Source organism: Phocoena sinus, chromosome 5, assembly GCF_008692025.1.
Source record: "Phocoena sinus isolate mPhoSin1 chromosome 5, mPhoSin1.pri, whole genome shotgun sequence".
Taxonomy (NCBI): domain Eukaryota; kingdom Metazoa; phylum Chordata; class Mammalia; order Artiodactyla; family Phocoenidae; genus Phocoena; species Phocoena sinus.
This window is the reverse complement of record NC_045767.1, coordinates 112,755,276-112,899,454: the sequence shown is the minus strand read 5'-3', so window position 1 is coordinate 112,899,454 and position 144,179 is coordinate 112,755,276. Positions and strand designations below refer to the sequence as shown.

General features: G+C 40.0%; 3 protein-coding genes and 1 non-coding gene across 7 annotated transcripts; 3 read left to right on the top strand and 1 right to left on the bottom strand.

Annotated features, from left to right (window-relative positions):
- The first annotated feature begins 43,865 nt into the window (after positions 1–43,865).
- Positions 43,866–44,545, top strand: LOC116754333 (ribulose-phosphate 3-epimerase-like). Its single transcript, XM_032632867.1, is given in 2 exon segments — positions 43,866–44,427; positions 44,430–44,545. Coding segments are annotated over 2 exon segments (678 nt in total).
- Positions 44,546–50,141: 5,596 nt separating this feature from the next.
- On the top strand, positions 50,142–81,951 carry TMEM184C (transmembrane protein 184C). Of its 2 annotated transcripts, XM_032632296.1 has the most exons (11): positions 50,700–50,830; positions 52,743–52,995; positions 59,343–59,473; positions 59,572–59,608; positions 60,252–60,457; positions 75,646–75,720; positions 76,824–76,917; positions 78,762–78,874; positions 80,231–80,330; positions 80,858–81,029; positions 81,203–81,941. In XM_032632296.1, exons 2-11 carry the CDS (start codon positions 52,990–52,992, stop codon positions 81,466–81,468), a joined length of 1,200 nt encoding a protein of 399 aa, XP_032488187.1. In that variant the 5' UTR covers positions 50,700–50,830; positions 52,743–52,989; the 3' UTR covers positions 81,469–81,941. The 2 variants fall into 2 exon arrangements, with proteins under 2 accessions (XP_032488186.1, XP_032488187.1); XM_032632295.1 differs by lacking the exon at positions 52,743–52,995 and having other exon boundaries at positions 50,142–50,830; positions 81,203–81,951.
- Positions 80,200–113,324, bottom strand: PRMT9 (protein arginine methyltransferase 9). Of its 3 annotated transcripts, none has more exons than XM_032632294.1 (12): positions 112,944–113,324; positions 110,356–110,504; positions 107,861–108,097; positions 107,172–107,339; positions 104,758–104,840; positions 103,264–103,370; positions 101,584–101,776; positions 99,356–99,539; positions 95,897–96,614; positions 88,316–88,469; positions 84,062–84,184; positions 80,200–83,770 (listed from the first exon to the last, which is right to left on the bottom strand). In XM_032632294.1, the coding sequence occupies exons 6-12, from the start codon at positions 103,299–103,301 to the stop codon at positions 83,555–83,557; spliced, it is 1,626 nt and encodes a 541-aa protein (XP_032488185.1). In that variant the 5' UTR covers positions 103,302–103,370; positions 104,758–104,840; positions 107,172–107,339; positions 107,861–108,097; positions 110,356–110,504; positions 112,944–113,324; the 3' UTR covers positions 80,200–83,554. The 3 variants fall into 3 exon arrangements, with proteins under 3 accessions (XP_032488185.1, XP_032488183.1, XP_032488184.1); XM_032632292.1 differs by having other exon boundaries at positions 104,758–104,860; positions 112,944–113,322; XM_032632293.1 differs by having other exon boundaries at positions 99,356–99,543; positions 101,588–101,776; positions 104,758–104,860; positions 112,944–113,281.
- Positions 89,006–89,078, top strand: TRNAG-UCC. The gene has a single exon. It is a non-coding gene; the product is annotated as a tRNA-Gly (tRNA).
- Positions 113,325–144,179: the final 30,855 nt, after the last annotated feature.

Here is a 144,179-nt window from a genome sequence, read left to right as displayed (position 1 = left end):
AGTCTATGGCCAGATCATACAGGGCTGTGTGCCTTTCTGCAGAGTTTGAAGTTTCTTCCTCCACTCAGGGGGATCCAATGAAGAAGAGCTTTGCTTAGGGTGAACATGTGTTCCACTTTGACCAAGACTATTCACATTTATGCCTGTTGCCCCAGGGTCATTCTTAATTAATAGTGCTCGTTTTCACATTCAAATGTGTCCTGGTTAAGAATGATAACCCTAGTTATCACTCTAGGTATCATAGATCTACTTCCAATGGTACTCAGGTCATTGGAAATCTGCTTAAGTGAAAAATAGCAGAAAAGGTAGGAAGGAAGGAAGGAAGGAAGGGAGGAAGGGAAGAAGGAAGGGAGGGAGGGAGGGAGGGAGGGAGGGAGGGAGGAGGGAGGAGGGAGGAAGAGAGACAGAGCAAAAGAAATGAACTAGTTTGCATCCTGCAGAGAGTTTGATAAATGCTAAATTAAATAGCGGTGAAAGATCAGATGCAAAGTTTTCATCCAAAACAAACAGTAGCAATTTTTATGAAGTCTTTTGCATTGGGAAACCCAAAAATATGGATTCTACAACCTTTTTCTTTGCTTTCTTTTGCAAGATTATCTTTTTTCTTGAAATGATACTTGTTGGTTTATAAAAGGAATACATGAACATGATAATAATTATAAAAGGAAAAATTAAAGTCTATCTTTCCTCCCCAACCCAGGTCCACGACTCAAACAACACCATATGAATTCATCAGTTTACTAAACAGGATGAACCTAATTGGGTAAAATAAAAGAGGTTTTTTATTCTCCTCCTACTGCCTCTCTTAGCATTAGCTAATTCCTAAAATAGCAAACAACTGGCCTGCAAAGCACACCTTTCATATGCGAGCCAACTAATCCCAAGCCCACACTCCACCACCACCTTTATCTGGTTCTGGAACTCAGGGACCCTAACTCCTTGCCCTAATTACCCCAGAGCCAAGTACCAAACCGCCTGGGACAGCCCCTAAGCCCCAGAGCTCTCCAAAATTATTCAAACTAGGAATGACATCGGCAAGATGGCCAAACAACCCATCCCCCACTCTTAGTGCCTACTCCAACAACAATGTAGCACTCATCCTCAGACAAAGGTGCCTTTGTGGGAGCTGTGGGATTCAGCACCATAGGCCAAGGGACCCAGGAACACTCTTGCCTCACCTCCCACCACTTTGCATTGGGTAATAGGCATGTAGATCTTGGTCCCAGCTGTGGACCCTGAAGTGGCCCATGAACCAGCTCCAGCTACTCTCAGACACAGTCTGGGAGCCCCTGGAGAACACTGCCTTAGACAGCCACCCACAGATGGGAGAGTCTTCGTGGAAGTCCAAGTTTTCATTAGAGAAGCGCCAGCACACCACTGAAGCCAAAAAAAAAAAAAAAATCCGAGTTTGGACATATTGGAGAGGGTAAGAGGAACAGCCTCACTTTATCTGCACCACCCCTCCTGAAAAATAGCACAGCCTAAGGCCCTGAGAGCCCTCGGCTGTGACTCCTCCCACAAGGGGTGGGGGAGGGGTGGGAGGGGACGGTGCAGGGAGAGGGAATGTGTGGGTGAGCACCTGGCTTCTCCAGCTGTGCAGGATGCTGCCAAAGAGGCCCATTTCCTGCTCACACCAAAGGAGTACTGAATCGTGAGATGTACGACTGGGGGCAGTGAGGAGTGACAGAAAGAGAGGCAGATAAGACTCTCAGAGGGCATGAAAGGGAAGCAGATCCTACCACCCGTGTCACAGATTCCTTCAGGAAGCCCGCCCACAAGCACCTGGGGACACCTTGCCTCAGATGTCCCCAAGTGGCCCTCAGACACCCCCGCATGCCTCATGCCTCACGCCACACACCTCACCCACACACGCACCTTCCACCCCATGGCCAGCTCCCTGTGCGTGCTCACAACAGCAGTGAGAGTGAGCTTTGGCAGATTCAAGTAGATAACATCAGAAATGAAAGAGGAGAGACTTCACTGGCGGTCCAGTGGTTAAGAATCCATGCTTCCACTGCAGGGGACACAGGTTCGATCCCCGGTCAGGGAACTAAGATCCTGAATGCCTTGCAGTGTGGCCAAAAAAAAAAAAGAAAAAGAAATGAAAGAGGAGACATTACAACCGATACAACAGAAATGTGAAGGATCATTACAGATGACTATGAATAATTATATACCAACAAACTGGATAACCTAGGAGAAGTGAAAAAATTCTTAGAAACATACACCTACCAGAACGAATCATGAAGAAATAGAAAATCTGAACAGATCACTACTAAGTAAGGAGCTTGAATCAATCATCAAAACCCTGCTAACAAAAGAAAGCTCAGGATCAGCTGGTTTCACTGGTGAAATTCTATCACACATTTAAAGAATCAACACCATTCTCTCAAACTCTTCTAAAAAATTGAAGAGAAGGGAACACTTCCAAACTCATTTTCTGAGGCCAGCAAAACCTGATATCAAAGCCAGACAAGGACATTACAAGAAAAGAAAGCTACAGGCCAATATTCCTGATGAACATAGACGCAAAATTTTTCAACAAAATATTAGCAAAATGAATTCACTCAGGCCATGAACCGAGGAGCATTCGCCATTCATCATCACTGACTATCCAGTTGCAATAATGCTCATCAACCTTTGGAGACTTTAATACTTTTTCGGATGACAGTAACATAATGAGAAAGCCTCATCTTCCAGCCAAGATGGGACCAGGCAGAACTATCTAGAAATTGCCCTACAAGCCAAAAGAGGAGTAAAATTTGCTTCGGTATATATTTGGACTATGTATGGGATAAAGCATTTGACCTTCTAATTGTCTTTTATTATTTTGACAGCTGAAGAGAAATATGCTTTCATGATATTAAGATGCTCTGTGTTTTTCATAACACCCGTTGTGGTTAGAAATAGTTTTCTTCTTAAAGATGTTCTTTACAGAGCCTCTGTCTTCCTGTTCTGTTATGGATTATTGCTTTCTAAGCCTCTATACAAGTGCCATCCTGCAATCACTTATCATTGAACTCCTGGCTTCTACTGCTTCTGTATCTTCCTCTTGTTTTTTTTTTTTTTTCCTAGTGAATATCCTTAGGTAATTTTTTCAGATGGGAGAAAATGTCTTTCTTTTGAAAGTATTGGAAATGTCTTTATTTTTCCTTCATATTGGAATGATAATTCTGCTGTGTAATGAATTCTAGGTACAAAATCTTTTTCCCTCAAAATTCTGAAGGTATCGCTTGTGTCATCAGGATCCATAGATGTTGAAGAGACATGACATTTACTAACAATCAAATGCTTCTTCTTTTGAAGTAAGATGTTCTTTTATTCTCTCTGGTCACAGTTGAGATTCTTCTCTTTTTCCTTGGGATTTTGAGGCTTTATGGGGATATTTTCATCTGTTCATTCATTCATTCGACAAGTTTTTACCAAACAAGTGATATAGGAGTGCAAGCAATATAGCTGGGAACAAAACAGATTAACGTCCTTTTCTGTTCTGTTTTGGTTGTTGTTGTTGTTCTTTGCTTGGAGCTCTGTGAGCCCTTGCCATCTGAAAACTATAGAGTCTTAAGATTCAGGGAAATGTATTAATTATAATTTACTCGTATTTTTAGTTTACTCAAGAAAGCAGGGCATAAGAGTTAAAGGAAAAGATTTCGCATATTTTCCATCTCTTTTTCTTTTCGGTTCTGAATTCTAAGAGCTTATCTCATTTTATCTTTAAACTATCAACGTGATCTTTTTCCCCATTAATTTTATAACTCAGCTAGTCCATACACTTTGGGGGGGGCATTCTTTCTCTAATTTACGTGTATTCTTTCTTAAACTCTGCTTTCTCCTTTTATATAGCAGCCTGGTTTTGACAGACACAATATTTTCTTAAATATCTCTGAGGATAGTCTTTAGAATTTAGAAAATTCTCTTCTGTCCCCTGAATTATCTGTTTTCTCCAGGATTGGTTATTGTTTCAACTTTAGTCTTCCCCTGCCCATTGTTTGTTTTCCTCCTGTGTCTGGTGAGCTGTTATCTATTTATATTTATCAATGGTGGATGACATTAGTTAACATAGGGAACTGAGACAGTTTTTCTCTCTAGTTGTGTGGGTCCCTTTCTCCAGTGGGCTCTCCCTTGGAATCTGACAGTAGGTAAGTGGACAGAGGGGTGTTTCCAGGCAGCCAATATGGGTGAGCAGCCAAGAACACTTTCAAATATCAAATTATGAAGGACTCTTTAGTTTATTTTACTCCTAGAAAACTTCTTCTTCCTCCACCTCCTCCTCCTCATTCTTCTTCATCTTGTTTTGTTTCACAAGTTGACAGTTATCTTAAATTCTGTGCTACTTTTTGCTCAGAATGATCTCTCTAGGAGCCTCATGCAAGCCCATTGTTAACAAAAGCCGTGGTTAACTTGGGCCTAAGAGTAAAGCAACTGCTCCTCATGGCCCCAATTTAGCGGGTGGAAGAACAGTAGTAACAGGACCCAGTGTATAATTTGCAGGTCTTGATGCAAAACAAAAATGCAAGGTCCCTTTTTTAAAAATTATTAAGAACTTCAAGACAATGTCAGAGCATTAAACCAAGTAGAGGTCTCTTCCAAGCATAGGCACTTTGCCACTGTACAGGTCACATGCCCACTGAGACAGCCCTGACTCCCCACTGGGCATTTTACCAAGTTTTTCTACCAATAAATATCCTTAAACTCTTTGCCATTGCATTTTTCTCTTTTTCCTCTGTTGTGCCTTTTCCATCAATAAAACACCTTCTGCTTTCAATCAGGAATTCTCCAGATCTTCTAGTTTGCTGCTAATGGTACTTGTCCTCACTTTTCAGTGATTTTTTTGGTCTTATTCTTTTGTAAGGTATATTTTCTATTATTTTGGAACTTTGAGAAGAAGAGGACTTAGTGTCCATTTGAACCAAAATCTGGTTTCTTTTAATGACAAATGTTTAAGTAATCAGAAATATGTGAGTGGTATACTGGTTTTAAAACAATCTGGTCCCCTATAATTTGTTAACCTTAGTCATAGCCACCAGAGCTTAAGTTACACACTAACATAACACACTTCTGGGGCACTTGTGAACTTCCCCTTAAAAATCTCACATTATTTCTTATGTGAACTCATATTAAAAACAACTTTGATATCAATTAAGTTCTCAGTCTTCAAAGTTAGTGGAGTTTTCCATTGCACAAACAAACATCACTTACCAGAAAAGTCAACTGTTTTTAAGGTCCATTTTTCTTGAGCCAAAGGATGTGGTTTATATATAGAGAGATAAATGAACACTATAAATCTGAGCGGGGGAAAGGAATTTTCTGATTTAGCTTATTATTTTTTGCTTTCTATCTTCATAAACTCCACCCCCATCAAAAGACGAAAGGTTTAAGTGATACTTTATTACCTGGTAAGGCCTTTAAGTGAGAAGAGACTTTCATTTGTTTCCCTAACACCCACAGCAATTTTATTGAAATGATTTATCAGAAAGTGTTCAGAGTCCCAGAATTTCCTTTCACATGAACATATTTTTTTCTGAGACTTTTCTTTTGTGAAGGACAACTGTATTTAGCTGTTTCTAGCTGTACTTTGTCAATTAGTGAGAAACGGACTTGACTAATGAAACATGGCATGAGAACCATTATTTCAAGTACTCCTATTTCATGACTTTTGAAGCAAGCCAGTGATTTCCCAAGCTTTTTTCTTGCAACTTCAGAAATGAAAATTGACAAGGAAAGCGAGACATAACAGATCAAATTTGTTCTAGAAATAACACTATTTTCAATGGACATAGCAAGAGCCTTAAGTGCAATCTACACACCTTGATCCAACAATTGCAATTCTGGGAATCTACCCAAAAAGTTATCTGAAAAGCAAGTTGTATACCAACAATGTCAATTTCCATTTTTTTCATGCTAGCAAAAAGTAATACATCTTAAGCAGGGTCTGAATATGGCTTCCCTCTAAAACAGAGCCTGAGACACAGACTTGGACAGGTGGCTTATTTGAAAGGTGACTCTAGGAAACATAATATAGGAGATGGAAAATTAAGAGAGAGAAGAAAGAAAAGTCAGCAAATGGTTTATTTTAAGCTCATGACATCTGTAGGTAACTAGAATCTGGTCCTGCTGGAGACCCTCTGAAGAACCTGGCATTATGCATCTCAGAATTGGGGGACAGTGCCCCAAGCCCACAGGGTGTTGTCTCCAAGCTCTCATCTTATCTGATCTTGTAATACATTTTTCCAACATTTTATCAGACTGTTGCTTCCCAGTGATGTGGTCTATTGTAGTACTCATGGATCTTATGGTCATAAGCCCATGGACACACGTCCTTTGCCCCCAGATTAGGTCACTTGGTCCAAGGCAATGTTATGGAGAATCCATGTCAATAAATCAGGTATTGTAGGTCATAAGACACTACTAATGGCAGTGAATGTAAACCCATCTTCTGCTAAACAAAACTTGATCTAGGTGAATGAATGACGAGCCTGAACTAAAATAGAGACCACAGAAGAAGCACCAAAGCACTGGGGTGCCAGACAAGTAGTAAGACTTCTGGGACCACAAAACCAGACCAGCTTCTCACTGAATGCAGCAAAATGCATGGCTGACACCACAGGGAGCAGAAGAACCATCGATCACAGCTTGGCCCAAATTCCTGACCCACAGGATGATAAAAAACAATAAATCACTTTTAGTTTGAGACACTAAATTTTGGGATGACTTACTAGCAGCAAGAAGCCAGTAGCTTCTATTTTCATGCTCTTGGGAATCCTTTCTCTTAGAAGCCAGCCACCATTTAAAAAGCCAGAAGATACTCTGAGACCATCATGCTATGAGGAAGCCCACTCTGGCTAAATCAAGGGGCTTTGTAGAAGAGCTCCGAAGCCCCCTAGACAATAGGCCTAGCTCAACCAGAATCAATCATGCAGAAGAACCAGCTATGCAATCCACAGAATCAGGAGAAATTAAAAAACAAAACAATCATTGTTGTTTTAAGCCCTTAAATTTTGGTGTGGTTTGTTACATCGCAAAGGATCATTGGAACACACGGCCACTGCACTCGTGGGCCCAGTGCACAAGCACCAACGGCGTCTGGCTGACATCCACCAGATGCATCATTTTGTCCAACTTACTGCCCGGTGCCTTCTCTGCCATAAATGCTTCCTGGCCGGTGCCTTCTCTGCCATAAATGCTTCCTAGTAGACACTGTTGTAAGTCCAAAGATTTTTGTGCCCACACTCATAGGTCCATCCACCTTCTTCTTTCCCCAGATCTTTACTTCTCATGGTGTTCTCCCTCTGTATGTCTATGTGTCTGTGCCCAAATTTCCGTCTTCTTATCAGGATGCCAGTTGTTGGATTAGGGCCCAATCGAATCCAATATGGGCTCATCTTAACTCGATAACATCTGTAAAAACCTATGTCCAAATAAGGTAACACTCTGAGGTTCCTGGTGGACATGGATTTTGGAGGGACACTATTCAGCCCAGTACAGTCCCCAAAGACGAATAACTAACCAGATAGCTCTGTCCTTTTGTCCACATAGACATGCGGCTTCAGGGGCCAACATAGTAGGTATTACTACACACTTATCATGGTGTACATCATTGGATAACTGGACAATTAAAGTTTTCCCCTAGGCTGTACCAGAGTCAAAGTGTAGTGGTAAACTTTGCTAAGAACATTCTCTAGTTCAATGGTTTCTAAACTCCTTTACCCACAGAACCCTCTGTTCAAATGAAGTTTTACTAGGAGTGTTCAGACAAATATAACAGATAAAAGTTTCTCTGGTAGAAGTAGAGCTAGAAGGACCAGGGTCTCCTCATCCTGGATCAGATTATGGGGAAAGGAGCTTCACAGAATGTTACTGGAAATCCACTTGTCTACTTTTTTTTTTTTAACATATGTTAACTATTTATTATTATTATTATGGGTAAGCTGGCACTTCTCTACTTTTCTGTTTAGTTCAGGAAGCAATTGATAAATACCATGAATATAGAGGAAAATAGCTACATGAGGACTAAGAGAAGAGGTAAAGGGAAGAATAAAATGAATTTATGAAGGGCTGGAGAGGAGATGGTTATGGCCACCGTAAGTATCTGGGAGAGGGAAAGTCACAAAATACCAATTTGTGGCCTCCTGGTAACACCAGGGGAGAGGGTAAAAGGATGACAGGAAAAGGAAGGGCCTCCTTATACAATGATTTAGAGTGGTAACTAGTGTTTTTATGGCCCTATGATAGACTCATAGATGAAGCTCTAGAATTTCCTGGGTCGAGTTTGAGGCAATTAGCTACATAGTGCAGGCAAGTTTACACTAAATGTCTTAGAGATTCTTCTGTTCCCAAATACGTAGATAACAGAAGACTTTAGGTCTCCAGACTCATTAATCTAATAACTTCTGTGAGCACTCAGCATGCATACACAGGCCAAATAAAGCATTCAATGTAAATAAATCAATATAATTTATATCTTTTGGATCTCTCCAAAGAGAAATGTTTATGTGCAGAGAAAAAAATAAGTAAAATGACATTTAAAGGAAGAAACATCCCTCCCCACAAACCCACAGGACATAAAAAAAAGTGAGACATAAGCCATTCACTGTGGCTTTAGAGTCTTTACCAAAGGGGGGAATTATCTGTCAAGACGCCAAGGCCTAGAGGCAATGGGTCTCGGTTAAGTTTTTCTAGAGTCCTGCTCCCAAGAAAGCACTTTAATTTGTTTGTATTAAATAGTTTAATAGTTTAACCTATTCAATTCTCATATCCTTAGAACTAGCTGAGTCTGATATGGGGCTAATAGCTATGTGGGAACAATTCTGATATCAAAATGTTGCTAAGTAGTATTACAAGAATCTTGTGAGACCTGAATACAGGATATTTCATCCAATGAAAGCTGTTGCCACAGCTCCACCTGTGTGACTAATTCTTTTGGTGCAAGGGGCTGTCTTGCTCTGAGCTCCTATAATAAGATACCATAGGCTCAGTGGCTAAAAAAAAAAAAACACAATTATTTCCTCACAGTTCTGGAGCTGAGAAGTCCAAGATCAAGGCGCCCCACAGACTCAGTGTCTGGTAAGAGTTGCTTCCTGGCTTGCTGACGGCCACCTTCTTGCTGTTTCTTCACATGGTGGAAAGAGAGAGGGCCATCTTCCTCTTCTTGTAAAGGCGATAATTCCATCACGGGGGCTCCACCCTCTAGGCCTCATCTAACCCTAGTTACCTCCCAAAGGCTACACCTCCAAATACCATCATATTGGGGTTAGGGCTTCAACATATGAATTTGGAGGGTCACACAAACATTCAGACTGCAGCAGGGGCTCTTAATCTTTTGGGGATCATGCACGCCTTTGGGAGGCCAGTGAAGAATATTCTTAAATGCAGTTTTGAAATACATGGAATGTATTTCTAGGGAGAATAGAAAAGCTACAACATACATGCCTGTGTATGTGAATGCACACACATATCCTCACCCACACATATGACAGTAAACATTACTTGGATGTAGAATTCTAGTTGAGGGATCAACTCTGCACCCCCTAAAAAGAAAAAACAATACAAGAATACCATTTACATTAAAATACAGAATATTTTTTAAAAACAAATTTGTGATAAGGCAACATATGTCTTCTGTATTAACACATTAAATAATAAGATCTAGTGGCAGGACAAATAACAATCATCACTTCAAGGTAGTGATGAGCATAGGTGATATATTGAAAGATCTACCAATAACTGTAATATGATGTGAAAATATCCATGATTTCTATTGATCACAAAATCATAGGTTTGGCTCACTACGGAGGTGTGTTGCCTATGTTCATAATTGAAGGAAATGCTTATTGTCTAGTTTGAAGTGAGTGAATATAAAATTGCAGTTTTTTTCCCATTCACATACTCAGCCCCCCCCAGATTCAGAACTCCTCCACAAGGTTCTCTATGATTTCAAAAGTTCTATCATTTTCTTTAGTTTTACTTTGGGCAGAAAGACAAGGAAGGGTGGCCATCTCAAAACAACACAGATCATGAGTACTATATACTACATGAGACAGCATGATGTGTAATCCTGGTTCTAGGAGAAAAATATCTCAACTCAAATTTAAGCTCTACTACAAAATAGTGGAATGAACTTGGGTAATAATCCAACTTCTCTGAAGCTCAGATTGCTCACCTACGATGTGAAGATTTTGTAACACTTGCTTTACCTAACACATAAGGCTGCTGTGAGAAAATAAGCAAGATAATGTGTATGAAAGTACACTATAAGTTATAATGTGCTATAGAAATCTGTTATTATGATAGATATTTAAATACAGAAGCCTGAAAAGTGGTTCCAAAAGTCTTAATACATTTTTTTAAAGAGAGAGGCAAGATTTAAGACATCAACAGAAGGATCTCGAAACAAGTTGTATAAAGCCTGTCCTCTTTAGTGGTCTCTCTCTTGGGTTGTCCCTATCAAGACTTCATCAGTATTTGTGCCAACTCCTTTTGCCCTGTGCTGAAAGCAGACGTAATTCAATTAGTGGTCTCAAAAACTGATAAAATGGACCTGAAGTGGAAAATGGGAGGAGATTACTGGCAAACGAAGAAAGATTTGCATTGAACTAACAACAAAAAACGTTCTCCTTTCCTCAGTGCTCACAAGGGGCAACAGGCCTGGATGAAGAAACATACCCTCAGAAACCCCTACTCTTACAGCTCCTGCTCATGGCTGTTCTAATGGAGGACATTCATATCTATCCCACCTCTGCCACCATGTCAGGGGCTACCATCCCTGGGGCATGGGCAAGAGGGCCGTTGTCACCAGTATCAGAGATTCCAATTAATGGAGACGGAATGGAGAGTAGAAATTATCTGACCTCTACTGGAAAGGCAGAAAGCAGGCAGAAAGGGGGTGGGGTTGCTTCACAGGCCACTGTGCAGCTAACCAGCCAGAGCAAACTCCTAAGTGGGTCAGGCACCCTAGGGTGTCCCAAGTGCTGTTTCCAGGAGCTAAACATGCATTGGCTCAATAGCTCAATAATTCACCCAACAAACGTGTATCAAGGACCTATGTGCTAGGTACTGTGCAAGGTGCCAAGAGTAGGCACCTGGTTCTCCTAGGGTCCTGGTCTACCAGAGCATGAAGGTGCCTGAGAGTCCCTCAGTATAATTAACAAGAAAGGACAGAGAGGCCAGACACTCCACGACCAAGAGGTCCATTTCCCAAATGATGCTCTGAACCCAGGATGCAGTTGGTAAAAGGAAAGAGGCAGGAGAACTAAGATTTATCGAGAATCCACTCTGTGCCTGGAAGTCTACTGTAGGCACTTAACGTTGATTATCTCAAGATGTCCTTAGGAAAAAGGAAGAAAACGGGTCTTTAAGTGGAGAAATGGTTTGTTTGCCAGCTAGTCCCTGCCTGGCCTTGGTTTTGAATCCAAGTCTGTCTAATTCTAAAGTGCACAATCTTTTTTCAGCCTACCATGCATTGCTGACACTGGGCCGACCTTTTGACCATTCAGAATCAGTCTCCTTATTGGGATATAACAATATTGTGGATCATCTGAGAATATGTATACAAGTGCTCCGTAAACTGTAAAACACTAAGCACGTGTTACTGCTGTTGTAATCACATGTCCTTGTTGTTATTACCATCTTCAGAAATTTGGTACACAGTAAAACTGAACTCATCGGAAATCCTGGGCATCTAGACAATTCTACAATAAATGAGCCAAAGCAAGGAAGATAACTATGTTACAGTAATGTGAGAAATAATATATTCTTCTTCTTCCTGATAATTGCTTTATTATTTCAAGGAAATTGGGTTTCTCCTAATAAGGAAAACAATTTGCAAACTAAGTCCCACTTAATACAATATTTAGTTTCTAAGGAGTTATGTAAAGCAAAACAAAAAAAGTAATAAAATTAATAATATTCCAAATGTGATAAGGAAATATCTTATTCAGAACTGAGGTGAGATGTAAGCTTTACTCAAGGGGGCAAAATTTTTCACAATTCTTGGGCAGCAGATCTGTGAAAACGGACGTGCAACGTCTTCTCAACTGCAAACTTATTCTTGGTTTTTTTCCCAAAAGGTTTCATTGTGCTGGTGTTCACTGAAGTGCATTTGCTTAAAATAAAATGGTTTGTTCTGTAAATGTTTTAATGCTGTCTTTTCCTGTTTACAAAAATAACACCTGCTCATACTGGGGGGGGAGAAGATAAATGCAGATGAAAATTAAAATACCAGAGACAACCACTGTTAATACGCTGTGTAAACTTTTAGGCCAATTTTTAAACTTTTCAATAAATTCACTACTCTATTTTGAACTCTGACTCCTCTTAGCAATCAGGCTTCTTTAGCGGATTTAGCAGCACTGACTTTCTATATATGGCAAAAACATCTTTCCTGATAAAGGGAATATGTTCCAATGACCCAACTATGCAGCAATGGATTAATAATATAAGAGATCCATGGATGCATTTTTAAAAACAGTTAAATTACCATCCCAAACTCAAACTAAAGGAATTTTGTTGTATCAGAAAACACAGAACATATCCGAGGACCCTGGGGAGAGGCAGGGAAGGACAGAGTCAGTTAAAAGAGGTGGTTCGGGCTTCCCTGGTGGTGCAGTAGTTGAGAGTCCGCCTGCCGATGCAGGGGACACGGGTTCGTGCCCCGGTCCGGGAAGATCCCACATGCCGCGGAGTGGCTGGGCCCGTGAGCTGTGGCCGCTGAGCCTGCGCGTCCGGATCCTGTGCTCCGCAACGGGAGAGGCCACAGCAGTGAGAGGCCCGCGTACCGCAAAAAAAAAAGGGGGGGTGGCTCAATTGCCCCAGGGTGTGGTTTCCCAGGGCCTGCAGGTGGCGCTCCTGCACTCCCACCAGCAATCTGGACCTGACTCCTCACCCCCATCCTCACTGTGGGGCTGGGGAAAGCAGTGTGGGAAAGCTATGCCCCATTCCTTCTGACCTTCCTTCTTCTCATTCTGCAAAGTAAAACTGGTATTCAAATCTTCCTGATCCATTGATTTAAATAAAATGTGAATTCTGGGGACTGTAGAGTTCCACATTTTCTTACAGACCAGGGCTAAGTCTTTCACTTCATAAAAGGAAATGACAAGATTAAATTTCCAAAGTCTGGCTGAGGTAATATTGCGGCATAAATACATTTTGATCAAAGTTAATCAGGTGAGGTGGGAAGCCGTTTCGGATTCTGTGTGAGGGCAGGGTAACTGGGGCAGGAAGAGACTCGGGGTGAGGACATTCATAAAGAAGACATGATATTTCCTAGGATGAACTGTTTACTTTCCACTGACTGGTAACAAATAAAGGCCAGGCTGAATTATTTTTGTCATTCGGTTGCAAATACAGGTAACGCCCTGCACACAACTTCAAGGATGTGTCACTGTGTGTGACACTGCTAGCCAACACACAGGACTACCCCTTTTATTCATTCTTCAAGAACCCAAGATCCTGGGGCTGCCAGGGATCTTTAAAAATCACCTACGGGGGTGGGAGGGAGGGATAAATTAGGAGGCTGGGATTAATATATACTCACTACTATGTATAAAATAGATAACCAACAAGGACCTACTGTATAGCACAGGGAACTCTATTCAATGTTATGTAATAAACCTATAAGGGAAAAAGAATATATATAAATATACATGTATATATGTATGACTGAATCACTGTGCTGCACTCCTGAAACTTATACAATATTGTAAATCAACTAATACTTCAATAAAAAAATTTTTTAAAAACAAAAAAACTTTTAAATAGAAAATGAAATAAATAAAATGAGGATTTTTAAAAAGTAAATAAAAAATAAAAAAGTAAAAATCACCTAGTTTTCAAAAGAAGAGAGCAAATTTCCAAAAGGTGAAATGAATTGCTGAAAACCAAATCTCTAGTTAGTAACTAGAATAAAGTTGTTGCAATCTTGATTTTATTTTGCTTGTAGACTCTCTGTGCTAACTTCAACGTTAAGAGCCTTTACACATATACTAAATAGGGTTTACCTACATAACGTAGTTGACCTATATCTCTTTTTACTTGGGATATTGTCATCATCACAGTTTCTTTATAACAGCTGTACCATGACACTAAAGAATTAATGGTGGGGCTTCCCTGGTGGTGCAGTGGTTGAGAGTCTGCCTGCCAATGCAGGGGACACGGGTTTGTGCCCCGGTCCGGGAGGATCCCACATGCCGTGGAGCGGTTGGGCCCGTGAGCCATGGCCGCGGAGCCTGCGCGTCCGGAGCCTGTGCTCCGCAACAGGAGAGGCCACAACAGTGAGAGGCCTGAGTACCGAAAAAAAAAAAAAAGAATTAATGGTGGATATAAAAGAGTGACTTAGGTGGTTAATTTTATATGTCAACTTGACTGGACTATAGGGTGCCCAGATATTTGGTCAAACATTATTCTGGGGGTTTCTGTGGGAGTTTTTTGGATAAGATTAACATTTAAATCAGTAGACTGAAGGAAGTACATTGTCCTCCCTCATGTGGTTGTCCCTAGTGTGGGTGGGCCTCATTCAATCAGTTGAAGGCTTGAAAAGAACAAAAAGGCTGACCATCTCCCAATTAAGAAAAGAATTCCTGCCCGACAGCCTTTGAACTGGGACAACAGCTTTTTTCCTGCCTTTAGGCTTTAATTGAGACACCAGCCCTTCCTGGATCTCCAGCCTGCCAGCCTTCAGGCTAGAACTACACCACTGGTTCTCCTGGTTCTCAGACCTTCAGACTCAGACTGGAACCTACACCATCAGCTCTCCTGGGCCTCCACCTTGTCAACGCACCCTGTAGATCTTGGGACCGTCAGCTTCCATAAACATGCGAGCCAATTCTTTATAATAAATAGAGAGAGAGAGAGAAAGGAAGGGAGGAAAGGAAGGGAGGGAAGGAAGGGAGGGAGGGAGGGAGGAAAGAAAGATTCTGTTCCTCTGGAGAATCCTGACTAATAAGTGAGCTTTCCTAATGTTCAGATGTTGTGTCTCTCAGGTGCCTCAAAATACACTTTCAAGGTGATTTTACAAGCTTTTGCACAGCTTCCATATAAACCATTTGGTACCACCACCATAGTTCAGATACATTAATGGACAAAGGGGCAGAATGAGTATGAACCCCCAGACATCACTGCTAAAATGAGTACTGTAATATTCTGGCTGTCTTATGTTGATTAGCTGGGAAATTTGGTGGTTAAGGTCCTGGACTGGTAAAATTCTATTACTAGATCAGAAGCCCTCTGGGAAAGCAGGTCAGCTTGTGGGTAGCTGGCCAAGGAAAGGGAAAAGAAAGAAAAGCCTGATAAAAAAAAAATAGCCTATTGATGCCTATTGTATGCCATGCACTTTGCAATCATTCATTCATCCAGCAGATATTACTGAGCACTTTTTTATGTGCCAGACATTGTTCAAGGTGCTGGGGATAGAGCCGTGTAAACACAGACTTGTTTTCCTGCTCTCGTGGATCTTACAGTTTAGAGAAGGGAGACAGACAAGTAACAAATGTTATGGAGAAAAAGAAAGCAAAAAGAAGGGATAGGTAGTACTAGGTGGAAGGAATTATAATTTTTGAAATTTTCAATGGGGTTGTCAGAGAAAGCATTCCTGTAGCCAAGATGACATTTGAGAACAGAGCTGAATGAAGAGGTGAGGAAACAAGTCATGTGGGGAGATATATGGAATCAGCATGCACAAAGGGCCTGAGGCAGGTGGGTGTTTGTATGCTCAAAAAACATCAAGGAAGCCAGTAGGGCTGGAGCAGAGCTAGCAAGGGAAGAGCAGTAGTAGATAGGGTCACTGAAACAGCAATTAACCAGATCATCTAGAGTCTTAGGTATCTGGGAGACAGATAGTACTAGTGGTGTAAATGAGATAACTGGAATTCAGAGTGGTTTGTAAATTTCCTACAATAACTTAGCTAGTAAATGGTGGAGCCCAGCATAGACCCAAGGTACATCTGGGTCTCACACCCTTCCTCTTTCTACTTCATTGTATTATCTTTCTCCAGAAAAAGCTTAGAGACTCTCCAGTTGTTTTGTGTATCCCTAGTATAGTAATTGCAATACATATTTGCCTTTTTTTTTACTATCCAACATATCACATATCCTTCCTATTTGGAGAGAAGTCCCCACTTGTGAGCCTCGGCTTGCCAGAGTGAAACCAAATGACAAGATATTCCTTCTCCCTCGCCCGTGGCAGCAGGAGTGAGAGTGTGGGACCTGAGCCAACTTGATGCCCCTGCCCTAGACGTTAAATCCTGAGGGGTAGTCCAATATGGGTCATCTAGCAATGCTGGTGGCAAGTGTCCGTCAGCGGCAGTGGCGGCGGCAGCACCCTGACCCAAAGCGCCTGCAGCAGGACCTTGGCTGGAGCGCTGACTCCTCCCATTTTACCAGCTTGGTTTCATCACTGCTAATAATTTTGCAAGCCGAAAGAGATGAAGGAGCATCTTTTCCAGCTCCCATATACACTTCTGTTGGGAGAAATTATGCAAGACTTTGGACTGGAAAAAATAAGTAAGATTATTGTGTGTCCTGTTCATTGTACCTTTCCTGATTATATCTGCCCTTTACTGTTTCTGAGCTATACAACTCTATAATTGTAGAAAGCTGAAAACAATACAAACAATTCTTGTCCATACAAATGCAAATTAGTTGTGTCAGATAGAAGCAATTGATTATTGCCTGTGGATAGATCCATATTACATGTGTTTGTTAATGTTAAAATTCATTTCAGCATTCCTTATGTTGCTGTATAAGTGTGTGGTACTTTGAATTCTCCTTTCAACCAGTTGTAGCTTCTTATCAAGTTCCCTGAATAATTAATGAGTTCAATAAAATCTATGCCATGTTGCATTTATTTGTTAATTCATTTCAGCAGCATTTCTTATCCGCCTATGTATATGTGTGTTACTTTGAATTCTTTCAGCCTATAACATCCTACTGGTTCCCTCAACAACTGATGAGTTAAAATCTATAATGCATGTTCATCTTACATTTGTATCAGAGGCATGATTTTGCCACTTAAAAATACTATTCTCTAACAATAGTGAACAGGAAAATCACATCACTGTCCTGTCTTTAGCTCAGAGCTCTCCCCCACCCGTAACCTCCGCCCTCTGCACACAGCCATGTACTTCATGGGGCAGGAGACCCAGGTGCTGGTTTTAGCTCCGACCTTAACCAATTCATTAATTCATATATAGCCTCCCGGGACTTCAGTTCCCTCATCTTTGAAATAAAGAGAATGGATTCAATATTTCTGAAGAGCCAACTCAGCTCTAATTCCTTCTGACTGTGTTACATACCTTTATGTTTTCTCCCCACTATCCTTTGTGAGTTTCTCACCCCTTTACCCAGGTTCTGCTGTATTTATTTCACTTTCCACCACAGCATTCCCTGTTTTCCTTCTCTTAATTTCTCAAGGCACAATTCTCCTGTATTCAGCTTCGTGTCTCCCCACATCCCTACACACACACATACGGATGCAGACCCCTTTATGGGAACCAAAAGACTACAACAAACCTGTACTTATTACAGGATTACACAGTAGAAACAAATCATTTCCACTCTGCTTTGCCTTTAAGCCCCCCCAAAGAAAGTACCTCAAAACAAAAAACACAAGTACTTCACTAAAAAACAAACCAGTTGAACAAACAAACCACTTTGATCTTACTGTTCAGTTTAACCCAGAGCTAGATGAATAATAGCACAAGTAATGAGCTTTTTTTTTTTTTCCTTCTCTACCATTTCCCTTGCTCAGCTGGGTCAGGAGAATGCACATTCTGAGGATCTCTTTGTAGCAGATGACTGACTGCTCAGGCCTGAAATGGCAAAGACTCAGGAGTTCCTGATTCTTTTCCTGCATTTCACAGAACAGAACAAGAGTCCTCAAGGTCAACCACCCTCAGGGAATCTGCTCTTACAAAATGCTTTCCTGTATATTTTTCTACCAAGTTCAGTTAAGAATTCAGATGGTATCTTTTCTATCTAAAGAAAAGACCAGGGGGAAAACCAAATTTGATTCTCCCAAGAGTTGTTTCTAACATTTAATTGCAGGCCAGTGTGATGTGATGTCTAAGATTTCTCACAGCTCATAAAATATCGGGATGTTTGAAGGTTGGAGAAATTGTGCCAAACAAAGAAGGCGAGAGGGACTTCCAGGCCAAGGAAACACATATGCAAAGCACAGACTCTTCAAAGACCCCACTTTTCTTGGCAGGGGGAGTAAGTAGTTCAATGTGGCTTCAGCAAGGGGCTGTGTAGGGTGGAGGAGGGAGAAAGGAAGGGGATTCTGAGGAGGTAGGTCTGCAGAGATAAGTGAGAGCCAGACTGCAAGGGCCAAACTGCCCCCACACCACGAGGGAGCTCACAAAAGGAGGCCTCCCTCAGATTGGCCTCTTTATAATCCAACAAAACATGGAGATGTGACTTAGGAAACTTCCCCTTGGAGGTACTCATTCAAACTAAGAGCGTTTCCCCACACACAACACCAAGAAGTCAATGGACCCTTATGTTTGCTGAAAAGCACAACTATGGAAAATGGATGAATATTTGGGAGTTGTTGCTCTTCTCCATGCAAACATACGGGGGTGATGATCTTTCTCTCCCCATGCCCCTCCCTCTCTCCAGTATTAAGAAGTCATTGAGCAACCATCAATAGAAGTAAACAAGCATAGTTGCAATAACTCCAAATACTTTATAGTACATTCATGACTCAGGAATGTGGGTCAAAGAACATGATTGTTCTTCGTCAGAGAATTTCAAATACATATTCACTTTGATTTTGGTCTCTTGAGGGACATATGGACAGGTGATGCTTCAGTCGCCTTGTTTCCTGGCTAGCACTGAAACCGAGCAGGACTCTGTGGGCCTCCTGGGCACAGAAGCCTTTCTGTGTCTCCCATTCCTTGTTTCCAGGGAACAGATCCCCCCACTTCATGACCTTCCTTGAGTTCCATAAGGGCAGATTAGAACAGCTGCTAATCAGGGAAGGGAGGGGAGCAGAGACAAGGGAGGAGCAGACAAGAAACAATAGTGCAAGGGATACACATAACAATATCTTTAAGTTCTTTACAGAAATAAAACCCCCAACAAATGGAAGATGTCAGCATTCTTCATTCCAGAGGAGACCACCTGAGGCCAGATTAAAGGAAACAGAGAAGCTCATCAAGCGATTACCTGAGACCAGATTAAAGGAGTGCAGGCCCTGCGCACACCCTGATCTTATCAGCAACCCCGCCCTTGAACTATTGCTATAAAACTCTTCACCAACTCCTCCCGGGTTGGGACACACAATTTTGAGAGGCACAAGCCCACTGTGCCTGGCAAAGCAATAAAGCCATTCTTTTCTACTTTACCCAAAACTCTGTCTCTGAGATTCAATTTGGCACCGGTGCACAGAGGCCAAGTTTTCAGCATCAGCACTGCTGGGGCGTGCCTCTCTGTGCCTGGTGAACTTATGAGGAGGAGAGGATTGGTAAGAAGGACTGCCATTTTGATAAACTCACACAGTTGCCTGAATCTATGATCTCCTGCTCCAAGGTACAACCAGCCTGGAATAAAACAAGAGAGCAGATCTGCCTTCAGTATACTCCCACCTCATTCTTGTCCTGTCTCTTCCCCACTGAGACTCACCATGTGTCTTAAGCAGCTCAGGCTACCATAACTAAATACCATAGACTGGATGGCTTAACCTTCTCACAGTCTGGAGGCTGGAAAACCAAGATGAAGGTGCCAGCAGGGTCAGTGTCTGGTGAGAGTTCTCTCTCCTTGGGTTGCAGACAGCTGCCTCTGCTGCATCCTCATATGGCCTTTCCTCTGTGCTTGCCCAGAGAGAGAGATATTCTCTCTTTTTCTCTCTCTCTCCCCTCCCCCCTTCTCCTTCTTATAATGGCACTAATCCCATAATGAAGGCCCCACCCTCGTGACTTTATCTAACTTCAACTGTCTCCCAGTGGCCCCATCTCCAAATACCATCACATTGGAGGTTAAAGCTTTAACATGTGAATGTGGGGGACAAACATTTAGTCCATAACATTCTGCCCCTGGCCCCCACCCCCAAATTCATGTCCTTCTCACATGCAAAATACCTTCATTCCATCCCAATAGCCCTATAAGTCCTAACTCATTCCAGCATCAACTCTAAATTCCAAAGGCTCATTTAAACATCATCTAAATCAGATGCAGGTGAAACTTGAGAGATCATTCGTCCTGATGCAAAATTCCTTTTCAGCTGTGAACCTATGAAAACAGACAAGTTATGTGCTTCCAATGTATAATGGTAGGACAAGAATTCCCATTCTAGGAGGGAGAAATAGGAAAAAAAGGAAAGGGTCGCAGGTCCTAAGCAAGTCCAAAACCTAGCAAGGCAAACTCCATCAGATATTAAGGCTTGAGAAAAATCCTTTTTGGTTTGGTGCTCTGTCTTCAGAACCTACTAGGGCAGGGGTCCCTGGGAGTGGAAGCAGCAGTCCTCATGAACTCAGAATCTAATTTGGTGTCCTTCTTCCCTTTCCTTTAGGAAGAGCACAAGCTCACAGCCAGATAGGTCTATGTCCCTGTCTTGTAGAATCCAAGAAGGCCAAGAGCCTTCCTTCACTCTGTCCCCTTCAGTTCAAACTGACAGTGTTTCGCTCCTATAATCCCATAAACTTTTATCGATTGAGTGACAGTGCAGCCACACCCTTAGTCTTCTCTTCAGAACATGCTTTCTCACCTTTTAAAATATGGACAGGATGAGAATTTTCCAAATCTTCAAGTTCTGGTTCCTTTTTGCTTAACAATTTCCTCTTCAGTTCCCCTCTCTCTTCTCTCATTCCTCAGTCAGAAGGAATCAAGACACTCCTTCAACACTTTGCTTAGAAATCTCCTTAGCTAAATATCCAGTTTTATCGTTCATAAATTCTACCTTCCACAGAACACTAGAACACAGTTCAGCCAAGTTCTTTGCCACTTTATAGCAGAGATCACCTTCCCTCCAATTTCGAATAATGTGTTCTTCACTTCCGTCTGAGACTTCACCAGAACTGCCCTTCATGCCCATATTTCTAGTGTGCACTTCAAAACTCTTCCAGCCTCTTGCCCATCACCCAGTTCCAAAGCTGCTTCCACATTTTTAGGTATTTCTTACAGCAACACCCCACTTCTCAGTACCCAAACCTCTCTTAGTCTGGGTTCTCCAGAGAAGCAGAACAAATATATAAAGAGATTTTTTTTAAGGCACTGCCTTACACAATTATGGAGGCTGACAAGTCTCAAGATCTACAGTCAGCAAACTGGAGACCCAGGAAAGCCAATAGAGTCCAAGTCCAAAGGCAGGAGAAGACTCATGTACCAGCTCAAAGGCAGTCATGCAGAGAGAAAGAATTCTTTCTTACTCAGCCTTTTTATTCTATTCAGGCCTTCAGTGGATTGGATGAGTCCATTCACACTGGGGAGGGCAATCTGCTTTACTCAGCCTACTGATGCAAATGTTAAGCTCATTCAGAAACATCCTCACAGACATGCCCCCAAATTATGTTTAACCAAATACCTGGGCACCCCATGGTCTGGTCACATTGACACATAAAATTAACCATCACACCAAGTCAATCTGCCTTGACCTGATTTCCTGCTTTTTCCTCAGATATCTAACCCTAACCGCACCTGTTCACCACAATTTTCTGATTTTGTCCAATAATCAGAATCTTTCTAAGAGACTGCTTGATTGCTCTAAAAATTACTACTAAGATATTGGTAAGTGCAAATGACTTAACAATTATTCTCACTACTGCACTTAGCCTGCACTTTACTTAAGGAAGAAAAAATTTGTATTTTGGTAAGATACATATAGCATAAAATTTACCATTTTAACCATTTAAAAATGTACAGTTCAGTAGGATTAAGTACCTCCACAATGTTGCACAACCATTACCACTATCTAGCGCCAGAATTTTTTCAACACCTCAAAAGAAAACCCCATACCCCTTAAGCAGTCACTCCCCACTCCCCATCCCCCAGCCCCTGACAACCGTCTCCATGGATTTGCCGATTCTCTTACTTCCTATAAATGGAATCATACACTATGTGGCATTTGGTATCTGGCTTCCTTCACTTAACTAAGGAAGAATGTTAGCCTCCTTAGCTAAGGGAAGGTGAAAAATGAGAAGTAGACTATATTTTGTGAAGTAAACATTTTGAGGTATCTTTAAAATCATACCAACTACCTATTTCGTTGTTTTACCAAGATTTGGAGAACTCATCTGTGATTCCTCTGCCCCAGACGTTGTGCTTTATGTTATTAATTCCTGCTTTCCATGGAGGTTTGAGGCAGCCAGACACAAGCTGGCATCAGGACAGGGTGGCAAATGTGAAGTCACTTCAGGGGACCCTCTTCCCCCACCTATCAGGGAGGCCTTCCTTCCCTGAAAGTGACCTGGCAGGACCATGGGGTCATAAGGTCAGGCAGCCCTGAGGGGCACAGAGATGTTTGTCTCCCAACACAGTTAGGTCTTGAGGAAAATAAAAAGCAAGCATGTCTCTGGCAGAAAAGTAAATTATTCATGGGCTTTATTTAAAAAGAGAGACCATATTTGTAGGGAAAAAAATGGATGCCATTTCAATTCCAAAAATCACTTCCAGAAGAAGAAGATTTTGAATCAAATGTGAGTCAAGGATACTCCCTTCCTAGTTCGCACGACACAGCTCCGGAGCTACGGAAGGACCCCAGGTTTGCTAGATGCTGGTTTCTACAGTGAGGATAATCTGAAAGAAGGCATAGCTTTATAGGGACTGTCCTGCACAGATGGCCAGCCCAGACTGCAAGCCTGCTGAAGTTTTGTGGGAAAGGAGCAGCTTGGCAGCCCTCAGTATAAAGGGTCTGAGAATGGCAGCCAGAAGGGCACAGGGGTTGCTTCAAAACACCCAAACCCTGGAGGCCCACTCAGGGCTTCAGCCCGGGGCACAGATTTTATATGCTGCCAACTCCTCAGCTTTATACAACCTGACATACATACCTATGCTGAGGCTTTACTTTTCCTTTTCAGCCCTTCCTTTTTTTTTTAACCGATCTCGCATTTTTATTAATAACCAAACACAAAAAGGTTGTAAATATTTTTAGTCTTTGTTTCTATCCTGTTACTATTAATATTTTTGCTAAGATTAAAGTCTGGATTCATCCTCAAATGCGTTCATGTTGTTTTCCTGCTTCTGTTTCAAAATATGGACCACACAGTCCTTATTTTTTTTATTCCCTGGTGACCAGTTTAGATTTAATCATATACACAGAGCTTCAGCAACTCGCTAAACAAATCCATGTGTGGGTAAAAGGAATATGGCAGACTGGTCTGGGCACAAAGGCCTTTATATTTTTCTCCTTTTCAGAAGTTTCTAAAGTGTACAACTGAACACAGGACGCTGGTTAAAAATTCACAGTGATTCCTTTTTAAATAAAGGCATTTGTCTTTAAAGGAAGTCCCTTAACCCAAAAGGATCCCTGTTTGACCCCATAGATATTTACATGCAAAAGACCTGACTACAAGGCAAGGCCAATGGCTTTTAACAAACATTCCTGAATTTATCCATGCAGTTGAAGGCTCTCCCCCTCAAATAGGTAGCAATATTCCAAGGACTTTGCTATTGTTTGAAACAGCTTTGGGACTCCAATTAGTAACTGCCTTCCTCCTCACACTGAGGGAATTACTTTGAATTTCCTGAAAGATTAAAAGAAAATCTTTTTCTCATCTGTGTAAGTTTCATTTTTAGAAACAATCAAGTCTTTCAATAAGGCAGATGGTAATTGACTGAATAGAACTGCTTCAGCCTAAGTAAGAAGTGACTACAATGTAATAAGACTAGCTTTTTCTTTAATATGATTCCTTAATTAGTCCCAAAGGTAATTCCAAAAGAAGTTCCTAAAAGGTTTAGAATATATATATTTTATACATTTTTTCTATATATTTTTTATATATATAAATAAATTTATTTACATTTATATCTAAATAAATATGTTTAGAATATATATTATATATATATATATATTTTTTTTTTTTTTTAAGAAAAATAGGCTATCCTCACTTTGATTTTCCACAGGCATTCCATGCTATTGGTGACCAGATAAAGGGAGCTGGCTGTTCTTTAGCTTGCTACACAATACATTTTTATTTAACAATCCCATTTTTGAAGCAATCTGAAATTACTTCCTAGAACTATACTTTACTGATCTCTCCGAAAACAAACTTGAAACGTTCACATGGATATACAATCTGGAAGTCAGTGTATATGAAACAGAGCAGGACCCTGCGGGACCCTCCCATGTATAAATCCTTTCTCTGTCTCCCATTTCTTGATTACAGGAAATAGGCTTCATTCAGCCTACATGACATTCCCTGAGTTCCAAAGGGCAGGTTCAAACAGATGCTAATCAGGGAAGGGAGGGGATGCAGAAACAAAGGAGGAGCAGTCAAGAAACAATAGTGCAGCCCTGGGGCAGGGTCCTGGTTCCTCCTCAAGGGACTAAAGTCCCTACCCAGGTGGAGGATGGTAACTTCAGGCTGAGCACAGTATGCCTGGGACACCATCCTGTTACCTGACCACGAGCCAATCAGAAGAAAGTATGCACAGAATGGAAGATAATGAAGACTTTGACCCCCTCTCCCCAAATGATTCTCCCCTTAAAAACTTTCATGGTCAAACAGAATCTTCAGAGTTGGCTTTTGCACACGAGTCCAACTTCTCCCCAGTTTGCCAGCCTCCTGAATAAAGCTATGGTCTTCAAGTATGGGCTTTCGAGCCACAAGCAGCCAAACCTAAGTTTGGTAACATATATGCTATGCACAACAGATAAACATATGTTAAACATACACATGAATATTAACAAAATATTAAAATACTAAGTCTACCTACAGGAATTCATAATGTTGGTTTCAAAGTCTTGTTTCCAAAGCTAATTTCATTAGGCATGTCTATGATGGGGTTACAAGAATGGCACATCCGGGAATGTTAGGTGCCATACAAATTAGTTTAAACAAGTTTTCTATTTGGCCGCCATAGAGGTGTTTAATATGTGGATAAACCTGCATTTTGTTTTTTGTGTTCCTGTTGATGATGAAAGGCAGAAGGAAATCATCAAACACTGGGCACCTACTGTTCATGAAAAACTGAACACGGTACTAATTTAATTCTCTCAGCATCTCTGAGCTAAATAGTTTATCCCCACTTATAGATAAAGAAACTGAGGTGTAGGGAATTTAAACAGCAGAACACTGGCACACCACTGGCAAGTGGGAGAAATGCATTCAGAACTAGCTGACCACTGAGAAAAAAGCCAACGGCTTTTGGAAAATGAAATGTAAGTATCTTCCCACAGAGAGCCATTTTTTTTCCCCCAAAAAACTGATGTTAACATACCCCCTTAATCACTTTTTTCATTAATCTCAATAATTATTTTGCCACACTTTTCCCCAAAATGAAAGTGTAATTATCTCCCAATCTGGGAAAATAAAATGTGCTATGAATTTTTATCTTATTATTTTTACAAGGAGCCTTTGGAAACCAGTTAAGCGCTTGAACCAGTTGTTTGGGTGGGACATATAAAAATAAAGCAAGCTAAGTAAAGAATTGTTGAAATAAATAGAATAAAGAAAAAAAAATGAACCTTAGTTAAAAGATGCTTGGAGACTTAACCACCTATGGAGGTAATAAGTTAAAGATTTAAATTAGGAAAAAAATAAAGAGAAGAGCCTTCAAATAAAACAAAGAGGAAGCTGAGAATCAATGTCAGGGCATTTCAATTGACCTTAGAAACATATTTTACTGGTGACTTTTTTGTTTTTAAAACTGTTTTTGATTTTTTTTTTCATTTGTTAATGGCCCCAATTTTCCAGTTTATCTCCCAGTGTATTCTTCCTATTAAAGTTTGTTCATTTTCAGCTTTTATTTTCTTGTTCAGCCCCTAATGACTGACAATTTGAAAGGAAACAAACTAAAAGAAGGCATTGGACTAAATAATGAATTGTTTTCATCATCTTGATGGATAGCAACTCAACTATATGATAAATATAAGCTCCACAATTTCCTAATATTTTCTGAGATTCTTACCTTATTTCTGTGAGTGTTTCATCGTCATTGCCTTCTGTCTTTACCATTGCTAAAACTAACAACACCCAAATCCTAAAAGGGGTTAAACCTAAAGTGACTGATGTTTTGATAGCGGTATGACAAAAAAAAAAAAGGTCTTATCCAGAATTTTTTTTTAACTGAATAAATTTGACACGCAATATCCAGAAATTTAGACTTGTGAATATGTTATCTGAGGAGTTCTCAAAATTTCAAAATTACTTGCATAATTCTGGCTTTTTTGCTTTCTGTAAGTCTGCATCTGCATCTGTTTTTATGCCAAAGGGATATACAGAAACCTGTATGCATTGCTCATCTTGAGTTGACATCTTATAAAGCAGAGCTGAGTACAGAATTTTCCTTCACTTCAAAGGGCATACTACAGGGTGCAAAGAAAGAAGGGGTTGGGTCCTTCCAGCCAAATGTTGCCCTCTGGCACTCATACTCAACTCCCCGGGGATAGAAGAGGGCAAACTCTGGCCCCTTGTGGCTCTAGGTAACATTTCCCACAACCCCTGACTCATAAATATTGACATTTGGGAAAAACAAGAGCAGAAAAGAAAAAGGGACGGGGCGAGGGGGGGAGCTTTACTTTTTTTGAAGTTGTTTCAAGTTGGAATGTACATATATTTTCCAAAGTCTGATTTATATCAAAGATACCATTATGATTTTTAAATAAAATACACCTTATCTTGGTATGTTAAAAAATAGTCTTATCCATCAACTAGAGAAAATAGGAAACAAAACTTTCTACAGAGTTTTGTTTTGCTTTGTCTTGTTTTGTTTTGTTTGCCATCAGGAAAATAGTTTTAACTAACAGTACTGAGCAATTTTTTCTAAAAAGAACCTTAACAATATTCTCAGAGAAAATCTTTTCTGCTGAATATCACATTTTTTAATCATAGTGAATTTGGAATTCTTTATTTTCAGCATAGTCTTTTCTTTTTCCTTTTAAGTATCTGTCTCCACCCCTCTTCGCTTCAAAAAACAGAAACCATATGGTTAACTAAGACCTCCGAGAATTCTTCACAGACCCTAGTCTGTTTCCATTGTGGAACTACAGCGCAACCTGGTGGTGATTACTGTAATTAACAGTTTACACCTGTGAAGGGCGGAAGTTACAATACAAATGGAAATAAAAGAATGCCTTGTATTTAGGCTTTTAGAAAATAAACTATCAAGAAAAAGAACAGTGGAGTGGCTCTCTTAAATCATAATTGCGAGTAGAGCTTTTTATATTTTTTAATATAATATACCTTTTAAGAAAAGTCTAGTTAGGTTGCTGATGAGGGACAGTAATCCCTATCATGACGTATGAAATTATATGAACAATGTTTCAAAAGCATTTAAGAGGTTAAATATCTTCAATAAGCAATAAAGGAAAGTAAACTAAATAGTTTATCAGTCTTTTGAGGATTTTTTTTCTCTTTGTGTCTCAGGTAAAATAAGCACCATCAAAAGAAAAAAAGATGCATTCGTCATAAGACTATTCTCCCTAACCTTGAAATTTTAGCTAACAAGAACTCAGTTAAGTTCAGTTCCATTCTTTGAAAGGACATGTTTGGTTTTTTTTTCCCTAAAAGAGAAGACAGTTTTATCTGCTTTTCTTTCACATCTAGCAACACCACTGATGCAGGACTTGGACAGAATGGTGATTCATAGTAACTTGTAATCTTTTATGTGTTTATGGTACTTTACACCCATTCTCTTATCTAATCCTGTCAACAACCCTATAAATTAAGGATCAGTGTCTCCATTTTACAGATTAGAAAACTGAGGCTTAGGGATATGAAATAACTTATTCAAAATCACTCAGCTGGTGAGTGACAGAGGGACTGAACCCTTCTCCAAGGCCCATGCTCAGGGTTTGGTGGATGATCAGCCCTCAGTAAATCACTGTTGACAGTGAACAAATGCACCTGATGCAAGGATGGTAAAGTTAAGCCTGGAATGGATCCAAAGTCCTTTTACTCCACACCCAGTAATTTTTCCAGTAAACTTTAGACATACTTTGACTTTCTCTTGCTTCTGCATGCAATTCTTCTGAGTCCGATAAATGCCTCCTTTGTTCCAGAAAAGAACAAAGAAGCAAAGCCAGGCAGGAGTCACCTGAGCTTCACACCTAGGCTGTTTCACCCATGAAGCACTAGCAGGGGAATCTTTACAACTTTTGTGCCATATATCCCTTCGGAAGTCTGGTGAAGTTTCTGGAACCCATTGCAAAAAAAAAAAATCCTTTTAAGCATATTACAAGGAAAATCAACTATTTTCAAATAAAATTTTCAAAATATTTTTGAAAACTAACTTGTAACTTATGTGCTCATTTATGAATGCATTAAATGATGAGATGTAGCAGTAGATTTAATAACTACTATATTTTTAAAGTAACAATAAATATAAATGATATTTTGAGATATCTGTAACCCTGTAATGTGATTTTAATGTATCTGTGACTTCTTTTGGTGAGACAGATACTGTTAATGTTAATATGTGGCTTATATTCATAATTAAAGAAAATGCCAAATTTCAGTTTGAAGTTAATGAAAATAAGAATTTTTTTTCATCCAAGTTCATGGGGCCCCTCACCCTCTTAAACTGAAAAATCAATCTGAAGTGAATTACTCATAGACAAATATTTTCAAAAACTAAATTATAAATAATAATTTATAAAAATATATAAAATTAATTCAAAAATGCCTACAGCAAATATATATATCATATATATATAAAATCCCTTGATTCACACATGAGATATTCACTTCAATATGAATGATGTGATGTGAGGCAAGGCTCTAAAAATAAGCATGTCTAAGACCTAGGAAGATATTAAAAAATAGTCTTACCTGAGTCTTAGGACATTCATCAACAAATAAATAATTATTTATTGATGACCTATAATAATAATTCCTTTTGACTTACCAAATATTTGTTGAGCAGTTACTATGTACCAGACACTATTCTGGGAGTTTTAGGAAATAGGTGAAAAATGAATAATTTTATTTCATTTGTTTGTGTAGTACTTTATAATTTTCAAAGCAGTTCTAAACACATCATTCATTCAAGCCTAATTACAACACTGAGAGGTAAGCAAACAGGGTCTGGAGACATTCATTAATTCCATATTCCCACAATAAACCCCACTCCAGACACATGGTAGATACTCATTAAATGAAGATACTGCTCTGTTCTTATCCCTTAAACAAGCCCCTGAATTGGAGTTGTCAGATAAAATATAGAAAGCTCAATTAAATTTGAATTTCAGATAAACAAAAAGTAGTTTTTTAGTATAACTGCATCCCTCGCAATATTGTAACACACTGTATTTGTTTGCTAGGACTATAATAACAAAGTAACCCAGACTAGGGGGTATAAAAACAACAGAAATGTATGTTTTCACCATTCTGACGGCTAGAAGTTGGTAGAGTTGGTTTCTTCTGAGGCCTCTCTCCTTGGCTTGTAGATAGATGTCCATCTTTTCACTGTGTCCTCACGTGGTCTTCCCACTGTGTGCGACAGTGTCCTAATCTCTTCCTATAAGGGCACCAAACATATTGGATTAGGGCCCACGCTAGTGACCTCATTTTATCTTAATTGCCTTTGTAAATATCCTATCTCCAAATACCGTCACATTCTGAGAGACTGAGGACTTGAACATATGAATTAGGGAGGGGGCAGAATTCAGCCCATAACACACACTAAAACATTATTTGTCTTTTATCGAAAATTCAAATTTAACTGGCCATCCTGTAGTTTTATTCACTAAATCTGGCAACCCCACCCTGGATTTCCCTGCCTGAGAACTCTCTCCACTGCAGCAACTCAGCCACGGGCAGGAATCGGCCGGAAGTGTGGGGAAGTTAGGGCCCCTGTTAGCAGCCAGCAGTCAATGATGGATGTACTCTGGTGGACAAAGGTATCAGCTTCCTCTCTCTCTGGCAGACAACCCTAAACATGTTCTACAAAGCATCCCAGAGGTTCCCAGTGGGTTGGAGCCCAGCTGCCCTCAGTGGTAACCTGTCTGTGAATGTGTCCCGCCTTGGCTTCCTCTCCTTCAGTATCTCCCCTTCTCACTCCCTTTCTGCTATTCTGGGGTCGCCTCCCAGATAAACCTTCACATGTACATCCTTGTCTCAGGATCTGCGTCTGAGGGAACTCAACCTAAAACAAAATGCTTATTGAATTAAATCCTCGTTTTCAGATACGAGGTTCAGGGGACATACCAGATGCTGAAGGGTGTGGAGGTGCATCGGGATGGGACTTCTTTCCCTTGCTCAGCAATGCCTCCAGCTAACAATCGTGACACTCAATTCATGTACCAGGCACGGGGAGAGCCCCTTTACAGGTATCCTGGCTAATCCTTTCAACCACTCTGCATGGTAGCTATCTCTCACATTGCAAAGGGGGGGAAATGGATGCTCAGAGAGGTTTTCTGAAGTCACACAGCTATGGCAAATGCCTTTGCCTTGAGGTGAGTTGAGAAACAATATTTATCATGAAAGGATAACTAACAACTCAAGAGAGTAGGCTGAAGTGTATACTAGGTAGCTCAGAAAAGAAGTCCCATGATTCTTCTCTGAAACAATCTGAAGAAATAATAGCGAACTGGAAAAACTAGGGAAGTTTTCACGGGAGAGGTTGGACTTGGGGTAAGTCTTAGTGGATGTGGTGGATTCAGGAGTGGGAAGGAGGGCAGGGGACAGTTTTGGGTGAGAAGTGGGGGGTGAGCACAGTGCAGAAGCAGGGCTGGGCATGTGTACTGACTACACACAGACAGGTGGCCTGAGGACAGGATATAGGAGACAAAGCCATATCACAGAGGACTAGGAATGCCAAATAAGAAATACGGAGTGCATCTAAATACTTACCTGCAGCAAATGAAGGTTGTTAAAAGAAGAAAATTGACATGATCAAAATAAGATTTAGGGCTTCCCTGGTGGCGCAGTGGTTGAGAGTCTGCCTGCCGATGCAGGGGACATGGGTTCGTGCCCCAGTCCGGGAGGATCCCACATGCCATTGAGCGGCTGAGCCCGTGAGCCATGGCCGCTGAGCCTGCGCATCCAGAGCCTGTGCTCCGTAACGGGAGAGGCCACAACAGTGAGAGGCCCGTGTACCGCAAAAAAACAAAAACAAAAACAAAAACAAACAACCAAAAAAGATTTAATCAGAGTCATCTGACAGTGGCTCAAAGCAGAGATTGGTGAGTAGACACCTGACAGTCCCTGCCCATGACAATAAAGACCCAACCAAGAGTAGCAAACAGGAAGGTGTAGACGATGGTACAAAGAAGGGGTTTTCAAACCCGAGTCACTGAAGAGTCAGAAAGAAGGAAGAATGAAGAAAGCTCATTCACTGCCCCAGAGTAATGAGGGAAATGGCACCATGAACAATATACTGAAAAGCTGGATATAGGAAGATGAAGAGAATAACTCTCCCAGGGTGTTAGACTGTTCCTCTAAAAATTATACTCAAGATACTCTGAACAATCTGGAACCGTGGATCTGTTCCCACTTGCCAGAAGGAAGTAACTCAAACCTGTGGATGAGTCAGTATCTCTTCTCCACCCTCCTGATTCCACCCTATGACCTTGCCTGTACCTAAGCCCAAAGGGATGCTATAGAGGACATTGGTTGTTTCTGCCTGCCCGACACCAGCCACCCCCTTCACCTGGTAACAGCACTCTTTCCTGTAGTGATCTCATTCCATGCAGGACAGGTGGGGCTGGCCCTGTACCACTCCACCCCCACCAACCCCCCCCACTCCTCGCCCAGCTACAAAAATGGGCATATAAACCCACCTGCCGATTAGGCCACCCCAGCCCCCTTGCAGTGATTCCAGAAGAGGCATGTGGCTGAAGCCAAGACAATCCTTATCCATGAAATCCTCCCTGAGAAATAACAGGAAACCCTTCTTTCTGCTAGAATGAGTCCATAGGAGGAGTTAGGTGTTGTATAATCAATTAAGGGTTAAAAATCAAAGGATGGGACTTCCCTGGTGGCACAGTGGTTAAGAATCCGCCTGCCAATGCAGGGGACACAGGTTCAAGTCCTGGTCCGGGAAGATCCCACATGCCGCGGAGCAACTAAGCCCATGCACCACAGATACTGAGCCTGCGCTCTAGAGCCTGCGAGCCACAGCTACTGAGCCTGTGCTCTAGAGCCCACAAGCCACAACTACTGAAGCCCGCGTGCCTAGAGCCCGTGCTCCGCAACAAGAGAAGCCACCGCAAGGAGAAGCCCACACACCGCAACGAAGAGTAGCCCCCACTCACCGCAACTAGAGAAAGCTGCACACAGCAACAAAGACCCAACACAGCCAAAATTTTAAATATAAATAAATTTATTTAAAAAAAAAATCAGGGTGGCATGAGGGCTACAAAAGAGCTAGGCTAAGAGGAAAGAACCAGAGTCCTAGCAAAATCATTTGAACCCCTGGATCCAGCCATATCTGAAGTTCCCTGAACTTCTGAACTTTCCAACTACGTCATCAACAAATTCTCTTCGTTTTCTTTAAAAAAATACAATTAGATTTCCAATCACTTGCTACCCCCCAAAAAAGTTTTTGTGCAGATAATTTTATTAGCTTTTTTATTAAAATCTGTCCTGCCTGTGCCAACAGCCCCCACAATCTTAAAAATCATTTTACTAAAGTTCCTCCTTCTTTGGCCACCCGTTCCTCCCCTCTCTCTGCCTCCCACATCCAGCGTATCTGATGTACTTTAAAAACATTTAAAAGTTGGCTCTAGCAGCACACCCTCCCTTATGTGGTCACTAACAAAGGAGGATCTCCAAAAAGAGGAGAGCAGCAAATGACCAGGTCCAGAGGACAACTGCAGTCCTAGCCAACACCTTGATTTCAGCCCAGGGAAATCCAAGCAGAGAATCCACCATCTGACCTACTGAAATCATGAAACCGAGCAGAACTCTGTGGGGCTCCTGGGCATGGAAGCCTTTCTGTGTCCCCCATTTCTTGTTTGTAGGGAATAGGCTTCAGCCTCCATGACCTTTTCCCAGAGTTCCAAAGAGCAGGTTCAAACAGTTGCTAATCAGGGAAGGGAGAGGATGTGGAGACAAGGGAGGAGCAGTCAAGGAACAATAGTGCAGGGAACTCCCTGGCGGTCCATTGGTTAGGGCTCCACACATCCACTGCAGGGGACATGGGTTTGATCCCTGGTGGAGGAACTAAAATCCCACAGGAGGGTCGGTGTGGCCAAAAAAAAAAAAAGGAACAATAGTGCAGCCTTGGAGCAGGGTCCTGGTTCCACCTCAAGGGATACATAATATTTTTCAGCTCATCTGCAGGACTAAAAGCCCCAACAAATGGAAGATGTTAACTACTAGATGAAGCATTTTTCTTTCCAGAGAGAAGGTCACAGTTTGATAACCTCGAGAATCACAGAAACTCATCAGGAGACCATGTGAGGCCAGATCAAAGAAATGCAGGCCCTGCACATACCCTGATCCTTATCAGCAACCCTACCCTTGAACCAGTGCTATAAAACTCCTCACCAAATCCCCCTGGTGCTGGGACACACATTTTTTTTTTTTTTTATGATTTTTTTTTTTTTTTTTTTTTTTGTGGTACGCGGGCCTCTCACTGTTGCGGCCTCTCCCGTTGCGGAGCACAGGCTCCGGACGCGCAGGCCCAGAGGCCATGGGTCACGGGCCCAGCCGCTCCGCGGCATGTGGGATCCTCCCGGACCGGGGCACGAACCCGCGTCCCCTGCATCGGCAGGCGGACTCTCAACCACTGCGCCACCAGGGAAGCCCTGGGACACACATTTTTGAGTGCATTAGCCCACTGTGTCCCCTGCCTTTGCCTGGCAAAGCAATAAAGCTTTCCTTTTCTGATTCACCCAAAACTCTGTCACCGAGATTCGATTCAGCACCCGTGCAAAGAGGCCGAGTTTCAGCATCAATTATGAGATAATCAATTCAGATTGTTGTAAGCCACTAAGTTTCTGGTAATTTGTTACCTGGCAATAGAAAACTGATACAGATTAGATGCAACAATTTGCCCTTCACCTTAGGAGGGATGTCTTGGCATGCCCTAAACGACTAGGACCTTAGAAAACACACAAAATGCCGATGCAGTCTATACATCTGGAGAAAAGCCCGCCCTGACTCCTGGTACAGAGCTCTTCTCCCTATGCAACACTGGCCCTGCACGCTTGATCATCCACTGCAGTAAATATGATCAAAGCTCCTTCTAATTTCTTACTTGTGGCAAGAGAAAAATCTGTGTTCACTCTCAAGTACATTTAGTTTAACAGAATCAAAACAAAAACCCACACTTGATAGAATCATGTAAATTGATATTGACACTGTTTCAGACTTAAGAACCTTCAACCAGAAAGAAAGGTCAAAGCAAAATGGAACAATAGCTTGGAAGATCATTGTTTCTTTTCCTTTCAGAATTTCATTATCAACAAAAACTAATATATATTGAGCATCCTATTATAAGGCACTGTACCAGGCATAACAGAAAAAAGTGAGTGCATAAAACATAGTCCCACCCTTTTTTTTTTTTTTTTTTTTGGCTTCACCTCGCAGCACGTGGGATCCTAGCTCCCCAAACAGGGATCAAACCCACGCCCCCTGCAGTGGACGTGCAGAGTCTTAACCACTGGACCACCAGGGAAGTCTCAGTCTTACCCTTTTAAAATATGGTTGAGTGTATAGAATACAATCATAGCATACATAACCAACTCTTCTTGATAGCCTATTCTAACCACTACATGAATGATACAGAATAGGGAATAATCACTGAGGACTGGAACAATGAGAAAACGTTTTTTACATAGATATAGATATCTATATACATACACATCTGAATCACTTTGCTGTACACCTGAAACTAACACAACATTGTAAATCAACTATATTTCAATAAAAAATTTTTAAAAGAGAAAAAAGAGTAAATGGGCAATGGTGTACAGGCTGGATAAGAGGATCAGAGAATCATAAAAGATACTATTCCACTTGTCAACAAAAAAATTAATCAGTTGATCAAAGAAAGAAATGGAAAATTTTTCGAACCAATTTGAGGATTATAACCTGGGAATAGCCTCTCAGAAAACTCTGAGAACTGTTCCGTCCATCAGAGGTCAAACCACAGTTATGTAAGTTTTTGAGACAGAGGGCTGTACATTAAATGACATATTTTTGACAGTTTATACAATCTAGCAACTAGTGGGTCACAGGTCATCGTGGCCCCTTACAAGATTAAGAAGGAAGTTTTAAGCTGAGGGTACATGCATATTCATGGGTGGGGGTGTATGCATATTATGAAGGAGCTTGATCAGAGGAGAATTCAGTATAGAACTGGGGCAAAGGTTGACAGAGTCCAGGCTTGGGTCGACTGGAGTCATAAGGGTCAGAAAGGTCAGCAGCATCATTCCTTAGGTTCCAGTTAATCTGATGGTTGAGTGCTCCAGGGGGTTTGAATTCTGCAAAACAGCCCAAGAATGAGCTTCAGGCTAATCTTTACTTTTGAAACAGAACTGGGAGTCTTTACAACTGATACATTGTCTCCTGATTGGGTTATCTCCCTGGCCTGGTAATAGCTGTTTGTTTTTTACCTTCTTTTGTTCCTTAAAATCTTTAACTCCAGAGACCTATTCTTCTGCAAGGGCAAGAATTGTGGCCAGGCTTAGATCACAAACTTATGTTAAGAAAGTTCTGTCTGGTTCTCTTCCCTTGGGGACCCCCCTGCCCTATCTGCTTACAGGTTCCTATTGAGCAAAAGTTAAAAAAAAAAAAAAAAAGGAAAAAGAAAAGTGATGAAAAAAGCTGCTAAGAGATAAATCGTAAGATTCCTAACTCTTTCTTGAAGAAAGTGTTGCCCGTTAAGACTAAAGAAATCTTTTTTATTAAATCAGCAGTAAACTGGATTATGTGGCCTCCACAATAAATATTATTATATATTACCTATATGTAATACATAACATATAAATAAACAATACGAATGTTAGAAATATGAGTTCATATCAATAGGCTTCCGTAATAAGAAAGTGTCTAGCTTTATAAACCGTCTTTGGGGATAAACAAAAACAACATCCTGCTAGATCTAAGAATTTGTAACTGTACACACACACACACACATCTCCCAAGATTAAAATCATCTGATTAAGAAACTATAGTCCCCCCTTAAAGCTGAAATTCTTTAAGACTGTGAGTAAAGATGACAGTGATATAGCTGATACAATATATGATGATAGCTCTTTATTAGAGATTTTAAGGATTAACTATAATTGGAAAGAAAACTAGACCACCAAGCCTCATTTTGGTATTATATATTTTTGCATAAAGTTTTAACTAGTCTTCAGTTGCAAATTTTGCTCTCACTCTGCTTGGCTTCACCTCTTTTCAGAAAATATATGTCGTGCAGTCTTGGGCTCCCTGAGGATAGCTAGTATGGTTAGTTCGGTGTTGCTGTAGACTTCAGATGTGGATATTGTCACCCATTTGCTCTTTCCAAAGACAGGGCACTTATTTCAGGACACCTGTCCTATTGTATCAGCTTTAAAAAAAATGCTGGTGACAGTGTAGCTGAAAATTCAAATGGTAAAAGGATTGGAAAGGGTCAGCATCTTTCCTTCTGCTGATTTTTAAAAACTGATTCTTGAGAAGAATGTTTCTGTGCAGCGTGACCAGGCTATGGCACCACTGATCCTATCATTTGCAAGCCCCTTCGTTATCAGTATAGATGGCCACACAGTTCATTCAACCCATAGTGATGAGAATCAAACGTGAAGATGGCTGAAATAATTGGGTCAAATCTGCAGCAGGCCAATTCACTGGTCACATAAAAATGAGGGCATATTCAAAAATCATAATGGATCATTCCCTGCAGGTAAAAAAGGAGTGATGCTAGTGAAGTATCAGCTAATTTCAGAGGGACACTAGCAAGTAAAATGATGTAAATGATGCATTTATATGGGTGTGGAGTAAAAATAAACAATACTATTTTTCATAGAAATGTAGGCAGATTTATGTCCCAAACATCAAATTCCCAGCTCATTTCCTCTCATAATAAAAATGTTAGTAATGGAAGCATTGGGGAGTCAGAATATTTTAAGCTATTATTTTGAATATTTTCTGCTTTTTCACTCCGAATCCATCCTCTGCCCTTCTTCTGTGCCCCCGGGAAGCTGATGTGCTTGGACTACAGCAAAAGGCTCCTTTGTCCTCTGGCTTCCAGTTGGGTTTGGCCAATAGGGGACATGAACGCAAGATCAGGGAAGGGAAGAGAGCAAGGTCCAGCACTAATACCTTCTGCTTCCCTTGGTGGGGTCATCCCTCCACAGACAGCCATAGCTCTTTTTTTTTATGTTTTTTAATTTTTAGCAAGATTCCAATATTTTTACTTGAATAAACACACCTAGGGTTGTTGCAAGTCTTTAGTTAATATCCAGAATTCTGAAAAGGTAATTTTGACAAGCTTTGCCAGCGTTTTCATTGCTTTTATGGAGGAGCAGGTTTGGGGTGGCCATTACTCTGCCATTCAGAAGTTAACCTCCTTCTAAGACAGCATTTTTAAAATTCATTTGTTTTAGTACTTTGTTCATTTTTTATTTCTACCTAGTATTCCATTATATGGATATATCACAATTTGTTTATGTATCTGCCAACATATGTTTGAGTTTCTTTGTGAATATGTGTCTTCTTTGTTCTTGGATAAAATCCTAATACTTGTTGGGTCATAGTTTTACAAGGAACTAATAAAACACTGTAAGGAATTTTAGAAGGAACAACTAGTTTTTCAAAGAGTTGAATTCTTCTACACTCCATCAAATGATGTATTATGAGAGTTACAGTTGATTCACATCGTCATGGTCATATCTTTGTCAATCTTTTTTTTTTAATTGAAGTACAGTTGATTTACAAAGTTAGTTTCAGGGGTTCAGCAAAGTGATTCAGTTAGACCATATATATCTCATAGCTCTTTTCAGATGACCCATTCCTTCCACACAGCCTCTCCATCTTCGTGTTCCTCTTTGCTGTTACTGCACCACCCCAAGTGGTTTCCATGCTCCTTGACCAAACCTTTGTAAACAGTCCCTCTACTGAACACTTTTTTTTTTTTTTCCCCCTTTGGCTGCGCTGCAGCATTCAGGATCTTAGTTCCCCCACCAAGGATAGAATCCACGACCCCTGCAGTGGAGGCAAGGAGTCTTAACCACTGGACCACCAGGGAAGTCCCCTACTGAACACTCTTCAAATCGCCCAACTTGACCAACCATGAGTAACCTTGACTGAATCATATGATGGTAATCATTATTTAGAATTATTTGGCAGTGTTAATTCAAAACAGTTGTGTGATAATAACAAAAGGTGTGGCTGTTTCCCTTTACCTTGTGCATAGTTTCCTTGATACACCCGAGACAAGATTTGTGGAATGTACCTTCAGTATTATCTCAGACCTTCCTCAAGGGTATGTGGCCTTGCTTTTATTAAAATGTCTCTGGGTCTAAGAGCAGTCTTAGGGAGGGAAAGCAAGTAACTCTGTCAGGTTGACTCAAGTCAGGCTTCCATTCACCAAATGTGTAATTTTTGGTGGTACAAATCACCTGGTTATCCAGTTTAATCTTTATTGGGAGCCAATCCCCATGGCACTTCGGTATACTTTCTTTCTATCTTTTGTTCTGGAATATCTTTTCAAGGATATTCATATAGCAAGCAGCCTTGAGAGGCAGAGAGCCTCTCCTTCTAGGGCAAAGAGCACATTTGTTTCCCGACTAGGATGATAAAGATAACGTCTCTCTCCAGGGCAAAGGTTGACAGGTTTACTCTCAGGTCATTATAAAAGACAGGGTTTTCTAAGCTCAGAGTTGCTCGGCTGTGGTGCAAACTCCTTCCTACACAGCATACACCTGGGTCTCTCCACCTCGCCCCACAGGACTTGGGAGGCAAGAGGAACCAATGCAAACACGAAGCTCTTACTGCCTGCTGTGCTGTTAGTAGAAAAGTCTTTTGCCTCTGACCCAAATGTCTCATGTCTCGTCAGCATCCATGAAACTGTGGCAGGCTAACCTGTTAGCTTGCAAATACGGTACAAATCTCAGACCCTTCACAGATATTAACAGTCCAAGAACTCCCAGCTCAGTGGCCCACCATCCTGAAGCCATGTGTTTCTATGTCAGCCACTAACATTCTGGTCATTTGTTACGGTAGCAACAGAAAATACATCAGGCGGGAATTCCCTGGCGGTCCAGTGGTTAGGACTCCGCGCTCACTGCCAATGGCCCGGGTTCAATCCCTGGTTGGGGAACTTAGATCCCACAAGTCACAAGGCACAGCCTAAAAGAAAAAAGAAAATACATTAGGCAAGGTATTTTTCTACTTAAGTCTTCCTTCCTGGGATCACTGATCACAAACCCAGGGTTCCTGAGAATAAGGAGAGTTAAAAAACTTAGTTCTGGGGCACTTGCCTGATTCTTATATCCTGACTTAGAGACCCTCCTTGGGAGAGTGTCAAGGAGGAAGGGGAAAAGCAAAGACACTGCTCACCTGTTTTCCTCTCCTTTCCCAAATGAGAAAATTGGGAAAGCACAAATCATACGATTCACACCCAAGGAGTTAAAAAAAAAAAAAAAGTCTAGGTCTACATCTACAAAGTAAAGCCTGATGGGCTCCAATCAGAGCTTTGCATGCTCGGAATATCGCTCTACGGGGCGAGAGAGGAATCAATTCTCACTCCACCCCCAGATCTGACCCACATAAAACCAAGTAGGACATGTGTTCATGAGTTTACACAGGGCAACTGACAGCCTAAAATGCATGAGAAAAGTAAGAGGTAAAACTCAAGCTCCATAGAGAGCTCTGCTCACATGTGAAAGAGAAAACTTCCTCCACACTGGGGCGAAATCCTCCCATGAATTCTCCTTACTTCATGTAAGTCAAGCCTTCTTTCTGTGGGGATCACCACAGTCTAGCATCTAAAGTACACTAAATGACACAGTGATTTTTGTTTAAATCCTAAAAGAATTTGTCTCAGTATAAAAATAGTTTCCTTTCTCAGTGCACAGATCATCCTAACAGATAATGCACAGAATCTTCTTCCTAACCAGAAATGCCTTCTCTCCCAAGTCTCCTGAATTATCTAGTTTTGAATCTGTTACAATTATTAAGGTTTTTCATATTCCTTTTAGCCTGTAAATTGATATGCCAGAAGTATCTGAAATCAGTCTGAAAATAAAATATCAATTAAAAAAAAAAACTTCCTCATCAGAGTTACTGGAAAGTTCATCCACTGAGTAATAATTTATAGAAAAGGTAATTTATTATTTACTATGCGGGTCGCTTGCACCTTTCACAGGATCCTCTTCACTCGAGTGACAAAGGATAACATACACTACCAAGAATTACAGGTGGCTTAAGATACTTTATCACCTTTCTTGTGAGGTAATTGGGGATCCTGATAGTCATTAATCCAGTAATGCCAATAACACACTTTTGAAGAGGAGGGCAAATGTTCTATTTATTTAACTATTTCAGTAGTTTAAATAAAGAGACTTTATTAAGAAAATCCAATATAAAAGTTAATGTACTGGGACTTCCTTGGTGGGGCAGTGGTTGGGAATACACCTGCCAATGCAGGGGACACGGGTTCGGTCCCTGGTCCAGGAGGATCCCACATTCCGTGGAGCGGCTAAGCCCATGCGCCACAACTACTGAGCCTGCGCTCTAGAGCCTGCGAGCCATAACTACTGAAGCCTGCGTGCTCGAGGGCCCGCGAGCCACAACTACTGAAGCCTGCCCGCCTAGAGCCCGTGCTCCGCAACAAGAGAAGCCACCGCAATGAGAAGCCCACGCACCGCAGCGAGGAGTGGCCCCCACTTGCTGCAACTGGAGAGGGCCTGCGCACAGCAACAAAGACGCAATGCAGCCAAAAGATAAATTAAATTTAATTAAATTAAAAAAAAAGTTAATGTACTGAGGGAATAGATCCGAATCAAGAATGTGAAAATTAAATCTGTTAAGCAAAGAAAGCCATCAGAAGTTGTTAGGCAAAATAAATAAATAAAAAATAAATTGTTAGGCAAGCCCTGGAATTGTGGGGAGTAGGATCTGAAAACAAGAAGCAAAGCCAAGGACAAAGGCTAGTCCAAGTCAGAAACGCAGGCATGAGACCCTAGGACTGCAATTTCCAAATTGTGTGCTGAGGGGCCACACAGCACTGGAGTGGATTCAGAGGCCGCATGGATTGGATAGTTTAAATTTTTCAGAGAAACACAGAAACATCTGTCAGACATTATATGAATGTCTACAATTAGGTTGTTTGGACTTAATTACTTACTAAATGGAACTATTAGAAATTTCTTTGGCCTAAGGACACCATGAAAAACTTACTGAGATTCTAAGGGTGCCGTGAAACAAAGTTGGGGAATCTCTGCCTTAGGGACAAGCTAAGGTTCAAAGGACATTGAGAGACTGCTCAGAGGAGAATCAGAAAAGCACATTAAAAGTGGAAATGACAGCATCTCCAGTTTCTACATAGTTAATATACATGGTGGGGCCTTTTCTTTCATGTGATCCTGGCTCTAAAGAAAAGAACTCTTGTGCCCTGTTATTCTGAATTTACTACAGGATCCCTGTATTAAAAAATCAGTGAATCTTGCTTTGAAATCAGTAAATCTTAATAACAAAAACAAAACCGAGATTTTCAATGTTGATTTTGGGATGGAACTAGAGTTCCCCAAATACTTAGTGTGGGAAAGTCTGCTGAAATTTAAATACATTCCTAGTGAAGAAATGAGGGAACTTGGGAATTCCCTGGTGGTCCAGTGGTTAGGACTCCGTGCTTTCACTGCTGAGGGCACAGGTTCCAGCCCTAGTCAGGGAACTAAGAGCCCACAAGGCACTTGGTGCGGCCAAAAATTTTTTAAAAAAAGAAAGAAAGAAAGAAAAAGAAATGAGGGAACTGTATACTGAGATTCATTTAGCAACTTGATAATAGCCCATTATAAAATTTTAAACATTTACTCTAAATTAGGGGTTGGCAGACTTTTTCTATAAAAGGCCCAATAGTAAATATTTTAAAATACTCTTTTAATTTTTTTTACAACTCTAAAAATGTAAAAGCCAAAAAGAAGTGAGTACATTTACATTGTCACCAACCAATCTCCAGATCTCTCCACGTCTTACAAAGTTGAAACTCTATCCCTGCTGAATTAACAATTCCCCATTTCCCCTGTACACCAGTGTATATAGCAGCATTGGACACCATTAGGGGACAGGAAGGAGAGTGCTCTGGTCAAGGTCAACAGCAATAGAGGAGGATCACATCCATACCTCCTCCTCCAGGTACATACAACTATGTTCAAAGAAGCATTATTCACAATAAGCAAAAGGTGGAAACCAATGTTCACAGCAGCATTATTTGAAATAGGCAAAAGATGGAAACAACCCAACTGTCCATCGAGAGATGAATGGATAAACAAAATGTGGTTTACACATTCAATGGAATACAATTCAGCCTTAAACAAGAAGGAAATCCTGATACATGCTACAACACGGATGAACCCTGAAAATACTATGCTAAGTGAAATAAGCCAGACAAATAAAGGACAAATATTCTATGCCTCCACTTATATAGAGTACCTAGAATAGGCAAATTCATAGAGACAGAAAGCAGAATAGTGGTTACCAGGGACTTGGGGGGAAAGGGTAATAGAGAGTTAGTGTTTAATGAGTACAGAGTTTTCAGTTGGATGATGAAAAAGTTCCAGAGATGGAAAGTGGTGATAGTTGCACAACGATGTTAATGTACTTAATGCCATTGAATTTTAACCACTTAAAATAGTCAAAATGGTATATTTTCTGTTATGTGTATTTTACCACAATAAAAAAAGAAATGTAAAAAACCGTTCTTAGCTCATGGGCCATACAGAAACAGACTGTGGACCACACCTGGGTTGCAGGCCATAGTTTGCTCTGAATCATTAGACCCAATAAACAAAATGACATAAAATAATTTTTTAAATTACAATTTATTTCTATTTTAACATGAACATGTTAGAGTTTCACATTTAATATACTTATTACATTTACCAAAACTTATACATGCAACTACAGTATTTATCTACCAAAACATACTTGAGTCTCTTTGAGACAAGGTAGATTGTACATAAAGACATCTAGACACATAGAGATATGGTGATACACCCAGGAATCTACAGCTTTATCTGTTATAGATGTAGAGAAGCATAGGAGAGGGAGAGATCAATAAACCATGGCACCTTCAACAAAGCTTAAAATGTAGCCTGAAGATGTGGTAGGTAAAGCTGAAACTTAATGGGTGAAAATACTCAAAGTTCAAATTTGAAAGTTTGATATTATAGCTTGTACCACTTTTATCTTCTTCCCCACTCATCTGGTGCATAGTAAACAATTTTCCTTCCATTTGGGTGTAGGAGAAAAGATAACACTTTACAAAGTTAAGCATAGTGTTTAAGATCTGCTAGGAGCTCTCCCCTGCATTCTTGCAACATTTAAATCTAAAACTCACTTAACTCTTTGACTGGTTGATACAACCTCAGACTCTGAAGGCAACATATTCCTAAAGGAGAAAAGCTTGAGGCAATTTATCTAGACTTAAAGTCAGCTCTAAGCAAAAAAAAAAAAAAAAAAAAATCACTCTAAGCAGGAAGCTTCTTTCAGATTAGGTAGACAGTATATACACACATAGGCACAAGACACTGTTTCAGTTATCCATTCACTGGAACAAATGCATAACAAACAACCCTATACTCAGTGAGGTAAAAAAAAACATTTTCAGAGAGAACTAGCACCATGGCGTCCGGCTGCAGGATTGGCCTGTCCATCCTCAACAGCGAACTGGCCAGTTTAGGGGCAGAGTGCCTTCGGATGCTGGACTCTGGGGCCGATTATCTGCACCTGGATGTAATGGACGGGCATTTTGTTCCCAACGTCACCTTTGGTCACCCTGTGGTAGAAAGCCTCCGAAAGCAGATAGGCCAGGACCCTTTCTTTGACATGCACATGATGGTGTCCAGGCCGGAACAGTGGGTAAAACCAATGGCTGTAGCAGGAGCCAATCAATATACTTTTCATCTCGAGGCTACTGAGAACCCGGGGGCTTTGATCAAAGACATTCGGGAGAATGGAATGAAGGTTGGCCTTGCTATCAAACCAGGAACTACAGTTGAGTATTTGGCACCATGGGCTAATCAGATAGATATGGCCTTGGTTATGACAGTGGAATCTGGATTTGAAGGGCAGAAATTCATGGAAGGTATGATGCCAAAGGTTCACTGGTTGAAGACCCAGCTCCCGTCTTTGGACATTGAGGTTGATGATGGAGTAGGTCCTGTCACCATCCATAAATGCGCAGAGCTAACATGATTGTATCTGGCAGTGCCATTATGAGGAGTGAAGACCCCAGATCTGTGATCAACCTGTTAAGAAGTGTTTGCTCAGAAGCTGCTCAGAAACGTTCTCTCGATCGATGAAACCACAAGGAGTCCAGTGTTTCTGCTTATGAGATCTCCTTTTCATTGGAAAACAAGAATATTGACTACCAAATTGTACCACAGTTGAGGCAGTGCTGCTTTTCCTAGCAATTGTTCATTCCAGTGACTAAAATCCACTTTGCAGAATGTTCCAAGAGGTTAGAAATTGTTGTGTATTACGTTTTCAGTGATGGAATTTAAAGATTAGTGTGGTAAAATACCATTTTTACTGGGAGACTTGATTTTTATAAAGAGTAAAAATATGGCTGTATCAAGGTTATGAACAGAAATTTGTCTTAATGCCTAAGGAAGGCATATTAGCTACTATGAAAAAAATTTTTTTTCTGTATTTCTAAAAAGAGTTTTCTTTGCTTCTTGGCTTTTCTGAAAGCAAAGGAAGTCCTGTTTTTCCTGTTTCGTGTCATTTTTGATTTGTGTATTTGCATGATAACAGTTTGGATCTGGCGGGGATGGATGGCTCTTCTAGCTTTGAAAACATCTATTTTTTACTTTGCACCTTATATTTGATACATAAAAAAACCAGTGTATTATGAAGTCCAGGGATTTTCAGGTGGTCTGTTGTAAAACGCAAGCACAAGTTTTATCAGGGTGTTTTCTTTGTTAACTTTGCTATAGCGGCAGGTTATTCAGTGGTTCTTCCCCCACCCCGTACGCACCCTCCACCAACCCCATTTCCCCTTTTTCTTAATCACACCTGCTGTTCTGAAGGACATAAAATGTTTTCCTAGCTGTATGCTAAAAGGAAAGGAAGGCCTCTATTTGGAAGTAATATTAAGTTGAATCTTCTCTTCCCCTTTCTATTTGTTTGACCTTAGCAAACCAATCCAACCAACCTCTTTGAGCTGATTATTAACTGATTTATATATTGAATGTAATCATAACAACAGTGGGGGGTTGTGTTGAGGATTAAGAGATACTATTAATTATATACGTAAAGCTTCCACTACTATTCCTAGAACTGTAGGGTAGTGGAATTTGAGGATGCTCAATACAAAGTAGCTATCATTATATAAATGTATGCTTTGTAGATTATAAAGTATGTTGATGATATCTCATTAAACCCACAAATCAGTCCTATGAATGGTAAGACAGGTATGTTTGTCCCCATTTAAAAAATGAAGATACTAAATAAAGCTCAACAGGCTGGTACCATGGAAAGGAAGGATCCAGTAAAGAAAAAACAAAACAAAACATTTTCATTATGCTCATGGATATTTTTTACTTTATTTTTTTAGAGCACTTTTACGTTCACAACAAAATCGACAGAAATGTACAAATAATTCCCATATCCCCCCACCCCCGAGAGCCCCCCACACACATTATTAATGAGAGCCCCCCATTATCAGCATTATTCACTTTAATGGTACATTTTTCATCAAGGATGAATCTACACTGACACAGCATAATCACCCAAAGATCATAGCTAATCACCCAAAGTCCACAGTTTACCTTAGGGTTCACTCTTGGTTGTTGTACATTCTTGGGTTTGGACAAAATTATAATGACATACATTCATCATTATAATATCATATAGAATATTTTCACTGCCCTAAAAATCCTCTGTGCTCTGCCTATTCACCTTACCCCTCCCCCCATCTGGCAACCACTGATCTTTTTATTGTCTCCATAGTTTTGCCTTTTCCAGAACGTCATATAGTTGGAATCATACAGTATGTAGTCTCTCCAGATTGGATTCTTTCACTTAGTAATATGAATTTAAGATTCCTCCATGTCCTTTCATTGCTTGATAGCTCAATTTTTTTTAGCGCTGAATAATACTCCATTGTTTGAATGTACCACTGTTTATTAAACTGTTTATTATCTAATCTTGGTTGCTTCCAAGTTTGGGAAATTATGAACAAAGGTGCTATAAACATCCATGTGCAGAAGATATTTTTGTGGACATAAGGTTTAAACTATCTTTGGGTAAACAATAAGAAGCGCGATTGTTGGATCCTATGGTAAGAGTGTGTTTCATTTTGTAAGAAACCATCAAACTGTCTTCCAAAGTAGCTATACCATTTCACATTCCCACCGGCAGTGTATGAGAGTTCAATCACTGGTGAAATCCTCAGCAGCATTTGGTGTTGTCAGTTTTCGATTTTGGCCATTCTAACAGGTGTGTAGCAGTATGTCATGGTTATTTTAATTTGCATTTCCCTGATGACATATCATGTGGAGGATCTTTTCATTTGCTTATTTGACATCTGGATATCTTCTTAGGGGAGTTCTGTTAAGGTCTTTGGCCCCTTTTTAAATCATGTTTTTGCTTCCTTGTTGCTGAGTTTTAAGAGTTCTTTGTATATTTTGGATACCAGCCCTTTAACAGATGTGTCTTTTCCAAATTTTTTTCCCAGTTTGTGTCTTTCTTATAGTTCTCTTGAGCTCATGGATTCTTCAGGTCAGGAATCAGGAGGAGGCAGAGCTGGAATGGCTTCCTCTGGTCCATAAGTCTAGCACCTTGTCTTGGAAGACTCAAAATGCTGATGGGTGACTCAAAAGGCTGGAAGCTAGAGTCGGCTTCTCCACTCACATGACAGGCACCTGGGCTGGGCTAACTGGAGGGCTGGGCTCAGCTGTGACTGTCACTCAGCATACCTTCAAGGGCCCTCCTGATGTGTCTTGGGCTTTTCACAGCACACCAGCTTCAGACAGTTAGACTTCTTACACAATGGCTGAGAGTTCCAAAAGCAATTGTTCCAACAGATAAGGTGGAGTTGCATGGGCCTTTATGACCTAGACGCTAAGGTCATATGGTGAGGATGATCACTTTCACTGTACTCTATTGGTCAAATCAGTCACACCCTTCCCAGATTTAAGGGGAAGGGGTACAGAGTATATATTTTTATGGGAAGAGTAAAGAAGTTGCAGCCACATTTTAAAACCATCACAGACATATTTCCGTAGAGAGATAGGGTAATACATGCCAAGGGGTTAACAGTGCCCACCTCCCACAATCCCTCAAAGCGAATTTTGTTAACCTATTATTTTAAGTCAGACTAATCCAAACATATCCTCCATGGATGGCAAAATTTCACCTACCTATTTTCATGTGATACAGTAATAAACAGAAACTTCATTTTATCTATGTAAATTGCATCAAGAATGACTAACAGCTTGCTTTTGACCCCAGTACCATCTGCTAGTTATAACCATTTCTTATTTTTCAAACACGATAAAGCTCAGATCCACCCTCAGACTTAGGCTAAGTCATATCCTAAGAGAGAATATAGAGAACACCTAGAGCAAGTAAAGCAAGTAGATCAGGATCATGCCAACATTATGGCTACTGAAATCAACGGCCAATCCTTGCCTCAGTGATTACTAGACTTTAGGATTTCACGGACCAAGAACAATTTCAGGAATAAAACAAATGGGAGCAAATAAAGTTACCAACTTTTTATTTTCCAAAATAAGAACATCTAGAAAACAACTACTCTGTAACTATCATCACATTAAAAAAAAATAGAATGGACAATTTCAAAATAAAGCATAATCCTTTAGAATGAATAAGTTTGACCAAATAAAAACTCACTATGTATTTTTTTTTTCTCATTTCTCTGCTCACCTGTAGAACCTTCATCATGAATGAACCCCAGTTCACACACTGGTGTGGGAAACCACCTGTGCATCTGACATTCTGGTCCCTTCCCTCCCTTGCTTTATTCTAATAGTTCTAGAACTTTAGCTTGCTCCTAGAAACTCAATTTAAAAGATAGACAAGGACTTCCCTGGCAGCCCAGTGGTTAAGAATCGGCCTGCCAATGCAGGGGACATGGGTTCGAGCCCTGGTCTGGGAAGAACCCACGTGCCGCGGAGCAACTAAGCCAGTGTGTCACAACTACCGAGCCCACGCACCACAACTACTGAAGCCCGCGCGCCTAGAACCGGCGCTCCTCAACAAGAGAAGCCACCGGTGAGAAGCCCGAGCACCACAATGAAGAGAAGCCCCCGCTCACCGCAACTAGAGCAAGCTCACGTGCAGCAACGAAGACCCAACGCAGCCAAAAATAAATAAATAATTTTAAAAATAAATAAAGACAGACAAATAAGGAAATTATTATAACGTGAGTGCCATAAGGTTACGGGTTGGGGGGAGGGGGACAGGGGATCAAGGAAGTTTTCACAAATTACGTGAAAAAGATTTTCCCATGAGAAAGAATGGGAAAGATTATTATAGATGGCAATGACTGTGGCTGAAAGCACAGAGACAATCTATGTATGCAGTATATCCAAGGAAGACTATATTGTGTATCAAAAAAGTAAGTAGTGGATATACTTGGTTGTAGAGTAAGGGTTACTTTTCTCTTCTTTATTCTTCTATTTTTTGAAATTCAACAATGGAGTATGTGTTAATTTAATGATCAGGAAATTTTTTAAAATAACGACTTCAATTTTGTAGGTTAGTTTAGAAAGAACAAACAAAAGGCCTATTTCCCTTTAAGAAATCAGTTTGTATTAAAAGAGGCCAAATTTTAAAAAGGAGATGTTATCAAGCTCCAAACTTTGGCTAGGACCCTGGGGAAGACAACATTCCCTCAGTGCTTCTGTGAGAATCTTAGTCTGGGTGTATTCAATACTGCAAGCCTTCTTGTCCATATATGGTCATTAGTCAGAAATTCTCAGGTGGCAGGTACTGACAGGTCCAATGCTGGAGTCAGACACCAAGGTTAGAATCCCAGCTCTACCACTAACTAGCTCAATGAGCTTTGCAAACTACTTAACCACTTGAATCCGTTTTCTCACCTGTAACATGGAAAACTGCCTACCTCTGGGGATTTTTGTGTACATCAACTAATATACTGTAAGAAAAGCACGTAGAAAATTACAGATAGAGGACATATTTGTGTATCTAATTGAGAGGTACATATTTGTTTGCTCTATTGGTTTAGGAAGGCTTTAAGATCCCATTTGCCATTTGTTTGCTCCGGTTCAGCTAAAAGCTTTAAGCACATAAAATTTCTTTGTCAGTTGTAATGTCAACTCTCTGAAACTCAAATGTATGCGAGTTTTTAACAAGTTCCAAATGCAGTACTGCTTCTAAAATTAAGCTATCCCTAGAATAATCCTCTGCACAATCCCGAAATAACTAAGTGGCTCTACCCCTAGATTCTGGCAACTGACACAAAACTAGGTGGACGTTTCCCTTTTTTTTTTTTCTGTCTTCTTAGTCCAGCTGACTCCCCTATCCACTCCCAGGGAGAATCGGAGATGTTCGTGCAGATAAAGCTTCAGCTCTAAGGTAATGGCCTCTTACCCAGGCTTTCTTAAAGCTGGAATATAGTCAGCAGAACAACGTAGCAGGAGTTCCTCATGTGTTCTCAAACGACCTATACAGCTTGCAGAATCCTCCTCGGCCACTGGGCCACCCGGCAGCGACGGCACAACTTCCACACACCTCGGCTTCATCCAACCTTGTACCCTTGGTATCCATCCCAACAGCCCCGCCCCGGAAAATAACCAATCAGAGAGTGGGAAGTGAGCCGGATGGGGAGGGCCTATCTTGGCGCTGTCCACGAATCACCAACCTCAGACAGCGGGGGCGGAAGCGGAAGCCCTGGTTTGGCCTTGGTTCCGCCTTGGGGGACTGGCCCGTGGGAACCAGTGAAGAAATCCTGGGGCTGGTGGGTTTAAGTTTTCATCTCTTATCTATCAGCGGAATCGGCCGAGCAGACGCCTGCAAGCGCGGGAGGGAGGGAACTTCACCGCCCAAGGAAAGAGTGAGCGGGCAGGCAGCCGCGGGGCAGAACCGAACTGATTGCAGGGTCTCTACAGGCCGGTCCGGCTCGGCGCCGCTCCCCTCGAGGCCATGCTGCAGGCGGAGCTCCGGCCGATTCCTAGGTGAGAGCAGCGGCTCTGCCGGGGATTCCACCGCGGAAGAACTGGGTAGATGCAAGGTGGGAAAGAAAGAATGCTGACCGCACTGCTCCCCAGTAGTACCCTGAGCCGCCGCGTTTGTGGCAGCAGCAGCAGTAGCAGCAACAGAAAGCACAGCGTGGGCCGAGGAGGCGGTTCCAGCTGGTGAAGTCGCTCCACGGCTGTTTTTCCGTAGTATGCGAGTCGACGGAACAGCCAGAGACCCCATTACCATCTCTTTCGAGCTATTTTCTCTTGCTACTCGGAGCTGATTTATGCGGAAACATGCCTTGCACTTGTACCTGGAGGAACTGGAGACAGTGGATTCGACCTTTAGCGGTGGTCATTTATCTGGTGTCCATAGTGGTTGCGGTTCCCCTATGCGTGTGGGAATTACAGAAACTGGAGGTAAGAGGGTCCCGCACCATCCGCCTCTACCCTTTCTTCTACCGTTCTGCCCAGCTAAGGTAGCCTGTTTTTATCCCGGATGCTCCAGACTTGATATCCTGAAAACCATGTCCTGTAATGAACCCGTGACATAGCCTGTCTGATTTCTGGTTGTTAACGGTTTTTCAAACCATGCTACTCGTGAAGGTAGGACCGAGAAAATAAAATATATTAAGATAGCTGCTTCGGAGAGCACTGTTTTGCAAACATTCATCAATATCCTGAAAGTAAGGTAACTTTACTTCTGAAATCTGATCTGTTTAAATATTAAGACTTAACTAGATCTAAAGACCAGGTGTTGAATTTTATTAGCATTTAACTAGCTTCCTGAATTAAAGGATTCGAGTTGGTTTAACTTCGTTTTTACTTTAGAAATTAACTCTTAACAAAGGTTTTGAAAAAAGTCCCTTGTATATTTTTTGATGTCATATTCTTATTATGACATCAGTAAAGTACTATAAGCTGAAAGACCCCAAGGTAAATATTTAACTAAGTATAAAAATTGTAATGAACTTTTAAGTTTGAAGTTCATAAAATTCAGGGAAGTATTTTTTCTTAGAAACAACTATTTCACAAGAGTTATGACAAGACCATGGCTATTTTAGGCCTTTTGTGTGGGAACAATCTTTATGTAATTAAATGAAATGCATTTAATATATGTTTGTTTTCTGTATGTTCACTCAATTTTTTTTGGTTGACTTTTCTAAACTAGCATAGTCCATATAGTTATTCTTAATATTACACTACATTAAGTATTTCTAGTTTGTTAGATATTTAGGTTACTTCCATAATTTGTCTACCAGAATTCATATATAGACATCTTAATATAAATAGGGATTTCTTACTTTGGAGTATTTCTTACTTTGAAATATAGGAACTATTTTAAAGATTAATACTATGTATAATAACCTAATTTAAGATTTCTCTTAGTTGTTGGTGTCAATGACAAAAAATTAAGAAAGAGATGGAAAATTTTATTCAAGCCAAACTGAGGATTATAGCCCGGGAGACAGCCTCTCAGAGAGCTCTGAGGACTGTTCTGAAGAGATAAAGGGGGAAGCCAGTATATACGTGATTTTGGCAAAGGGGGTATGTGCGATCAAGCGCACATCTCGGTAGAAGGTCACAGGTCATGAGGAACAGACATCTAAGTTAATGGTTTTAGTGCTTTTCTAAGTATGGGAAGATGCAAGAATCCAGGTTCATAAAAATTTTCTCCTGAAAATATCTCTCTGAAGACAAGTTTTCCCAGAGCACAGAGTGCCTCATCCTGATCTTGCCCCAACACACACCCCAAATTCCTTTCAGGGTGTATTATTCCTTTCAGGGTGTATAGCCTCAGTGGCTAGTGATTTGATTCTTGTAGAACTGGATGGTGGGCAGCAGTCTTTATTTTACAATCCCTTCCTTTTCGGTCTTAATTTCAGCCAAAGTTTGGGAGGCATTTCGAGCAGTTTGTCCCATGTGGCTAGGAATGCTAATTCCCAGGTCAGGTGAGGATTTTGTTGATAGGCCACTCAATGTGCTATTACTGGGCGAAGCTCTGTTAACAATGACCAAAAGCCTCTGGGCCACCTATCTTGCTGTTACTGTCCAGGAAACGGTTCCCTCTTCTTGTTGTTCCCTCTTCCCATATAGAAGAAGCTACACGATTACGGTTATGGATGTTATAGAACTATATATTTGGTCAGTTGTTTCAAGTGGCCTAATCATCATTAATTTTATCTGAGTCTCAGTCACACATTTGGTAATGCAGGAAACAATAATCTTGTAAAACAGGCAGAATACAAGTAATTTAGCTAGTAACATTAATAACGTCACAAGTAAGTATTAAGCTATGAACTTCGTTAGGTATGGCCCGGTGTCTCCCCAGGTCGTCTGACCAGTCTGTTCTGCACCAATCGCTGTCTTTAAGGGGAATGGTATATTGGCATTGCACATAAAGCTCACCAGAGATGTCTGCACTGACAAGGCTAGTGGTGGGTCACCGTGACACCTTTCAGAATTGAAAAAGGAATGTTATCGTCTAAGGAATTATGTGGCTGGTACCAGAAGGAGAAAAAGTGATCACTATGGTTGAGCAGGTATTTCTGCCATTGAGGAGGTCTGGTTAATGCATAATGCAGGTGCGTGATGCTTCTAGAGGGGAGGGAGGAGGCCAAAGGGCAGAGAAAAAGTTCTATGTGTAAATATTTCTTGTCTTGCCTTAAAATGTAAATTTTTATTTCATCACTGATGTCAACTGTACTTTTTCAGTACGGGCTTTTAAGGACAATTTTAATCTGCAATCTCGACTGCTAACATCCTGAGCCAGATTCTCATCGTGTATTCCCTGGACTATTCTGAACATACCAGCCAGAGTGTCCAGTTAAAACATAAGTCACATTATGTGTGTCCTCTGAAAGTTTTCCAGTCACTCCTAGTCCTGGATTAAAAGCCAGTATTCCTGACTATGGCATTGGAGCCCAACATGATCTGAGACCACCTCCACCTCACCGCCCTCTGACTCTCTCTCCTCAGTTCCTGGGTCTCCTCCACACTTGCTTTGCTCAAATGCAGGGCGGGCTCCCTCGTTTGGGCCTTTGCATGTCATAATATTCCTTTCTCCAGACGGTATTCTCATTCCTTTGTGTCCTTCAGGTTTTTACTTCAATGTCACCCAGCTACCCAGTTTAAAAATCGCAAGCTTCACTTCCTCAACTCTTCATATCCTCTTCCCTTCTTTATATTTTTTAGGACTCACCACCATCTAACAGGATACATTTTTTATCTTGTTTTCTCCTTCTCAAATATCGGATACTTAATAAATGATTATTTGAGTCCCAGTGATAAATCAGGCTGGTATTCTGTATGGTTAGAGAGAGAAACATGGCACCTACTTTCATGGAACTTGGTGGTGGAGACAAACACAACCAGCAAAAACAAATCAATAAAATAAAATTATGTAAAATGCTTTGAGGAAACTAAAAAAGATCTAAAAAGCGAACAAGCAGGGCAACATTATTACACGTCTTCAAAAGACAACTCTACCAGCCTATGGAAAATTAAGTGGAAGTGGAAGAAATTAGAAAGTTCTTTAAGGTAGTTCAGAGGTAGTGGGTGCCTGGGCTACGATGACTTATGGCCCAAGTCAGAATAGCAGAAACAGAGATGGAAAAGTGAATTTTAAGTATCATTGGAATTGAAGAAATAGGGCTTGACACTGGATTGGATTGGGGAAGAGAGGCAGTGGGAGAAAGGGGGAAATCAAGAACCACTCTGAGTTTTATGTCTTGAACAACAAGGTAAATGGTGATGCCAATTACCAAGATGGAAACTTGATAGATAAGGACAGGTTTGAAAGCATTTGAGTTCTGTTTGGGACACTTAGTTCAGGGTATATGAGAGACATTCCATTCACATGGGTACGTCAAATATGCTGTTGGAAATGCAAGTCTAGAGCTCAGAAATGTCTGAGCTGCAGATATAAATATGAGTTGTCAGAACAGAGATGGTGTTGAAAGCCATAAAAATGGATGAGATTATAAAGGGGAAGAAGAAGAAGAAAAAGCAGAGGACTTGGCACCAACATCTGTAGGTCACAGGGAAGAATAGGAAGTTTAAAAAGCAGCAGCAGGGGCTTCCCTGGTGGCGCAGTGGTTGAGAGTCTGCCTGCCGATGCAGAGGACACGGGTTCGTGTCCCGGTCCGGGAAGATCCCACATGCCGCGGAGCGGCTGGGCCCGTGAGCCATGGCCGCTGAGCCTGCGCGTCCGAAGCCTGTGCTCCGCAACGGGAGAGGCCACAACAGTGAGAGGCCCGCGTACTGCAAAAAAAACAAACAAACAAACAAAAAAAAAGCAGCAGCAGCCAGTGGGGAAGTAGGATGCCAGGAGAGGGGTGTCATGGAAGCCAGAACAGAAGGACAAAGTAGTGAACAGTCTGCTGCTGAGCCATCCACTGGAGGGTCATTTGTGATCCTCGTCATGGTTTCTATGGAGGTATCAGGTCCGAAACTAAAGGGAGTTGTTTGAAGAATAGATGTGGAGTGAATAAGTGGTATCAGAATATGAAGACAGGGACTTCCCTGGTGGCGCAGTGGTTAAGAATCCACCTGCCAATGCAGGGGTCACGGGTTCCAGCCCTGGTTCGGGAAGATCACACATGCCGCAGAGCAACTAAGCCCGTGCACCACAGCTAGTGAACCCACGTGCCACAACTCCTGAAGCCCACGCACCTAGAGCCCGTGCTCTGCAACAAGAGAAGCGGCCGCAATGAGAAGCCCGCGCACTGCAACAGAGTAGCCCCCGCTCGCCACAACTAGAGAAAGCCTGCGCACAGCAGCGGAGACCCAATGCAGCCAAAAATTAATTAATTAATTTAAAAAATATGAAGACAAGTTTTTGTTCATTTTGTTTGTTTTGAGTATTTTTTGACTCAGGAGAATGAGTGGCACAGTAGATAGAGAGGAGTGTGGGTAAAGGGAGGGTCCCCCACCCCCACCCCACCCAACCATTGTGTTTTGTTGTTAAAGTGTTAGAGACACTAACCACAGCATGCCCCTAAGGTAAGGTATAATTTTCTTTAATCTTCTTAAAAGTCCTGAAGCATAGGAAGGAATTATCCCAGTTTTACAGATGTGAAAACTGAGACGGATAAGTGGCTAAAGTGACACTATGCTAAGTACTTAATATACAATCATTCTCATTATTCACTGGATGAGTTTATGTCTCTAAAATGCATAACACTGTGCCCGGCACATAATAGGTGCTCAGTAAGCCTGAATTATCACTATTGTTTTTAAAATATCATCACTATTGTTGCAGTGAGGCAACAGTTCTGTTCTCGTGGGATAGCATTTTCAGGTAGCATTTTCATTGGGATTAACTTCACAGCTGAACACCTAAAGCAAAGTTATAATGCATCTGATTGATCACTAGAAAAAGTAATTGACATGTTTAGGAACAGTTTCATATGAAAAATACTTGTCTTTTAAACATCAGAATCACAATGCTCACTCTGTGAGAAGTCAGTGGGAACTAAGGTTGTAGAAAACTGGAGGATCAGCTAGCCCATCCCATGCCCATGGGGCATATACTCATGACTGGAGTGGCCAGGTGACCATCTGCACTACTTAAACCATCTTTCTCATTCTCTTACTTGGTTCAGCATGTATAAGTGAGGTCATATAAGTTAAATGCACACGTCAGGGACTTCCCTGGTGGTCCAGTGGTTAAGACTTTACTTTCCAATGCAGGGGGTGCAGGTTTGAACCCTCGTCGGGGAGCTAAGATCCCACAGGCCTCGGGGTCAAGAAAACAAAAGATAAAACAGAAGCAATATTGTAACAAACTCAATAAAGACTTTAAAAATGGTCCACATCAAAAAAATCTTTAAAAAAATAAAATAAAAAATAAATGCACACATGATGTCACGCTGCTCTGCATTCGTTTCACCCTGCCCTGCTGGTCCTATGTTCCAAGTAACTACTCTGTGTAAGTGTTCCCTTCTTGCCCTCAGGACAAGTGGGCCCAGAAAGCACTCTCCTGTTTCTCTTTAACTCTCTGCTCTGAAAGCCTTTGGCTGAGTGAGTTAACTCACTCCTGGAGGCTGGTCTTTAATGGTCTTTTTCTTTCCTCTCTGCTTTCTTCAAGTTACCTTAGGAAAAAAAAATCTACACTACTTATCTCTTCCTTGTTTTGTGAGCCCAATAAACCCTACTTATGGCTGATAAGTTTAACATTAATTGTATCCTTCTATCAGTGTGTCTCAAATGTGAATAATTTATTTAGAGATAAATGTAAATTAAAATAAATGTAATAATCACATAAATAATTTGTACAGATACCTAGAGTTGACTTGTTACATATAATGTCACCTAAATATGTACACACATAAAATAGGTTCAGTTCTTATGCACACAGCTTTTTAAATACCTTAAAAATCAAAACAGTTATAAGACCAGTGATTCAAATTAGTGGCATTAATGTGGACAGGTGATGTTTTTCTGAAACTGATTCATCACTTGCACTGTAAAACTGGTACTAACACTATGATGCAAGATTTTAAAAATTTGGAATCACTATAGTGAAATGACTCCATTCTCCAGTCACTTTTTTTGTTTGTTTTGTTTTTTTTAACGTCTTTATTGGAGTATAATTGCTTTACAATGGTGTGTTAGTTTCTGCTTTATAACAAAGTGAATCAGTTATACATAGACATATATCCCCATATCTCTTCCCTCCCTCCCACCCTCCCTATCCCACCCCTCTAGCTGGTCACAAAGCACCGAGCTGATCTCCCTGTGCTATGCAGCTGCTTCCCACTAGCTATCTATTTTACATTTGGTAGTGTATATATGTCCATGCTACTCTCTCATTTTGTCCCAGCTTATCCTTCCCCCTCCCCGTGTCCTCAAGTCCATTCTCTAGTATGTTTGCATTTTATTCCTGTCTTGCCCCTAGGTTCTTCATGACCAATTTTATTTATTTATTTAGGTTCCATATGTATGTGTTAGCATACAGTATTTGTTTTTCTCTTGCTGACTTACTTCACTCTGTATGACAGACTCTAGGTCCAACCACCTCATTACAAATAACTCAATTTTGTTTCTTTTTATGACTGAGTAGTATTCCATTGTATATATGTGCCACATCTTCTTTATCCAGTCACTTGTTTTATGATCATTTGAAAAAGAACTTTCTTCCTTATAGCACATGGAGGACACTTGACCATCATTAGTCACGAGCACATAATTTTTCTCTCAACTCTACCACCAAGTTCTACCTTTTGGCACTAAGGCAATCATAAAACCAAATATGGGCATTAAAAGTACTTGGCACTACTGTTCTTAATGATCACCTTATAATGAAGATCTAGAATATATTATTATTAAGTCATCATTAAAATGAGTACTGAATTTTAAATGAAACTGAGCCAAGGAAAAACCTCTGGAAAATTATTGTTCAGACGTTCTTTTCAGAATCTTCACCTCTGTGTATTTGCTTTTGACTTGCTGCTTTGATTAATCTCCAGCATTCAGCAAGACTTTTATTTGCTTTTCAAGTTTTCCATACAGTTGAATATAGAAATTCATTGTTGTAAAAATATGTTTGTTCTCTATACTTTTGTTTTCTACTTCTTTAATCTTTGACCCTTTATGAAAAAAATCTTGTTTAAAACAGCAAAAACTACAAGTTGTGGACTTAGTTCCTTTTCCATTAACTGTTCAAACTCCTCAAGTACTAAAAATAAATGCCCACCTTTTTTGCTTTAAAAAGTTAGCATTTGCATTTTTTTTTAATTAAAAGGATTCACATTCTTCAAGGCAGGCGTACAAGTTAGCATAAAATTCATTCCTGAGGGCCCCTCAGATAGAACAGAGTTTCAGCTAAATTTGTTTTTACCAGAAAGTGAGTGGATTACTTCAACTCTATGTTAGGATGAGGTAATTCAAAGTATATTTTTAGAAATTGAGATTTTAGAGGTTAAAATGTTGATCAGATATTGACCTAAGAAAGAAATTAGGGACTTCCCTGGTGACGCAGTGGTTAAGAATCCGCCTGCCAATGCAGGGGACACGGGTTCGAGCCCTGGTCCGGGAAGATCCCATATGCTGCAGAGCAACTAAGCCCGTGTGCCACAACTACTGAGCCTGCGCTCTAGAGCCGTGAGCCACAACTACCGAGCCAGCACACCACATCTGAAGCCCACGTGCCTGGAGCCCGTGCTCCACAACAAGAGAAGCCACTGCAATGAGAAGCCCGCGCACCACAACGAAGAGTAGCCCTCACTCTCTGCAACTAGAGAAAGCCTGCACGCAGCAACGAAGACCCAACTCAGCCAAAAAAAAAAAAAAAAAAGAAAAGAAATTAGATCTTTTGAAAATGTAATGTCCTGAGTTGATAATGTTGTATATAAGAGGAGCAGCCTATATTAGCACGGGTCCTTGGACAGGAGTTGTGGCAGTGCTTAGCAAATTGGAGGGTCAAAAGACATGATGCATGTGAAGAATTCAGCAAAGTTATCAGGCAAATAGCAATCAGTAAGTGTTTTACTAACATGTTGTGTAACAGTAAAATTTGCAGAAAACGTTGATTTGCAGATTTTTATGCAGACATAAAAGCAGAGGAATAAACCAGAAGAAGATTTTTAGATTTGACTTGCAGAAAATTTTAAAACTTTTGTACATCCTTAATAATCAAATATAAAAGGCAGATAACAAGTTAGGGGGAAATGACATGATGTTATTAATATTCTTAATGTATACAGCGCTGTTACAAAAGGCCACGTGAGGAAAAATCCACCCCCTCCTTCCACAAAAGCATAAATGGGCTGTTTATTGAAGAAGTAATAAAAATAGCCACTAGTCATTTGGAAAATATTGAGCCTCGGTAATAATCAAATAAATAAAAAGTTTTAAATACGAATATTTTATTTAGCTCTTTAGTTTTAATCTCAGAGAACTTATACTAACATATTCTTTGCTGATTAAGGTTGGAATACACACCAAGGCTTGGTTTATTGCTGGAATCTTTTTGCTGTTGACTATACCTATCTCGCTTTGGGTGATACTGCAGCATTTAGTGCATTATACACAACCTGAACTACAGAAACCAATAATAAGGTAAATCTTTATATGTTTTGATTCTACTAGTGTTGTGTTGGCTTATCTCATAGATATGATGTAAACTGTTTTAAATTTATGTTTTGCTTTCCAAATAGGATTCTTTGGATGGTACCCATATACAGTTTAGATAGTGTAAGTATGCTTCATTTTATCTAATTAACTGAGAACTTGTTTGATGATGCTAACTGTAATTAAGGTAATAAAAGGAATATTATTTGGCAATAAGGAGTTAGGTTAATAAGTGAAAAGGTTCACTTGTTTTTAATATTAATAGAGAAGATAAAGTATAATCATAGAAAAGGCAGATGTTTTAAAATTTAAGATTAGTAGCTCTTAGTCCTTTAAAGAATGTAATACTTAAATTACATTATCATCCTTTTTATTTATTATAATATTTATTTGGACCAAAACAGAACTCTTCCCCAGTGGATTCTAATACATGCAGTTGTTACAGATAACTGCTTTAATTTGATTAAATATAAAGAAAATATCTTTAACATCCTTTTCTGTGATTGTGTCAAGAAGTTTCAGATTATATTTAAGAACTCAAGTACATAATTTAACTTCTCTCTTCATTATTTACCCCCAACACAAATGTTTTTGTTTACCAATATCCAAGATGCTTATTGCTTTTAAAAATTCATTTCACAGATTGGTAGCCCTCGTAATGATAAAATTTAGAAAGTTTGATCTAATTATGTGAGTACCATGAATTGGAGTGGTAATTCATTTTATCGTAGTTGCAACTGTTTTTAACATCTGTGCTTCTTCATAGTGGATAGCATTGAAATATCCCAGCATTGCAATATATGTGGATACCTGCAGAGAATGTTATGAAGCTTATGTCATTTACAACTTTATGGGATTCCTTACCAATTACCTAACTAACCGGTATCCAAATCTGGTATTAATCCTTGAAGCCAAAGATCAGCAGAAACATTTCCCTCCTTTGTGTTGCTGTCCACCATGGACTATGGGAGAGTAAGTATGTTTGGTTTTAATTCTTTTATGTTGGGTTTTATTTAAGCGAGTTTAACTATCATTTCTCTGCAAAGTAGTGTGTTAAGGACTATATGCAGGACGAAAAGTATAAGACAGAGTCCGTACCCTGATGTAGTTCATAATCAAGTGTGAAGACTAAGAAAACACATTTTTATAACCCACACATATAAGATAGTTTCTTTTACATTATTCACCCTAAATAGAAAATTAAAATGTTGTGGGGAATAAAACCTTAGAAATCATCTAATCAACATCCTCTTACAGTTGGGAACCAGGGTCTGCAGAGATTAACTTATTCAAGTCACACAGTGAATTAATGGCAAAATCAGGTCTAAAACGCAAGGAGAAGGTAATCTAGGTGGGGAAACAGCATTTGATATGAAATTAGAGCAACAAATAGCAATGTTTATTCTAGTAATATGTAAGTTGGCCTTATTGTACATTCATGTAGGACAGTAAAGGAAAATAAAGCCTAAAAGGTTAAGTTGAAACTAAGATTGCATTTATTCTATGTATTTATTTTTCGGCAGGAAACATCTGAAGCCAGAATTTTAGAAAGATTAATTTTACAATACTATACAGGATGCGTTAGGGGGAGAAGAGTCCAGAAGGGGAAATAAATTAGGAGGTTATTATAGTAGTTCATTTGTGAGATATGCTGAAGAGGAGTGTGAAATTGGAATAGAAAGGGAGACAATAAGAGAATGCAACTGGAGAATCAACAGGACTTGATCACTGATAGAAGGGGATGTAGGTGGAAGTTGCAAGCCAGTGTAACTGGAATGACTTGGAGGAATCAGTGTAGATATATGGCCTAGGGTTAGCTCCATTGCCTTCCATGCAGTACAGAACCATTTCTACAACATCAGCACTAAATGGAGCACCTAGTACGTGCTAGTATATAGATATAATACATATAACAGATGTGGAACTTAATGGAACTTACAGCTTGGTTAGGAATTAAATGAAGACACAAATATATAGTTACTTATTTCAGGAAATGCTATGAAGGAAAAAGAACAGGAGTCTATGAAAGAGGGTAGTAAGGAAAAAGTAACGTAGGTTGAGGATCAGGGGAGAGATATTGTGCTCAACTCCAAATAAAACAAGAACAAATAGGGATTTATAGCCAAAGAGATTGGGGTGGTCACTGGATGGAAAATTACTAAGGAGACATCAAGGGTAGGGGGATTCTCTCTAAACTGGCCTGATAAGAAGGAAGAGGAGCTTGATCGCATTTCCGGGGTGATCAGAAACTGGGGGTGGGGTGTGCTGGTGATGGGTGTCTTAGCAGGATTTTTTGCTCAGACTGACTTCACAGGCCAAGGACAGGGCCTAAGGATGATGCCTAGTTGAAAAGAAGGCTCAGAGGAGTCCTGTCTAAAGTTTGATCAAGGAGAGACATTGTCAAGTGAGAAGCCATTATAGGATGTTAAGCAGAGGTCTGGTTTCCAAGATTACTTGTACTCTTTGTAGACTGAACTGGACGTGGGCATAGATGCAAGAGATTGCAGTGGTCCAGTTAATATGATGATGATGATGGTGGTGGTGGTGGCAGCGGCAGCGGCAGCTTGGCTTCAAGCAGGACTCTTATTAATACAGAACCTGAGATGAGGCTCTAGCTGCCTCTTCAGGCTGGCTCATCACAGCAGGTGGTCAACCCCAGAGCTTTTTCAAATGATGCTATAGGTCAGAATTTCCCTTTTCTGTGCTTGTGCAATTGATTTATTCCTAACTACACAAGCAATTACATTTATTCTTGTTAAGACTCTGTGTTGGTTTCATTTTTTTCCCTGAGACGCTTAGGTTCTGACAGCTGATACCTGAATAATATCAGCAGTGCATCCATAACTGTAACCCAGGTTTTCTTTCCTTTGAAGACATTAAGCATTTAACAAATCCGTGCCGTTTGGGGGTATGGTTTTAGTAATATAAAACTTCTCATTCTCTCATATATAAGTACATTTTAGGTTACCAGTCTCCTTCTATTAGATAACTGGTGTTATATATATGATCATTACTCAGAATATTGCGGTTGAGGATAATTCAGTATAATGCTTTGGTTTTAAGATGCAAATGCCACGGCAAGTTTCTAGTCCTTAGATGTTAAAATTAAGTCTGCTTTTTGTACTCTGATTTCTGTGACATAAGCACTGAGCACAATGAGTTTTCTTTTAATGAATTTTAGATTTTATGTATGTTAGTTTGTGAGAGGAGGGGAACATTTTACCCAGTGATTTAATACTGTTATGAAACAAATGTTTTCATGAAACAGTACTAACTCTTACTATGTATTCCCTTCCTCCCTTTTGTTTCTAAAATTTGGGTCACAGCCTACTGAATTACATTTGACACAATTTGAAAAAAATTTGCCCTAGGGTATGTACCTTGGAGTGGATATGCTAGGTCTTTAGGTTTTGTGCAACTTTGTGATAAATTGATTGCTGAAGTGGCAGTACCAAATTACTCTCCCATTAACAGTAGAAAAGATTTCTAATTGAACCACAGCGTCACCTATATTTAGAATTACCAGGGCTTCTTTATGTTTGCCTGTTAAGAGGGTGTAAAGGATTTCCCTGATTAGTAGTGAGGTTGAGCAACTTTTCATATGTTTATTAGCCATTTGTGTTTCCTTTCTGAGGAATGATTGTTTCTGTTTCTCATTTTTTAATGGGTTGTCTGTACAGGATCTTGATATGTTTAGATACTAATTCTTTATTTAATGCACGTTAAAAATATCTTTTTCTAGTTTTTGGCCTGCTTTGGCACTTTTACTATATCTTTTGATAAATGAAAGTTGTGACATTTTATATTGTTGAATTTATCAATCTTATTTTATAGTAAGTACTTAGCGTCTTGTTCAAAAAATTCTTCCTGACCCCCAGGATTATAAAACCATTCTCCTCTGCTTTTCTTCTAAACATTTCATATTTTTTCCATTAAAGCTTTATAACAGGGACTTCCCTGATGGTCCAGTGGCTAAGACTCCACGCTTCCACTGCAGGGGGTGCGGGTTCGATCCCTGGTTGGGGAACTAAGATCCCGCGTGCCATGCAACACGGCCAAAAAAAAAAAAGACTTATAAACACGTATTGATTTTTTTTTTCATATGCTGTGTGAGATAGGAATGCAGTTTCATTTTATTCCATTGCCTTCCTGACCTAGCACCATTCTGTCTCCTACCTCACTGGTCTATGTAGCCATCTCTGCTGTATATAAAGGTTCCATATATGTGGGTCTATTTGTGATCTTCGTTTTTTCTGTTTTATTGGTTAACTTCTCTATCCCCGGACCAATTCCATACATTAACTACTATAGTTTATTAATAAGCCTTAAAATAGAAGGGCAGGTGCCCCACCCCTATTATCTTGGCTATTCTTGGGTCGATGCTCTTACATATAAATTGTAGAATCAGCTCGTCAGGTTGTTTGAAAAGCCCTATTGGAGTTTTTGTTTGTTTGTTTTTTTGCGGTACGCGGGCCTCTCACTGCTGTGGCCTCTCCCGTTGTGGAACACAGGCTCCGGACGCGCAGGCTCAGCGGCCATGGCTCATGGGCCCAGCCACTCAGCGGCATGTGGGATCCTCCCGGACCGGGGCATGAACCCGTGTCCCCTGCATCGGCAGGCGGACTCTCAACCACTGCGCCACCAGGGAAGCCCCTGGAGTTTTTTGATTGGAAGTGAATTCAATCTTCAGTTTATTGACATTTTTATGGTTTTGAGTCTTCTTATCTATGAATATGGTCTACTCTCTACTTATTTAGCTCTGCATTTATCTTTTAATTAAGTATAGTTTTCTCATAAACGTCTTGTAAATTTTTTGTTGACCTTATTAACATCTTATATTTTATTGCTATTATAAATAACATCTTTTTAAAAGATTAGTTTAATTGCTGCCAGTGTGTAGAAAGGCAGTTGATTTTTGCATATTGAGCCTATATCCAAAAGTCTTGTTAAGTCTTCTTATTCTGTAGATGTTAATAAGTTCTCTGTAGCCAGTCATCTTCAAAAGAAGGATTTGTTTGCTTTCTAGTCTTTATACCACACATTTCTCTTTCTTCTCACTGTGCTGATGAGTGCCTCTAGACTTTCTTGTATCATTCCTGGTTTTAACATTTGGATTTAATGATTCTAAAGGTGTTTTGTAGGCATCCTTTATTAGGTTAAAAAGCTCCTTTTTACCCCTAGTTTGTTAAGAGTTCTTAATCATGAATAAGTATTGAATTTCATCAAATGCTTTTTCTATACCTATTGAGACAATCATAATTTTTTGCTTTTAACCTGTTAATATAGTGAATTAGATTAATGGCTTTTCTAATGTTAAAATCCCCTTGCTTTTAGAAGATAAATTTTAAGTGGTTATGTATCATCAGCTTGTCTACATCATAAGCTTTATAGAATTTTTACAACTTTGTTCATGAGAAAGATTGGGTCATGATTTTCCTTTCTTATACTGGCCCTGTCTGGTTTTCACATCCAAGTTTTGCTGCCTGAATAGGAGTTATTGCATTTTATTTATATATCACAGAAAGAGATTATATACTATACCTTGAAAGATTATTCTGGACTGTTCTTTGTGGGAGGACAATTGTAGAACTGTTTAGGCTTCCCGTTGTTTCTGGAATAAACTTTTTTTTAACTATAGCATTTAGGAATTAAGCAGAATAGACAAAGTTTAAAAATGTGTAGTTAGGGGATTTCCCTGGTGGCACAGTGGTTAAGAATCCGCCTGCCAATGCAGGGGACATGGGTTCAATCCCTAGTCCGGGAAGATCCCACATGCCACGGAGCAACTAAGCTCGTTCACCACAACGACTGAGCCTGAGCTCTAGAGCCCATGCGCCACAACTGTTGAACCCACGCACCACAACTACTGAAGCCCATGCACTCTAAGGCCCGCATGCTGTAACTACTGAGATTGTGTGCTGGAACTACTGAAGCCTGTGTGCCTAGAGCCCATGCTCCGCAACAAGAGAAGCCACCACAATGAGAAACCCGCCTACTACAATGAAGAGTAGCCCCTGCTCATTGAAACTAGAGAAAGCCCATGCAGTGCACAGCAACAAAGACCCAACACAGCCAAAAAAACGTATAGGTAGGGACTTCCCTGGTGGTCCATTGGTTATGACTCCATGCTTCCACTGCAGGACACAGGTTCGATCCCTGGTCGGGGAACTAAGATCCCACGTGCCACATGGCACGGCCAAAAAATAAAAAATAAAAATAAAATAAAATGTATAAGCATATATTAGTTTATATCTTAATCTCTTTTGAATCTGTCATTATGACTCCTTTTCCTTTTCTAATGTTACTAGTATCTCTGTTTTTTCCTTGAACAGTCTTGCTGGAAGTTTGCCTATTTTTAACTAGTCTTTTTAAGAACTGACTCTTGGTTTTGTTGATTATCTGTATGTTTGTTTTCTATTTCATTCATTTATACTCTATTTTTACTTCATTTCTCCCATTTCCTTTGGTTTACTCTGTTCTTATTCTAACATGAGTCTTAGCTCATTAATTTCTAGCCTTTCTTCTTTTTTAATACTGCATTTAAAACTATACAATTCCGTTCATGTTCTGCATTCACTGAATCCCTTTTTTTGTTGGGGTATAATTGACATGCAACATTATATTAGTTTTAGTTGTCCAACATAACTATTCAATATTTGTATATACAATAAATGAAATGACAACCACAATAAGTCTATTTAACATCTATTGCCCCATGAATCCATTTTCATATTTAACATTTTCATCATCATCCAGTTTAAGGTTTTTAAATTTCTGTTTGGATTTTTTCTTCACCCAAGTTATTTTGAAGTATTTTAAAACTTCCAAATATGAGGATTTTTTTTTTCATTTTATTTATTTGCATTGTAGTCAGAGAATGTATGAGACAGTCTCTGAACTTGGTTAAGATTTGTTTCATGCCCTCTGGTACATGATCAGTTTTTATAATGGTTCTCTGTGTGCTTGAAGAGAATGTGTATGCTGTATTAGTGAGTGGCTGTGTAGTGTTTATCTCCATGAGGTCAATCTTATTTTATTATGTTATTTAGTTTGTCTGCATTTCTGTTGATTTTGGCTACTTGTTCTATCAGTTACTGAAAGAGATGTTGAAATTCTGCCACTGATAATTTGTCAATTTCTTTGTGTACTTCTGTCAGTTTTTGCTTTATGTTTAGATAGTTTCTACTCCAAAAAATCTTTTTTGTCTTAAAGTTCCTTTGTCTGGTGTTAACAGGTATCCTATCTTTCCTTTGTTTAGTATTTGCCTGGCTTACCTTTCACTATCTTTCACTTTCATCTTTTCTGTGTCCTTATGAGGTGTATAACTTTTTTTTTAAGTTTAGTGTTTTCTTTAATTCTAATCTGATGATACATCACTTATACAAGGTATGCTATTTATATTTTTGTGATTATTGATATATTCATTTATAATTTTGGGGACTTTTTGTTCTGTCTCACTTTTTCTAGTTTCCTTTTCTCATTGATTACACTTTTAAAATAAACTTTTATTTTGGAATAATTTTAAATTTACAGAAAAGTTGCAAAGACAAGACAGAGATTTGCTATTACCCTTTATCCAGCTTCCTCTAATATTAACATCTTTTGTAATCCTGGTACATTTGTCAAAAGTAAGAAATAACATTGGTACAATACTATTAACTGCAGAGTATTCAGATTTCCTCAGTTTTTCCACTAATGTCCTTTTTCTGTTCCAGGATCCAATCCAGGAATCCAGATTGCATTTAGTCTCTTTTTAAAAATATAAACTTTCATTTAATACTTTGAAAAAGCTATAAGAAGTTTGAGAAGGTCCTTCTAATTATTTAATAAATAATTTTAAAGTTTTTCAATCATTTCTGGGATACAAATTTAATAAATGTAATAGACAAATCTGTTTTATACCACCCACATTGAACAAAAGTTAATACATTACAGGTCTGTGATTCCATATTTGCAATTGTTAAAAAATGTATATATATGTACATAAAGCCTTGAAAACCAAAAGTTTTTTCATAGCTTATCTAGTGATAAAACTTTATTTATAATCTTTGACTATTTGTAGTTTTAATGTGACTATCTTACTGTTTATGGAGTACACTGCAGCTGTATCAATGTTGGGTTACAGGTGCTACTCCAAATCTCACTGATAGTTGATTACATTATTTTGTTGCTGTTTTTCTTATTCTATTTTTTTTCCCTCACTACTATTTTGGAAATTATAGTTTCTATTTCTAGTCTTATTGTGATTATATAAAGCCCTATTTTAATCTTAAAAATTAGATATCAATTTTCGGATAGAATTTTTTTTTTTTTTTGGTAATTCTTTTATAGATTTCACTGTAGTGCATCAATTTATTTGTTCCTTACTCCTCTTGCATCTCAGATCTTCTGACTGGGATCATTTCCTTCTTTCTAAAGTATGGCCCTTGAAAGTTCATTTAGTGTCAGTGTATCAGTGGCAAATTTTCTCAGATATACTTAACCAAAAATATCTTTATTTTGCCCTCATTCTTGAAAGATAGTTTTGCTGGATATAATCCTTTGTTGACAAGAATTTTCTCCAAACATTTTGAAGATTTTGTTCCACCTAATTCTGGCTTCTGTTGTTACTGTTAAGCCTCTACTGTTAATCCAGTTGTCATTCCATTATAGGTGACCTATCTCCAACTGCATTTTTTTTGGAAGTTTTAAATTTTATTTATTTTTTTATACAGCAGGTTCTTATTAGTTATCCATTTTATACATATTAGTGTATATATGTCAATCCCATTATCCCAATTCATCATACAACCACCCCCCACCGGCCACTTTCCCCTCTTGGTGTCCATATGTTGTTCTCTATGTCTCTGTCTCTATTTCTGCTCTGCAAACTGGTTCATCTGTACCATTTTTCTAGGTTCCACACATATGCATTAATATACAATATTTGTTTTTCTCTTTCTGACTTACCTCACTCTGTATGACAGTCTCTGCATCCATCCACGTCTCTACAAATGACCCAGTTTCGTTCCTTTTTATGGCTGAGTAATATTCCACTGTATATATGTATCACATCTTCTTTATCCATTCATCTGTCGATGGGTATTTAGGTTACTTCCATGTCCCAGCTATTGTAAACAGTGCTGCAGTGAACATTGGGGTGCATGTGTCTTTTGAATTATGGTTTTCTCAGGATATATGCCCACTAGTGGGATTGCTGGGTCATATGGTAATTCTATTTTTAGTTTTTTAAGGAACCTCCACACTGTTCTCCATAGTGGCTGTATCAATTTACATTCCCACCAACAGTACAAGAGGGTTTCCTTTTCTCCGCATCCTCTCCAGCATTTGTTGTTTGTAGATTTTCTGATGATGCCCATTCAAACTGGTGTGAGGTGCTACCTCATTGTAGTTTTGATTTGCATTTCTCTAATAATTAGTGATGTTGAGCAGCTTTTCATATGCCTCTTGGCCATCTGTATGTCTGCTTCAGAGAAATGTCTGCTTAGGTCTTCTGCCCATTTTTTGATTGGGTTGTTTGTTTTTTTAATATTAAGCTGCATGAGCTGTTTATATATTTTGGAGATTAATCCTTTGTCCATTGATTCATTTGCAAATATTTTCTCCCATTCTGTGGGTTGTCTTTTCGTCTTGTTTATGGTTTCCTTTGCTGTGCAAAAGCTTTTAAGTTTCATTAGGTCCCATTTGTTTATTTTTGTTTTTATTTCCATTACTCTAGGAGGTGGGAACAAAGGAGATCTTGCTGTGATTTATGTCAAAGAGTGTTCTTCCTATGTTTTCCTCTAAGAGTTTTATACTGTCCGGTCTTACATTTAGGTCTTTAATCCATTTTGAGTTTATTTTTGTGTATGGTGTTAGGGAGTGTTCTAATTTCATTCTTTTACATGTAGCTGTCCAGTTTTCCCAGCACCACTTATTGAAGAGACTGTCTTTTCTCCATTGTATATCCTTGCCTCCTTTGTCATAGATTAGTTGACCATAGGTGCATGGGTTTATCTCTGGGCTTTCTATCCTGTTCCATTCATCTATATTTCTGTTTTTGTGCCAGTACCATACTGTCTTGATTACTGTAGCTTTGTAGTATAGTCTGAAGTCAGGGAGCCTGATTCTTCCAGCTCCGTTTTTTTCCCTCAAGACTGCTTTGGCTGTTCAGGATCTTTTGTGTCTCCATACAAACTTTAAGATTTGTTTTTTTCTAGTTCTGTAAAACTGCCATTGGTAATTTGATAGGGATTGCACTGAATCTGTAGATTGCTTTGGGTAGTACAGTTATTTTCACAATATTGATTCTTCTAATCCAAGAACATGGTATATCTCTCCATCTGTTTGTATCATCTTTAATTTCTTTCATCAGTGTCTTATATCTGCATACAGGTCTTTTGTCTCCCTAAGTAGGTTTATTCCTAGGTATTTTATTCTTTTTTTTGCAATGGTGAATGGGAGTGTTTCCTTAATTTCTCTTTCAGATTTTTCATCATTAGTGTATAGGAATGCAAGAGATTTCTGTGCATTTATTTTGTGTTCTGCACCTTTATCACATTCATTGATTAGCTCTAGTAGTTTTCTGGTGGCATCTTTAGGATTCTCTATTATAGTGTCATGTCATCTGCAAACAGTGACAGTTTTACTTCTTCCTTTCCAATTTTTATTCCTTTTATTTCTTTTTCTTTTCTGATTGCCATGGCTAGGATTTCCAAAACTATGTTGAATAATAGTGGCGAGAGTGGACATCCTTGTCTTGTTCCTGATCTTAGAGGAAATGCTTTCAGTTTATCACCATTGAGAATGATGTTTGCTGTGGGTTTGTTGTATATGGCCTTTATTATGTTGAGGTGGGCTCCCTCTATGCCCACTTTCTGGAGAGTTTTTATCATAAATGGGTGTGGAATTTTGTCAGAAGTTTTTCTGCGTCTATTGAGATGATCATATGGTTTCTATTCTTCAATTTGTTAATATGGTGTATCACATTGATTGGTATGTATATATTAAAGAATCCTTCCATCCCTGGGATAAATTCCACTTGATCATGGTGTATGATCCTTTCAATATATTGTTGGATTCTGTTTGCTAGTATTTTGTTGAGGATTTTTACATCTAAATTCATCAAAGATACTGGTCTGTAATTTTCTTTTTTTGTAGTATCTTTGTCTGGTTTTCGTATCAGGGTGATGGTGGCCTCATAGAATGAGTTTGGGAGTGTTCCTTCCTCTGCAGTTTTTTGGAAGAGTTTCAGAAGTATGGGTGTTAGCTCTTCTCTAAATGTTTGATAGAATTCACCTGTGAAGCCATCTGGTCCTGGACTTTTGTTTGTTGGAAGATTTTTAATCACAGTTTCAATTTCATTACTTGTGATTGGTCTGTTCATATTTTCTATTTCTTCCTGGTTCAATCTTGGAAGGTTATACCTTTCTAAGAATTTGTCCATTTCTTCCAGGTTGTCCATTTTATTGGCATAGAGTTGCTTGTAGTAGTCTCTTAGAATGCTTTGTATTTCTGTGGTGTCTGTTCTAACGTCTCCTTTTGCATTTCTAATTTTATTGATTTGAGTCCTCTCCCTCTTTTTCTTGATGAGTCTGGCTAATGGTTTATCAATTTTGTTTATCTTCCCAAAGAACCAGCTTTTAGTCTTATTGATCTTTGCTATTGTTTTCTTTGTTTCTATTTCATTTATTTCTGCTCTGATCTTTATGATTTCTCTCCTTCTACTAACTTTGGGTTTTGCTTGTTCTTCTTTCTCTAGTTTCTTTAGGTGTAAGTTTAGATTGTTTATTTGAAATTTTTCTTCTTTCTTGAGGTAGACTTGTATTGCTATAAACTTCCCTCTTAGAACTGCTTTTGCTGCATCCCATAGGTTTTCAATCAACGTATTTTCATTGTCATTTGTCTCTAGGTATTTTTTGATTTCCTCTTTGATTTCTTCAGTGATCTCTTGGTCATGTAGTAGTGTGTTGTTTAGCCTCCATGTGTTTGCATTTTTTACAGATTTTTTTCCTGTAATTGATATCTAGTCTTATAGCGTTGTGGTCCGAAAAGATATTTGATATGATTTCAATTTTCTTAAATTTACCAGTGCTTGATCTGTGACCGAGGATATGATCTAACCTTTGAAATATTCCATGAGGACTTGAGAAGAAAGTGTAATCTGCTGTTTTTGGATAGAATGTCAAATATCAATTAAATGTATCTGGTCTACTGTGTCATTTAAAGCTTGTGTTTCCTTATTAATTTTCTGTCAGGATGATCTGTCGATTGGTGTAAGTGAGGTGTTAGAGTCCCCCACTATTATTGAGTTACTGTCGATTTCCTCTTCTATAGCTGTTAGCAGTTGCCTTATGTATCAAGGTGCTCTTATGTTGGGTGCGTATGTATTTATAATTGTTATATCTTCCTCTTGGATTGATCCCTTGATCATTATGTAGTGTCCTTCCTTGTCTCTTGTAACATTCTTTATTTTAAAGCCTTTTATCTGATGTGAGTATTGCTACTCCAGCTTTCTTTTGATTTCCATTGGCATGGAATATGTTTTTCCATTCCATCACTTTCAGTCTGTATGTATCCCTAGGTCTGAAGTAGGTCTCTTGTAGACAGCATATATACGGGTCTTGTTTTTGTATCCATTGAGCAAGCCTGTGTCTTTTGGTTGGAGCATTTAATCCATTCATGCTTAAGGTAATTGTTGATATGTGTGTTCCTATTACCATGTTCTTAATTGTTATGCATTTGTTTTTGTAGGTCCTTTTCTTCTCTTGTGTTTCCCATTTAGAGAAGTTCCTTTAGCATTTGTTGTAGAGCTGGTTTGGTGGTGCTGAATTCTCTTAGGTTTTGCTTATCTGTAAAGCTTTTGAGTTTTCTGTTGAATCTGAATGAGATCCTTGCTGGTAGAGTAATCTTGGTTGTAGGTTCTTCCCTTTCATCACTTTAAGTATATCATGCCTCTCCCTTCTGGCTTGTAGAGTTTCTGCTGAGAAATCAGCTGTTAACCTTATGGGAGTTCCCTTGTATGTTATTTGTCATGTTTCCCTTGTTGCTTTCAATAATTTTTCTTTGTCTTTAATTTTTGTCAATTTGATTACTGTGTGTCTCGGTGTGTTTCTCCTTGGGTTTATCCTGCCTGGGACTCTCTGTGCTTCCTGGACTTGGGTGGCTATTTCCTTTCCCATGTTAGGGAAGTTTTTGACTATAATCTCTGCAAATATTTTCTCGGGTCCTTTCTCTCTCTCTTCTCCTTCTGGGACCCCTATAATACAAATGTTGTTACATTTAATGTTGTCCCAGAGGTCTCTTAGGCTGTCTTCATTTTTTCATTCTTTTTTCTTTATTCTGTTCTGTGGCAGTGAATTCCACCATTCTGTCTTTCAGGTCACTTATCCATTCTTCTGCCTCAGTTATTCTCCTATTGATTCCCTCTAGTGTATTTTTCATTTCAGTTATTGTATTGTTCATCTCTGTTTGTTTGTTCTTTAATTCTTCTAGGCCTTTGTTAAACATTTCTTGCATCTTCTTGATCTTTGCCTCCATTCTTTTTACAAGGTCCTGTATCATCTTCACTATCATTATTCTGAATTCTTTTTCTGGAAGGTTGCCTATCTCCACTTCATTTAGCTGTTTTTCTGGGGTTTTATCTTGTTCCTCATCTGTTACATAGCCCTCTGCCTTTTCATCTTGAGTGTCTTTCTGTGATTGCAGTTTTTGTTCCACAGGCTGCAGGATTGTAGTTCTTGCTTCTGTGTCTGCCCTCTGGTGGATGAGGCTATCTAAGAGGCTTGTGCAAATTTCCTGATGGGAGGTACTGGTGGTGGGTAGAGCTGAGTGTTGCTCTGGTGGGCAGAGCTCATTAAAACTTTAATCTGCTTGGCTGTTGTTGGGTTGGACTGGGTCCCCTCCCTGAGGTGACCCAACACTGGAGTCTACCTGGCTCTTTGGTGGGGCTAATGGAGGGCTCTCGGAGGGCTCACACCAAGGAGTACATCCCAGAACTTCTGCCACCAGTGTCCTTGTCCTCACGGTGAGCCAGCTGCCCCTCGCCTCTGCAGGAGACCCTCCAACACTAGCAGGTAGGTGTGGTTCAGTCTCCTATGGGGTCACTGCTCCTTCCCCCTGGGTCCTGATGCACAGAGTACTTTGTGTGTGCCCTCCAAGAGTGGCGTCTCCATTTCCCCAAGCCCTGTCCAAGTCCTGCAGTCAAATCCCACTAGCCTTCAAAGATTGATTCTCTAGGAATTCCTCCTCCCATTGCCGGACCCCCATGTTGGGAAGCCTGATGTGAAGGTCAGAACCTTCAGTCCAGTGGGTGGACTTGTGTGGTATAAGTGTTCTCAGGTTTGTGAGTCACCAACCCAGAGGTTATGGGATTTGATTTGATTGTGATTGTGCCCCTCCTACCATCTCACTGCAGCTTCTCCTTTGTCTTTGGATGTGGGGTATCTTTTTTGCTGAGTTCCGGTGTCTTCCTGTCGATGATTGTTCAGCAGTTAGTTGTGATTCCAGTGCTCTCGCAAGAGGGAGTCCAACTGCATTTTTTAAGACCCTCCCTGTTTTTGATGTTTTGTAGTTTCCCTACCAAGTTGTTTTTTGTTTTTAGTCCAGCTTCATTTACAGGGTGCCTCAATCTGTTGATTTGTATCTTTGATCAGTTCTGAAAAGTTCTCAGCCATAAGCTTCTGCTTTTGCCCTTCCTCTACTCTCCTGTAACTTTTAAGTATGTTAGACCTTCTGATTCTGTTCTATTCTTTGTAACTCTCTTTCATGTTTGTCTCTTTGTCTCAGCCTTTATTACATTATGGCCAATTTCTTCAGATACATCTTCCAGTTCATTAATTCTCCACAGCTTTCAAAGGTACCTAATTGACTATTTAATACATTTGCATAGTCACCCTACTGGTCTCAGGTTTGATTTGACAATCAGCTCATAGAACACTACAGGTTTAACCCAACTTCTACTTAATTTAGTTTTGTAGAGAGTATGGGACCAGAAGCACAGTGTAGCCCAGGCATGTTCATGAAAAGGTCTGACAAGCCCAAGTGCAGCTGCCACACCCACCTCCACAGGGGCACACTTAGTTGTCAGTGGCAGTGAGCCGCTTCAGCACAGAGAAGGCTCTCAGCACATAGAACCTGATCAGTTTTTCATTCAGTCCTAGTAACCCAGTGCCTCAGGGTCTGTATATCAGGCTCATTCTTCTCAGTCTAGATGTAGTTCTTAAATTAGGGGATTTATAATACATAAACTTGACGGAGGAGTGCTAAATAAACATTTGCACTCAGAGCATCATCGTTTCCTAAGGAGGCTTACACAGGTGGTCAAATAGAGAGTTTTTTTTTTTTTTTTTTTTTTTTTTTTGTGGTACGCGGGCCTCTCACTGTTGTGGCCTCTCCCGTTGCGGAGCACAGGCCCAGCGGCCATGGCTCACGGGCCCAGCCGCTCCGCGGCATGTGGGATCCTCCCGGATCGGGGCACGAACCCGTGTCCCCTGCATCGGCAGGCAGACTCCCAACCACTGCGCCACCAGGGAAGCCCGAGAGCCTTTTTTTTGATAGTTGTTGTTTTGGGACTTTTTTGCTTTGTTTCTGTTTGTTACTCCTTGTGAATTTTCCCCTACATTAAGTGACCTCAGTGATAAAAACTGTTTTATGTACGATAGGGTCTCTGTTTTGTTCTTTCAGAGTATCTAGTCAGTGATACTCTCTGGAATTATATATATATGTATATATATATATATATATATATATACATATATATATAAATCCAAACTTGAAACTGAATCCTAAATGTAAATAATATTTTCTAAATATGGTTTCATATATGCAACCCTACACGTAATTTATTTGTTACTTGGTTTTTCTTGCAGAAATACACAGGGACCCACTTTCATTCTTTTTGTTCCTGTTCTGTGCTGCACTATTCAGGAATTTGAGACTGGACATAGGAAGGGAGATCTTTCAGAAGATGTAGTTGTTACACAATTTAAAAAATAGTATTTAGATAATTTGTATGCTACCATCCCCATTCTTCTCAAGTAGCCATTTAGATTGACTAAATTAAAAGAATTAAGTATAAATGTGGCATCATTTGTGAAAGTGATTTTAATTTGGGGGCTTTGGAGAAAGCTTGATACTAGTGAAGTGAGTAGGTGAAATGCTAAGTTCTTTTTCTTTGGCAGAGTCTTGCTGTTCAGATGCAAACTGGGTGTATTACAATATACAGTTGTCAGACCATTCACCACCATCGTTGCTTTGTAAGTGCACAGAACTTATATTATTATTTATTTTTCAAAAATTCTCATGCTTTTACTTAGTGGGACAACTGAGTAGAAAAGCATGTAAAGAGCATTACTTGTTTATAACACATCTAGTCTGGTATGAAAACACAGTATATAGAAATCCTACTATATTATAATAAATAAGGTGACCATGTATAGACAAGGAAACACCACAGGATTATTCTAAAAATATTGTCTGGAGATTTCTGGAAAGCATTATCAAATATTCTTTTTCAAGTATTAACGTTCACACGGCTTTACAGAAACATCTAGTACGTAAAGTGTACCACTATAGATTCATTACATGCTTTTATTTTCTAAATGAGTACTGTATTCTAAAGAAGAAAACATATTTTTCTTTTTAAAAAATTCTGTCAAGTCTTAGCACTTCAGGTAAAATGGGGTATCATTAAGCTACCTGGTAAAACTATTCCCTAAAAATTTAAGAACATCAAATAGTTTAAAGCAGGTAGAGTGTGTATTTTATCTGCTAGCTATACAAGCATTTTGTCTGTTAACAGAGGAAGAATGGAAAGAAAGGTGAAAGAAGCATTCAATTCTTTATTCTGCTTCTGTGCTAGCAATTCTTTAGTGACATTTGCCTTGGAATTAAAACTAATTCACTTATTTATGAAGGCATGCATTATTTCTCTGCTGTTTAGAAATTGGGTAATCAAGACAAGTTAATACTTAGATCTGGGTCATCATAAAAGTTGCCTCCAAGACAATTTGGGAGAAAAAATTATAGTTGTAGTTATAGACCTGCATTATACGTTTTTAACAATCTTTTTAAAAGTAGGCAGCATCATTTTTTTGAATCTAATAATTACCCTTTCTAGTTCAATGTTATGTCTTTTGGATTTCCTTCAAATTGGAGGAATAGTGATATGGTAACATTTCTAGAAAAATGTTTTTCTTTTAATTTTTGAACAACCTCTATGGCCAAAATCAAGTGACTATCTACAGGGTCTTTGAAATAAACTGACTTCTAAATTTAAGTATTGCTGTCATTGCTGTATTTTAAAATGTATTTTTGATTTAGTTATTCATAAAGTTGTCTCATTTTTACCATATTTTAGAATCTGTGAGCTGCTTGGTATATATGATGAAGGGAACTTTAGCTTTTCAAATGCTTGGACTTACTTGGTTATAATAAATAATATGTCACAGTTGGTAAGTAAATACTCATCTTAACTGTACTGAATTTAGATCTATAGCGCTAAATTTTTTTAGGGAAAGTCTCTGGAATAAAGCTTAATTGTAACTTTAATATTGAACTTCATCTGTAGGAAGAACTTGAAACCTTAACATATATCTTTATACATATATAAACATATAATGTCTTTGTTGATTATCTGGTGATTTATACACTGACTCGTTGATTATGTTTTTTCATTTGGTTCTGGTATTCATTGCATAGTTATATGGATATGTCATAAATAAAAACACAATGCTCTCCTTTTAAATAAAAAGCACATATCCTAGGCATATTCAGTAAGAAAAATGTTTTATTGGTATATGACAGTACAGGGTTTGAATTAAAATGGGAGAATAAAATTCTCTCATATAATTGGAATTGAAAATTGAGAATGCCAAGTTTTTAAAAATGATGTTATAGAAACTGAAATGCTCCAAAGATATAACTGTTGGATCCTTTCAACTTAAGAATGTGGGGCTTCCCTGGTGGCGCAGTGGTTGAGAGTCTGCCTGCCGATGCAGGGGACACAGGTTCGTGCCCCAGTCCGGGAAGATCCCACATGCCGTGGAGCAGCTGGGCCCGTGAGCCATGGCTGCTGAGCCTGCCTGTCCGGAGCCTGTGCTCTGCAACGGGAGGGGCCACAACAGTGAGAGGCCCGTGTACCAAAAAAAAAAACAAAAAAAACAGGAATGTGCATTTTATTGAAAATCTTTCATTAATGCTTTCAGCAAAATAATAGTTTAGGTGCAATGGCATGCATGTGTGGTATTAGAAATTTATAATAAAAATCAAATGCTTGTGTATTCAAAGCTTTTCCATATGTTCATATTCTCTGGAACCAGTAATTCCACTTCTGGGAATGCCTCAAGAAATGGCCAGAAGTACTTTTGCTTTCAGTGTGTTTGTATATAAAGCCTATTGTTTGTTAATTGCAAAAGCCTGGAAACAGTCCAACTAGTTAAATATACTATGTACCTTCCATTGGCCAAAACTCTAGGCAGTTATTTAATGAAATATATGGAAAAGGGCACTGTAAGTGGAAAAAAAAAAATCAGGCAACAAAATTTCATATTTAGTTGGTTATACCTGCTAAAACCCACCTTATGTGTAGAAAGAAATGGTTGGATGATGGGACTATGCTTTCATATTCTAAAATAATTTAAATGAGCATTTTATAATAGGAAAAAGTAAACTTTTAGGGAAATGTTCATTGTTATGCAATACTACGCTAATTACAACTGATTTCTAAAAATAGTTAATGTCTTGAGCATTTATCTTTAAAAAGTAAATTCAGCTGGATTAACATACTGCCCTCAAGAAAAATGGTTTCCCTGATTCCTTACTTTCCCATTTCATGGTCACAGTTTTATTGAAGTAGTACTTATTTAATGTGTTCACTTATAAATAATATGCATACAATTAGTAGTTAGTAAGCTCAGCCCTTATACAATGAACGGTAATTTGTGTATAAAAGCCATTAACAAGCAGATAGATGTTTTTATTTTGGTTGAATGAGAGCCTTTTCTTCCACTCATGGCAGTCACTTGTTCATTGTGTTCTTTGTGGGCTCCTGTAAGTGAACACTGAAAACCATTTTCAGGGAAGATGTTATACATCTCTTCTGAGAAATTTCATACTGTATATATTCATCCACAGTAAAATATAAAAGCTTGTTGTCAATCTAAAAATAGCAAAATAAAGCGTAGAAAATTTTGCCTGAAACATTACTCTGTACCAGGTCTCTGGTCTATAACTTTAATATCAGTATCTCTAATACCATATTTAGTTATTCTTATTTAAGAACTTTGTTTGTTTCTAGTTTGCCATGTATTGTCTCCTCCTGTTTTATAAAGTACTGAAGGAAGAACTGAGTCCAATCCAACCTGTTGGCAAATTTCTTTGTGTAAAGCTGGTGGTTTTTGTTTCTTTTTGGTAAGTGTTGCTTTCTCTTAAATGTTCTCATTTTCTAAAGGGCAATAAAACTGTTGATTCGGAAGGATTTTTAAAAGTCTTAATACGGAAGATGAATTAAAATGTCTACTTAGCTTTCAAAAAGTTCATTCTTTTAGCCCTTCTTGGTTTTTTATAAAGAAATAATTAGATGGTCACTGTAACATTTATAAAAAGAAAACAGTTTGAGACACTAAATGTCTCAACACTAAGGGAATCATTAAAAAAAATCATGGTCTCTTTATATAAGAGAATACAGTTTGGAAGATAAACATCATGTAGAATATTTAATGTGAGGAAATGTTCATTAGTAAAAATACTGTTTAAAACAGAGGGCAAAACTATACATGGTCCCAGTTTAGTAAAGGCGTGGGTGATAGGGGCCTAGAAACAAATACACCAAATTTAACAATATACAAATAATACAAAAAGGGGGGAAAGAAAAATCCCTGAAATCCTACCACCCAGCATGAATGATTGACATTGTGGTCCCCATCATTTTATATAACTCCACAGAAATACAAATACATACTATAAAAACTTGTAGAACTCAATGATACATTTAGTATATTGCAGTCATAGTTCTTTGTAAGTACAGTGAGGATGTAATTTTGTTTGGGTCTTTTGTTTTCACCTCATATAGTATTGATATGTGGATAGAGCTTTTTAACCAATCTCCCATTGACATTTAGGTTGTTTCTAATTTTTCTTCACCATTACAAGCAATATTGAAGGGAGTATTCTTGGATATAGATCTATGAAAGCTTATCTAACTATCTCATTTTAGCTGTTTAAATTTCACCTAGGGGCAGATGCCTAGATTTGCTTGAAATGCTCAGTATGACTCCCCATCTTGGAGTCAGACCCCTTCTGAGTTTGTCTCTAGTTCCAGGACTTCAAACAAGACTGGTTTCAAAATGTTCTTTAAAATAATCTGAGTAATCAATTGATACGTGCATAAATAACATTTAAGTATCTGTTCTTTGTTTCATTTTAAATTCCAGTTGTACAAGGTGTTAGGCATTGTCTATGTGTAGGAAGAACTTAAAAGCTAACTACTGTGCACACCTTCAAAACAAAAAAAGACTATAAACCACGTACTGAAGTTCTAAGAACACATAATCAAAATTCATGTGATGAAACTGTACTAGAAGTAAATTTGTAAAACAAGTATATTTAATATAGGTACACAGTGTCTTCAGGAATACACTGTAAAGGCAGGGTGGCGGTGGTCCACAGGTTGTGCTGGGGTTTAACTTTTTAAATGGCATATTTTTAAAGCAACTGCTCATTTTATGCTTGATATAGATTTGGCGTTTACCTTTTCCTAACATATAGGCAAGCAGTAGTTATTGCTTTGTTGGTAAAAGTTGGCGTTATTTCTGAAAAGCATACGTGGGAATGGCAAACAGTAGAAGCTGTGGCCACAGGACTCCAGGTAAGTAATGCTCTCTCTGAATTCAACAGAACTTTACTATTTGTTAAGCATTTTTACATGTTATCTCCTCAGCCTGACCACATGCAGGCTATGGAGCTACTGCTATCCTCACTTCACATGTGAGGAAATGGGGGAACCCTAGAAAAATTGGTCACAGTTACTAATTTGTAGTAGAAGCAGGAACAGAACCTAGATTTTGTTATTCCTACTCTATTTCACTTTATGCATTTCTCCTCTAAGTCCTTGGACAGTGGAAGAGAATGCATTGTACTTGGCAAAGAAGTACTTGATTGAGGTAGTGCAAAATAGAGTTAAACTTTTGGCGTTTTGTGTTTTGTTTTGTTTTTTTTTGAAGAGGTCAAAAATCATTTTGGGAAATGAAAAAATGAATACAGTCTTGTGGGAAAAAAACAGCTGTTGGTACTTAAGTACTTTTGAAAAGAGAGAAAGATAGTGCTTTCCCTTTTGACCTGCAAAACTAGATTTAGACTCCAGCATGGCTGACATTGTTGATATTGTTGTTGTAGGACTTTATCATCTGTATTGAGATGTTCCTTGCTGCTATCGCTCATCACTACACTTTCTCATATAAACCGTATGTCCAAGAAGCAGAAGAGGGCTCATGCTTTGACTCCTTTCTTGCCATGTGGGATGTTTCAGATATTAGGGATGATATTTCTGAACAAGTAAGGCATGTTGGTAAGTACCAGCCATTTAATTCATTCGAATGACTTCGTGTAAAGCAGTACCACAGTAAGGCTCTCCAAACTGGGAGGAGGGAAGCGGGGAGCTTATTTTTAGCATGGCAAGTTTATAGTGGTAAAAATAACCAAACTTTCGGCTAACTCAGAAACCTTTATGTTACTTTAAAGGAAGGACAGTCATGGGACATCCTAGGAAAAAGTTTTTTCCTGAGGATCAAGATCAAAATGAACACACAAGCCTGTTATCATCGTCATCACAAGATGCAATTTCCGTTGCCTGTTCTGTGCCACCTTCACCCATGGGTCACTATCAAGGGTTTGGACACACTGTGACTCCCCAGACTACACCTACTACAGCTAATGTATCTGATGACATATGTAATGATACTACAGGAGAGAAAAAAGACCCTTCAGATAAGTCCGTGGCCTCCTGAACAGTGTGCAGAAGCTGTGCTACTACCACGTTATTTTGTTACCTGGTATCCCATTGCTCAGGATTCTGTGCTTGGGACAAGCCGTTAATGATGGAAAATTTCAGCAAAATGGCAAAAACCAGGTACGACTACTGGATTCATACAACTAGGTTTTGTATATCACAGATAACCAGTCTAAATATCCTAGACTTAGACTTCTTAACACTACAGAGTATCACGTACTCAAATGGAAGAAATGACTACTAAACGTTCTCGACATTACAGTGCTCTGTCGAGAGGAGGACGTTAAAAAAAAAAGTGCTTTCTACCACCGCTGCATGAACATAATGCTCTGGGACCAGCGGGAAGTGAATTCCGAAACACGAATTAGTGGAACTGAATCATAATCGATCATGTGCCGTATATGCTTACCTGACAGTTATTCCTCCATTTCTCAACTGGATGTCTTTCAATAAATAAGAATTTCTCATTTATTTTCTGCAACTTTTTATATCTCTCATTCTTTCAACATAGACCCTTAGTGTGATCACAAAAAGTCCATGATTGGAGGCACAGCAGAAAAAAATTAAGTCCAAAAAATTAAAGGGTTGAAAATCATATACCTACAATGAAAGAGGCCTGTATCTTACATTCCTACTAGGAGAAATATCTGACCTAATCTATTAATCTTAAAACAACTACTGTCTAAAAATCATATTTGCACCAATGTGAACAGATTAATAGGTTATCCAGGACTTTGAGATGAAAAGAATAAAGTGGATGGAAGAGTGGAAGAATAAATAAGAAACTTGTGATAGAAACAGAGTCTGCTTTTCCTCAGTGCTACTAAAGGGGTCAGCAAATGTAAATCTCAGCTGAGTCATCTTAATTATTTATCAAACCACAGTCAGAAGACTTACAGATGCTATTTGGGAGAAATTTATTACTTAGGACGGAGTTCCTCTAATTGTTAATCACAGCCCATTGGGTCTAACATTTTACACTGAAAATAAATACAGAAAGGGCCAGAGCGGTATGTTGCAAATAGCAAGTATAAGTATCATTTCTCAAAACCTATGCTTTATATATTTAAGCGCATATACACATACACACACACACGTACATAAACATACCTACTGGTTCACAGTAATTAGAAACAAAGTTTTTATTCTGTCCATTACTATAAACTAAACATTTCTATTGAAAATAAAGTTGGGCAGTATAAGAGGCAAGGAGAATAGGCAGTGTGAAAAGAAGGTACATCTTATTTTCTGTGTGGCTAACCTACAGAGAGCACACAGTATATACAAGGCATGATAATCTTCCTTATTAATCTCCCTATTTCAAGTCTTTAAAATCTGGACTAATTATTTTTTTCTTTCTGTGTATGCAAATCAAAACTTTGAAAAATACTGGTTTAGGTTTAACTCTTCCTTGAACTTAATTTATCAGCTTAAAATTTTTTCTTTGCCAAAGGTAGACCACGAAAAGTGCTGCCTCCTAAGATTTTATTTTGTCCCTCTTTTACTCTTTTAATTACATTTAGTCTAGAGCGTAAATTCTTACTCAGGTTTGCATACCCAAAACACAAAAACTGAGACGGAGGTTCAGAAGTATTTCACTATTTGCAAGAAGCAAGCTTGGAATTTACAGATAACCATAAACCCTCAGTCTAAAGTGGAAGCCAACTTTTTGAGGTAGCCCCACTATAAGTTTGGATTTGAGAAAAATAGCCAAGATGCCTAAAAACTGAAAATGAGCCTCAAATTTCCTTATATTTATAGCTCTAGAGTACGAACTAACAGGTTTGGCAAAATTTAATCTATAGTAAGTAAAACCAAGCAATAAAAAGTTTCCTAATTTGAAAAATTAATGACAGCCTTTTCCAGTAAGGAAGTCTGCAGCAATATTTTTGTAATCATGCTACTCTTTAATTTAGGATCTTTTAAATACACTTTATTAATGTCAGTTTTTAAAAAATATTTGACCATTACAAGGACTTAAATCTTTGTACCTCCATTCTATGATTACAATCCCACTACTGATTCAGACTAGAACTGTGTACTTGCTGCTCTACTTCCACCTTTTTTCATTAGAAAACTGCTCTTCATTGCTTTACTGTGATGCTGACGTTGCTTTTGTGGTGCTGGACGTTGAGTACAAGTTCATCTCCCACTTCCACCTGGATGGGATTATCTAAAACAACTGCAGCTTGTTTCCAGTGGGAGGCTTCACTGGAAGTATCCAACCTAATCTCATCGTCAAGGTACATATGATACCAAAAGGGAATGGCAGTCACTTGTCCAGATTTACATATGCATACCTAGGAAAATTAAGAAATCATGAAAATTTCATCAGAGTAAACAGAGCAGACTTGGATAAGTCTTTGTCTTTGTAGCTTTAGATCCAAATTTTATAAAGGAATATATCTAATCACCCAATTCAAATTAATACCAACCTGTTTTATTCACTAATATTTATCCAAGCCCATGTTTGGATATTGTTCAGAAAATTTAAGTCTTCAAAGGAAGTGGCTAAAACTATTTTATGTATGTAAAGTAGTATATAGTTTAAGATAATTCTGAATAGGACAAGAGTAATCATTTTATATTACCTTTACTTCTCTGTTAGAGGTGTTCAAATACGGCGTCATTAAGTCTAGTCTTAAGAGTTCCACCGGTTTGCTTAAAGGTATACAGGGCAGTGAGGATAGGTCCAAAAATACACGTATAGGTACCTAAAGAAAGTATAAAATTTTCACTTTTACTCAATTCTTTTTTTGACCAAGTCTCGTTAAGTTTCCTGCTTTGTACTTCACTCAGTATGATATAGTGCTTTTGACATCTATTACCTCATTTAATTCCCACATCAACCTTAAGGCATAAGGACTTCCATGATTCCGTTTTACAGGAAGAATGAACAAACCAAGGTTTTAGGCTGGTTAAATAATTTTCTGTGATTTCAATTATCTATAGATTCTTCACTTGGAATGAAAGCAAATTTTTACTTAACCAGGCAGCTCCAAAAAGTTTAAGCCAAGGATGTGCTTATGTGTGAAAGATGAACTAATAAGCAGTACAGTAAGCCCCCTACGTATGATCAAGTTCCGTTCCAAAAGCACATTTGTAAGTCCAACCAAGTTAGCCTAGGTACCCCCCTAACACAATCAGCTAAATAGCACTGCACTTAATAGGTTTATAACACTGGTCACACAGATAATGCATAAAAAACAAGCACAGAAAATAAAGAGAACATTTTTAATATTATAGTACGGTACCTTGAAAAAACGATCCAGTAATGTCTGGGTAGTAGCTCTTTTTTTCTCATCACGGATGAAACAGTAGCACTGGATTGCATTCTGAATGGCTGCTGCAACCTTCGTGGTACCGTTCTACATTCGAGTCCTCTGCCTCAAAAATTAACAGTGCCCCCCCAAATAAAGAAGATTCCCCTTGCCACTTCCTGCACTGTGAATCTCTTCCGTTCTTCAGTCTCTTCTTCCTCTTGTCTCTCTTTGTCCTTTCTCTGGGTCGAAGAGAATTCAGGAAATTCCCGGGCAGCTACCGTATCCGTACTCACTGCCTTGCCAGTTTTACACTGTGAAGGTTGGCTCTAGCCTTGAACCGATGAAACCAGCCATGGCTGGCATTAAAAGATGTGCCCTCTGATTCTTCCCCATGTTTCTTCTTCAAGTCTTCATAAAGGCTTCTAACTTTCTCTTGCATCAGCATTAAGCTGAGTGGGACTCGACACTGATGCCGATCCTGCCTCCACACGCTGAGAAGTTTCTCCATCTCCTCCATCACTTTTCCACGCTGCTTCTTCGATATTATTGACATCATCGGCACAGCAGACCTCACATGTTCCATGATCTTGTCCTTTTTCTTTAGAATCATGCTGATGGTTGAATGATTCACGTTATAAGAATGAGTGATGTCTACCGTCTTTTCGCCTCACTCCACTTTCAACTGTTTTCTCTTTTGTTTCCATTGTTATCGCTTGGTGCCTTCTTAACAGTACCTGCTACATCACCGCTGCTTTGACGCTTGCTTCCAGACATCTGGGCTTGAAATAAAGATACTGTACCACTGTACTCTATACAGTACTGTAAAGTACACAAAAGCACAACCACTTGTAGAGGATGCACGCACGTGACAACGTACGCCAGACACATGAACTAACAAGTGATTGGACATGCGAACGCACGTTCGCATCTTTGAAAGTTCGCAACTTGAAGGTTCATATGTAGGGGACTTACTGTACAACATTAATTATTGAACTGTTTGAGCAAATATGCCAAATTCAGCCAAACAGCTAATAGTGGATTTCATTTTGAAAATAGGTTATTTATCTAGAAGGCAGTGGTTCTCAACTTCGACTGCAAATTAAAATCACCTAAGGAGCTTTGAAAACGTCCAACTGCTCAGGCCACACCTCAGATCCATCTGGAGTTGGGATCCAGATACCAGTAGTTCTGAGTACAGTCAAGGTTGAGAACCACTGCTATAAACTGTTCCATCAATTTTAGTAGCAATGGAAACTTCCTACTAATAACTTTTAGCCTTCTCATTTGAAATAGAAAGGAAATTGTTTAAAAAGTGTTCTCTTTCCTTTGAATAAAATATTAGAGAGCAACTGTTCATGCCTCTCCCTGGGCATCCTTGAAGGCATCCAACCTTTCCTCTACATGAAAACAGCAATGCCCTGCCATTTCCAGGACTCTTGCTCTGTATCCCTATTTGTATCAGTCACCAGAAGAACAGCCCTAGATTCCTGTGTCACCTCTCATCACCTGCACTCTAATCCCCACACAGCTGTACCCGTCCCTCATAATCTGTCCTCACTTGTTTCTTAGCCTACTGGCCACTCCTGTCATCTTTGCTAATTCCTTCTTAGATTTCCAATGTAGAGCTCATAACTTTGTGAGTTCTCTAGAATTTAGTTCTCAGCCCTCTTCTCTTTCTACACATCCCCAAGGTGACTGCATCCCATTATTCTAGCTTTAAATATCATCTACCAAATCTGACTGCCAAATTTACATCTCCAGGCTAGCTATTTCTCTGAATTCTCATCCAACTGCTTAATGACCCCATAAAAACGTTAAGCGCAACCTGGTCCTCCTGTTATTCTCCCCATATCAGTAAATGGCAACTGTCCTTCCAGGCGCTTTCTCATACCCCATGTCCCATCTATCACAAAACCTACCTTCAAAACACATCAACCATCTGACCCCTTTGCACCACATCCATTGCTACCACTCTAGTCTAAGTCACTACCACCTCTCTCCTGGATTACTGCAGTGACCCTACGCTTCAGCCGGCTCTCCATGGTGGTCTACTCCCAATACAGCAGCCATAGCAAGCCTTTCAAAACAAGTCACACCTTATCACTCCTCTGGTCGATGCCCTCCAGTTGTTTTCCACCCCTTTCAGAGTAAAAGCCAAAACCTTCACCATGACCTCTACAGGAGGCTCTACAGGATCTGGCTCCTAATACTTTTCTCTCTGCATCCTTCATCCGACTCTCCCTCATGGTTTCCTGCTGTTTCTGAATACTCCAATCATGCTCTTGCCTCAGGTCTTTGCACTTGTTGATCCTTTGACTTGTATATGGTTTGCTTCCTTATTTCTCTCTGGTCTCTGCTTAAATATCACTTATCCTTGAGTCCTCTCCTTAGGCATTACCTAAATAAAATAGAATATCCCATCCCTCCAACTCCCATTCTCCTCTAGCCTTCTCACTCCTCACCATCTATCATACTAATCTTTCTACTCCTTTGTTTACTGTCCATCTCTTGTCTCTTTATCGTCAATTGGAATGTTAGCTCCATGATATGTGAAAAATATATCAGCCATGAAACATAAGCTGTGAAGGAAAGGAGGATATGAGATGGGAGGCAGGGTGAAAAGATGGCAGGATTAAAATATCATAGATTCTGATGGAATCGAAGAATTGCTGATGTCAGGATCAGGAGAGAATAAGCTAGAAAGATAGGAGATGGTAGTATTTGGGGACCACACAAAGAAATAATTTAAACTTCTCTGTCTTCTGGTAAGTGTATTTTGTTTATTAAACTCTCCAGAAAAACTATGAGTAAATAAACTCTAAAACCTTAGTCTGCTCTGAAAAAATCATTTACTCAACAAATTTTTATTTGTTTAGCAAGTATTGTTCATGGAAGATCTAACAATGCATATTCAAGAGCTTACCATCTATAGCCTTTTGATAAAAGGTTTAGATATCACTCCTTTAATTCAGTACTCAACATCCCACTTCCCAAAATGCTGCTTTGGCTTACACAGCAGATCCCACCTATTTCCAACCCCAAACCTCTTCCCTAGACATTCCATCCACTCCCACAGTTATAACTCACAAATTTTATTTTGCTGCTAGTAGCTCTGCCAGCACTAAATCCTTGTTTCCCAAAGAGCAACTAACCCCCTTCCTAGGCTCCTCCATTCCGGCTCCCTGCAGCCTGACCGCCCAGACGTTAACTGCTCACACCTGTCACCTGCCAGCCGGAAGTCTCACTGTGATTAAGGGTTCATGTTTAGAACAGATGTCTCCTTCTGGCGGCTGCTTTTTTAGACAAGGAGCACACTTTTTCATAAGACTAAACCCAGTACCCTGTTTTCCATTTACAACAGTGGTTCCGAGCAAAATCTATAGACTTTTGTCAGTAGGAACAACAGAATTCCTTGGCTATACTAACCCCTAGGTTGATTTTTACCAGTAGTAAGTTCCTTTGCTATAGAAAACTGATTACCATCCCAATCCAGCTAAACATAGTGACTATAAAACTACAGAGAGAGATAAGGCAGACTGTGGGCGACAGCCAAGTGGTTGAACTTCTCTTCAAAACACTTACCTGAAACTGGTTAATAAAAGGTGCGATATTAAATCCAAGAGTTCGTTCTGTTCCCTGCACAGCGCTCTCCTCCACCAGTGTCTGCGATTCCACGAGCAACCCAAACATCAGCATGTACTGGGGAAAGATCTTACCTCCAGACTGTAGCAAACACCTGGAGGAAGGAAAAGTGCTTTAAAAACCATCCTGATTCTCCACATTCTGTAAGTATCAATAACTAAATCGTGACTAATTGGGGAGCTACAGATTGTATATAATCTAACACACTTTAGACTGGTAGCTGGCTGGTAGCTCAGAATGGCAGACCGCTTGAAAAGTAACCGGTCAGCTGGATGGATACAGTTTTTACATTAAGGAAGAATCATCAATGGCTATTAAAACTAGTGGGTAAGGGGGACTTCCCTGATGGCACAGTGGTTAGGACTCCACGCTCCCAATGCAGGGGGCCAGGGTTCGATCCCTGATCAGGGAACTAGATCCCACAAGCGTGCCGCAACTAAGAGTTCGCATGCCACAACTAAGGAGCCTGCATTCTGCAACTAAGGAGGCCTGGAGCCACAATTAAGAGGCCTGACTGCCACAACTAAGGAGCTGGCGAGCTGCAACTAAGGAGCCCGCCTGCTAAAACCAAGACCCAGTGCAACCAAATAAATAAATTAATTAAAAAAAAATACTAGTGGGTGAGGGACTTCCCCGGTGGTCCAGTGGTTAGGACTCTGCACTTCCACTGCAGAGGGCACAGGTTCGATCCCTGATTGGGGAATTAAGATCCCGCATGCCACACAGTGCAGCCAAAAAAAAAAACCCCAAAAAACTAGTGGGTGAAAGTTTGATTAGGAAAAGGATATTTACATAGTCTCAAAGTATCACCCCCATAAATGACTTACTTATTACAAAGGGAAAATAGCAAATTAGGGTGGAAAAACCTAATGGATACAACTTAAACTAACTGATCTAAATTCACAACAACAATATGGGATAAAGCAACACCATTTGCCTTTGTGACAAAACTTCTGTGGTATTCCTCTGTAAAATGGGTAATCTGACTCTAGTAAGAAACATGAGAAACATTCCACAAAATAAAAGGCCTGCACTTTTCAAAACTGCGAATCTCATGAAAGACTGAGGAACTCTGGGCATATACCCAGAGAAAACCATTAATTCAAAAAGACACATGCACCCCAATGTTCACTGCAGCACTATTTACAACAGCCAGGTCATGGAAACAACCTAAATGCCCATCGACAAACTAAACGAATGGATAAGGAAGATGTGGTGCATACGTACAATGGAATATTACTCAGCTATAAAAAGGAACGAAATTGGGTCATTCGTAGAGACATGGATGGACCCAGAGGCTGTCATACAGAGTGAAGCAAGTCAGAATGAGAAAAACAAATACCGTATATTAACGCATATATGTGGAATCTAGAAAAATGGTACAGATGAACCGGTTTGCAAGGGAGAAACAGAGACACAGATGTAGAGAACAAACATATGGACACCAAGCGGGGGAAAGCGGGTGGGGGGGATGAATTGGGAGATTGGGATTGACATATATACAGTAATATGTGTAAAATAGATAACTAAGAACCTGCTGTATAAAAAAATAAAATTAAAAAAAAAAAAAGACTGAGGAACTGTTCCAGAATAAAGGAGACTAAAGAAACTAAATGCAATGTGCGATCCTAGACTGAATTCTGGACCAGGAACAAAAAGGCTATAAAGGATATTATTCCAACAAATGGTGAAATCTGAGTAAGATTTTTCCCTTAGATATCAGTACTGTGTCCATGTAGATTTCCTAATTTTGTTAAGTGTGTGATGAATATATAAATGAGTGTCCTTTTTCTTACAAAATACACACCAAGGTGTTTAGGGGTAAAAGAATACGATATCTGGAACTTACTCTAAAGTGTTCACAGAGGATACTAAAGCACATGTGGCAAAACAGTAACAATTTGTGAATCTGGGTGTAAGGTACATATTTGGTTCTTTGTACTATTCTCTAACTTCTCTGTAAGCTTGAAATTTTTTCAAAATAAAAAGTTAAACACTCTGAAAGGGAAAAAAAAAGTGATTAAAAATCCAAACACTCTATTAAAAGTGTGAATAAAGGGCTAACAAAACCCTTTCTCCTCCTACAGCTGATCCTGGATTCACCTTCTGTTTCCCTGGAAATCCCTAAAAGGTGGAATGTCAGCTGTGTTATCAGCAACACTGCTTATGATTTAAAAAAATTTTAAATGCCTCTTAATAGGTAGATGCACCTGGATTGAGAGAACTGTAAACTATAAATGCCTGATGGGAAGCCACACCACCTCTGGGCTTCCCTGAGTGTGGGATGACTTGTAACCACGTGTTCCTACTGCTGGGACTTGGAAGCTATGCCCCGGGGAGAAGTTCCTATGTGAGATGTAAGGCTCTCAAGCCAAGGCAGCTCCCACGCCACATGCACAGGGCTGTTTCCACACACCTGAGCTGTGTGGGAGGCATGAGAGCGGTGGGGGGGGTCACCTACTGCCATCAAAGGAAACGGACGTGGAGGATACTGTAAGGCACTTTCATCGTTCGCCACATTTACAATCAAACGTTAAATCCCTCATTTCTACAAGTCGGTTTCCACTTGAACTTCTAGGACAGGCTACTACAGACAGCTGGACTTTGTATTATCTATCGTAGGTATCTTTCATAGTAAGCTTTCAGTCTTAAATATTTCTAGTCAGTAAGGATCTATTTATAAAAATACAGGACTAAATGTTTGACCAATGCGTATCTAAAAAAAATAGTTCCTGCAAGTTTCTAAAATTGTATGCCATGCAGTCTCCCTGAATAGATCACTGAAATCTTGACAAACTATAAAAACACCCCATTCCTCAAAACCACTTTGGCCCTTCTGCTCTTAAGTTAGTTTCAAATTCCTCATTCTGCTTTTAGTAAACTGATTATCTCAACCATTTAAAAATGTCTAAAACCAGAACAACCACTGAATTATAACAACAGGACATGGTAACGAAATGTAATACATGTCCCTTGATTAGAACCTAGACTGGGGAGAAAAAAAAAGCAATAAAGAATATTACTGGGATAGCAGAGGAAATTTTCATACAGACTACCTACTAAATAATAGTATTTTATCAATGTTAAGTTTCCTGAGTGTGATAGTATTGTGATATGCAGAGGAAAGCCTTTGTTCTCAGGAGATACACGCTAAATGTTAAGGTAAGGGGGGAGGTTATGAAGCCAACGACTGTCAAATGGTTCAACAAATAAAACAGTAGCCTCGTGTTCACTGTTACTTTTCTTGCATGTTTTCTTTAAGTTTGCAATCTTTCAAAATAAAAAGCTGACAGAAACGTTTACAATAAGTACACAGGCTGCTCTTCCTAAAGACTAGGTAATAGGGAGCCAAATCATAACAAGGTCATTTCATGAGCACAGAATCAGCAAAGAAAGTTAGAGAGGATTCCTTGAGTGTAATGGCCTCAGTCTGACTTAGACAAGTCATGATCCGAAACCAGGATAATCTCTCCTCACTAAATATAAGTATGTGATCATTTAAGTTGTAGAGAGTCCCTATATATATATATATATATATATATATATATATATATATATAGGTTAGCCCAAAAGTGGACTCCACTCTGACTCCAATGCTTTATTCATTTTCGTTATTCCTTTCCTACCAACTTTTTAGCATTTTAGATGAAGTCTGATAGAAACTGAATCTCCACAATTAGTAAAATTACATACCTCAACAAAAACCACACAGCTATTATCAAAAACTTCCAATCTATACCTTTACCAAACCAGATAAAATTTTAACATCTTCCTAAATAAGTGGAGAAACTTACCCATTTTCCTCAAATGCATGAAGTTTAATCCTGACAACCCATGTTATTAAAATTTCTAAACAACTGAAGTTATCTGCTAATTGTGATCCATTTAAATAAAAACATCTAATTTTTCTTAAGATCACAAAGTCTCAAATGAGAGACTAGCCACAGAGCTTTACGTTGCTTGACTAATTCCCTCCACCCCCAAATAGCCACAAAAAGGTAGCGTTCTCTTAAATCAGCAAACGAAAAGCACATAGGTTAATAAAAGCCAAACTTCTAGCCATAAAGGGAGGGAGGGAGGGCAATACCATTAGGTCATTTAGGGGGTAATCAGAAATCAGGCTAAACAAGATGTCAAAAATACATCTGCTGGGGTTTCCCTGGTGGCGCAGTGGTTGAGAGTCCACCTGCCGATGCAGGGGACACGGGTTCGTGTCCCGGTCCGGGAAGATGCCACGTGCCGCGGAGCGGCTGGGCCCGTGAGCCATGGCCGCTGAGCTTGCGCGTCCGGAGCCTGTGCTCCGCAACGGGAGAGGCCGCAGCAGTGAGAGGCCCGCGTACCGCAAAAAAACAAACAAAAAAAAAACCCATCTGCTGAACCCTGAAAAGTCAGAAAAGGTGAATCAAGTACTAACAACCATGCAGAGATAAATACTACACACAAGCAAGTATGCAAATTATTTTAAAAGGCCGTGTTCACACTATTTTAATCTAAAATCTTAACTCAAATCCTTCTTAACTCAATGTTACCGTTACTAACAAGAATGCTTCTTAGTCATGAAACAGTAATCATCTTGCAACTCCACTTAGCTTTACTGACACTGAGTGGTTTGTTGTCACTTACACCACTGCAGCTGCCAGACTCAACGCAATCCTCTGCAAAGCCAAGTAATATCTCTGAACCATCTGTGCCTTCAGAAATAAAAAAATATATATATGTTCCAACTCAAAACTCTAACCGTAAATGGCAAAAATTCTGAAGAAGCTCTTCGCTGTTTCCTTGTGATCCAACACGAAGTGTTTTAAAATGGGTTTAAATTTAAAAAAAAAAAAAAAAAGCTCACCAGGCTTTTAAACTTTCTCCTGTATTTTAATGTAGTATGACTGAATAAAAGTTAATAATGAACATTTTAAAACAATGTTAGCAAAGGTAACTGAATACTTAAGTTTGTGTAGTGGCTTATTTTTTTTCCTTGCCTTTTTTTGGGAGGGTTGGTATCCAGTGAGACAGATGCCCTTTATCCTCATCCTAAATACAATCTATCCTCCCAACCCCTAAGTGCATCCTCTTTGACCAGTCATGAGGCCTCCCCACTGTCAGCGGCTAAAGCTAATAATAAAAGGCTTGGGTGGGAGTTGCTGCACACCTCTGACCCCAGAAGCAAGGGAAGCTGACACCTCCAGGAGCATCTGGTAAGGGCCTGTGCAGGAGCTTCGGCTGAAGGGCAGAGCACTGGCTCTCCACTGTTACTCAGGAACTGTTCTGCGGGACGGGGAGAACACTGGCTAAAACAGTGATCGCGGGTGCTACTAGCATTTAGTTCCCAGAGGTGCCAAACATCCTGCAACACAAAGAGGATAGGCCTACCTAAGAACTGACCCCACCCCACCCCCTAAAAGACCGTCCCACCCAAACTGCCAACAGGACCCCTCCCTCTGCTGAGAAACACTGAAGGGGAACTGTAGGCAGCTTTACATAAGTTGTTTCCCACTAACATAACCAATCAGTCCATTAATGGATGGATAAGCAAAATGTGACATATACATACAATGGAAGATTATTCCACCTGAAAAAGGAAGGAAATTCTGACATATACTACAACATGGATGAACCTGAAGGACATTATGCTAAGTGAAGTAAGAGTCTCGCACACATACATGCACACACAAAACCAACAAACACTGCATGATTCCAGTCATATGAGGTAAGGAGTCAAACTCACAGAAGCAGAGAGTAGAATGGTGGTTGCCCGGGCCTGGCAGGGGCGGCGGGGGGATGAAGAGTTATTGTTTAATGGGTATAAAGTTTCAGTTTTACAAGATGAAAAGAGTTCCGAGGATGGTTGGGGAAACGACTGCCCCACACTACGAAAGTATTTAATACCACTGAACTATCCACTTCAAGATGGTTAAGACGAAAAATTTTATGTGCATTTTACCACAATAAAAAAAAATTAGAAAAAGAATTAAATCAAAACTAAAAATAAATAAACCATTAGGTAAATTGTACACCTTTCCGAGGTGATTCTACCAAATAAGTCAAACCTCATCTGTGTCAGAAATTCGTAGGGCTGAAATGCCTTCAAAGGCATCTAATCCAGTATCCCTCATTTTATAGATGAGGGAAACTGAGGACGAGAGATATTAAATGACTTTAAAACATTTTTACGGGCTTCCCTGGTGGCGCAGTGGTTGAGAATCTGCCTGCTAATGCAGGGGACACGGGTTCGAGCCCTGGTCTGGGAAGATCCCACATGCCCCGGAGCAACTAGGCCCGTGAGCCACAACTACTGAGCCTGCGCGTCTGGAGCCTGTGCTCCGCAACAAGAGAGGCCGCGATAGTGAGAGGCCCGCGCACCGCGATGAAGAGTGGCCCCCGCTTGCCACAACTAGAGAAAGCCCTCGCACAGAAACGAAGACCCAACACAGCCAAAAATAAAATAAATAAATAAATAAATAATAATAAAAAAAAAAAAAAAAAAAAAAAACATTTTTACTACTTCAGGAATTCACAGACAAATCTGAGACTAGATTCAAACCCACCCTTCCAGCTCCTTGTTCTATACTCTACCTAAAGTACATCTGTTCAAAATTTTAAGAGAGTGTATGTTTCTATTTATATATGTCAGACCTCTATATCCCCATAATTTGTGATATGTACAAGATTGTTTTAAAGACTAGAAAATGGCAGTGATTTTTACTAGTTACCTCATAAGAAAAGGTAAGTGTGGTTAACAAAAGAAAATGCATATAAAACGTAAAATATAATTAACTATATAAGCAAATGTTTTTTCCTGAACAATTTGCCTTTTGCTATTGCAGTTTGGTCTGCATTTCCACCACTGCTCCTGTACTACAAAACCAGCCCTGTTCATATACCACAAAATTTAAAACTTATAAATTCATTCTACTTAAACTTGGGCCCCCAAATGTTCAATATTGCCATCTTTTCAGATCTGAGCAGCACAACTGAAGAACCTGGAAGCTTAGCCAGATTTGCTTTCAATTTTAAATACTAGGGTCAAGTTTGTCGCCAGTAACCTAAACTGAAGGACAAATTCCTTAGGGACAGAACTGTACTATAGAGATTTTAGGACCTAAAAGGACTAGGACTTGTTCCCAAGCAGCACTCAGCTCTCCCAATACACCATCAGATTCATACTATGTGTTTCTCATCAGTTTTTCTTATAAAGATGAAACCTGATTTTTCCTTATTTACCCTTGAATGTCTTATCTGTTCTTACAGAGCTCTAATTAATTCCCTATATTATACACAGGCAGTCCAATCCCAACGCAGGCTCTCTTCACACCTGCAGGGCAGAGGATCCTTTAAAGAAAATAAAAAATTCAGTAATGACATGCACAGAAAGAGAAAGACAAGAAGTCACAGGCCCTGAAAAGCAATGCTTGAGGAACACACAATGATCACGACTCATTTGTGCAGTGACATCATTAAAGAACTAAAAGAACTTACATGAAGTCTAAGCTCAAATAAACCAAAGGCTGTATTTTGTGTTTTTACCTGGATATTGCCGCTTTTTCCATTATTTCCTGCTGAAGGAGCCCAGATGGCTCAATGACATCCAGTATAATTATACTCCACAGCTTGTCTGATTTTGGCCTTTGCAACACCGCGGATTCATCTTCCACATGTCTCAACCAAAACTCAAGTGTTTCTTTAGGAAAGTGATTGGCTTCAGATATGAGGTCCAGAGTCATACGATGCTGGTCTTTCTCCACAGAACTGTAAGGTTTAACCTGCCCGAGTGTGCCAGCAATTATAGGCAGAATAGAGAAGCCCTCAGACACATCTAACACATACAAAGGTTCAGGGACGCTCTGTTCAGAATTATTCTGTCCACTTTCACAGTTCATCTCGTTACTCTGACACTGAGTATCCATGGCCTGACCCCGTTTCTCCAGAGTCAGTGAAGACAACACTTTCTTCATTGCCATTTTAAAGCCTTCATGGTATGGGATGTTATTAAGCAAAGCAATTTCTGTGGATTCCAAAACACAAGTCTGCTCCACAGCATCTGGTTTACTGGTCTGAAGATTGGCCAGGGCACTACAGAGTTCAGCCTCATTTCCTAAAGGCAGCAAGTCTTTATTCTTGGTAAAACCTTTCCCAACATCCATTTCATGCTCCGAACTGAAGACACTGATACTCTGGATTCTTAGGTAACAATCTTGACAAGACACTTCCATCGTCACCTGGTCCCCAGGCTTTATCCAGTAGTCTTCATAAAACAGGAAGAAAGAAAAAAAATTGTAATTGATGAATACGAGTGTTTATAAGTCTGAGGATCACACAAACACCTCCGTCCTCCTGTCATTTTTTAAACCACGACAGGAAGGATTGCATCTATTGATTTAAAAGAAGTGAATTAATCTATTCATTTCAAAAAAAACCCAAAAAAACAAAACTAGGAAAATCCCTCCAGCTTTACATAGGGAAAAACTGAGGTTAGAAGATCCAATTGAGTTACAGCATAATAGAGGCATTCAAGAGATCATTATTGGACCTTAACTATCAGTATTGCAGTGCTTTTACTGTAATCACTAGGTACCATCAATGTCCCTAAATTGGAGGGTGGGGTGCGGCGAGCCGCTTCTGACCAGCAGAATGACGAATCACCACACGCTAGATTCTTCTCGCATCACACTTTATTGGAGTACAGGTTGGTTTCGGGCGGATGGAAGGAAGACCCCGTACGCTCGAGCCTGTCTGCTTATATAAGGGCTTAAGGACTCGTGTAAGTCCCTGATTCGTCCGTATGGTTATCGCATTTCGCAAGCCGGACTTTGGATAGGCCACTGCTTCAAAACCTGATTAGCATATTAGGTGCATACGCCCTAGCGGCATACTTAGTGCATGCGTAATGGCTATCCGGCCGCGCCCTACAGTGGGGGAAGGACTACAGGGGACTCTCAATCTCTGGTAATGAAGCCAACAATAACAAAGATAAATGAGACTCAGGGATCAGCACCAAACCTCACTTTAGCTTAAAGGGACATCCTTTTCTCTAAGAGAAATTTCCCAAAGAACAAGGCAGCATTCAGTAGCACCTTGTCAGTAATATCTCTTAACTGTAAGTACTTAGATATCCTTGCATGTTTAGGAATTTGAAAATATAAGGAAGGACTAAGTCCTACAATAAAGACTGTATCATGCTCTTATCCATGAGCTTTCACACGTGGTAAAACTTTAAAGTGTAAATGTATAATTGCAATTCCTTCTTATTAGCCATAGAGCCAGTTGGAAATACAAGATGTTATTCTTGTGTTTACACATTTAAAATATCCTTTCCCAAAGAAGGACTTTTAAAAAAAATACCATCTAAGTTACTGAAAGAGAGTTAGAATAAGCAAAATTTTAAAGTGCTATTTATTGAGTGCCAGTCACTATGGTAGGCATTTTATACCTAGTATGTCTAATAATTCCTACAACAATCCTGCAACATAGGCAGCATCTTCTCTTTTTTTTTTTTTTTTTTTGGCCACGCCGCACAGCTTGCAGGATCTTAGTTCCCCAACCAGGGACTGAACCCTGGCCCTAGGCAGTGAAAGGGCAGAGTCCTAACCACTGGACCAACAAGGAATTCGCAGCATCATCCCATTTTTATACATCACATAACAAAAGCTCTAAGAAATAACCAGCAAGGTCTGCCAGGAAGTCAGTAAGTAGCCAAGACCCAATTTCAAATCTACCTGACTGACTCCAAAACTCATACTGGCCACAATACTATATTGATTCCATGACTTAATGACCTTGCCAAATTAGATCCTTGATTAAGAGACTACATAGAAGTAAATAGAGACTACATAGAAGTAAATATTTATTACCTTCCAGTTTTAAAAAGGTAGAATTTTTCTATATAATACAACTGCTGTAAACTATATTGAAACCCATAAAATTGCTAGTAAAAAACTTCTATACAAAAAATATCTTTAATATAGGACATCCCTGAGTAAGTCCATGGATTCATGAACTTTAAACTGCAAAATTCTGTACTTCTATGAAAGTTCTGTGCATATTTCTAGGACCTGGGGCTCCACAGACGCTATCAGATTCTGTAAGTGGTAAGAACTCCTGCACTAAAAGCAGTACTTTTCTGCTGTGTTCCATAAAAAATGGACAGCATTTCTCTTATTTACTGATAACTAGAGTAATCAGAGCTGAAGAAATGGTTTAATGATAGGTATTTTTGAGTGGTATGCAGCAGAGTTGTGTTTTAGTCTTTTTTTTTTTTAATACTGGAATATAGTTGATTAACAATGCTGTGTTAGTTTCAGGTGTACAGCAGAGAGATTCATTTATACATACACATGTACCTAGTTCTTTTTCAAATCCTTTTCCCATTTAGGTTATTACAGAGTATTGAGCAGAGTTCCCTGTGCTATACAGTAGGTCCTTGTTGGTTATCTATTTTAAATATAGCAGTGTGTACATGTCAATTTTAGTCTCTCTTCTTAACCACATATATTAATTATTTAAAACTACTTTTAAAAAAGAAACAGAAAATTCTGAAAGATTTAACCAATCTCCCTTGACTGGAAACTTCATATTCATAGTGAATTTTCTGACACTGACTCAAATGCTTAGAGGGTTAAAACAAAAAGTTTTAAACAACAACAACAACAAAAATTAGACAAGAGTGGCACAGTGGTTAAGAATCCACCTGCCAATGCAGGGGACACGGGTTCAATCCCTGGTCCAGGAAGATCCCACATGCTGCAGAGCAAAAAAGCCCGTGTGCCACAACTATTGAGCCTGCGTGCCACAACTACTGAAGCCCGCGCACCTAGAGCCCACGTTCCGCAACAAGAGAAGCCACCACAATGAGAAGACTGTGCACCGCAACAAAGAGCAGACCCTGCTCGCCGCAACTAGAGAAAGCCCGTGCGCAGCAACAAAGACCCAATGCAGCCAAAAATAAATAAAATAAATTAATTTTAAAAAAAATTAGACAAGATATACCTGCAAGGTCATGTACAGGGTAGACAGCCTGTTCCCAGCATGTTTCCTCACTAGGACTTGTGGATAAACTGTGTTCATCATCAAGCTGGAGTACAAACCAAACCACAATAGCATCGAGTATGCCTTCTTTAATAACAGGGATACCAATTTTATCAGGTTTCTTAGTTGCAAGACTTTTTAGTTCCTGACAAAAATGTTAAAAGAATAAGAGGATTTTAGACATTCATTATATACTTGCCCCAATATCATATCAATTCCCATTTCTGTAAGTTCCCAGTCCTGCCCAGCACCCTTAGGGGATCGGTATCTTGGCACACCTACAACCATTTAAGGCATGCTGGATGGGAAGCTCTGATATATGGTATATGATAGTAAGTACCATACAGTTATTACAATGAGGCAGACACATATTACTGATGTAGAAAGAAGTCCATAACATAGTGTTGAATGAAGGTAGCAAGTGGCAAAGCAATAGAGATTATTTTGTTTTAAAAAAGTGTGTGGGGCTTCCCTGGTGGCGCAGTGGTTGAGAGTCCGCCTGCCGATGCAGGGAACATGGGTTCGTGCCCCGGTCCGGGAAGATCCCACATGCCGCGGAACGGCCCGTGAGCCATGGCCGCTGAGCCTGCGCGTCCAGAGCCTGTGCTCCGCAGCTGGAGAGGTCACAACAGTGCGAGGCCCGCGTACCGCAAAAAGAAAAAAAAAAAAAAATGTGTGTGTGTGTGTGTGTGTGTGTGTGTGTGTGTGTGTAGAAGATTAGAAAAGCAAGTCTGAAAAGAGGTATTTCAACTGGTGACCTGGAGAAAGAAGGGCCTAGATTTTAAAAAGGAAAAAATATACTTTTTCTTCTTCTTTTCTACTGTATTACTTGAAAATGTTAAACAGGCAGATATTATTTTCAAAATTAGAGTCTTAATAAGGTGTTTTCGTGTGTGTGTGGCAAATAAAAATTAAAATAAGAAAAGGATAGCTTTGGAGTACTCAGCAGCTATGATTGTACTGTTCCCCATTGGAAGATTGTTACATCAGAAAAGAAATGCTCATGAAGCTCGGCCACAGTAATCAACGCCAAAGTGTTAATTGAGTTCCACACCACCTCAAAAAACAAAAAACCTAGTAACAATTAATAGGGGAAAGCTTTCATTAAATTACAAAGATCTTAGGCTAAAATGACCCTCACAAAGTCTTCTGTGCGCAGGAAAGTTTCATCTCAAAAGCTTAATGTACTTAAACATTTAACCTTACAGGAAGATCTCCAGAGAAGGACTCGATGTAACCTTTCTCAATTTCCTTGGGCTCTTTGTGTAGTGCACCCCTCCACCACCCACACAGACACACCAGGGTGAGAGCAACTTGTCCTGGTTTGCCCAAGACTGTCTCTGGGGAAACCCTCAGTCCTGGCAAGCCAAGATGGCTGGTCACATACAACCTAGAGAGCTGAATTACGTTTCATTTCAAGGAATACTGTTAATTTGAAATGGCAGGATGACACAGAGAAGAGTCAGAAGACCTAGGTTATAACTCCTGCCCCTACATTCATATTTGGGGGGAATTAATGTAAGCTATAGTTCCTTCATCTGTATAGCACAGGATAATTATAACTGTATTGCAACACTGTTTTAAGAGCCACCTAAGAAAACCCATGAAAGCTCCAGGCTCACTGTACATTCCCAGAAACCTTAGGGATCTTTTTCTCTGTATTTACAGTAAGTAAATAATTTCAGGAGGGAATTCTGGTTACCGTTTAATCATTTTCTTTACATATAGTCAGTGGAATCCCACGCAAACTCATAAAGACTGTCCTATGTATTAACTATTTAAAATAATGCATGAAATTTAATGCTTAAAAACAGTAACTGGGGCTTCCCTGGTGGTGCAGTGGTTAAGAACCCGCCTGCCAGTGCAGGGGACACAGGTTCAAGCCCTGGTCCGGGAAGATCCCACATGTTGCGGAGCAATTAAGCCCCTGCAACGCAACTACTGAGCCTGCGCTCTAGAGCCCCCGAGCCACAACTACTGAAGTCCGCACCTAGAGCCCATGCTCTGCAACAAGAGAAGCCACCATAATGAGAAGCCTTCACACCGCAAGGAAGAGTAGCCCCCGCTCGCCACAACTAGAGAAAGCCCACGCACAGCAACGAAAACCCAACGCAGCCAAAAATAAAACCAAGTAAATAAATAAATTTATATATATTAAAAACAAACAGTAATTGAACTTTTTTTTTTACCTTCAGATTGTTGAAATCTACTGTCATAATTTCAAAGCACTCTGTCAAAGCCAAATATCCTCCAGGAACTCGACTCATCTTTTCGGTTGTATAAGGTTCAACTGTTTCTTCAGCATCTACAGAAGAATACGCTGGACTCTGAAATTTCACACTGGTTGGCAAACAGATCCCAGCAATGTCCTTAATACCCACCCTGGTAAGAGGGGGAATAAGAGAGGAAAAGGAGAAAGACGGGTTTGGTTTTTTGTTTTTTTAAGAATCAATTAACACCATATAATACTGAATCCAGCAAAAATAAATATAAAAATGCAATAAAGCTTCATAGACAAAGGTTTCTTAAACACAATCACTAACTATAAAGGAAAACAAATGATAAACAAGTGTACCTTAAAATTAAGAACTCTGCTCATCAAAAGATACCCAGGAAGAAAGTAAAAAGGCAAGCCACTGAGTAGGAAAAGATTTGTAATACATTACTCAACAAAGGGCAAATATCCAAAATATATTTTTAAATTCCCACAATAAAAGAAACACAAAAATAGGCAAAAGACTTAGACACTGTACAAAAGAACATATCCAAATGACCAATAAGCATATGAAAAGTTAGTCACCAGGGAAATGAAGTTAAAGCCATACTACACAACCACCAGAATGGGGAAAATAAGTGTTGTAAGAATAGTTTCATGCAATATTGGTAGGAATAGAAAATTAACAAGACCACTCTGGAAGACTTCCGTAGTTCCTGCTCAAGATGAACATGACTATTCTAGATTCACTCTTAATATGGGAACCTCAGAGTGTCTGACATTTGCACTTTTAGGAACACAGCCAACAGAAATTCATACATATCACCAACAAAAGAATGTTCAAGAATGTTTATGGCTGTGCTATTTCCAATACTCCCAAAACTGGATATTACCTAAATGTCCATCACCAGCAAAATGGAGGAATGTACTGTGGTGTATTCATCCAACAAGGATGAACAGTAGTTGCCTACTAGTGAGGCTTTGGGATGATTTTTATTTTCTTCTTTTACTCATCAGTATGTCTTAAAATGTAAATATGTTACATTTAACACTATCAAGTTATCAGATGGAGGGCCTCCTTAAAAAGTTCCAAAAAACTATGGATCAATATTTTAGCAAAATAAAAAAATTCATTAATGTTCAAGAAAAAAATGTAACCAGGAAACTTCTATAACTAAAAAAAATTTTCACCTGTATCACATGTGATAAATCTCAGAATCTCAAGGGTAGAAAGATCCTAAAATTTCATCGCACCCAACCAGAAAACATTATAATATCAATAGTTATTAAGAAGAGAAAAATGGGAGAAATAAAATTATTTTCACATTGGAAATTTTTACTTCACTTTCTCTAAAATCAGTCTTAACTTAGTATTTTTCTCATGAATCTATCACACATCAAAAGGATACTAAGTTGTATCAAAATTAATTTTCCACTAGAAAACTGAAAGCTGATTTTAATCCTAGAGTTCTATTTTCGAAGAAAGTTTAAAAAAAGCAAAAAGAAAATTAAGACTGGAATAAACATCATGAATTTAAAGGTCAGAAAACTACACATTCTCATCTGAATAAATGTCCACTAAATAACCTCTGGAGTACAGTCTACACCTTAAAATTACTATTTTTTAATATTTACTATTTAAATAATCACTTACCTATGATGTCTTCTTATCTCTGCACATTCTACTGCCATCCCAAATATAACAGCACTTGCCGGTATAACTTTCCCATATTTTTCACAATTACCATTTTCACCTTTGGTCTAAAAATATAACAATAAAAAAATTATATTCTGTTATATTTATGTCAAAATATGTGTGTATGATGGTAAGCTATGAAAATTTATCAGAAAAAAACTCAAAAAAACAATAATTAAGATAAGCAGGACTTCCCTGGTGGCACAGTGGTTAAGAATCTGCCTGCCAATGCAGAGAACACAGGTTTGAGCCCTGGTCCAGGAAGATCCCACATGCCACAGAGCAACTAAGCCTGTGCGCCACAACTACTGAGCCTGCACTCTAGAGCCCGTGAGCCACAACTACTGAGCCTATGTGCCACAACTACTGAAGCCCGTGCACCTAGAGCCCGTGCTCCACAACAAGAGAAGCCACCACGATGAGAAGCCCGTGCACCGCAACAAAGAGTAGCCCCCACTTGCTGCCACGAGAGAAAGCCTGCACGCAGCAATGAAGACCCAATGCAGCCAAAAATAAATAAATTAAAATAAATAACTTTAAAAAAATTAAGTGCTCATCATGGGAAAGGCAGAAGTTTATTAAAAAAAAAAAGATAAGCAGGTTAAGGGGTTTTTTTCCTTTAAAAATTTCTTTTATTTTCATTGCTATATGTGTGTGTGTGTGTGTGTGTGTGTGTGTGTGTGTGTGTATACATATATATTGTTTTCTTTTTTTCCAGTACAAATAGGAAGGAAGGGAGGGAGGGAGGTGAGAGCTAGAAATCTCTAAGTCTGCATACAACAAAAGACTATTCAGTGTGACTTTAACTGAGAGGCCAAAATCACCATTACCTACTTGAAAAACAAACTGCTCTTCTTTCAACCTTTCATTAGCTATTTTAAATCCAAATCATTTTCTGCAAGTATTAAATTCTTATTAAATGTTAAAATCCTTTCATTCATAATACATACATATAAACCAAATCTACAATTTACTGGGCCACAGTAGAGGATTTCAACGCAAAATATAAGTTGGCAATTATAAGAATTAGTCCTGTCCAAGCAGTAGCCTGGGTCCAACTGGTACCTTAAAACCATACCACGCCAGTTATCACTATATTCCCTTTTGATAATCTGCCAAAAAATACAAGCAGTGAAGGCTGTGAGACTGAAAGTACTTCCCTTTCTCAACCCTACTCAAGAATTCCAGAGTCAATCCCTTCATAACGTAATCTCAATTCCTAAGAATTCCGTCCTGGAGTGTTTTTTGCCTATATACACCATTTGGGCACACAAGTATACACTGCACTATGTTATTAAATGTTTTTTCACACTGATTTCTTTCCAACAGTACAGTATGCACTTCAAGAGTGGGATGTATCTCATACTGATTTGCAATTATGCTACGGGCTCAATAAATTATCTACTGAATAATGAATTCTTAATCAGATGTAAGTGTTTTCATGCTGCTTACCTTTGGCTGCAAAAGTAAATGTTCCCATGCATGAATCAAACTCTCCACAATTCCTTCTCCAAATAAACCTGCATCGACAGTTTCTGTTACAACAAGGGATACTCTATAGAATGATTTTTTAAAAATATATGTAAGTAAAATATCATGCTATTTATATAAAAGATGTCAAAGCTGAGAGCAGAAAGGAAGAGTTTATTATAGAAACAGTTCATATGTAAAATTTTCTAATACATTTTGTGTTTAATATCTACCCTGGAATCTTGAGGAAGATTCAGGCTCCTCTGTCCTCCACCGGCAGCTTCCTGGTGGGGACAGCAGTGGGAGTACACAACCTTCACTTGACCCCCTGCCTCTTGGATTATCCTTTCATTGCCTAAATCCTAAGGAGTGGTTCATACCCATTACCTTTTTACCAGTCCCCCTCCTTAACCCTGAGTAACTGGACTTCTATCCCCAACACTCTATAAAAATACTCTCTATCATCAGTGACTCCCCGACTTACCAAAATGAATACTCTTTCTCGGTTCTAATTTTCCTTGATCTGTAAATAACATTTAGTGCCGGTGAGGAGGCCTGCCCCTCAAAATCCTTCCTCTACCTCTGCTGTGTTTACCTCTAAACATTGAGTGTCCCTCTCCTGTTACTTCTCTTGCTTTACCCACACCTGTGAGTTTTCACAAAAGCCTAATCCACAGAGCTCTGATCTTCTGTCCATTCTTTCTTTCTAGAAAATTTCACTCAAAGACACACCAAAAAAATTTCTCCCTTCTCTGAACCTCTTTACTACTTACTGCCAGTATCGTTCATTTGTGTAATTAGAAGGTAAAGATATTTTCATGAATATTCCTTATCTTCCTATCTAGACTGTAGGTGCCTTGAGGACAGACTTTGGTATCCCCTACAGTGCCTAAGCCCAGTATTATATATATTTAAAAATTTTTCAATATTTATGATTGCAAATATTTAGAACATGGAAGGTATCTCAAATCATCTATTCCAACATCTTCAAGTCTCTAGATTTGCTCAAGGTCAAAATAAATTATTATTAATTATTATTACTGAACCATATCTCTTAATTCAAAGCCAATAGATCCTTCTACAACACCATCTGTGACAAAAATGTAGACTGAATTAACATAACTTTGATTCATGCTCTGGACTGAATTCTGTACCACCAAAATTCACACTGAAGCCCTAATTCCCAGCGTGACTATACTTGGAGATAGGATCCTTACAGGTAATTAAGGTTCAGTGAGGTCATAAAGGTGAAGTCCTAATCTGATAGGGCGTGTGTCCTTATAAAAGTGGAGGAGACAGCAGTGATCCCTCTCTCCTCACATGCACAGAGGACAGGCCATGTAAGGGCGCACAGGAAGTCCATCTGCAAAGCTAGGAAGAGAGCTCCCAACAGAAACCAAATTTGCCAGCACCCATGATCATGGACTTCTAGCCTCCAGAGCTGTGAGAAAATAAATGTCTGTAGTTTAAGCTACCTGATCTGGTATTTTGTTAATAGCAGTCTGAGCAGACTAAGACAATTGAGGACACTGTTTATTTCTATAAAATGGTATAATATCTGCCTCAACAATCTAACAGGACTTCTTTCATGAGAACATATGTAGAGACCATTGAAAAGCGTAACTATTATGTAAGTATAAATATTATCATACGTATACGGAAAAAGACTTTTTAAAATCATAGTCTCAATGATGACAGGGTATAAAAAAGCCCTGTTTCAATGTAAACTGAATTTAAGTAAGATGAAAAGATAGACTACCCAGAAGAGGTAGTAAAGCAAGTGCTACTCAGAGAAAACTCTGTATCTAAAATGATAGTTTACTGGACCAGATGATTTTTAAATTCCCTCTAGTTCTAAAATTCCATCCCCTTGTGATATGGATCAAGGTGAAATAACATACTAAAAAGCTAAGACTTATGAGATAATATTCAAAGCATTTGAAGGACCCAAGCCAAAATACATTGACAGCTGACGCTTCCAAAGCCAAAGGCTATCCTTCATTTTAGCCAGGGATATTAACACCAAATGTGATTAAACCCATCAAGCTTCATCTACTCACGCATTATTTTTAAGTACAATTTTTAAATAGTTATTGACCACACAGAAGGACAACTAGAACACTGAAATTAACAAAGGTAAAGTAACTTGCTAAAGCTGAAGTTTATGTATTAAATCCCTTGCCACAAATTTTTCTCAAGATCTTTAAATCTTTTTTTATCAAGAAAATGACCTTACTATGAAATCAATCTTATGCTAAACTATCCTATATCTGCATCTTTACAATATAAGGGTTTTAGCATTTTTGTTTGGACTAGAAGCTAGAAATGTGAATATCTTAATTTTTTTAAAAAAAATAGTGGATTATAAAAACTAAAATTAGTTCATATTATAATACCTTTCAGGAATGTGTTTTGGAATTTCTATGTCAAGCGACTTCATATGTAAAAGTTTGATCCCTGCTTCCATCTCGTTTGCTGCCACTACATCACAGGCAAGTTCATACATGGTCTTGGATAACTCACAGGCATACACCAAGTGCGCTCCAGCTTTTTTAGCAAACATGCTACAAGAGGAAAAAGTGTTCCATCAAGAAAAAATAATCTACTGTAATCTTTCAAATTTTAGTGGAATTATAATGCTTAAACATGAGGTTTTCCTTTTATTTTTTAACACAACCATTATTCGTTCTGCATTTTAAGAAATGAACTAATATTTTTGTCAAGCAATAAATCACACAATAAATCATGACATTCACCTTATTAAAACACAACTGGCATGCAGAATGCTAATAGACTTTAAACAACTAGATTCAACCAGAATGTTGATGTAAAAAGTACTCTTAAAATTCATTATTTAAAATTTCAATGATAACCCCCAATTTTTCTTGGCGGTTACGTCGAGTTCTTAATTAAGTAAAAGTTATAGTGAAAAATATAATAATAATAGTTCCATGAATAATCATAACGAGATTATGAGAAATAAACTCTACTTTTAAATTCTGCTGTTACAGTTTCCATATTTGGTACAATCCTTAATTTACATTAGTATATAGGTATACATAATTAAAACACAATTCCAACAAACCTTAGTATTCCAGTTCCTGCTCCAATGTCCAAAACGCTTCTGGAGCCCAAACGAACCGCCTTTTGGATTGCTGCATTATAAATCATATTCCTCCTGGTGTCATTAAGCATGAGAAAGTGCCAGCGCTCCACCAGCCAGTTTGCAACACGATAAAAATTCTCCTTTGCATCACTGAAATCCGGGTTTAGCTTCACTGCTTTACGAAAATACCCGGCTGCTTCATCTCTGAAGCCCATTCTAGAGTAAAACGTAACAGACAAGATATTCAACTACATACTATCAGTTACAGCGCCTTTGTTCGTGCCACTCATCTGGCCTGAGAACCCCTCACCGGCACCCCAGATCCTACCCAACCCAAGCGCCATCTCCTTGGGAAGCCTTCTGTGAGGACTGCGATTCTCATTCACTTCTTTCCTTTCTGAATCCCTTTTATATTTATGCATTCCAGGACACTAACAACTGACTGACTATGAATTGCTACTTTACTATGGTATAGTAGAGGCTCTCCTAGCCATCCGCCATTTAAACAACTTTCTAGAACACCAGTGGTTTCTAAAAACCACTCCCTCTGTAAAAGATATTAACACCTATGGCTAAGAGGTGCCTCTTTGCTGTGCCTGCATACCTTTTCCCTCAGCAATTGAGTTGAATGGTCATCAAGAGTCAGTTGTAGGGCAGGAATAAAGATGCAGACGTAGAGAATGGACTTGAGGACACAGGGAGGGGGAAGGGTAAGCTGGGACTAAGTGAGAGAGTAGCATCGACATATATACACTACCGAATGTAAAACAGCTAGTGGGAACCAGCAGCATAGCATAGGGAGATCAGCTCGGTGCTTTGTGACCACCTAGAGGGGTGGGATAGGGAGGGTGGGAGGGAGACACAAGAGGGAGGGGATATGGGGACATCTGTATGCATATGGCTGATTCACTTTGATGTACAACAGAAACTAACACAGTACTGTGAAGCAATTATACTCCAATAAAGATCTATTAAAAAAATAATAATAAAATAATTAAGACAACAATGTAATGCACAGCACAGGGAATACAGTTAATTAATATTTTATATTAACTTTATATTGAGCATAATCTATAAAAATGCAGAATCACTATGTTGTATACCCAAAAGTAATATAATATTGTAAGTCAACTATATTTCAGTAAAAGATAAGTAAATAAATAGTCTAAATTTAAAAAAAAAAGTCAGTTGTATTTGCTGCCAGACCAGTTTATACCAGTTGCACTTGTTATTATTATATCTTTTAATTAAATACAAAAGAAACCAAATAAATATGACTGCAAAAAGAGAGGCATTGTGTCTAAGGAAAAAAGTTAAAGGTGAGTCACCCAAAAAACTACTACTAAATTAGATGTGAGCAAATCAATAATAAAAGACAGGGGGGGAAAACCATCAAACCATCCGGAACAGTGTTTCTTAAACTATCTCTGATAAAGAACTCCCTTTCCTTTTAAAGTATCTGTAGACCAACACACTTGTAATGTACATGATTAGTTAGTGTGCAACTCCCACACCAGACTTCAGCAGCAGAGGGGTCCATGCTCTCAACAAGGGAGTTCCCTGACCACATGCTTGGATTTACAGCAATGCCAAACTGCTACATACATTTCTAACTGTTTACTCACAATTTTTATACTCCTCTGTCATTGACTGGTAATCTGTGGATCACACCAGTGTGTGGTCCACACACTGAAGAGAACTAAGCTAGTAGAACCCTTTTTTTTTTTGCGGTACACGGGCCTCTCACTGCTGTGGCCTCTCCCGCTGCGGAGCACAGGCTCCGGACGCGCAGGCTCAGCGGCCATGGCTCACGGGCCCAACCACTCCGCGGCATGTGGGATCTTCCCGGACCAGGGCATGAACCCATGTCCCCTGCATCTGCAGGCGGGCTCTCAACCACTGCGCCACCAGGAAAGCCCTAGTAGAACCCTTTTACACTCATACTTCTTCACAAGCACCTCTAAGCGTTCTGCCAGTTTTAAAGATTGAATCGGACTATTCATTTTGGGTATGGTTTAAGCAAAAAAGACGTTCTGGAACCCAAACAGGGAACGGCACTCTTACAAAAGGAAACAGCAAATTTCCAGGAAGTTCCAGAGAAGAGATTTACAACAAATTCCCTGGCAAGGGACCACAGTGACTTCTCTGCCATCCTGTGAATGAGGGCTATGTCCTCTCCAACAAGGTCTGGATCTCAGCCCAGTGAGAGGAACTCTTCCATGGATGCTCTATCTCAGCCCCAGGGGCAGTGGCTATTATGTAGTATAACATATAATATTATTACATATTATATCTGCTATTCCTATATTCTTTTCAGTTCTCTTCTTACTAGCCAACCTTCGTTACTCTGATCCCGTTATAATTAATAATTGTTTATATTAAACTTCCCATGTTCAAATTAGTGTACAACAATTTATCCGATCTGGACTGATGCAGAATAATCCTTAACTAGTAATACTGAAAACACTACATACCTGAAGAGATGCTCCCCCATACTATTGCAAATCACTTCATCATCAGGAAACAGTTCCAAGGCTTGCTCATAGCAACCAAGTAGGTCTTGTGTTCGACTGAGTGCATCAAGCTCTTCAGCCCATCTGAAGAGCGTATACTGAAAAGTTTCCTTTACAAAAGAGAAAACAGTAAATTAGTCAGTAACATAAATGATGAAAGAGGGAATTCCCTGGCTGTCTAGTGGTTAGGACTCTGAGCTTTCACTGCTGAGACCATGGTTCAATCCCTGGTCGGAGAACTAAGATCCCGCAAACCGCATGGCGTGGCCGTTAAAAAAAAAAAAAAGATGAAAGAATATTCAACACTGGTTGAAGATTCCACAGAAAATAAAACTTAGTTATAACTGAAAATCACCGTAAGTTTAATTTAGCTTTAATAGGCCCTGTTGCTAAATAAACAAATGCATAAATGCATAAATTTTACCACCTACATGGCAGTAACATTCAGAATTAAGACAGTTTGACCACTCTGCAAAATCTGTCCATACTTGGCTGCCGTATCATATTCTCCACCAACCTCTTTTTTGTGGGCTCCTATGTTTCAGCGGTACTTCCTTGACCGGCTTCTCTTTTCTCATGCATCCCCAGTGCATTAACTATCACCTATGTGTTAATAGATGTTACATCTACATCTCCAATTGAGACCCTCTCTCCTGAACCTCAGACCCATAGTTACCACTCCCTACTGGTCATCTCAACCAGGGACCCTCAGCCATCTCAAATTCAGCTCAACCCAAATATTTCCTGATCGGTGTGCAAAGAATACCAAAGAACAACATAACATAAATCCTGTTCCTATCCTCAGAGAGGCCTCATAGAGAGAAATATAACATACAATTTTGAAAAAATTCAAAATGTTCTAAACTGAACCCATCGTATTCTCTCACACAGGATATAAGGTTAAGGTACCACCCAACCTCAGACTAAGAAGTCACCTTAGAACGCCACCTTAACTCCAGTACAATTAATTTGGAACCCAGCCAATTCTCTCTCATTATAGTTAAATCTGTCACCTCCTCTCCCCCACACTGTTACAACATGATCCTTGTAACCACTTGCTGGACTACAGGAAGTCTTCCCACTGTCACCCTAGCTCCAATTACACCTCCACCAAACATTCTCCACACTGCAACCCAGTGCAAAGACAGAAGGCTGTAGTCAGGAACACACTTTATATCATCTTCACATATTTTATACAGAAGAGTGTATACCTGAAACTGAATTTTGATAAATTTTACTAGAGAGTCAAGGAAAGGAAGAAGACTCTAGGATGTGAGGGGAAAAAACACAGATTATATTAAATGAATCAGGGAATTTACAGCTAAGCAACTTGGTATGGCTGAGGTGTAAGGATGGGGAGTAGAAGGAAATAAGACTAAAGAGATAGGTCTTTCGCAGAGGACCCTGCAAAGAAATATGGGACTCTGTTCTGCAGGAAACAGAGCTAGTTACTTAACCCTACTGAACACCAGGCAAAGAAATACAAACTTTAGATAATACTTTTAATACACACTAAATTTAAAAAAAGATATGTTCCCTGTTTTAGGAAAGAGGAAACTAACGAACAAAGAATTGAGGAAAAAGCACTTGGATTGATCCATTATTCTACTTCTGCCTACCTAAAAGAGCAAACTGTATCTCAGCATAACACGTTCTCCTCCCTGAGGCCAGCTGATCCTGAAATTTAAATGTCTATATACTACTGACATCTACTGGGTAGAAGTCAGGGATGCTGCTAAACATTCTACCATGCACAAGACAGCTTTTCACAACAAAGATTCCATCCAAAATATGAGTAGTACTGAGGTTGAGAAACCCTGGGTGAAATAAAGCAAAGTAGCTTCAGGCTGAAAGTTGAATGCAAAATTAAGTTAAATCACTTTTTGAAATTTAGATTCTGAAATAACTTGGAAAAAAATGTACAGCATTTCAACAGAATAACTCACAAATAATCCAATAACTGAAACTTAAAGAATGCATCATCGAATGATTACTTTAGGCTAATCCCAAACTTAATTCAACATTCGTTCCACGTAACAGTAGAGACAAGTGCAAAGGGCCTGGGGCAGGGACTTGTTAGAATTAGATATAGGAGGTGGCAGATCACCTGAGGCCTCATGCAATATAACCTTCGTAATTTTGAATGAAATGGAAGTTTTGAAATAGAGAAATGACATCATCTGGCTTTTATTATGAAAAGCTCATACTGGCTGTGTTGCGGTAGGCTGCAGGAGAAAGCCTACTTTCGAGCCTGAGCCTATTGCAAAAGTCAGAAGGAGATGACTGAAGCTTGAATCAGGGGAGTAAAAAAGAAGGTGGTAAGAAGGGATACGATTCTGGATATATATTTCGATGGTGCAGCAGACAATATTTTCTGATACGCTGGTTGTGGTTACGAACAAAAGAAGAGTCAAGGGTGAACAGTAAACATTAATAACCACCACCAATCACTCATAGTACCCCCATCCAATTTATTTATGTATTCATTTATTTATACGAGAAGAACACAGGATCTGCCTGCAAGTGAGAGAAACAAGGGCCCTCCTCACCTTCACATCGTCTTTCAGCTCCGGCGCTAGGCTGAGCACGAGGAGGTAGTGGGCATAGGCGGTGCCGAAGTCCTGGGCGCCCAGACAGTGCTCTGCGCTCTGCAAGGACCGCGACACCAGCTCGTCCCGCCCGGCTGCCCTGGCGCCCCGTCCGGCGCCTCGGCGGGGCCTGGGCCGCAAGTTCGGCATGGCAGAGTCACCGGCCGAAATCTGCACCTGTATCACCAAAGGGAAGATGCTTTGGTGAACGGAAAGCGCAAACTGTCTAGGTGATCGCACTTCCACGCGACTAACCAGAGCCCGAAAACCGGAACAGGAAACCTATTCCCCTACGACTGCAAGAGCTCCCACCTCTGCCAGGCAGAAACCCCTCCCCTCCCCAAGGGGCGGGTCCTACGCCGCAGACGCACGCTTCGCGAACGGCAGTGCGTCCGACGTGGGCACGTCGTGGCCCGCCCTCTCCCGTGGGAGGGGAGGTGCGGGGTGGCCATTGCGCTTGCGCATAGAGGATCTTTCCTGACTTTCTACGATGCTGGCGGCTCTCAAGTCTCTCCGGCTGGAATCGGAGCCTTCTGTCCCTTTCTCTTGGCCTTTAGGAGTGTGTGACTTCAGCTACGAGACTTCCTTCGGCAGACTCAGTTACCGCGAGGGACGTGGGTGTGTATGAGGAGAGACGGTCAGGCAATTGTGGTGATGCTTAAGGCCTTTGGGTCGTGATGCACCAAATCTCAAAGTGGCGAGAGTGGAAGGAGCCCGGAGATAGCAAAAGCACCCTAAATGGAGTAGAGGAAATGCTTTCACTGGCATTTTAAAAATCATCCTCACAGAACTCGGTGAGGTGGACCTTTGGGTCATACTCATCTTACAGACCGAGAGGGACATCCTGAGAAGTTACTTGCCCAAGATCACAGAACAGTTCGTAGCATAGGCACAGCTCAAACCCGAGTCACTGGCTCCCTGTTCAGTTTTCTTTCAAACGAGCTTAGGGTTTATCTCACTGTTCGGTGTATCACCACTGTATAGTGGTTACATTTTAAAAGTTTTTTTGCATTCAAGTGGGGACCCTAAGGGGTAGATTGAGAACTTATAAATGGAGGAGGTGGTACATAGGAATCACGGCTGAAAAAAGTCTCTTTTGCCCCTGGTTTCATACATGCTGATGGTGAGTATTTTACTTAAGAAACAAAATAATAGAGCAATTTTCCGTATCAAACTGACAAACTTTGGGGGCTCCTTCACTCTCAAAAGTTCATCATTTATATGCCTTTTTGCCTTTCTCTTTTGACCTGATTATCTGAACCTGATTATCTGATTGTCCTAATCAATTCTTCAAAGTCCAGATCACTAGGTTGTGACCTGCTGCCCTAGTCAGAAAGTTCCTCGAAGGCAGGATCTGTTCTTAACCATTTTTAAACTTTGCACCTAGCAGAGTCTGGCTCAAAGTAAGTACTCATATTTTTAAATTTTAGTGGAAACTACATCCCCCAACTCCCAGGTTTTGTACTTAGACTTTCCCAACCATTTAAGGTCCTTATGTCTTTCTCAACCTCAATTGCTGCTTTACTAAATTTAAGATTGAATTGTATTTATTTCACTATGTAGAAGGAAGTCATCAATAACTGATCTATAATAAGAATAGAAGAGAGTTTTGAGCCAGACTGAGAAGTATAGCCTGACAAACAGCCTCTTGGGTAGCTCTGAGGAACTGTTCCAAGGAAACATGGTTTCAGCACAGTTTTATATCTTGTCGGAACAAAGAATATCAAACGCAAGAGGGATACATTCTTTCAAGGTTTCAAAAAAGACAGCATCACGTACACAGTGAGTCAGTATGGCCTTGTGCCTGGGAAGGGAGCCTTGTCATCTAAGGAGTACTAGCATTGACCATTGACGTCCCAGGAAGAGGGAGACATTTATCTCTGTCTGAAAAATGGACATATTACTTCTGGACAAGGCACCCTTTTCTTTAATGGTTAAAGCAAATGTACAATGTATGTTTAATAGGCCACAAAACAGGCTGTTCTGGTTAGCATAAAGTTTAAGTTAAATCATGTGTAAGCAAGAATGTCTTCCCCATACCTCAGTATATGAAAACTTCTTCCTTCATCACCTCACACAACTGAAATGCTAAGAACTTAGAGAGTCCCAGTGCGATGTGGTAGAATGTGAAAAGACTTTAAAAAAAAATACATGCATTCTAGTCCATGCCTGGTCCTTTCTGGCCCATTTAAGAACATTTCCTTAAGAGTCATTATTTGTAAGAAGGCCTAACAAAGCTCCCTTTCCTACTTTGGACACACAAGATTGATAATGACCATCAAATGAGATACTATATACAAAAGCATTTTATATATAATATATACATATTTAATGCTATGTGTTGTTACTCTTATCTAGAGTCATTTAAAACTTAGCTGGATTATTAAAAATTAAGTCACTAACACCTTTAAGCATTTGATCAGAACCCTATGCAACTCATATCCTTTAAGAGTCAGATGTAATTGGCTGGAATCTCTTTCCAGAAAGCAGAGGGAGACCTCCCAATCATTCTCTCCAGAGATTTTGGTTTGGAGAAATCACTTTAGACTTCATCATTCTAGTCACCTCTTTGAGTCCCTGCTCTGAGTTATGCAATACTTCATTTCACAGATTACCTTGTACTCCAGGGTCTGCTTTCCCATTCCACAGGGCAAGGTTTCTTTTGTCTTGTTTTGCCTTGTTTTGTTTTTTGGTCTGTTCGGTTTGTGAGATAACCAAACTACCTAAAGCATTTAGACTGCATGAACCTGAAAGTGGACATATTATTACCAAGTCAACATAGGCTGAGATGGAGGGAAAACTTGACAGGAAGTGGAGAAAGGGCAGAGAAGAAATAAAAGAAGCCAACTTGGGTTGTTTCATCATCTACTGCCCACTTGTGGGCAGTGACTACTGCTAAAAAAGTGCAAGGGATGCTTCCTGTCCCTTCTGAAATACTTCAGATAACTTTGTGAGCTACTAGGCCTCACTAAGTTACATTGCAATTATCCTAGATAGAGAAATCACAAGTTCTCTGCATTCCTGTGTAGTTTATCTATAACTCAGGACACTCTCTACATAGGAAAAGTCACTTGGAGAAAATGGAACTGACACAAATAACATGGAACATTTGCTCACTGTAAGATACTGAGATAGAAAACATATTTTAAAAACTATTTTATTACCTCATTCCTAACTAAGACTTGGAATTACTCAAGATCATGTATATTTATTGAAAGTAACTGTTATTTATTGCAGTTACCTTTCGCTTTTGAAAGAACCCTATATTTGATCACGAAGGACCCTGAAGCATGATGTAAAACCAATGCAGAACACACATTTTACTTCTTGGTCCTTAGTCAAAGCTTTCTTTGAAAATATTGAAAGCATCGTTCTTTTGTTCACAATAGCCTTCCCCCACCCCAACCCAAACTGTTACCTTTAACGACTGTTGAGAGTCTATTTGATTCCTTCATTTATATACTCTTTTTTCACCCTCTTTTAGGGTCCTAAGAAAAACCTCACTGATGGATAAAACCACTGCTGACTCAGAGGTAGGGTTAGTTGTGGTTGTCTTTCACCATGTTCTGGGCAGCTTGTCAACAAACCACACACGTCAATCAAGGAAGCAAAACCAACGGAAGGGCTCTCAATCAGCTTTCCAGTGTGCAAAAACTGAAGGTTAATGGGGGGAAAAGGCTCACAGGAAGTTCATTAACAAGGGATAAACAGACACAAGGTATCTTGGGTTTATACATTCTGTGGAGAGTCATATCTTTTTGTGTGATCTTGGTTGTTTTATTTTATGGTTTGGAGTTTTGTTCTCAACTTTGTTCATTTTAAGATCATTTGGGGAGCTTTTTTTTTTTTTTTTTTTTTTGTGGTGCGCGGTCTTCTCACTGTTGTGGCCTCTCCCGTTGCGGAGCACGGGCTCCGGACGTACAGGCTCAGCGGCCATGGCTCACGGGCCCAACCGCTCCGCTGGCATGTGGAATCCTCCCGGACCGGGATCACGAACCCGCGTCCCCTACATCGGCAGGCGGACTCTCCACCACTGCGCCACCAGGGAAGCCCCGGGGAGCTTTAAAACAATATCCACACCTGGGCCTCCTTTCCAAATTGCTGATTTAATTGGCATGGGGTGGAGTCTGGGAATGAGTATTTTTAAAGAGCTCCCTGGTGAGTCCAATGTGCATGCTAGGGGTGCAGGGTATGGGGCAGTCTTCTATAGGGGTTGTTAGGGTATTTGAAGTATTTAGGGTATGCAGTATAGGCATAAAGACAATGTAGGGAGTAGAGATATAATTAATGACTTAAGAATTATGAAGAGTCTCTCAACTAAATTCTTGTGAGTTGAAGTGATTGTTATATGATGAAGAATAGAATGTTCATCATACTGAATTACTTGCTGGAGAGAAAATTTTATAATTTAATCAACAAAACACTACAGCCATAGGCCAACTGCTTGGATATTAAAATTTGCACTAATGCATTCTCGCTGCTAAATAATCCCAGTTTCTTCAATGTTTTCAAAGCTTTTACTATAATTGGGAATTTTGTTGTTTTACATAGCCCTTTCTAACTGTCCCATGTACATTTCAAAATCTAGAACTCAAAGTTAGATATAAAACTAACAATGGGGCTTCCCTGGTGGCGCAGTGGTTGAGAGTCCGCCCGCCGATGCAGGGGACACATGTTCGTGCCCTGGTCCGGGAAGATCCCACATGCCGCGGAGCGGCTGGGCCCGTGAGCCATGGCCGCTGAGCTTGTGTGTCCGGACCCTGTGCTCCACAACGGGAGAGGCCACAACAGTGAGAGGCCCGCGTACCGCAAAAAAAAAAAAAAACTAACAATGGCCAGACCAATGCTGAGTTCAAAATCTGAGCGTATGGGGGCCTATAATAATGTGACAGTAAAGTTCAGAGACACTGAGAGAGAAAATCCATGTATGGAGTGCTGCTCTACACCAGGCACCATGCTTGGTTCTGGAGAACCTGCCTGAATCTCCTGCTGGAAATGCCAACCAAAGTGGTGGTGCCAGGGGTGGATTCCAAGTAATCTGAATAGAGCAAGTCCTAACAAGACACTCAGGAAAATGCTAAAAATCCATTTGAGAGGAAAGAATCTAAACCCGGGAGTCACCTCAACTCTTTGTACTCCTCTCCCCATTCCCCATCAATCACTGCTAGTCCAGGTCCCAGAAGGAAAAAGACTCAGAGGGCTTATTAATTAAAGAGAGTTTAACCAAAGGACTGTTTACAGAGGTCAGGGAAGTTAAGGGAGTCAGCAAGATTTGTGAGGTACCCACAGACCTGAAGAAGCAGAAGGAGAGGACTCTATTACCAGAACCAGAAAGTTGTAGTTATGGAAGAGGGACCACCTAGATGGAACTATAGCCGTAAGCAGAGGAGAGAATTCCCTGACCTTTTTCTCCGCCTGCCCGCCAGTCTCTTACTAATGCCTCCTACTAGCAGAACCCAATCCTAAGCCAGCCAGTAAGGGATTTTGGATGATACAGTCCAGAGAGTCAGCCACCCTCCAGGGCACAGAGGTGGGCATAGAAAGGTAGAAAATGGTGCTGTAGGGCAAATGGAGAATAACCAACATAATTACCAAGTTTTACCTCTTTACTTACTAAATTTTGAAAAATCTGCCCTCTCCTCTCCATGCTTATTACCACTGCCTGCGTTCATCTTTTAACCTTTCACCTTGTCTGTTATAATGGCCTTTTCATCATCCAGCCTTCAGTCATGCACCCCTTAAATTTATCTTCCATGCTGAAGCTAGAACAATCTAAAAAGCAAGTTTCCCGTTCAGTGGCTCCCCAACACCTATAGCTGTGTATTATAAACTTTAAAAAAATTATTTGTGTGGAGAATAACTCTAAATCCTAATTAAAGATTTCCGTTAGAAAAGGGGAAGCAAGAGTCATGTTGAATGTGTAAGTTTACACACTGAGGTTGTTTGGTTTAGAATGTACATTTGAAAAAATGCATTAGAGATCTGGGGTTCCTTAGTGGTTAAAAGACCCAAGAATTTCTACTTATAGTGTCCTCCCTGAGCAAAATAAAATAGTTGACCCAATTAGAATTGACCCGTGGTTAGTAAACGAGTTGATAAGGACAGAGCCTCAGCTTCTTTTGTAGCAACCTTGGGGGAACTGGACCATCAAAGTACAGTAAGTTCCCTACACACAAACGAGTTCCATTCCAAGAGTACGTTCGTAAGTCCAATTTGTTCGTACGTCCAACAGAGTTAGCCTAGGGACCCAACTAACGCAATCGGCTATATAGTACTGTAATAGGTTTATAATACTTTTCACACAAATAACACATAAAAAGCAAACAAAAAGTAAAGAAAACATTTTTTAATCTTACAGTACAGTACCTTGAGAGGTACAGTACAGTACAACAGCTGGAATATAGGGGCTGGCATCAAATGAACAGGCAAGAAGAGTTACTGACTGGAGGAGGGAGAGGAGGTGGGAGATGGTAGAGCTGAAGAATCGTCAGCAATAAGAGACAGAGGCCAAGCTGCAATTTCACTCACACCTGAGATTGATGGCACAGTTTCTGGTTCCTTGCTGGATTCAATTCTATTTACCCTCTTGAAAAAACGATCTAATAATGTCTGGGTAGTAGCTCTTTTTCTCTCATCATAGATGACACGGTAGCACTGGGTCGCATTTTGAACAGCTGCTGCCAATTTCGTGTACCGTGCTACGTTTGAGTCCTGTGCCTCAAAAACTAACAGTGCCTCCTCAAATAAAGAAAATCCCCTTGCCATTTCCTGCGTGGTGAATCTCTTTGGTTCTTCAGTTACTTCTTCCTCTTGTCTCTCTTCGTCCTTTCTCTGGGCCTCCAATTCCTGGCGCTTCTTAGTACCAGCTACATCACCACTGCTTTTACACTTGCTTCCAGACATCCTGGGCTTGAAATAAAGATACTGCACTACCGTATACAGTACGGTACAGTAAAGTACACAGAAACACAACCACTCGTAGAGGTTGCATGTATGTGACAGTGTACGCCAGGCACATGAACTAACTTACGTGACTGGACATGGAAATGCACGTTTGCATCTTTGAAAGTTTGCAACCCGAAAGTTCGTATGTAGGGGGCTTACTGTACAGGCTTTTTTCTCAAATGGTAGAGATGAGATAAATTGACCTTAAAAAGACTAAGCCCTGGTCTCAGGCTAGGCTTGCTGGCGTTGGCCTTTTACACCCTTTGCATTGAAGGACTCTCTGTAAGACCCACTTTTAAGGAGACGCTTTAGCTCAGTGACTGTGAGATCAAATACGGGAGCCAGACTGTCTGAATTTGAATCCTGGCCCTGCCATTTACCACCTAGGTATCTGGAACAAGTTACTTAGCTTCTATACCTGAATCTCCTTATACTTAAAATGAGGATCACACAGTACCTATCTCTTACCTTCGTTGTAACGGTTAAATAAGTTAATGCAGTTATGGTACCCAGAACATATTAAGCCCTCGGTGAGTTGCCGTTCTTACTCCAGCTCCCCCTGGAGCAGAACTCTGATGATTCTCAGAGGAGCCAGGCTTCCACCCAAGAGGAGCCGTATCTCCTGCCAGTTACAGAAGCCTTACACAATGCTTGGACTTTGAGACCTCTAACTGGAGGGAAAGAAGACAAGAAGTCTTTCCTCCTCTGCCTGCTGCCTCCCAAATAAACTGACGTCTGCCTTGAGAGCTGAACAATAAGTGCTTAATTCTTTTCTCCCACAGCTGAGTTAAGGAAAGGGAGCAAATACAGTGTTTTTCTTGGTACAATAGATCTTAAATTGTGGTAACAAGCCCACGGAAGGTTTTTTGAACTTGGTGGAAAGCAAGCGATCACAGAAGATTCCTGTCACCTAATTTTTGCGCAAGGTACTGATGGCATATGAAAGATCATAGAAAGCTATGTGGAAATAATAACTGAATGTCTCACCTTGTGATTCGTTTTCAGAGCAGTTGGCTTAAACTGTTCAGCACTCATGCTTTCCAAGCTAATGCTACCCTCTCCAACCCCGTTATGTGTGTGATTTTGATAAACACCCAACACCTTTAGGTCAGGGAACTATTATGCAAATGATGGGATAAAGGTTAGCTGAGCTGTTCCCCTTGAAGTAGGTGTCAGAACCAAAGCTGTGAAGCCCAGCTGGCCTTCCATGCGCCCGCCCACTCAGTGAACCCTGAGGAGCTTTGTTTAGCCCAGTTTGAAGCTACTGCCCTGTAAGGTTAAGTCTAAGCTCCTTAAGTCCACGTTACATGATTTGGCTCCCACTTAACCCCTCCCTCTAGCCTCAGTCTTCAATATTTCCTCGCTATCCTCATTCACACTTCTGCTAAGGCAGTTCTCCCTCCCTGTATATAATGTGTTCCATTTTAGTTTGCTCTGCTCACTCCATATCATCCTTTCTCAGTTCAAAATTCTCCACTTCTCCAAATTGCTAGTTTAGGTAAAGCATTCTTTCTCTGATTTCCCATAGTCCCCTATCCGTAGCTCTGTTTTAGCATTTACCCTGTTGTATACATGAAATGATCTGTTTATCCTCTTGACTAGAAAGTGAGTTCCTGGGCCTCAGGGAGTATGCCTTATTCATTCTTTATCTGCAGCATTTAGAATAGCAATTAGTATTAAAGAAGTCATTAAATGTCTGATGGAACTGAGCTGCAGGCCGTGGCAGGAGAACCAGAGGAAAAGGCCGATTTGGTACACGTGTAGAGAACAGACTCTACAGGAGTTGAAACAATTACATGATTGGAATAACAAGGACATGAGGAAAGGGGAGAAAATGAAGGTGATGCCAAAATGTTTAGCATGAACAACTAGGTACACGGTGGTGCCGTTAACCAGGATAGGCAGTACAGGCCCAAAGACGAAGGAGAAAAAAAACAGATTTGAAAAGAACGATGATGAATAAAGTGGCTGTGTCTGAGGCGTCAATGGGACGTGAAGTGAAGGTATCCAGTGGGCAGGTGAGTAGGTGTGTCTAGAGCTCAGGAACAAGATCTGGCCTAGAAATATACTTGGAGGTTTTAATTACGTTGGCAGGTTGAAGTTGTATGAATGATTATAATTCTCCAGGGAAAGTATACAGAGGGAGGAAATACGCAAACCAAAATGTAGACTGGGGAAAAAAGAATGTAGACCAGAGAGAAAGCAGCAAAGCCTCTGATTGGGAGAATCTTCTGAATATTGAGAGTGGAAGAAAGTAAGATACTGCGTAAGGTGGATCAGCATTCTAAGGAATGGTTAAAAAATGAGTTGCCAGTAGGACCAGGGTCTCTCCTAAATGCAATCAGGGCAACAGCGTATAGGATAAATAAATATAAGAAATATGAATAAATTATGTTTTCTCAATATAATTCACCTTTATGATGAGAATGTTTTATGACTCACTAAACATGGGAGTTGGAAAGGTAGGATTTATTGATGTTTCTCAGCGGAGTCTATATTGAATGCATTCTGTATTGTAGGCGCTGTTTTAAATAATTTAATGTCTCACCAGCCAGCATCTCCCCTCTCTTTTTCTGGGAACCGCTTGTATGAGCTTTCGCCAGGTTATGCTATATAACAAACAGCTCTGAAAATTCAGCGACTTAGAAAACAAAGGACGAATGTTTGCTTATGTTACACGTAGACTGCAAGTTGGTTATAGTGCTGCTTCAGGCTTTGGGGAGACTATGGCCGTGCACCGTGTGCTGTCTCATCCTGGATTCCAGGGTGAAGAAACAACGCCTACGTGAGACTTGCCCAATCTCAGGGCAGAGCGGGGCAGCCAGGGAGCTGCCAGAGAACCATGGTGCCTCTTAAAGCTTCTGCACGAGTGCCACGTCATATGGCTAAGCTCAACCTCAGTGGAGAGGGCATCTATACTCTTTGCACAAGGAAAGGAAGCTTCAAGTCACATATACATGGCAAGTGAGGAGCAAATAATTGGGGGCAATAATACAATTTACCACACTGTTCCTCTGTCAGCTTAAACCCTGTAGCACCTGTGGGAAAATTGCAGGTTCTTTCATGTTCCCAGTCCTTTGGCCACAATTGATTTCTTCAGGGTTAAAGACATAACCCAAACATCTTCTAACAGGAACTGAGAACGAAAGGAAAAAAAAAGTAGAATCTTGGTAGCCCAATTGTAAGATGTAAAATGTGGGAGTTATCAGTGACCATGTTCCTCACCATATGGAGGAAACTAAGCTGCAGTTGCGGGGAACAGAGCCAACACACAGAGTAAAGTCAAACAGGGACAGAGAGGAAGGTATTATTCCTGCTCTTCCTATGGTTTGGTTGCTCAGTCCTTCCTTGGATTCTGTGAATTATGAAGTTTTCCTTTTTGTCTATGCTAAAGTTGAATTGATTTCTGTCATACTGAAATCATGATTCATGCACATGTGTAATTTCATTTAATCCTAACACCAATACTTTGAAGTAGTTACTGTAATTGACATTTTATAAATGAGGCTCAGAATTAGAGATGGAAATTCTCCCTGGTACCCTGCCTAGAAGAAATATTTTACAATAACACCCAACTGCATTATTCTACCCTGTGCTCACCAAGCAATTTTTTTTTTTTTTGCGGTACGCGGGCCTCTCACTGTTGTGGCCTCTCCCGTTGCGGAGCACAGGCTCCAGACGTGCAGTCTCAGCGGCCATGGCTCACGGGCCCAGCCGCTCCGCGGCATGTGGGATCTTCCCGGACCGGGGCACGAACCTGAGTCCCCTGCATCGGCAGGTGGACTCTCAACCAGTGCGCCACCAGGGAAGCCCCCAAGCAATTTTTTGACCTGGTCTCTTCCACGGCTACTAACACACTGGGAAACAAAGACCAAAACAATGGTCTGATATTGGTTATCTTGCCAGAAATAGTTTGCATTATGAAATAATTTATTGACATTATGATTTATAAATTAGTTTCTTATTAGTTTGGTTAGCATGAATCATTTCTGAGAATTAGAGGTAACTGTTTAGAGTTTAAGGATCTGAAAAGTTAAGGGTCATATTAGAGCTAAACCTTCTCAGGATCTGACCTTGCCTAAACTTGTACGACCTCTTTTGGACATCTTCTTAGCTGCAGAGCTGCCATAAACTAAGATTCTTCAAGATGTCAAAGATAGAGGTTCCACCAACAATTGAATCCTGGCCACAAAACTGAACTTTCTAATGAGTTGTATCTCAACAAACATTTTTTTAAATTATTAGGCAAAATTCCCAATGAAAAATGGGCAAACAACTGTCAGAATCAACATTTTTGAACTCTGGAAATTAGCCAAAGGCCTGCAGCAACCTGGCAAAAATACTTATTTAAGGAAAATAGCTGATTCTTAATAAGTACTAATGGGATTCCAGTCCCATCCCCCTCTCCTTAGATCAGTGGTAGCTGTGAGAATAACAGCCTGCATTCCTGGTACCAGAGTGAGCAAAGAATTGTGACTAGTTATTTGTTCTCATCTGCCTGGTGGCTTCCTAGAATAGTGGCTTAAAGGTGTGTCTTTATTTTGCCTAACTACAAACTAACCTACTGCTAAATCTCCTTCCCTGGAGTATTTGTTGAAAATATTTACAGTCTAATAATCTTAGGTTACTACTGCCTGTGGTGATCACTAACAGCAGGGGCAAACAGCAGACTAAACAAAAAGCTTGTGAGGAAAGGCTGGGGAATGAGTGTCCAGTAAGGGCTTACAAAGTTCTGACAAAGTCCTGAGAATGTAGAAGGCCAAATGCATGCATAGGGCTGTGTGCATGCTCAGGAGAAACCAAAAAAAAAAAAACTCAGAAATGTTCACCTCCCGCTGACCGTAAGGGTCTAAGAAAGCTGGAAATAAAGGCTAAGGTAGAATTGTAAGGTTCTTGGCAAGTGTTGAAAGTGGGCCACAACAAACACGTATGAGCCCTCTGCAAAGACTGGAAGATTTTTTGGTTCCAGGTACAGCCATACCTCATGTTATTAATTTCACTTTATTGTGCTTTGCAGATACTGCATTCTTCACAAATTGAAGGTTTGTGGCAACCCCACATCAAGCAAGTCTATCAGCACCACTTTTCCAACAGCATTTGCTTACTTCATGTCTCTGTGTCACATTTTAGTATTCTCACCATATTTCAAACTCTTTCTTTATTATTATACTTATGGTGATCTGTGACCGGTGATCTTTGATGTTACTATTGTAATTGTTTTGGGGCACCACGAACCATGCCCATATAAGACAGAGAACATAGTCGATAAATGCTGTGTGTGTTCTGACTGCTCCATCCACCAGCTGTTCCCTGTCTTTCTCCTTCTCCGGCCTCCCTATTCCCTAAGAAAAAACAATATTGAAATTAGGCCAATTAATAACCCTTCATTAGCATCTAAGTGTTCAAGTGAAAGGAAGAGTCACATGTCTCTCACTTTAAATCAAAAACTAGAAATGATTAAGCTTAGTGAGGAAATCATGCCGGGCTGAAAGCTAGACCTCTTGCACCAACAGCTAGCCAAGTTGTGAATGCAAAGGAAAAGTTCTTGAAGGAAATTAAAAGTGCTGCTCTGGGCTTCCCTGGTGGCGCAGTGGTAGAGAGTCCGCCTGCCGATGCAGAGGACACGGGTTCGTGCCCCGGTCCGGGAAGATCCCACATGCCGCGGAGCGGCTGGGCCCGTGAGCCATGGCCGCTGAGACTGCACGTCTGGAGCCTGTGCTCCGCAACGGGAGAGGCCACAACAGTGAGAGGCCCGCGTACCGCAAAAAAAAAAAAAAAAAAAAAAAAAAATACATTTTGTAGGGTGTAGCTGCCATAGTGATTCCTCTGATGGATCTGGGCAAGGTAAATTGGAAACCTTCTGGAAGGATTCACAGTTCTAGATGCCATTAAGAACCTTTGTGATTCATAGGAAGAGGTCAAAATATCAACATTAACAGGAGTATGGAAGAACTTTATTCCAACCCTCACAGATGACTTTGAGGGGTTCAAGACTGCAGATGGGCTGGAAATAGCAGGAGAACCAGAATTAGAAGTGGAGTATGAAGATGTGACTGAATTGCTGCAACCTCATGATAAAACTTTAATGAATGAGGAGTTGCTCCCTAAGGATGAGCAAAGAAAGTGTTTTCTTGAAATGAAATCTACTCCAAGTGAAGATGCTCTGAAGTTGGTTGAACAAAAACATAGGATTTAGAATATTACATAAACTTCGTTGACAAAGCAATAGCAAGGTTTAAGAAGATTGACTGCAATTTTGCAAGTTCTACTGTGGGTAAAATGCTATCAAAGAGCATTGCATGCTGCAGAGAAATTGTTTGTGAAAGGAAGAGTCAGTGCGGCAAACTTCATTGTTGTCTTATTTTAAGAAATCGCGGGACTTCCCTGGTGGTCCAGTGGTAAAGAATCCGCCTTCCAATGCAGGGGACGCGGGTTTGATCCCTGGTCAGGGAACTTAGATCCCACATGCCGCGGGGCAACTAAGCCTGTGCGCCATAACTACAGACCCACGCACTCTGGAGCCCGCGCGCCACAACTAGAGAGAGAAAACCCACAGGCCACGACTAGAGAGAAGCCCGTGCCGCAACGAAAGATCCTGCGTGCTGCAAAAAAGATCCCGCGTGCCACAACTAAAACCTGATGCAGCAAAAAACAAACAAATAAATATTTTAAAAAAAAGAAAAGAAATTGCCACAGCCACCCCAACCTTCAGCTGACCACCCTGCTGACCACTCTGATCTGTCAGCAGCCATCAACATCAAGGCAAGACCCTCTACCAGCAAAAAGATTACAACTTGCTGAAGGCTCAAATGATGGTAAGCGTTTTCTTAGCAATAAAGTTTTTAAATTTAGGTGTGTACATTGTTTTTTTAGACATAATGCTATTGCATACGTAAGACTACAGTACAGTGTAAACATGACTTTTGTGTACTGAGAAGCCAAAAAATTTACGTGACTCTATTGAGATATCTGCTTTATTTCAGTGATGTGGAACCAAACCTGCAATCTCTCTGAGCTATTCCTGTGTTTAAGGACTCTGCCCAAGCATTTGCTGACCACTAAGATAATATAACAGAGACTTCAGGAGCCACATAAAACAAAGAATAGACTACAGAATTCGTCCGTTTAGAAAAGTCATTAAACAATAACTACAGTAAGCAGCAACAGCAACAAATCCTCGGAAATGGAGAGTTGATACAATTATCATCACCCGAAGTCCATAATTTACATTAAGATTCATTCCTGGTGTTGTACATTCTATGAGTTTTGACAAATGTATAATGACATGTATCTGCAATTACAGTATTGTACATAGTAGCCCTAAAACTCCTCTGTGCTCTGCCTATCCATCCTTTTCTCCCTCTAACCCCAGGCAACCATTCATCTTTTTACTGTCGCCATAGTTTTGCCTTTTCCAGAATGCCATATAGTTGCAATCATATAAGATATACCCTTTCCAGATTAGCTTTTTTCACTTTGTAATATGTGATAAATGTTCCTCTATGTCTTATCATGGCTTGATAACTTACTTCTTTTCAGTGATAATATTCCTCTTTCTGGATGTACCACAGTTTATTTATCTATTCACCTCCTAAAGGGCATATTGGTTCCTCCCATGTTTTGGTAATTATGAATAAAGCTGATATAAACATCCATGTGCAGGTTTTGTGTTAACATGAGTTTTTAACTCCTTTGGCTAAATACCAAAATCGTGATTGCTAGATTGGGTGGTAAAATTATGTTTTGTTTTTCAGAAGCCACCAAATGCCTTCCAGAGTGGCTGTACTATTTTGCATCCCTGCAAGCAATGTATGAGAGTTCCTGTTGCTGCATATCCTCAACAACATTTGATGTAATCAAACGGTTTGAATTTTAGCTATTCTAATAGATGTGATACCTTGTTTTAATTTGCAAGTCCCTGATGAAATGTGATGTTGAGCATCTTTTCATATGATTATTGATAACTGTGTATCTTCTTTAATAAGGTGTCTATTCATATCTTTAGCCCATCTTTTAGTCAGGTTGTGTGTTATTGTTGGATTGTAAGAGTTCTTTGTATATTTTGGATAACAGACCTTTATCAGATCTGTCTTTTACAAATATTTTCTCCCGCTCTGTGGCTTGTCTTCTCCTTCTCTTGACAGTGTCTTTTTGCAGAGGAGAAGTTTTTAATTTTAATGAAGCCCAGGTTATCAATTCTTTCATGGATTTTGCCTTTGGTGTTATACCTAAAAAGTCATCACCATGCCCAAGGTCATATAGATTTTTTCCAGTGTTATTTTCTAGGGGTTTTATAGTTTTGCATTTTACTCTTAGGTCTGTGATATATTTTTAGTTAATTTTTGTAAAAGGTATAAGGTCTGTGTCTAGATTCACATTTTTGCATACTAATGTGCAGTTATTCCAACACCATTTGTGGAAAAGTCTACCTTTGCTCCATTGTGTTGCCTTTGCTTCTTTGTCAGAGATCAGTTGATTATATTTATATGGGTATAATTCTGGGCTCTCTAGTCTATTCCATTGATCTACATGTCTATTCTTTTGCCAGTACCACACTGTCTTGATTACTGTAGTTTATAGTAAGTCTTAAGGTAAGCTTGTGTCAGCCTTCTGACTTTGTTCTTTTCCTTCAATATTGTGTTGGCTATTCTGGGTTTTTATCTCCCCATGTACATTAGAAACAGTTGTTGATATCCAAAAAATAATTTATTAAGATTATTAGGATTGCATTGAATCTATATATCAAGTTGGGAAGAACTGACATCTTGACAATATTGAGTCTTCTTATCCATGAATATGGACTATCTATTTATTTAGGTCTTTGATTTCTTTCATCAGAGATTTGTAGTAGATTTTCTTCAACTAGATCTTACACATATTTTGTTAGATTTATACCTAAGTATTTCATTTTGTGGGGAGGGGTGCTAATGTATGTGCTATTTTTTAAAATCTCAAATTCTACTTGTTCATTGTTGGTACACAGGAAAGCCATATACTTTTGTATATTAACCTTGTATGCTGCAAGTTTGCTATAATTGCTTATTAGTCCCAGAAAGGTGTTTTGGGCAATTATTTCACACCTTTTGTATAAACAACCATGTCATCTGTGAACAAAGACAGTTCTGTTTCTTCTTGAAGCTCTATATCCATTGAACAATAACACCCAATTCCACCCTCCCCCCAGCTGTTGGCAGCCACCATTCTACTCTCTGCTTCTCTGAGTTTGACTACTCTAAGTACCTCATGGAAGTAGAATTATATAGAATTTGTCTTATTTCATTTAGCATAATATCCTCCAGGTTCATTCATGTTGTAGCGTATGTCAGAATTTTCTTCCTTTTTAAGGCTGAATAATATTGTATTATGTGTATATATTACATACAATGTATGCATCCATTACTGGACACTTGGGTTTCTTCCATATTTTAGCTACTGTGAATAATGCTGCTGTGAACATGGTTGTACGAAACATCTCTTTGAGATGCAGCTTGCAATTCTTTTGGGTACATACCCAGAAGTGGAATTGCTGGATCTTATGGTAATTCTATTTTTAATTTTTTGAGGAACTACCATACTGTTTTCCACTGTACCATTTTACTTTCCCACCAACAGTACACAAGGGTTCCACTTTTTCCAAATCCTTGCCAACACTTTTTATTTTCTGGTTTTTGATATTAACTATTCTACTGGATAGGAGGTGGTATCTCATTTTACTTTTAATTTGCATTTCCCTAATGATTAATGTTGTTGATCTTTTTTCTCATGTGCTTATTGGCCATTTATATATCTTCTTTGGAGAAATGTCTATTCAAGTCCTTTGCTGATTTTTGAATCGAGCTGTATGGTTTTTTTGTTGATGAGTTTTAGGAGTTCTCTGTACATTCTGGATATTAATCCCTTATCTGATAAATGATTTACAAGTATTTCTTCCATTGTGTGGGTTGCCTTTTTTACTCTGTTGATATTGTGATTATTATTATTACTTGCAGTAACATAAGTTATCCGTAAGGTACATGGTGTAATGGAAAGAGCACTGTATCAGGGGACTTGATTTCAAGTCCTGTTCACATGTATTATCTCTGACTGAGGTATATAGAGTCCTGGGTTTGAATTCCAGGTCTACCACTTATTAGCAATCTGAACTCAAGAAGAATTTTGAAATTTAGTTTCCTCATCTGAAAAATGGATAATATAATAAATCGCACCTTGTATGTCCTTGTGAGATTAACAATACTATATATAAAGCACCTGGCACATAGAAAATGATTATTATTTGATATTATTTTAGTGGTTTTTTTCCCCTTTGAGTTGTTTTAGTTGTATACTTTAGGAACTTAGGGAGAGATTATCGTAGAGTGGTTTTTAATCCCAGTAAAAAAGAGTAAGACCACTTAGTACCGTCCCAAGGAATAGAGATAAAGAATAGCGGATGGGATACAGCTTCATGGGATACCTTATCTAGTTCTTTGATAAAGGAAAAAGAGATGGAAAAGACAGAGAAATCAATTATGTTTAATTTCAATTTCAAAATTTTCCTCCTTAGTCCAAGATGTTCAGTATCAAGCCATATGTTTGATGACATTGGCAGAAGGCGGGAGGAGAAATTCCAGAATGTTCTTTGCAGCAAATGGAAATATAAGGAGAATCATTTGATAGCAAATTTTTTTTTGTTTGTTTTTGTTTTTGTTTTGTTTTGCGGTACGCAGGCCTCTCACTGTTGTGGCCTCTCCCGCTGTGGAGCACAGGCTCCGGACACGCAGGCCCAGTGGCCACGGCTCACGGGCCCAGCCGCTCCGCGGCACCCGGGATTCTCCCGGACCAGGGCACGAACCCTCGTCCCCTCCATCAGCAGGCGGACTCCCAACCACTGCGCCACCAGGGAAGCCCGATAGCAAATTTTTATCTTTCTCTATGGCGTATAATAAATATATACGAGCCCGAAATTTTTATGATATTCAAATTTGTAAATAGGCAAATTACTTTCAGGTGTAAATGTGGTATTCAAATAGTAATTTAGAAAAATTTTTAAATCAATGTAAGTGGGACTTCCCTGGTCGTCTAAGTCCTCATGCCGCAACTAAGGGCCTGCATGCCACAACGAATATCCTGCGTGCCACAACTAAGATCCAGCACAGCCAAAATAAATATAAATAAATAAATAAATAATAAAAAAGAAAGAAAGCAATATAAGTATATAAGCAGAGCTATACAATTGTCTCTCTGATAAAGATAATTAAAAGAAAGGGTAAAGCTTTGTTTGATAACACATCATGTCCATTTCTCTCCTGAAAATAATAAATACCATAAAGAATAGTATATCCCATAATAAAATTTTTAATAATATGGTTGAAACAAAGGAAATCAGGTTTTATATATATATATGTCATGATTAAATCCTGTTATTTATTAATGCACTTAAAATAACAGTGATAAATTCATTAAATATTACCATGCATAACATATTTTTATGAAGAATAATTACATTTTCCAAAACAAAAAAATAGTGAGGACAGTGGCATTGTTTTACATTTTCAAATCTGATTAATATCTAACTTAAACAAAGATCCTCATATCTTCTCATTCTATGAGTCCAATATGTTGTTTTAGTAGAATTTTATAAAGAAAATCCAGCCTGATATAGATATGTAGCTGTAAAAGTGAGGAATATTCTAATAACATTTTTGCATAATCGAGGATATTTTTCTTTGATACAATACTCAACAGCGAATAGTTTCTTAAAGGCTAGTTATAATATGAAATCTGAAAATATATCAATGGAGTTTTTAAAAAAAAATCATCTGGCTGGAACCATTATTATTTCAGAAATAAGCATCCTATGTAATTTGAGGTGGCTAGAATAGTTATATCTATAATATAATACTTGTCAGATTACTGTAATATTTGTCAGAAACAGTCATCTCAGTAATCATACACATTTATTTTATTCATAAAGTACTTACAAAAATAATTCTTCTCTATCAAAAAACTTACAAATGTCACAAGGGAGTTAGCTAATGGTCTACACAGTAGAGAAGGAAAAGTCTGCTAGGGAAAGCTCTAAAGAAACATTTTCCCCATTACATTTTTGAATGGTATAGTTCATGAAGAAATCCTAGTTTTGCCTTCCTTTTTGGTGCTTTGTCTGAGAAGCAACACAAGAAACCAAGTCTTAGGAGAAAAACTGCTTTCAAAATCTCAAGTGTAAGCCACAAATAGGCTCTTTTGATAAAAGCTTCAAAGTTAAAGACATGAGAAATACAAGTATATATTCTATAAGGTATTTCAAAAAATTCAGCAACTATAAATGTATCATTTGTATACTTGAAATTACAATTTTCATGCTTTGAATATTTTATCCTGAGAAAAGGTTTGACTATTTTGTTCTAGAAGGTTCGGAAATGAAATTTACACACACGTATACACACACACATATAATATATATTATGTGTCAGGGATTATGGATATATTATGTACAACAGGATTTCTCCATATGATTAACATTCTGGACTGTCCAAACAATGTCAAACAATGAGAAACCAAACATAATCACATCTGTGTTGTAAAAAGAGCACGGAGGGCAGAGTCAAGATGGCGGACCAGGAGGATGTGGAATTCATGTCTCTGTACGACTAGGGCACCTACCAGGCACCGGTGGGGGACCACGGACACCTAAGGGGACGGGAGGAACCCGCAACAACCGGGTAGGACGTGGGGCATGGGGGAAGTGAAGGGGGACGAGAAGTGGAGGCGGGACTGGACTGGTGCCCCTGAGAGGTGGCTGGGGGAGGGGAAGGGATCCTACACCCGAAGGGGGAAATTGGGGGACCACTGGGAAGGCAGAGCATCAAAAGGGAGCATGTCTAGGATTCCCCTGCCCCCTTGGGCCCCCTTCGGCCCCACCGAACTCCACACTCCAGAGGCCCTCCTTTGGACATGCTGCCTCCAGAGCTCCACACTCCAGAGGCCCTCATTTGGACATGCTGTCTCTCCCTTTCCACACAGGTCCTAAACAGAGGCCCCACCCCACGCTTGAACATCACCCTGCCTAGGCCCTGCCCCCAGGGCCTTTTCTGGCTGCCTGTGTCCTGAGCCAAGGCCCCACCCCAGACTCAAACGTCACCCCACCACCTGCCTAGGTCCCACCCCACCCCTGCCCAAGTTCCACCCCCGCCTAAACTCCACCCCCATAGCTAAGGCTTTTTTCTTTTTCTTTTTTCCTCTTTCAAATTGGGGTTCTGTTTTACAGAACCCCAGTAACAACCCCAAAACAATTAAGAAAATAGTAATAGGAACGTATCGATAATTACCTTAAATGTAAATGGATTAAATACTCCAACCAAATGACATAGACTGGCTGAATGGATCCCAAAACAAGACCTGTATATATGCTGTCTACAAGAGACCCACTTCAGACCTAGGGACACATACAGACTTAAAAGTGAGGGAATGGAAAAAGATATTCCATGCAAACGGAAATCACAAGAAAGCTGGTGTAGCAATTCTCATGAGACAAAATAGACTTTATGTTTTACTTATTTATTTTTTAATTCAAGACCCATTCTCTAGCTCTGCCCACGTGGAGATACCCTCCTTGAAAGGGCATTAAATCCTTCCGTTCACTTTAACACGTTGTGCTGAAAACACATGTTCCAAGGTTTCAACTATGAGATCCACATTCTTAAAGCACTAATTCTTAAACCTCATCTAGATTTCTCCCCTTGGAGGGGGGAGATGACCCAAACACAGCAAAGAACAGTTCAGGACTGTGGGCTCTGCTCTCCCAGAAGACCTTGCAGCTCCCCTGACCACCCGGCTGGAGCCAGGATTAGGACCCTGAGACGAGGGGTGCCTGCTGGGCTGCTGCCACCACAGATGGGACACCGCTGCCTTCGGGCACCTTCCTGCTGCCACCGCCACTGGCCCCCAGCTCCTGCCTCTTCACTAGGCTTGCTGTCACCTTTAGTTTCCCTGGAGTTTGGGGATTCCAAACGGTCTCTGCTCACACTTCGGTATCACTCCTGCTGCCTCAGCACTGCTGATCCACACCAAGAGGTGAAAAGCACACAGAACTGCTTTTCAACACACCAACATTCCACACAAAAATTATTTTATAAGCCTGCAGGTTGTTTTTCATCAGAGGATATTCCCAAGGCCATGACTTCCTCCGGCTCTCCACTGCACTTTTAAGCAGACTGGATGTGCGTGGCCGCTGTGCTGAGTCGGGCACACCACCCTCGCTCGACTACTGTGCACTCCCTGGAGCACTGAGGACGGTGCCCTGGGCTCATCAGCAGGATGTGTCCTGAATCCAGTCCTAGAGTGACAAGGGCCACACCTGCAGGTCTGTTCCACTGACCAGCCGCACAGGACCGAGCTGGGCCCACGGTCCTTGGTCTGGATTCTGTTGGCTGATCATTCTTGCCTAGGTTCACAGGCCAACAGCCACCATCCTTCCTTTCCTGCTCATCACTGCACCAGTGGCTGACTCCTACCTGCTGCTTTCACACGTCTGGCAACCTCACATTCCAGGGCAAGCCAAGGACTGAGACCCCAGCAGGCCCTAGTTCCCAGCAGGCAAACTCCCCATTGTGCTACTGCTGCCTAGACGTGTTCTCGAGGCTTCAGAGCCAGGAAAGTGCAGAGAGCATAGCAAGCTGTGGCGCCCCCAGCCCCAGACCCACGATGCTCCACAGAGGCACCGGAACCTCGCCACACCCCCCTGCAACACAAGCAACTCCTGCACCTGCCTGTCCCGCAGACCTGGGTGCACCTCTGGCCACTGGGACCCAGGATGGAGGTGCAGGATGCGGGGCTCGGCTGGCGGCTGGTGCTGGGGTGGGCGGGGACCTGGGCTCCAGCCCTGAGGCCTTGCAGACCCCTCCAGGCCCACCTGCATCCCCACCACCCAGAAAGTGACAAAACAGACTTCAAAATAAAGACTATTACAAGAGACAAGAACACTACATAATGATCAAGGGATCAATCCAAGAAGAAGATATAACAATGGTAAATATTTATGCACCCAACATAGGAGCACCTCAATACATAAGGCAAATGCTAACAGCCATAAAAGGGGAAATCGACCGTAACACAATCATAGCAGTGGATGTTAACACCCCACTTTCACCAATGGACAGATCATCCAATGTGAAAATAAATAAGGAAACACGAGCTTGAAATGACACATTAAACAAGATGGACTTAATTGATATTTATAGGACATTCCATCCAAAAACAACAGAATACACTTCCTTCTCAAGTGCTCATGGAACATTCTAAAGGATCGACCATATCTTGGGTCACAAATCAAGCCTTGGTAAATTTAAGAAAATTGAAATCATATGAAGTATCTTTTCCGACCACACCACTAAAAGACTAGATATCAATTACAGAAAAAAAACTGTAAAAAAAAAAACAGGGCTTCCCTGGTGGCGCAGCGGTTGAGAATCCGCCTGCCAATGCAGGAGACACGGGTTCGAGCCTTGGTCCGGGAAGATCCCACATGCCGCGGAGCAACTAGGCCCGTGAGCCACAACTACTGAGCCTGCGTGTCTGGAGCCTGTGCTCCGCAACAAGAGAGGCCGCGACAGTGAGAGGTGCACGCACCGCAATGAAGAGTGGCCCCCGCTCGCCACAACTAGAGAAAGCCCTCGCACAGAAACGAAGACCCAACACAGCCAAAAATAAATAAATAAATAAATTAAAAAAAAAAAAAAAAAAAAAAAAAAAAAAAAAAAAAAAAAAAAAAAAAACAACACATGGAGGCTAAACAATACGCTACTAAATAACCAAGAGATCACTGAAGAAATCAAAGAGGGAGTCAAAACATACCTAGAAATAAGTGATAATGAAAACATGACGACCCAAAACCTATGGGATGCAGCAAAAGCAATTCTAAGAGGGATGTTTGTAGCAATACAATCATACCTTGAGAGACAAGAAACATCTCAAATAACCTAATCTTACACCTAAAGCAATTAGAGTAAGAAGAAAAAAAAAACCCCAGAGTTACCAGAAAGAAAGAAATCATAAAGATCAGATCAGAAATAAATGAAAAAGAAATGAAGGAAACAATAGCAAAGATCAATAAAACTAAAAGCTGGTTCTTTGGGAAGAGAAACAAAATTGATAAACCATTAGCCAGACTCATCAAGAAAAAAAGAGAGAAGACTCAAATCAATAGAATTAGAAATGAAAAAGGAGAAGTAACAACTGACAGTGCAGAAATACAAAGGATCATGAGAGATTACTACAAGCAGCTATATGCCAATAAAATGGACAACTTGGAAGAAAAGGACAAATTCTTAGAAAAGCACAACCTTCTGAGCCTGAACCAGGAAGAAATAGAAAATATAAACAGACCAATCACAAGCACTGAAATTGAAATTTATGATTAAAAATCTTCCAACAAACAAAAGCCCAGGACCCGATTGCTTCACAGGTGAATTCTATCAAACATTCAGAGAAAAGTTAACACCTGTCCTTCTCAAACTCTTCCAAAATATAGCAGAGGGAGGTACACTCCCAAACTCATTCTATGAGGCCACCATCACCCTGATACCAACACCAGATAAAGATGTCACAAAAAAAGGAAACTAGAGGCCAGTATCACTGATGAACATAGATGCAAAAATCCACAACAAAATACTAGCAAACAGAATCCAGCAGCACATTAAAAGGATCATACACGATGATCAAGTGGGGTTTATCATAGGAATGCAAGCATTCTTCAATATATGCAAATCAATCAATGTGATACACCATATTAAAAATTGAAGGATAAAAACCATATGATCATCTCAATAGATGCAGAAAAAGCTTTCTACAAAGTTCAACACCCATTTATGATAAAAACTCCGGAAAGTGGGCATAGAGGGAACTTACCTCAACATAATAAAGGCCATATATGACAAACCCACAGCCAACATCGTTCTCAATGGTGAGAAACTGAAACCATTTCCTCTAAGATCAGGAACAAGACAAGGTTGCCCACTCTCACCACTGTTATTCAACATAGTTGTGGAAGTTTCAGCCACAGCAGTCAGAGAAGAAAAAGAAATAAAAGGAATCCAAATTGGAAAAGAAGTAAAGTGTTCACTGTTTGCAGATGGCATGATACTATACACAGAAAACCCTAAAGATGCTACCAGAAAACTAGTAGAGCTAATCAATGAATTTGGTAGCGTAGCAGGATACAAAATTAATGCACAGAAATCTCTTGCATTCCTATACACTAATGATGAAACATCTGAAAGGGAAACTAAGGAAACACTCCTGTTTACCACTGCAACAAAAAGAATAAAATACCTAGGAATAAACCTACCTAAGGAAACAAAAGAGCTGTGTGCATAAAACTATAAGACACTGATGAAAGAAATTAAAGATGATACAGACAGATGGAGAGATATACCATGTTCTTGGATTGGAAGAATCAACATTGTGAAAATGACTATATTACCCAAAGCAATCTACAGATTCAATGCAATCCCTATCAATCTGCCAATGGCATTTTTCACAGAACTAGAACAAAAAAGTTCGCAATTTGTATCGAAACACAAAAGACCTTGAATAGCCAAAGCAATCTTGAGAAAGAAAAACAGAGCTGGAGGAATCAGGCTCCCTGACTTCAGAGTATACTACAAAGCTACAGTAATCAAGACAGTATGGTACTGGCACAAAAGCAGAAATATAGATCAATGGGACAGGATAGAAAGCCCAGAGATAAACCCACACACATATGGTCATCTTATCTTTGATAAAGGAGACAAGAGTATACAATGGAGAAAAGACACCCTCTTCAGTAAGTGGTGCTGGGAAAATTGGACAGCTACATGTAAAAGGATGAAATTAGAACACTCGCTAACACCATACACTAAAATAAACTCAAAATGGATTAAAGATCTAAATGTAAGGCCAGACACTATAAAACTCTTACAAGAAAACATCGGCAGAACACCCTGTGACATAAATCACAGAGTGCCCCGGTCTGGGAAGATCCCACATGCTGTGCAGCGGCTGGGCCCGTGAGCCATGGCCGCTGAGCCTGCACGTCCGGAGCCTGTGCTCCGCAACGGGAGAGGCCACAACAGTAAGAGGCCCACGAACCACACCCCCCCCCAAAAAAAAACTGGCTACACAATATTTAGGGGACTCCACAAAAGAATCGCCAAGCCCTTAATCAGGGGCGCAGCACCCGAGGGCTTTTTACACCCAGACAGGCCTGAAAAAAAGGGGATAAAGTTTCATTCTTCTCACTTACTCCATCATCCTCTCCATCTTGAGCGCTGTGCTTGACTGTCCCCGGCGCTGTCCCCAGGCCAGGTTTCTGCCACGAGCCTTGTCCCTGTGCCTTTAATAATCACCAAGGTCGCCCGCACGGCAAGGGCACGCTTACTGCCTTCCCTGGCTCCCTGGGGCCCACATCCCAGCTACTCTTTGTTTCCTTTTGGAGAACTGGAGGGGCAGGACCTCATTTCTCGTTCTCCCTGGATGAGCCCCAATGTCTCCAGGGCAGAGATCCGCAGACTCTGGCCTGCCTCTGCCTATTTGTATGAATAATGGTTTATTGGCATGCAAAAAAAAAAAAGAAAGAAAAAAGCACTGAGAAGGAACAGTGGGAGAATGAATCACCTATGTCTGTGTTTTCTATTTATTTATTTATTTATTTATTTATATTTTGGCTGTGCCGGGTCTTAGTTGCAGAACACGGGATCTTTGTTGCAGCATGCAGGATCTTTAGTTGTGGCATGCGGACTTCTTAGTTGTGACATGTGAATTCTTAGTTGCGGTTGTGCACTCTTAGTTGTGGCATGCATGCAGGATCTAATTTCCCAACCAGGGATCAACCCCAGGCCCCCTGCCTTGGGAGAATGGAGTCTTACCCAATGGACCAACAGGGAAGTCACCGTAACTGATCAATTTTATGTATTTCTTCCATTGATGGTTCCGGGGAGGCCTCCTTGAGTTCTTGGCCAGTATTTCTATAATGGTTCTCAATTCTTTTCTTGGTGGTGTATTCCCTCCTGGGTGTTAAGAGCCATTGATCCTTTGTAATGAAATTCTTCACGGCATGGGAGGCCTTGGTTAAAGCTGGGTGGAAAACCCCAGAAGGATCTGAAAAGCTCAGTCCCCGGTCCCCTCAACTGCGCAGTTCCCCTTCTCGATGAATGTTTCATACTGTTACATTAAAGTTTAATGTCTCTCTCACACCTTTCACCGACCTCTAACGCACGGATGATTTTGTAACCTCATGCATTGGTCATTTGGAAAATAGTTCGCTGAGCTCTGTGGACCTTCCAAATGTTGGCACACTTCATTACACAATATCAAAAAATCACATTTGCTAATATTGCCACCAATCTCATCAGAATTCTTTGTGTTTGGGGAAGCTGTCAAACTAACAGTGATGGATACAGATTTTCCAAAATTCTGATTTTTACCTGAAAGGTTGAATTTTACTGCCAGTTATTTTCCTGGAAGTTGCAGAATTACTTGGCTCATTTTCAAAAAAAGTCTGCCAAATTTTCAAGTCTAGAAAGCCATAGTTTGTCTTCCAGTTGTTCTTTCAAGGAACGATGAGGTTTCATTTTAAAAAAGCGGCTAGTTCAGCTTGCAATTCAAATCATCACATGTGCTTTTCCTCAAGACAACCATTGGATTTCTGGATGCAACAGAGGTACTTAATGTGTATTTCCCTTTTTGTCACACAGAATGTTAAAAAAAAAAGTGTACTCAGAGGGTGAAACTTAACATAAAAGTTGATCAGTTTTATTGCTCCATTAAAGACTGCTTAAATGAAACTGGCTTTTTTTTTTTTTTCCTGAAGGTATGTGGTGGTGGAGAATGCAGTAACTACTATACAGTTGGTACCACTCCCTTGATTCATGCTAAGGCATTTGCAGTTTAACCCACCATTGTTTTTGTACCATCAGTGCACACATGAGCACACTGAAAAAGTCAAATAATACCTTAATATTATGAATACAATGTTTTTGACCTCTTGGACCCTCTGAGATATTTTTCAGGGACCACACTTTGAGAACTGATGATCTAGAATGTGAGCTCTGTGAAAGCATTGAGTTTATTTTGTTCACTGTTCTATTTTTAAATTGTATTTATTTATTTATTTTTGGCTGCGTTGGGTCTTTGTTGCTGTGCGCAGGCTTTCTCTAGTTGAGGTGAGCGGGGGCTACTCTTCCTCGTGTGCACAGGCTTCTCATTGCGGTGGTTTCTCTTGTTGCAGAGCACAGGCTCTAGGTGCACGGGCTTCAGCAGTTGTGGCTCATGGGCTCTAGAGTGCAGGCTCAGTAGTTGTGGCGCACGGGCTTAGCTGCTTTGTGACATGTGGGATCTTCCCGGACCAGGGCTTGAACCCATGTCCTCTGAATTGGCAAGCAGATTCTTAACCACTGTGCCACCAGGGAAGTCCCACTGTTATATTTTCAACACTGCTGTATCTAGAACAGTGCCTGACACACAGTAGATGATTAGTAAATATTTCCTAAATGTATTAATGAAGCAAGGACAGATGGGAGATTAATCCTCTGTGGAAAACAGAATAACTTAAAATTATATATTTTTTTACTACATATAGCTCAATAATCAACCAACACTTGCCACAAAATGGTATGAAAATCTAGTTTCATTATTGCCATTTCCTCTGCTGAAGACTCTACTGACTTCTAAATTATGAGCAAAAAAGACTAAAGGACCTTTGTGAAGGAAGAAATGTAAAGCGTGCCCAAACTACAGAACAAATGCATTTTTTTCGTTGAAGCACAGAACTGAGATGTCGTTAGATCATCTAGCCCAATACCTTCATTTTTACAAATGAGAAAACCAAGCTGCCTGTGGGGTTAAATGATGGACCCTAAGTCATAGTTAGTGACAGGGCTAAAATATAGGCTCTTTCACATTTTCTCTTGCACATGGCAATGATGGGAATGGGAATGAGAAGCAAGAGATGAACTTTGGTGTATTTTTTATGTAGGAGACTGGCCAAGCAAGCTCAGAGGCAAAAACTCAAACCACTCCATGGATGGAAGAGGAAAGTGAAGTTAAAAGATGGAACACCTAAATGTACCTCTTGGTCCAGCACCTTGTTCCTCCCGCAAACAGCTCAGGCTGGAGAGGTGCAAAGACTGCATGGGGAGACAAGCTAGTCCTTTGGAACTGTGGAGAGGAAAAGAGTCAGCTTCTCAGAGGTAAGAAAGGAGGACCCTGGAGCTGTAGCGTTTAGTAACACAGATGGGGCCAAAGATTGGAAAAGCCCCCAAAGAGAAGAACATCTTTGGTATTTTTCCGCAGGGAGCTATTGGCATTTTGTATGGCATTGTCCTGCAACTGCATGATATTTACCATCCTTAACCCTCGCCCACCAAATGCCAGTAAATCCCTAAGTCACTGTGACCACTAAAAATGTCCTGCACGTTTCCAAATGCCCACTAGGGGGCTCGCATCACCCCTGATTACCATTTCCCCCTTCACCCACTCAATCAATAGCAGTCATCGCTCTAGGATGAGGGTGAACATAGCCAAGAAAGAAGAGGACAGCTAAGTTTCTGAATGCAATTTTAAAATCAAAGATGAAACAGTGGACTTCCCTGGTGGCGCAGTGGTTAAGAATCCGCCAGCCAATGCAGGGGACATGTGTTCCAGCCCTGGTCCGGGAAGATCCCACAGGCCACAGAGCAACTAAGCCTGTGCACCACAACTACTGAGCCTGCGCTCTAGAGCCCATGAGCCACAACTACTGAGCCCACATGGCACAACTACTGAAGCCCACGCACCTCGAGCCCGTGCTCCACAACAAGAGAAGCCACCGCAATGAAGCCCAAGCACTGCAATGAAGAGTAACCCCCCTTCGCTGCAACTAGAGAAAGCCCGCACGCAGCAATGAGGACCCAACACAGCCAAAAATAAGTAAATATAAATAAATTAATTAATTAAAAAAAAATCTGAAACAGTAGGCTTTTTATTATAGGGCTGGTTTCTTGAAAGTGGAAACATTTTTTGAGTTCTAAATGAATAAGCGCTTGGAGGACTCAGGACGTTTACATCATAAACCAAAGAGTTAGGATGTATGAAGTTGTCTACGGAAAGGAAACAAGAGGAAGAAAATCTAAGGGCATATGACAGAATTTAGATGCTTAAGAAAGGATCGTACCCTCTGTCCACTCTCCTCAGTCAGCTGAGAGGACAAGAAATTCCCTGCGGGAAGACAGGAAGGACTTGAGGGCAGAGAGGATCCTCACCCCACTTCCAGCAGGCCTCACTAGGCGACTGAGACATTGCTTCCCACCCTCCAGGTTAGTGAGCATCCAGCACTTTCCTGAGCACACAGGAGTGGCTGAGAGACGGATGGCAGAACAGGAGGGGCCTAGTGTTCAGGACAAAGCTGGCAGAGGTGGGTGCAGACATGGGGCAGCACGGGAAAGAAGCTGACAACCAGACCAGGGAATTGCCCAGCTCAGCAGATCCTGGGCCAGGGGCCTTTGAGGTCAGTACAACAGAAAAGAGAAGGAAAATGGAGAGGGGGGAAAACCCCTGTACTGACTGAGTTTAAATCTGTAAATTGCAAAGTTTACATAAAAGGTTAAGTCTTAGGCTCTTAAGTGGAAAGGCAAGATTTAAAAGGCCTAAATTCCTTAAAGTTTTAGGGGATTTATTTATTTTTTCTATTCGCTGTGTGCAGAATAAGAATCATTTGTGTTACAGTAAATTCAGATTCAAATATCTTCCTATTCATGTGATATACTCCATGAGGGCATTTCCAGCCTATAAAATAGATCGTTGCTAAAACTGATGCTGTAAAACATCGCAGGAAGTACAGGTTAGAATTTGCACATTTGCTCTGAGTTTGTGAATTCCAAGCAGGTTTGCTAATGGGAAGGAGCGGCTCTTCCATGGCTGTGTAGCTCTAGATCACGGCCACCTGGGTCTGTTTCCTAGGGACGACTGCCACTGATACTTTGGTGCATATTCTTCCTGTCTTTTCCTCTCTTCATATACTTTTTTTTTTTTTTTTCCTCGTTACGCGGGCTTGTCACTGTTGTGGCCTCTCCCGCCGCGGAGCACAGGCTCCGGATGCGCAGGCTCGGCGGGCATGGCTCACGGGCCCAGCCGCTCCGCGGCACGTGGGATCCTCCCGGACCGTGGCACGAACCCGTGTCCCCTGCATCGGCAGGCGGACTCTCAACCACTGTGCCACCAGGGAAGCCCCATATACATTTTTTAATTTGCAAAATTAATCCCATAGTATACTTGCTAGTTTGTAATCTTTTTTCATTAACAGTCTTATTAATTAAAAAAAATGGTTAACCATGTCAGATGATCCATCATTTGCTATAATGTAATTTATTAAGCTACAGTTGACCCTTGATAACACAGGTTTGAACTGTGCAGGTCCACTTATATGCAGAATTTTTTCAAACAGGAAATACTACAGTACTACCTGATCCGCTGTTTGTTGAATCCAAGGATGCAGAACCGTGGCTGTGGAGGAAATAACGGATGTGGGGGAACCACTCCTGAGGAGAGTTGACAATATGTTATACTCAAATCTTCTACTGCGAGGAGGGTCAGCGACCCGAACCCCCTTAGTTATTCAAGGTCAACTCTTCTCTCCTATTGTTATACACTTAGATTATTTCCAATTTTTACCTATTGTAAATATTGTTGTAACTAGCATCCTTGAACTTAAATCTTTGGGCACATCCTAATTATTTACTATAGATAAAATCCTAAAAGTAATATTATTGGGTCAAAAGACAAATATTTTTAAATAGTCACATGTGCTATTACCACCCTAAGATAACCACTGCCAACAATTTGATGCATATCTTTAGTCTTTTAAAAAATGAATATGTATGTGCATGAGTATACATTTTTTTGGGAGGGGGAAGGTGTTACTGTGTCATGTATAGGAGGGGATGTACTGAAGAATTGTAAGCAGAGGAATGATATGATCTGTTTTTGTTTGTTTTGCCGCGCCACTCAGCTTGCAGCATCTTAGTTTCCCAACCATGGATCGAACCTGGGTCCTGGCAGTGAAGGTGCCAAGTCCTAATCACTGGACCACCAGGGAATTCCTGATTTTCATTTTAGAAGGATCACCCTGGCTGCCCCGTTAAAGATAGACTGTCAGTGAACAAGAGCAGAGGCAGAGCCCAGGGCGGAGTCGACAGGTCCGAGCGGCTTGCAGCAGAGGGCAGCACGGAGGGAGTGAATGGAGGTCAGATTCTGGATATCTTT

Bases quoted from the DNA above. Each gene is read 5' to 3' on its own strand.
- TMEM184C (XM_032632295.1), top strand. From the start codon at position 50,708: ATGCCTTGCACTTGTACCTGGAGGAACTGGAGACAGTGGATTCGACCT. The intron at 59,474-59,571 runs GTAAATCTTTAT...CTTTCCAAATAG, and splicing joins CTACAGAAACCAATAATAAG to GATTCTTTGGATGGTACCCA. The intron at 78,875-80,230 runs GTAAGTGTTGCT...CCTAACATATAG, and splicing joins GTGGTTTTTGTTTCTTTTTG to GCAAGCAGTAGTTATTGCTT.
- PRMT9 (XM_032632292.1), bottom strand. From the start codon at position 113,132: ATGCCGAACTTGCGGCCCAGGCCCCGCCGAGGCGCCGGACGGGGCGCC. The intron at 99,540-101,583 runs GTAAAAAAAAAA...CATTTTTGTCAG, and splicing joins TAGATTTCAACAATCTGAAG to GAACTAAAAAGTCTTGCAAC. The intron at 88,470-95,896 runs GTAAAAACACAA...TCCTTCCTCCAG, and splicing joins GAAAAAGCGGCAATATCCAG to GTGTTTGCTACAGTCTGGAG.